Here is a 122,407-nt window from a genome sequence, read left to right as displayed (position 1 = left end):
ATTGTTAATGGATTTTTCTACATAATTTATAAGCTACTGTAGTCATATTTCTTATAGATAGCTTTTACTCTAAACTCAGTGCACAGCAACGGAGGAGCTTTCTTTCATACATACACACATGGGGGATATTTTAAACTCATCCCATACAGAGGAAAACCTGAAATTCTGTGGCGCACAAAATGTTCCCCCTTCTTCTATGGTAAGAAAGTTGGTAAGAAACTAAAAACTACTTAAGAAAGCAGCTAAAAAGACATAAAAACAATCTCACAGTCATGTAAATTGGCTAAAAATAAACAGAAAAACAAATTAAATGCCCAGAACAAAGACAACGAGATGAGTAAATACTTCAAAAGGACAGAAAACATTTATACACACATAAACAATCAGAAAGTCTCATAAAATGGCCAAAAAATAAAGAAAAAATGAAAGTGCAAATAAATAAATAAGAAAGAAAGAAAGAAAGAAAGAAGCAAAATTATCACAGACACAAAACATTTACAGCAACACAAAACTAAACTAAATAATAGCCAAATACATAGAAATACTTCTCAATAATCAACCAAATCCTAAGATTAATTTTATTAGGTGAATCAGGATGCATGAATGTTAATACCGGGGCAGTTTTCTGTTTATCTTTTGAGTAAATTAACTTGAAAGCGAAACAGAAAAAGAAAATATATATTACCGCATTTATAGCTGCTTTACTCCGTGAGCACAGGTTTTGTCACGCCACATTGAGGATCTTTTGATTTGCAATAGCTATCGATTTCATATTTATGATGGTAGTGACAATGCTGACATTAGCTGGAGTTGATTTGGCTTTTAACCAATCAGCGCTCAGAATGGGCGCAGCGTAAACCCCTCCTCCTCTCAGAATGACGCACGCATCTCCCGTGTGTTGATGCTGGTCAGTTGCTGATAGCCTGTGGAGAGCAGCATCTGCCAGCAACAGCACTGGATGATGGAAACACAAACACGGGCAGAACCTCTGTAATGACTTGAGGAAGATGCTGCAGCGGCTGTGAGACAAACCGAGCTTTTTTTTAAGTCCGTGTTAGCTTCAGCTACACCTGCCGTGGATGATTTTCTCGATGGGTTGTGGAGGGAGTCGGGCGGACGCGATCATCGAGCCAAGATACCATGAAAGCTGGACCAGAGAAACAGAATCGACGTGGCTAACCAATACGGACGTAGATACCCCTACATCGGTTACAAACAGTAAGTTTATCTACGTTTTGAGGGATAAGTGAAAGATCTCTAATGCAAACCAAATGACATTTAAAACCCCAGCCTTTTGGTTCCTTTAGATCCATCCAAACCCAGATGGCACAGCTTTCTGACATCTCTACTTTTATTTAGAGCCTGTGTTTCACGTAATGTATCATTTCCCCCAAGGTAAAGCTGTGGAGGCCAATCTGAGAGAGAAGAGGATGGTGACTACAGGCACCCAGTGTGGAAAGCAGGCCCTTACCACCAATGGCTCCAACCACCAGAGGAGACCCCGACGCTCCTTGACTGATGTGGGTGTCTCTGGTGCATGTGTTTGCATATGTGATTACCAGCATGGCATGTCAGACCTGTTTCCTTACAATTCCTCTTGCATGCAGCTGGAAAACTCCCTTTTGTAGGGAACATATCAAACATTTATTTGGCCAGAAAAGTCCCTCAGAAGTTGGATATCTGTTTTGCAAGAGAGACCTGAACAAAACAACAAATACCCAAATCATTGAAAAGTACCATGACTATTAATGTCTTAGCAGATAGAAAGAGACAGTAACCTGGGGTAGTGTACTTATTATTGAGGATTAAGTTAGTTACTTTTGTTTTTTACAAAAACATTTTCTTTCAATTTAATCTAAAAAATGCAACCATTTGACCCAATAAATGACATTTTCATGACATTTAACATTTTTTTCACAGCAAAGTACACGTGACTCCAAAAGGAGGATGTCAAAGGAGGCCAGCACTTTGTCCAAAGATGGCCAGCCCACCAGTATCAACAGCAGTGGCGATTCTGAACCTGGAAATGTGTGTGATGATAGATGAAAGGCGAGCAGAGACACGGTGAAGAGGCAAATGAACTGGAACTATTCACCAGAAGATGTGATAGTTATTTGCAGAAGTGTGCAGCTGCTGTTTGCTACTGACTTTGAAAAGTCCTAGCTGGTGATGGCAGTGATTGACAACATAAGCACCTGCTTACGTCTCCATCCAAAGAGCTCTGGATGCTGCATCATTGTTGTGCCATTGCATGTGTAAAGAAGGGAGTGTTTAGCTGCACTCTCTACAATGCTTTTCTCCAATGCTCTTGGTACCAGTCAGGGAATGTGTTGCTGTGTGAAGATTGCTTTAAGAAAAAGAAAAAAAACGTAAAAAGAACAGATTGTCCTATATGCACTTGATAATCGCAATCTGCACATCAAATGTGTTCTGTGGGGCCTTTCTGAACAATTTGCTTTAGTTCTTTGTGCGAGTATACTCCTATTATTGTTAGTATGGGAACCACTAAGGATGCTGTTTAACCTCAGTCAGTGCTGTGAGTAATTTCCATTTAAAAGAACCTGAAGTGCTGTTTAGAAGCTGAGATTTGGTTATTTGAAGATCAAAGGCTAAAGACTATCTTTATAAAGCCTTTGCAAGATAACAAAAAGAACAACTAAACCCGCATGTGCCTACAATTAGTCTTAATTTAAACTGCTTTTGTTGTAACTTATTTGTTTTTAAAATGTGTATTTACTGTGTTCTGTTCTCTTTTATTCTCCAGTTTTTACACATGATACACTTCATTATTTGACACAATACGTTGTAGCTAAGTTATTTTGGGGGCTGACAGTTATGTGCATGTATAAATTAATTTAATATTGTTTTGTCATTAAATGTAGGAAATCTCTGCCCTAACATTACTGATAAGAAGCATTTTGAAATAAAAAAAAAAGTGGCTTATTCAGACCACTCTGGAGGTAATGCAGGATGGTAAAATCAAACATGATCAGCAGATGGCAATGTTGCCCAAATGTTGTTATTGACCTCAAGTCAAAGAAAAAGATTACTGTTTTAGAAACTATTCAGCTTCAGCTCAGCTTGAATAAAATGAAGGACAATCTGTTGGTGAGATCTTGAACAGCTTATGCTTGTATCAGCTGTATTTTGTCAGGAACTTATGATGATTTACTGGAATTATAACAGTGAAATGTGTTCAAGCTGCACCATATTTGTGATGGAAAACAAACTTTACAATTTAACACATTGAATTATGTTTTCTTCTTTGCATTAAAAATTGTTGCTGGCTGCTGGAGTTGTGAAACTCAGAAAATAAGTGGTATCTGTGCACTCATTTTCAAAGGTCACAGTGTATTCCCAACGTTTGAACCAACAGAGTGAATGTGGGTCTGTAAGCCTTAAAAATCTAGCTGAATACATACAGTTCTCTCGCTGACAAACCTGCTTGATGGGATTATACTATATTGTTGGTATTTCTACTTCTGGACCAACTAAAAACATGCAAATTGAAAATAATTACTATCTTCAAGCTAAAACTTGACACATACCAGTCTAGTCATTACACAGCAACCATTATTATGCAAGTCCTAGAGTAATATGAGAAAGCTAAATTATTTGTGCTCAACACAGTGGTAAGTCAAATACTCTGTTACCCACAACGCAGTCAGCAAGCGATGAAGCTCTGGTAAACAAAATGTGAATACAGTACATGAGAATTACAGGAAGTGACCCACTTTTGCTGCTGATTAATAAAATATGGTATCAAGAATAGGCAGAAAAGTAGAAGAAAATATAAATCTTTACATCTTAAAGAATGATGTCTTAAATGCACTCATAAAATAGTACATGTTTAAAATACTGGCAACATATCAAATACATAATTAGCATTTTTTTCAGTATGCAGCCTAAAATAGAGGTTATTCATAGAATTGACATAGCAGGAGACTATAGAGACAAATTTAGCAAAATATTGCACAAACAGCAAAAATTACACTAAAACCACTGTTATATAAAAACATTTAAAGGTCCATGCAACCTTAATGGAATCACACAAGTAAAGGCATTACAAGGCATTTGGAATCTCAGAGGACTTATTACAACATGTATTATTTTACTCACAGAAAGACCTCCAAATAGAGTGAATCTATAATGTTCTCTAGCAATGAACATTTCTTTATGAGTTATGAAAACATCACTTTAATTCTCTGTATCAGCTGTAGAAGTGTCACTTAGAGACACCAAATCCAAATTAAACCACTCCAAAATACAGATGTGTGTTACATATCTTGGATGTGCACAGGTCGATCTACAGGAGAATACAATTTTAAAAGCAGCACAAAACGCCTTATTGTAGTTTCATTATATGTAGTTTTCCCTGGCAAAAAAACATTTTGCGAAAAAAGAAGGCACTTACTAAAGCCAACTAACCACCTCGTCAGTATTTATAATAAAACTGTTAATTCAGGCTTCCATTCAGCTGTAATGCAGGCTTTTCATTTATTCTCAGGGCTTACTATAGAAAAGTCCTCGGATTAATCAAAGATAAAAACAAAACAGACTTTTAGCTTTTTGAATTTTTACTAACTTTAGTTGTTCCTTAGGGTTACTGACCGGAAGCTTTGTACGGGTTTCCGTCTCTTGTAGGCACAATTAATTGGCAGAGAATCTGACGGGCTTAGAGACCATGCGAAACGTGCTATCAGCAAGCTGTCGGTGGAACTCAACCGTTGGTCCCCCTCTAGCACTGAATCACTGTTCAGATACAAGACGACAGAGTCTGATTATGTAGCAGAGTAACGCTAAATGTTAGCTGATAATTACTTTTCTTCGTTTATAACATTAAAAATGGTGTGAGAATGGCAAAGCGACCGGGGACTGATGACGAGATGCTGACCTCACCAACCATTCTCCTGAATTTCTCCGTGGATTTGAACACTGGAGACATGGACTGCAGCGACGGAGCCGAGGACGTCTCCCTAGAAGAAATCCTCACCCTGTACAGCCAGCCTATAAACGAGGAGCAGGCATGGGCAGTTTGCTATCAGTGTTGTCGGACTTTAGCGCAGAAACATCGGAGGAGAGGCTCCAGGTTGGCGGGTGCCTCAGCAGTGGACTATCCGAGGAGGATTGAGGGACCCGGGAATGTGAGGATCGGGCGAGACGGGACTGTCAGACTGCACTTTGAAGACAGCACAGGTAACTAAACGAGGCTAGACCAGACAGGTATCAGCGTTTAAAGAAATCTGGTTCCAGTAAGTGCACGTCTTAAAAGCTAAGACTGAATGTCAGCTGGCTGCCAACAATTTTCCACCGCATCCCTCACGGGCCAAACAAGTGGAGCATCATTACAAAGAGGCCATATTGTCGTGCCTGTCTGCTTCCAGCCATGTGGTGAATTTGTTTACAAGAGCCCGATGCGGTTGTTAATAATACATAATCATCACATAGCTGCTGGGAATCTCCAAGACCAAGAAAGCTGCGAGAAAGCTGTATTAACACTTATTCACAGTCAGTGTTTGTGCACACAGAACAGTCAGATATTTACATAACACACGGGAATCATATTACTGCTTAACTTGAACAGGCGCACACGTTCTTACTGACTGTTTGACTGTTGTACCGGCCAGTTAAGTTCAGTAAACACTAAACCACGTGATTAATTCAAATTGCAGAGCACCTAGGGTCCGGCCCAGAGCAAAGCAATTTTGTCTGCATCAAGACTACACTGTAAAACTGCCGATGACATATTAATATAGCTGCTAATAGGTCCATTATTTAAATTGAGAGAAATAACAACACAGCTTAAAAGTGAAGGAAGGGCTTCATTCACCTGAGAGATGTTAAACTCAATGGACAGGTAGTTGAATATACACATCAGGGAAAATGTTTAAACATGCAGATTAAGATTTATTCTCAGAATACAAGCTGTGAGCAGTTAGCTGCTCGTAAACTGGCTATTTCTTGGTCTTAAAATGGAAAACAGTCAGATTTAACATTACAGCTGAAAGCCTTTGTCATGTGCTTAAAACAACAAGTGAGCTCCTTTCATGTACAGTGTTTTAAAGCACATCTCCTTTCTTAGGACACTGAATCAGGTGTGTAGACAGGCATGCACAATGCGTCAAAGCCTTGTGGCCTTTTGACTGCGTTCCAATAATATGTGAAATAAAGCTGGGTGTGGAGAAGAGCAGCCCTATCTGTCAGCACAGCCTTAGGTGCTGAGGTTATGTCCTTTCACTCTCGGGAACATATTAGCCACATTTCTTCAGGTTTTTTCTTCTCCCTCCCCCCTGCAGCTCAGCTCTGCTAGATCTCAGCTAATTTAGCCACATGATAATGTTTGTTTTAGCGTTGATTAGCAGAAGAAACAGATTCAGTGAGTGTGACTGAGCGTCTTTGCACCTCCAAAAATAGAACTAAAGTGATGATTGCATACAAAGACTTTAGATGACTGAGTGCAGATGAGTTAGGATATTACAGGGAGAGTCCTTTGTTGCTCCTCTGGCTAGGGCCTGAAGTATTTTGGGACAACTGGGTCCTGCTCTGATTCTTATTAGGCCCAGTGATGAGAGGGATGTGAGACCTATTAAGCCTCAAGTAGTGCAGATGCTGGTATAAGAGGTTTCTAATCCAGCAGAAAATCAATGCTTATGCAACCTTCATATGGCTTACACATGAATCAGTGACAAGGTGGCATGATTTGGCTGACTCCCAAACCATCAACACTAAGCTTGACAATCTCTGGTGATATCCTCCTGTATTAAGAACCACATGCTGCTACTGTGGTCAGGTATCAAGCAATGGCAGCAAACAAGGAAGTATTTATTTCTGTGATGCACTGTAAACAACGTGGGGCTGAGAAGTTGTACACAGTATTATTTTTAATTGATGTAAGATGCTCCATCTGGGGTCAGATCAATTCACGTGGAGCACGTGGGAAACTGTCCATGTGCATTTTGTAATGAGAAGGGGTAAGTTTGATTTATACTGCCAATACAGAAGTCTATTGACATGGAGCCTCCTCTTTTGTATTTGTTCATTTATTAGATTTAAAACCAGTGGGTCAAACGTTTGTTAATTTATTAAATGAAAATGTTTAGCAGTATGTCAATTTATATCTGACTCACCCTGGTGCCCTTTAAGCAACACAGAGATTGATTTTTTTTTTCTTTTTTTTTTTTCTGTTTTGAATAGGCTAGTCAGATAGTGCTGTAAATGTGTTCTCTAAGATTTACTTTTCCCGGAAGAGACAAAGGCCCCGGCCAAGCCGCCTTAGACAAACAGAGGACCCAGTGTTTCCAGATAGGTGCAGGTTGATGAATGTCTCCTGTTCATTTGCAATTATTTCAACTGACCCCAACTGTAATTTTGAATTGTAGTGAATTTTATTTGTAAATTATGTGACAGTGTCATCACCTGATCAACTTTACATGAAAATGGCACCAACATTAGTCTTCAGAGAGGTTGCACATCTTACCAAAGTATGTTGTTTATATGCAGTGGCCTAATTGTGCACTCTGGACTGCTGCTCTACCTCTCTGTTCACACTTTAATGTATAACCTCACTTATATCAGTATTAAACTGTTATCTTTGGTGACTGTTACACATGACTGAAGTTTTGTCTTTTTAAAAATTTTTAAAGAATTGATTGTAAAAGTTTGACTCCCTTTTAAAAAATAGATACGCGTGTCAAACTCCAGTCTTTGAGGACTGATATCCCACAAGGTTTTTGTTGTTTCCCTGCTCCAACACACCTGACTGAAATGGGTCATTGTGAAGAAGCTGACAGGAAGCGGTTGGCTCCATTTGATTTGTATCAGGTGTGTTGGAGCAGGGAAATAACAAAAACCTGCAGGATAGCGGCCCTTAAGGACTGAGGTTGACATCCCTGTTGTAGAGCATGTAATCCAGAGTTATCAGCAGCATTAACACAAATACTAGTGATTGTTAACTGCAGCCCATGCTGGAGTTAAGTAAACTATTTATCAATAAATTTGAGATTGATCAGCAAGAGGAAGCAGATTATCTTTGTGTGTTTTTTTCCTTCCTGTAAAGTTCTTAAAGTAGAGTTTTATCAGAACCGTCATCATCATAGGGGTTAGGATTGCCCGTGCTTAGATAATTTTTTTTTCATTAGGTAAAAGGTAAAGTATGAGTATGTCCTAACTCTTCACTTATCTTTACTTTTTCCTTTTTTTTTCTTCTTAAATGTTAGCAGTAAAAGGTTGAACCTCATGTGATATGCTTTACAGAAAGGTCACAGCTAGGGTTTAGGTCAGGGGTGCCCAAGTCTGGTCCTCGAAATCTACCATCCTGCAACTTTTAGATGTAACCCTTCTCCAACACACCTGAATCAAATGACTGGCTCGTTACCAGGCCTCTGCAGAGCTGAATGACATACAGATGACATCTGATTTAAGCGTGGTGAAGAAGGGTTGCATCTAAAAGTTGCAGGATGGTAGATCTTGAGGACCGAACTTGGGCACTGGTTTGGGTAATGCTTTTTGCTTTTTTAGATTTGATTTTCCCATTTAAAAATTGTTTTGAGGGAAAAGTCAAAGGCTAGATGTCTTCAGTGTGAATGAACAATCATGCTACAACCCCTAACCCAGTTTTGACACCCCAGGCATTGAGCAGACAAAGCACCATGTCTGCAGAGAAAACATAATAATTTATTCACTTACTAGTTTAATAGTAATGTTTCACTGTTGAGTAATCACAATGTTCAGCTCCTTCTGTGTGCCACTGTCTAGTTTCCATTCTTATTTCAAACGCATTGCTTTAAATATTTAATGTCCCGTGTCTGTGTGAAGTATGCATTTTTCTTTTGGTTCACTTAAACATGCCTTGCATAACCATCCAATATGTTCATATGAATAATTCAAAAAGGAGTGTCTACCTTGCTGTTTGTCACAAGCAACTACATGAGGCATAAATAACTCCTCTTCTCTGTCATTACAGATAAATACCAGTCAGCTTCCACGTCATTAGAGGTGAGTTCTCATCAGCTTCTTTAATCATTCAAGTTCGGGACAATGATGGTGGGATGCTTTGCAAGCTTTACTACCACAGGTTTATCACCCCTTGCTTCACTTGGTTCACACATAAAAACTATTTCACAATCTGTTTTCATAGTTCACCCACCACTGCTTTTATTAGTGAACCATTATACCACAAGCAGGGTGGTGTGTCCACTGGGTTTTTGCAATATTGTTTGCTCTTGGCTCGAGGACAACATTGTCTCTGCAAGACCAAAACAAGGAGAAACTAAACTGTAAGTGGCGATTGTTGTTTTTTTTTGTTTTTTTTTCTTGTCTGCTGGGTCAATTTTCCCTGTGGAACATGTAAATAGGATTATGTTCAGCAAACATGGATGATGCACTGATAAGATTTTTTTATTTATTTTTTTGTTGCTGTACAGACTTTGCTTTTTGGTAATGAATGCATTGCGTTTATATTTTTATTTTTAAACAATTTCCTCACCATCATCATGTGAGGATGACATGTGGCAGATGTCTGCTTGTCCAAACAAGATACACTTGGGTCAATGTTTTGAGAAGTCTCTCAGAGCTTCATTATGTGTACATAGACTAATTACAGTCCTCTGTCAACTTTGAGCAGTTTAGAGCGTTCTTCCTGTTTGTCTTGTACTTAATGTGATCCCAGGCATGCACCGTATGTGCTTAGTTTAAAAGAAAATTCCTCTACAACAGCTGACTGTCAACGTGGATGAAATCTTATAGTTTTAACTGTCTTTGTTGTAAAGATGCTCACTACTTGATAACTGATGGAAAAATGCCAAACATGGGTGTTTTTTCCATTCTTGTTTCATAACATTCCTGGGTTTAAAACAATATCTTTGCTGGTTAAGGCAGAATGGCGTCTTGCATGATTGGTTTTGCTGAGACTATGTCGGAGTAACCTAAGGGTGTGTGTGTTTTGTTGGAAATATCATCTTGCACAATGGCTATTTCAACCCGTCAAAGAGCTTGACAGTCAAGTCAGGGTTGTGGTTGAAACTTAAAGACAAAACATGTTTGTAAAAATGTGTTTTTAAATATGTCATAAGCTACAACTTATGTGAGCTGTCCATGATCATTTTTTTAGGAGGAAAAACAGGAAAATGTTGGTTTGACTGCCTGTCAGTGGACCAGTGGTCCAGCTTAAATAATATTATCTCCTGAAATTTGTTTTGAGGGTTAATGGTGTTTTATATCATTCTATCTTGAAGTTGACATTCAAAATGAAAGCTGGTTAATTTTGCTGGCACATATAGACTCAGACTGTATATTAAAATTATGGTGTTACTGACTAGAAAACAAAACATCAGCAAAGGATGGATCTGACTGAGAACTTGTTGACACTATACTTACTGGGCAGTAGCCATATAAGTCACCCTTTAAAATGTCAAGGTAAAATAATAATTTCAAAAGTCTTTCTCACAAGCACACACACACAAAAACTTTTAAGATCACTTGGTGTGTTTTTTTTTTTTTTTTTTTACAAAGATTATTCCCATTAAGAGAGATAAAAGTCCCTAATGTGAATTTGTAGCATACATCAGATATTGTGTACATAATTTGCACATGATCTATCACAGGAATTTTTGTTTTTAGAGAATAAACATGGTCAATATTCATGGACTTGACAGCAAGATCACAATCTGCCTTATTAAATTGAAAATAATTCCAAAGACCTCTTTCCATTTGGCCGAGTACACTACCAAACTGAAGGGTTTTGTTTGTGTCTCCTTTATTTATACATTTATTTCCATTCTCTATTTATTCCAGCCATTCCTTCTTTTTGCACTTGAAACCAATCAGAGGTGCAGAATCTTTCTTATTTTGGTTCCCTGGATGACTTTGTATTTTTTTTTCTTTTTTTTTTGCTTGTAATTTGATTTTCTCAAAGGTTATTGGCACTAACTAGAACTATAAATTCCTCCTTGTGCTTTTCCTTGACACTAACCGCATTCAGATCATTTAGGAAAATGAAGAACACACAGCCCCACACGGTATTTTGCCTTCTTTACTTACACACAACTCTACTCTCACACTGTTGGCTGCCCCATGTCCCTCATGTTTGCCATTGTTTTATTGTGTCTCAGCCTCTGGTGAAAGTGAGTCAGCCTGCCTGTCAGCCAGTACCACTCTCCCATAATGCACCTAGTCTTCAGAACTAATTGTTTGTGTAAAACTGCTCTCACTCACATACAGTACAGACTCTGTGGTCATCATTTATGTTACAGAACATAGTTTTTTTTTTTTTTTTTTTTTTTTTTTTTACTGACTCTTTCTTTTTGTTTACATTTTTATTGGGGCAAAACGTGTCATCTGTATGATGTACTGTACACCTTCTGTTGTAGCCTACAGGCTTAACCTAGTTTGTCCTCAACAGAATATTAAGGCGAGATTAGTTCTAGTATCCTATTACAGGCACTCCAGTTTGCAAGAACTGCTTTGTGACCTGCTGTTTGCCTTGTAACTCAATTTGATGCCAAGATAATTAGTTTTCCGGCATCATACTTCAGATAAAGTCTTGGATTTTGATATAGATCCCAGTGGACTGACTTTTAGTTCCGAGTGAATCATTATTCATTAAAGTCATTAAGTTATTTTTACCTACTGCAAATAATGCTGACCCAGTATACCCCAAGCTTATCGGCAGTCACTTAAAGACCTGTTTTTCTTCCCTGAAGTCAAATTCCTGATTTAAATGGAAGCAACATCAGCTTTCAAAGTCATGTTGAATTAATTATATTTCAGTATTTGGCCCAGATTAAGTGAAGGCTGCGTGTACAGAACAGCAGCTGATTGAACAGGGGCTGCATGTGTGTTCATGTTAAGCTTCTGGGCGTCTCTCCCTGCAGAAGAAGAAACTGAGATTTCATGATAACTTTGAGTCATTTTTATGAGTTTGATGTTTGACTTTAATAGTTTCCCAGATTCACCGACTCCTTTTAATCCCTGTTGTACTTAACACGAACCAATGGCCTCATTATTCTGCACCTTCTCTTAGCATCAGTCAATTGATTTCTCTGACAATTACATCTCTGTTTAAAGTGAATAATATTACATTTCATCTGGTTGTATCTCAGCTTGCACAGTCCCTGAAAGCAGAAAGTCATTGGAATCAAATTATTTAGTTGCTAGAGCTTTTTAATTCAGGTTTTTCTTTTTTTTTTTACTTGACATTTGTGTTCAACATTTTCATTCTGGTCCAGTTAGACTTGTGAGATGAATCCAGTTTCCGCAAGTCTGTAAATGTATGAAATACTGTGGATATTTTGAAGCAGCTGCTAGAAAGTTCTATCTGGTTTTTGAGATAAGACAAATTGGTTTATAGGAAGAGTCAAATTTCTTTGGCGTCAAGAGCCATTTATAAGTGTCTGACAACATTTATGTTCAATGGGAGGAGCTTTAGGATTCTTCAACTGGTGGCTTGTATAAATGAACTAAACTGGACTAATTTCATCGTTTTTGTAAGGATGTTCTTAACATATATTAACTACTCTATGCAAGAGGCTGTTTAATTGATAACAAATGGGAAATGTTAAGTTTTGATTTCCATTGTAGGAGGCAATAAATTGAGTATTCTAAAAAAATAACATTTTTTAGTATTATATTTGTTGAAGTCTTAAAATAGTCTTTAAAGCTTTAAATTGAACTTTTAAAGGGGTGCAGAAACAGTGTTTAACATTAGAAATTTTTTTTTTTTTATACCACATATAATCTGTGCTTGTGATGTTTGGTTACTAGGAGGTGTTTTGTCTAAATGTTTTTATTCCACATCTTCTCTTCCACAGCATCAGCTTTTATGCAACCAGCCTTTCAATTATGGGTAGAAATGACAGATAATACCAGCGGTCACTGTTTGACGCAGAGTCGTGTTCTCAGGCCTCAGCAATTTCCAGTTGACTTCACAGATGTCCGCAAACTCAACAGTTTCTCACCAGGAGATATGAAAGAGCAGCACAGTGTTCTGTTCCCCCATGAACCACGACTGTAGTGCTGCAGACCAGAGAAGGCTGAGCAGCCGCTCCTGCAGTGGAAGCCCTCTTGATTTAACTGTGGTTATGTAACCGTCTGTGTTGTGATGGCTGTGCTCTACTACTGCAGCAAATGCTGAAGGCTGCTCATCTGACAGCTTTGTGAACTCTCTGCAGTGATGCCTTGGGTTTCATCTGCAGAGGCAAGCATATGATAATGTGAACCCAAGTCAAGAAATGATATTTCGGAAGTTTATTCTGCAAGGAGTTTATTCTCAAATAATAAGTTTGTGAATTTTTACATTTAGAACATCTTTAAAAAGTAGTATATGAAACAAGACTGCAGCGTTGTGCCCATATTCTGCTTCACTGTACAGTGTAAAAGGTGTACGTGGAATCAGTGGGCCATTGTTGTGCCTTTTTAAGATTTTACCAAGTTGTGTTAGGTAAGGTAAAAGGAAAGGTAACCTGATGGAACAGGATGTGAACAAAGATGATGTTATGTTGTCACACCTCTGATGCCGGAACACCGGCACACATTCTGGGAGTGGATATTGAGGTGGTTTGTTTGTTTGTTGTTGGCAAAGGCAGCCTGAAAAGAGTGTCTTCACACTCCATCAAAGGATAACAAGTGTGTAAGGCTGGATACATGGTTTCTGCTTGAGTCAACAGAGAATTAAGAATTGGCGGATGTGCACTCAGCCCTGTTCATGACCCTTAACTAGCTTTTGCTTTTATGCTTTAAAGTGCCAAAAATATTTGGGAATCCCCCTTTAAAAAATAAAAAATAAATGAATAAATCCATTTGGTTGCAATTAAACAATGCCAAATATATACAAAATATTATAATTTAGAGTTGAAAAAATAGTATGTAGGTTAATCAGACATTAAAAACTGTATCAGACTGTACCAGATTGCGCAAACCCGAGTCATAGTTTAATATGTAAATGTATTGTCACTGGATCATTTTAGCATAGCAACTAAATTACATGTCAAAGTGAGTTTAATGTAAAAAGCAGCAAAGTCTTTGGGGCTAAATATCTATTATGTCCAAACTTATCACATGACTAAGCTGTTTGACCAGAGAAGAGACTAAAACTAAGGTAATAGTCCAAAGTTTAGGCACACTTTCCCATTAAATCCAGTGGAAAAGTGTGTCCACACTTTTGACTCGTAATGTATGGTGTACTATTTATTATTTTGTTTGGTTGTGTAAAGGCAGATGATTATTAAATAGTCTTTATGGTTTTAACATGTTCAGGGAGAAAAGAAATATAAATCTTTTTTAAACCTTTTTTTTTTTTTTTGTTATTCTCACTGAAATGTGCGTTGCAGTTATTGTGAACCAACTTTCTAGTTGTGTAAGGTTTCAGGGTTGATGGGAAACCTGTGAGTGCAGCCCTGAAGCCTACATTCGTGCTTTTAGGAGACATGGAGCACTCATGAGAGGGAAAACTCTCTTAATAGTCATCACTGATTCTCAAGATGAGAGCTCTCTGACACGGTGAATGGAAATTCTCTCAAATAAAAGAACTCATTGTTGGAAAGTTAGTTGTGAAGGACTTCTTTCCCAAGACAGCAATGTCATGCAAAACTGTGAGAAAAGTTATCTCTGAAGGTAGATATTTGTAAACTACTCACATGTTTCTGAACTTCACGTGTGCCTGCCTCAGCACTGAAGCTAAATTCATTCTTCATGATACTATGACTCATCCTGCTGTATTTCCTAAGAAGCATGGAAAAATGTAGGCGCTGTCCTGCACTACCTGTGGTTGGCTAAGACGTCACTGATGGAAATGTGTTTGTCATCCAGACTTGCAGATATCCAACTCTCTTGAATGGTGTTTCAGTTTGTTGTTCTCATTTTAGCCAATGCCTATAAAGCCCAGCTGTGGATTTTCTGGCCCTCTTTCCCAGCTGATTATCCACATACTTGTTTCCCCCTCCTTCCTCCCTCCTGCTGTTGTTGCTTTGCCTTGCCTTCTTGCCTCATTTCTCAGAGTCACAAGTTTTCAAATGACATTGTGATGTGTAAGTGGAAAACTAAGCCATATTCTTTTTCTTTTTATTTCCTGATCTAGTTTTTAGGCGAAGCTGGTTGTTGGGAAGATGCCTCTTCCTCATTCCTTGTGCCTCATACCTTCACACCAAATGATGATGGTACAGTCCTGTAATACTGGTGCAGTTGCCCAGGCTCCTGAAGTTTGTAAATTTGGAAATAATGAGTCCGAATTTTCATTATTTATGCTTCATCGTGCTTTCATCATTATTACCATGAACTAGTTGATTATACTGAGTGCTCTAGTGAATTTACAAAACCATAGCTTCTGTTAAACCACTAAGGAGTTACTCATTACAACTCATTTCCGTGCTTTCATGGAAATTGAATTTAAACAGTAACTGACTATTCAGGAGATGCCAGTGTTACAAATGTTTCTCAGCAACATATCTTTGCATCATTGTGGCCCATGAATGAAACCCCTCTTTGCTGTCTGTCACTCCACAATTCCCTCATCTCTCCACTACAGTGCATGATGTCCCACAGATGGATTATAATGTTACATAATAAGATACCAAGGAATAGGATATTTGTTTTAGCCCTGGGACAGGATTATCAGCTGCACACAGAGATGGCAGATAAATGATAACAGCATAACAGCATGAAGCTGATCTTTGCCCAGGAAGGGCAGGATCAGTGATTTAGAGCCTTTTCATGAATATAATAAACAATTAAACATGTGGTTTTATTTTTTTCCTATGTTCATATGCTTCCTAATATTTAAGTTTTAATTTTATTGCATAGTCTGAGGAGCTGCTCCAGGTTTTACAAGTTGTGTATTTAACTTTTTTGTATGTGACAGCCATGCACAATTATGGAGATGCAGCTAGAAACTGCTCCATGCTGTAGTTGTAACACAAATAAGCTGTTTTAAGTCATTCCCCACCACAGACTACATCCAAACACACAACACTATGCACAGTTACCACTGGTAAGCCCGTTGTGCGATCACATGTCTCGGTGTCAGTGTTGTTGGATGAGAACTGTGGCACATTAGGATTACCAGCAATTAATTATTGCTGTATACTGAATTATCTTTGATTATAGTGCCTCTTTTCGTGGACGTTTATGGATTTATGTAATGGTGTACATGTAATTTAAAAAAAATAAAAAGAAGGTATTCATAAAATGATTTTAATTAGCATTCGTTACCGTGGCAATAGAAGCATTTGGGTCAACCCTTCTGTACTGCTTTAGAGTATGTGCTGATTTCTTTCACAATATAAGTAAATAAATAAAGTTACACTGGTTTATTCTGGTCGGTATTATTTCTTTAAACTGACGTGCACTTTGTCAATAATGCATTAAGTCAGTCTATGCAGGATTGTGCCTGCACGTTAATGAGGAACAAGATGGGGATACATGTGATGAATATGACACGTTATAGATAAGTTGATGGAATTTATTTGGAATAAATGATATGCCAAACGGTTAACTATTCCCTCAAGGGTGTAGAAAATGCTTATTAAAATAACTGCACCTATCAATCAACTTTTTTTTTTTTTTTTTAAGTTTTGTGGTTTTTAGAGAGAACTACTCAAAGATGTTGTAGTATGGGCATTCCTCCGACTCTATGCTACCTGCATTGTATAATTAACATTTTACCCTCAGTTGGTGAAGTCAGTAAACTCGAAATTGTTCAGTCAACGCCCTTTTCTTTCATGCGGTACACTCCGAGACTCTTGGCAGGTGCTTTTCTGTCTCCCCGTCAAACACAGCCAGCCATGCCCAACATTACCTACATCAACACTCTTATTTGGGCACCGCCCTTTTTCAAACATGTGTCTCTGGAAAGTAGACATGGAGCTACAAGTCTGTCATTTTAATAAGCGGCTTTTAGAAAAACTATACAGATTTTTTTTTTAAGTTTATGTGTATTACTAGTCTTCCCAAAGAATAGATATACACTCTCTTGGTTGTAGAATTTTTAGCTCCATTTATTTGGTTATATTAAGTTGTCCTGAGAGGAAATGTTACAGCACGCCTCTGCCTACTAGACATCCTGAAGAGACAGAACAGCTTTGTCCAGTTGCAGTCTGGTGGTAGTTTGAGATGTTAAAATGAGTTTAAACTGGCTGCAGAAAGTTAGGCCACATGGGGCCAAATTAATAATGAAATGAGTACGGTAATGATCACGGTATTTAGAGGCACATGGTGGTCTTGTTTCTTATTTGGTTTAAGGACATGAACTGTCTTATCTGTGAAGGTGAATTCAGTTTACTGTTGACAGGGTTGTTTGTTTGAGACCGGTACAGTGAGATTTGTCCGTGAGGGACAAATATCAGTTGAACAGTTTTGTGTGTCTTGATATTTATAAATTTACTTTTTGCCAAAATATCATTGGAAAATATATTTTGGCCCTGTAAAGATGTTTTATTCGTCACAATACACAATAACAACCTCCAACATCTCCCACAGGTTATTGACTCATTGGGAGTCATGATCTACAAAGCTTTGGATTATGGCCTCAAAGAAAATGAAGAGCGAGAGCTCAGCCCTCCTCTGGAACGCCTGATTGACATGATGACCAACACTGAAGAAACAGAGAGCGACCCCTGTCCTGATGAGGGTTATGAGGCCACAGAGGAAGAGGATGAGTGTGAGGAAGAAGAGGGGGAAGAGGAGCTTGTGTCCGTGGCTTCGGCTGGCACAATCAGCAGCATCCAGAGCTATCGAGACATCATCATGGTAGGTTTAAGGGGTGAATGAGGGGATTATTTGTGAAAGGTCCTACAGTAGATGATATAGATGCTGTACAGATAGTTAAAATTAGTAGTGTACAGCACAATATATAGATATGTAAATGTTTAACAGTCCTAATTCCCTCCTTGAAAACTGATCTATGCATAAATTATGAGTCATAAAAAAGGGTTTGTTTGCCAGTTTTCATGAGTAACACTCCTCAAGCTGCTTCTTCTATAGTAACCCGGATGACTTACTGCTGGGTTTTTGTCATGCTTCTAGTCTCATCGCTGGATCCATGATTGATTGAAATAGCACAGTAAATTTTTTTTAAAGTGAAAGCTATTATAGCCATTGTGAATATGCAGCTTTTCCTTTTGCTTTCAGTGTTTTTTTTGTTTTTTTTTTTAATCCTGCCCACTCTCAAGTGCCAGCTTGTGCACACATTTTTGTCCCACTTTTAACATCTTTTATCAACACAGCAGAGCAACAGCATTTAAGCAATTAAGTCTGTGTAAATACATTGATGTTTGGGGAACAAGCATTTGGTCTATTTGGTGCCAGTGTGCATCTACCCTGGCTTCTTATTCTATGGGCTGTGGCATGGCTGGATGAGATCATTTTACATCCCTGGCTGGCCTCCTGGCCTCCTTCCTATCTTGTCCTTCTATACTCAGTCAGATGGCACCAGGTCAGGTCAGTGAAGGTTCAGGGAGACATGAAGTTGAAAAAAGATGACAGGACTTGTTAAATGCTGAATGGGTTATCTCATGGTGTTAGTGAAATGAAGCGAACTGGAGACTGGTTACATGAGCCTTTTATCAAAGCTGTCAATCTGGTGCTTGGATTGTAGTCATGCCCAATTCCATGAGGTTTTTGCTTTTGAAATACTCAAAGTTTAGATTTTATATATAAATATAACTTTACCCTCAAATCAATTTACAGATTGTTGTTTATCTCATAACTTCAGATTTACTTCTAATAATTGTTTTTGCTCTTATAAAAAGCTGCCTGTATTGTTCTAATGCTTTCACTTCTCTGGTGTTATTTCACCTGTGACTTTTCCCATGAATATAACAATTACAGTCAGCCAAGCCCATCCGATGAGCACAATATATGCTGTTCGTCTGGTTCTCTTCTTTGTTCCGCTGGAGACAATTGGACAAGGCATTCATTACTCTGGCAGGCAGCTTTTAACATTCAGTTCAAATTTGAATAAGCATCATTACAGTCACATAAAGGCCTCACTGGACAGGGTTGATATTTTTGTTTTACACAGTTACATGTTTTAGCTATCAGCATTTAACTTTAGTTTAATTATTTAATGTGTTTGATGTGTTACCATAAATTTTTTCATTAATGGTTCCGAACGGGTTAAGTTGACTCTAGTGGTACCCTTACTTGTCCTTCAGCAGGCTACCTGATTTCCATTTTTTTCTTCTTCTTTTATTTTCCCAATATTAGTTTTGATGAAATTTTATACACATGTTTACGTTCTCTTTACCATTTGAAGTCCAATGAAATTCTCATTAGCATAAGCTAGATTTTAGGCATATTAGCATACTGAGGTGCATACTTACACTATGTATTTGCAGAAAGTTTAGTAATAAAACAATCAAAAATGTTCTCATTGGTCTCAGAAATGGAAAAAATACTTAAACTGACATTACTAATACACTTAGTTATATATATACTTCCCAAGACATGGTTAAAAAGTGCATTACAAGAACTAATACGATATAATGTCCAGAGTGAACTAGCTAAAGAAAAGATTTAACACTTCCACTAGACAAATACTCCAACACATGCAGTAAACGGTAGAACAGCTCTGATGGAGCTGACAGAAACTGAATATAGGATAAGGAGATGCTAAGATGGCAACTTTTCAACACCGCCGAGTGAATATTGAGGCATCAATGGTTAATGATAAAAAATACAGTGTAAATATGCCAGACATAATACCGTCATTTCAATGTGCCTCAGCCTGTAGAGCACCATTAAGAAATATGTTAGAAATGATTAGATATGTTATAGAACCCAGAGCTTCACCTCCCCTTTAGAAAAACTTCCACCAGTTCAACTTCTTTTATACTTTTTTTTTTTTTTTTCCCTTCTTTACCTCTTTAGATATGCTCTTCTCACCTACCCAGCCCTTCAGATGCCCCTAACCATTACCAGGCTGTGTGTCGGGCTCTCTATGCTGAAAGCAGAGAACTCTGCACTTTTCTGGAGAAGATCAAGAGTGCAAAGGAGGTAAGAAAGACCTTGTATCTGACATCTGCAAATTATTACAAATCCAGAGAGAATAACTCACTATGAGAGCAGGCGGTGATGCCCCCTGATTTGCTGAAACTTCAGTTTTCTTGAACTATAGCAAATGCAAAAATGAAGCATTAATACATGTTTGCATCTGCACACCTTTTTGGTTATACACAAGTTACACAACAAGGATTTAGGCAGATTTTCTTTTGCTCAGGAAAGGAAATGTTACTGGGATGCCTGGGAACAACATTGTTAGAAAACTGCTCACAAAACAACTGCAGTACAGAATGATTTAAACTGTGTGGTCCTCTTCCTGTTGCTCCGACTAAGAGCTCATCTCTAGAACTTGGAATAACTTTGATTCTACAAAGACGTCAGCATTATCTGGCCTCTTCCTTGTTCCTCGTGCCTGAAGCCAGTGTATTTGAACCGGAAGAACTGAGAGCATTTATAGGGGAATTCCCTGTTGTGACAGCATTTTAACTGTTTACCAAGATGTGCTCGGATTTGCTCTTTTCCAATTAAAATTGTAAACTAAAAATGCATGAAAAGACAACAATTAAACAAACAGACAGACCTCTGTCATAAGCAGCTTTAGTCAATCCAAATATGGTAGATTGGGGTTTATTCTAATTTCAATGTTAACTTATAATGTGTTGTTCATCAGCTCTACTCTCATTGCCATTTTGTTACTTTTTGTTACTTGTGTTAAATTCTCACCTGACAATAATAAAATGATGTGGAGCAAAATTTACAATTTCACATGAAATAATTTTTTTTTATATAAGCTGGTACGTATAGTATGTACAAACTAGCTGTTGCAACAGGCATGATTCATTGGAGTTATCTTGTATAATTCATGGTTATAGAATCCACTTTAACCTTATTAGATCAATTTAAGGCGCTTACTGGGAGGGGTTGAACTACTGGGCTACAGGGAACTTGCTGCAGCATCAAATATCACACGATTTTGAATTAAATTATTCATTATTTTTTTGTTCACTGTACTGTTGCTGTTTTTCTGTAATTATTCAGCTTGTTCTTGTGGATTCTTCTGTCTTTTTAGCCAGTCTAGAAAGGTATTTGATTAAACCAGGAGAAATGTATGTGCATATGATGTATATATTTAGCCTGTCGACAGTGAGGGCTGTCTGGTAGCACTTTGACATTTGAATCAGTAACCCAAAACTGTCAATAATTGTGTAGAAAGGATTCAGGAGTCACGCATTAATTGCAGTGGTTAGTTGACTATTGAGTTATTTTATTTCCTCTGGTATGATGTCGACACAGGGACACAATGGCTATTGATTGGATAACTAGCCAGACATGATGATATCGGCTGTTTACAGATGACCTCAGCTTACTTTAAGCCAGTACTGTGTATGTAGTGATGTACAAATTGAATATTGTGACTTTCTTCCTTCCTTCCTTCCTTCTTTCTGCTAGAACCTTCGGAAGATGGAAGGTGATACGCCGGGAGAACCTGTTAAAGACCTCAATGAGCTTCAAAATGCAGACTGGGTAAAACGAATATCTTTCTAAACCCCTGCTAGATTTTATTCATGGACATGTGTTAGTAACTCCACCTGAAATATGCATAAATATGCAACAAAACCTTAACATAATTTATACTTTGTATAGGCACGTTTCTGGGTGCAGGTGATGCGAGATCTACGAAATGGTGTAAAGTTGAAGAAGGTTCAGGAGCGGCAATACAACCCTCTGCCCATAGAATATCAGCTCACACCATATGAAATGCTCATGGATGACATCCGCTCCAAACGTTACAAGCTACGAAAAGTCATGGTGAGAGTCAACATAAACATTCATTTATGCTCAGCTTGCATCTGTTTGCTTACAAATGAGCAAACCACCACAATGACAGCGTTATGCAAATACATTGACATTTATATTTTAATTGATTATTTAGTTTTTTCTGCATTTACTTGATTAATAATCAAATTAAACGATACGTTTCCAGGTGAATGGAGACATCCCTCCACGGTTAAAGAAGAGTGCCCATGAGGTCATTCTTGAATTCATCAGATCCCGACCTCCTCTAAATCCTGTAAGTAGCACAAAACAACATCAGTAATCCCTGACATATTCATCTTGTTGCTTTTTTGTTGTTATTTTTTTTAAGGATTTTTGGGCTCTAGTGACCTTTAGTTGCTTGACATGAAAGTTGGGTTGGAGATGACTCGCCCTGCTTTTTAGTAAAAAAAAAAAAAAAAACTGTATTCAGTAGTTTATTTCTTGTAATTCCATCTTAAAACAAACTCTGTTTGCTTGCATTCAGATAATATAATAATTAGCATTTATATTCAGGTCAGCTGTGAAAACGGTGACATAAATATCTGAATGTTATTTTTTTAGTACATTAGCAAAAACATTACTATACATGCCATACATGTGGGTGTAAACGATGAGGGACATAATGACACATTCATGTCCTCATCATTTAATGTTCTTGCAACATAACAATCAGAAACGGATCACACACTATAAAATTTCTCTGTTGTCCATGGCAACTGAGCGTTCACTGCTGCTGTCATGACAGGTGTCCGCCCGTAAACTGAAACCCCATCCGCCTCGCCCCCGGAGCCTCCACGAGCGACTGCTGGAGGACATCAAAGCTGAGAGGAAGCTCAGACCAGTTTCGCCAGATATGATCCGCAGAAATCGACTTGGTGAGACTTCAGTTCACAGAAATGTGTAAAGCTTTGCAGAAGAAATTAATGTTGAAGTGGAATTCATGTGGAAGATTCTTCTGGATGTAACTCGGACACCTTTAGTTATTTATTTAATTATTTTTTGTTCCAACTATTTACTAAAGGAATCTTTTTACCTCTCCCTGAGCGAGCAAAGCTGTTAACTCACTGCATGGCAGCTCTGTATATACAAAACATATTTACTATGGGCAACAAACATTAACCATTCATAACCTCATCTAGCAGGATTATGCTAACAATCCTGGTCTGTTCACTTAATTAGAATTGTCAGAGTGTAAAAACAAGGATCACTTTGGCTGCAGGAGTAAACCTTTTGTTGTTTTTCCAGCCTGACAATGCTAAAGTAGCCACTACTGATATATATCCTGTTTGGACTTTGTTGACATGCCTCGTTATGAATGGCTGCCTTTTGAGGCTGATTATCTACTGTTATAGGAGGTAGATAATTTTTTTTATGTATGTCGTCATAATTGGTCAATTAGACTTGGAGTTTTAGGACATTCACAGCTTTTATTAGATTAATAAAAAAGGAAACAAAAAATACTTTGGCAGGATGTCGGTGATCCGTTTCCAAGGGACTAGAGGAAACTTAACATGTTCTGTTGTTACATAATAATTCATATAGAAGAACATAAAGTTTTATGAAACAGTTTCAGAGAATCAGAGCCCAGTTATTATGGTCTACTCTGTACTTAATGGTCACCAGACTACTAACCTCACCATTCATTTTAACTTTTTCTTTTTCCTCTATTTGCTTCCTCCTCTTTCTTTTTTAATCTAATATCTCTGAACATGGGCATATCTGTCAGTCATGCGACCCCTTAGCATGTCTTACAGTTTTGACTCTTCAGGTAAAGTTAATAGAACCTGTTGTTCCTCTTGTAATATGTGTGTCAGTCTGGGCTATTTTTAGAATTAGCTCCTGCTTCTCCCTGTTTTAAATGCCTTTTCTTTTTCTTTTTTTTATTTCATGGTTGTCTCGTTCAAGTGTCTGACACACCACTGTCACTTACTGGTTGTTCTGATTAAGACAGATTAGCTACCTGAGGAAAAGGTGGGTCAGCCCAGTGCAACTTGATCTCTCAGGATTTGTGAATTTTTCTTTTAAATTTTGGTCCTCATTTAATTTTCCATCATTGAGACTATTTCAGGGGACAGACTGGTTATGAGACAGTCAGCATAAACCTAGAAGAGCAAGGGCGTACATTTAGGTAAAACGTATGAATGATGACGCCCAGATCCAGAGGTAGTATCTACTCACAGGGACCATTTGTGGTGACGTTGTTAAAAGACAGCAAAGAGAGTTAGTAATATGAATCACAGCTCCACCTCTGCAGCCAATCTGCTCTGCTGGTCACCTTAATCTGTTCTCATTGACCAATATTAAATATTACATAACCTTGCTGTCAGCAGCCTTAAGCTGATACATTGCTGAATGGCAGATGACGGTTTGAATGCGACATTAACGTTCACAGGATGATGTGAATAAGCTTTGCGCTGTGGCTGCACCCATAGTTTTTCTCTGTTTTTCTGACACTTCCCCTCACATACCTTTTCCCTCTGTGCTTTTGGCTATACACAACATTTTAAGCCTGAATGTAGACCACAACAACACAGCATCCAGTTAATTCACACCTGCTCCTGTAGATGCTTGTTGCTGTCAAGTCTTCCTCCTCCCTGTGGAACCAGTCTGCCATGAGGAATAAATATAGTCAAGTTTATTTTTGAAGCACATTTACAATGGCTACTATTGACCAGTGCTGCACATTTCATACATTTCAATGTATTTATTCATGAATGCTCCTTTCTTTATTGATAAGGTTATTTTACTTTATTTCATCTGCAGGTGCAGGGAAAAGCTTCAGCACCCCTCAGGACTTGTTTCGCAGTTCAGGTAAAGTGCACATCAAGCAGCACAGCAATGTACGTTTGGCATCATTTTCTCAAATTTCTTCATTTAGTCAGCATGGTAACAGTAAAAATGTGCGACAGAAGCTCTGACTGGGTTCATCTTCCTCAATTAAGCCTCTGTGTGGATTGTAAACATAAAGACAGCCATTGTTTACACAGGAGGCTTAATAGTCGGCTGTTAAATAAGTTTACTCAGATTTTACTTAAAACACTTCTCATAACAATAAATGCAGAATATGTCAGGACCCATATCTTCATCCTTTAGTTGAATGATCCATCTTTGGTACACAGACACTCCTGATGCACAAAGGAAGTTGACTGGCAGCACTCAGTCTCTGTCCAGTGGAACGACCGGACCCAATCAGGGAGGGCCGCCACTGAGCCAGAGGAAGAGGCTGCTCAAAGCGCCCACACTGGCCGAGCTGGAGAGTTCTGAATCTGATGTAAGTTGTCTACTGCTAGTTCAACACATTTATACACATAATTACACTGAAAATTATTAGTTTCTCAGAGAGAACAGGAACTCTAACATAAATGTCAGTATTCTGTAAAGTAATCGTTACCATATGTGTGATATTCTGGTTGACAGGAGGAACCCACAAGGAGCAGCTCTAGTAGGTCCACATCTTTAATAGAAGACACATCTCCTGAATCCGTTGTGGCGAAGAAGGGTACACCCTAACATCATATCATATTAGTCATATCACATTTTTAGTCCTTTACAAGCATGTCTAAATTGTCAACACAAAAGCACCAGGTACCCTTTCAACAGCTTATCGTTTTTTTAACTCACTCTGTTTGTCTCATATCTCCAGCTGCTCCAAAGTTTCTGCCCATGTCTGCCACCCCCCAGCCAGACAAGCGTCAGTCTCCACAGAGGCGGCACTCTATCGAGAAAGAGGCCCCCACCTTTGTTCGCCCTTTTGTACCACCATCCAGACAGACCTCCAAGTCTTTGGTATGTCAATTTTGGGAATTATTTCTGTTGGACTGACCAGATAATTTCTGAATGACGGAGGGACGTATCTTTCACATCCCACAAAGAATTAAACTCATGATCGATTTACTTCAACATTTGCAGCATAATTATTATTATTTTAAATTTAATATGTTTGACCCTAGGACCTTTCAATCAAATTAAAATCTGCCATGTAATATATATTCATTTTAAAATGTGTTTTTGAAGGATTTGTTGACTTGATTGGAGGCCATTACTGTGGCCTGACCCAACAGTATTAGTGGATGTACAAAATATCCACAGAATGTCTTTCAGTCCTGTGACTGGTTATTTGTTTACAATGAGGTCACCGATTTTCAGCCTTGCTCTGTGCTGGTCGTGTGATTCTACTGAGGTTGATGGGATGTAATTGAAACCACAGGACAGCTGCAGTAGAATGGGGGTTTGGATGGAGTGGGTTTTTTCTTACTTTTATAATTCTGAGCCTGAGGTGCTAAACCAGAGGCTCTGAGGTCAGCTAGATGAAGTTTATCAAATTAGAAAAAATATGCCCAAAGCCTGAAAACGGACATTAAATTTAAATTATAGTTGCACAGTGTAGCTTGCAAACAAATTAGTGACCACAGTTAGTTACATCACCTTTCTCTTTTATAATTTTCACTGTTGGCGTACTCTTTTGTTATTTTAACAAACACTTACTTAAACATTGCTTAAAACTTTCATATCTGTATTAAGGCTTGAGCTTCTTCACTTGAGGTAAAACAACATCTTTGTAGTCGTTCTGTTCTCATTCTGATTCCTCATATTTGATCTTATTAACATGTCAGGCTGGTTATTCAGACTGTCTGAAAAACTTATTGCAGTTTTGTCTTATTTTCTTTAATGCGGCAGCTGACAGGGGATCCCAGTGCTAAGGTAACCTTTTCCACGGCCTCTCAACCATCACCATATTAGTTTGTTTTTTCATTTTTTTTTGTATTTTGATAGCATTCCTAACCATATAAGAACCTAAAGAAAACTAAAAGGGATATGGATTGGGAGGGGTGGACAGTAGAGAGGCTACCGGGGAAACATCCAGCCGGGATGTGTAAGTTGTAAGGTGTAGAAACTTCTTAATTATGAGGCAGCAGGTGTGGCCGTTGCTTTCTCTCATGCATCTTACAGAATGTAGTTTGGAGATGAGGCTGCCATTTTAATAAATAATCTTTTAAGATGGATGATGTGAGATGAATTTTAAAATGATCGCTTTCATGTTTATTTTTTCATAATTAAATTAACAATTTTTCTACAACATTTTTCTTGTTCTGAAATTGGATGTCATGCCACATATAAAATAGAATAACAATTAATGAGCAACCCCAAAGCAGAAAAGAATTGTGACAGTATAGAAAATGGGAGGAAAATAGAAAGTCAGTCTTGCATTTACTTTTGAGTTTTATCCCATTACAGACAGCATGAGCCCAAAATATTCATATTGTTACTGATAAATAAATATACACTTCTGCATGACATGCCTTCAACAGTTGCTATAAAAAAGTTGGGGTAGGGACATGTTTTACTAATGAAGTTTTTTTTAATATTTATTTAAGTAATTTTAGTCAGGTGATATTAACAGTTGATTGTAATCATGATTTTTTTCATAGAGAGATTGGTTGATCTTATTCCCTCTGCAGTGCAAAACATGATTAAAAGAATCTGGAGAATCTGGCTAAAAGAAGCACTCCATGAAGCGTTCAGCATCCATCTTGTATCCTACCTGTACTCTAAGCTCTCACCAGCCAGTAAAAGTCACTTCTTTGTTGAGGGGTCCTGTTTAAAGTGGCCAGTGTGTTGGTATTTAGTTGCTAGTATGTGATACGGTGCGTAAAGCAAAGGTCAGCTGTAACGGGGCACCTCGGAAGTGGGAGTTGTGAAGTGCAGTTTCTCAGCCTTGGCAGCAACGACTGCAGGAATGTACTTGATAAATGACTCTGTGCCATCAACCGAGTCACGAGTTATAAGGTTGTAAAGTTACATAGTGTTACTTTGCAACGGTGCAAGTCTGTACACATGATTCAATCCCTCAGACAGCACTGCATCAGTCATTTTCATCCAGGTATAATAACAGATATTATCTGTTCATACTGTCTGCAAAGAAGTCAACGTATGAATGATTGAACAATGTAGGAACCATTGTGCTTTTTTTTAAAAAAAATTTAATATTTTCCATACTGTCCCTTTTTTATTTGGGGTTGTAATATAAATACATTTAATATTCCAACACAGAAGTGCTACACATTAGGTTTGTTGTTATAGCCCTTTAACAAAGTTGGCTGTAAATTATTACATAACAGTCTCTGAAAATATCCTTTAACAGACTGAGTCCTCATATTCAATTTTACCAGACATACTGCATGTGATTAGCTTATTTGTGTATACTGTAAGGTCCTGTTTCAGTTCCAATGTCCTGTTCCCTCTGTTGGTCAGGTGGAAGCCGGCAGTGCTGCTAAGGGCACGGTATGTCACTGTCACTGCATATCAAATTGTACCATCAAAAGTGCTGTGTGGGGGGAACCATCCAGAGCGCTGTGTAATTTAATTGACTGGTTTTACATGAATGAGACCTTGTGTCATGTCTGTGTAAAGGCACAACGTGATGTAACAGTTCAAGGAACGTTAAGAAGATAAACAAGGGTGAAGGGCTCTGTAAACATGCACCATGTTGGGGATCCACTTGAAAATACTGGCTATTAAACAATAAATTTGAATAGAATATGATAATTTATTGTCAGTATCTGCCTTAGAATTAAGGAAAAAAGGAACTGTGAATGAGAGTATTAATAGCCAAAAGCTGGGTACCAGCAAAATAGCAGATGTTTTGCATCACCTGGAAGTTGAGCATTATGTTTCATTCATGTAGGTCTCCACCATCTCCATGTCGCTGCATGTTTTGTCTTTTGGTGAAGTGGTGAATAGTGGCTGCTTTTATTTCACTTTCAGCTGTTTTCACATGGTGTTGGTGTCACTAACAAAAGATGCCATCGTTTATCACTGCTGCACTCATGGACTAAGCCTTCATTCATTTGTATGTATAAGTGAAGCTAATGTGAGGTATGTGTTTCCTGCAGGAGGAGTTTTGTTATCCAGTGGAGTGTCTGGCTCTGACGGTGGAGGAGGTGATGCACATCAGGCAGGTTCTCGTCAAAGCCGAGCTGGAGAAGTTTCAGCAGTACAAAGATATCTACAACGCTCTCAAGAAAGGAAAGGTTAGAGTCCTCATGTTAAGTAAATCCGTTCTTTTTTTTTTTTCTTTTTTTTTTTGGTCTTTTTAATTTAATGCATCATCTGCACCTTTCTTATTGAATTTTTTTCCCTCTCTAGCTTTGCTTTTCATGTCGAACCAAAAAGTTTTCCCTCTTCACTTGGTCCTACACCTGCCAGTTCTGCAAAAGGTAAGTCAAGGCACAGTGTTCCTGTTATTAAAACAAATATAAAGCCCATGAAGGTGTGTTGTCTTTCAGAGAACTCCTCAGTTCACATATCCGTTAGAAAGCCTGTAGAACTGTTTATGTTAAGAGTTTATGGAGTGCTTTTGCATAGTTGAGGGTTTTGCAGAGCCTCCGGAGGGAGCTGTAAGAATTCAAATTAATTATCTTGTGATATCATGCTGTAATATTAGAAATGAAATGAGCGGAAAAAATAGAAAATGTCAGATATGAAGAGCTCACCAGTCCATGCAAGTCTGGTGACTTAATGATGTGAATTTAAAAGGGAGGGGAAATGTGGAATAAAGGAAAAACTCTTTTTTTTTTTTTTTTTTTTATTTTTTTTATCAATCATGAATGTTTATCAGTACTCTTGTGTACACTTTTAGTTCAGTAACATCCAGCTTGATGGTTGTTTGTCTTTTCCAGGCCAGTGTGCTCCCAGTGCTCTAAAAAGGTAGGAGGCTGACTATTTTTAAAACTGTTACCAGCTCTTGACACTTTTCTATTATGCAAAACTCAACTGGTGCTTGATAAACTACCAGAGCAGCTTTAGTTATTTTTGTGTATTGATTCTTTGTTCTTTTTTTTTTTTTTTTTTTCTCCACCTCAGATGCGGCTGCCGTCTAAGCCCTATTCCACTTTACCCATCTACTCTTTGGGTCCCAGTGCCATGGCTAAAGAAGACACTGGCACAGCGTCTGCTCCAGCTGAACCAGAGAAACACCAATCTGGGTCTGGGCACAGCCGACACAGCCTACGTAGAAGTTATTACAAGTAGGCTATTTAAGAATTACAGAGCAAATTTGGTGTGAGAGACATGTTAACTATAGATAAGCAATTAAAATTTGTCTCTATATTTAGGTTCTCCAAGCACAGCAGCAGCAGCAAAGATGGGCGGTCCGAGGACGAGCCAGAGCTGCCCAAAGAGCTGACGGAAGACTGGGTCACCATGGAGGTCTGTGTAGACTGTAAAAAGTTCATCACGGAGATCATCTCCTCCAGCAAGCGCAGCCTCTGCGTGGCCACGAAGCGGGCCCGTCTCAACCGCAAAACCCAATCTTTCTACATGTCATCATCCAGCTCAATCAACTTCCGGCCCTCGGAGCGCACCATCAATGAGGTGTAGAACGTAGGACCACCCTGTGCACTTTGATTAAAGCCTCTCCCAGAGCTTAGTCTTTTCAGTGAAGATATCCTACCAGCTTGGATGTAGACTGCTTCACAGCAAAGGTTAGGCAAAAGTTAAAAGCTGACATGAAAGTCCATCTCATCCTAAAGTTAAAAAAAAGAATCCCCTCTCAGGAAACGTTATTGTCAAAACTCATGAAGCTGCCACTTTCCTGCTGGTGGCAACAGCAATTCAGGGTATGTTGGATAAAATAAGCTGCTCGCCCTTGTGAACTGAGTAAGGGTATTTGTTTGACATGAACACGGGATTAGATTATACAAAAAAGCCAAACGTGTTCGTAATGTGTAAATAGTGCAAGGGCCCAACTAATGTTAGCTATCAAAAGGTTCTCCAGTTCCTGTTTACTTGTAGCACTCAGGAAGAATAAATAACCGACAGAAATGCACTGTAGAGCCTCCTGTCAGGTCTCTGTCTGTCCCCTGCCCCTCTCTTATCCTTCCAGCAACAATTATGCCAAATGTTAGATCTATAACTTCTTAGCCACATTGAATGCATCTATGCTACTTTCTCACATTGCTGAGACATGTTGAGTTGAGATGGTCTAATTATTTTTCTGGGTGGGTTTTAGTTTTTGATTTAAAATGTATATTCAGTCCTGTGCCTGGTGCCAAAATGTAATTTATATATCTGAATGCCTTTGTAGTTATAGAGCTATTGTACATATGTGTGATTTAACTAAATGGGGAAAAATTTAGGGTTATCTGAAGTAATTCTGCCCCCTCTGTGCTCCAAAGTGGACAGCAGAAGCACAGACATGAAGGGTTTGTGAATGTGTACATGCTGTAAATCTTAATTATTCCAAAATTAAATTTAATATAAAAAAAAACTAAAAGTCAAAGTATAATTTAACCACAATTGAAGAATTCTGCCTCTAGAGTGAAAACTTTATTATTAGTATTATGTTTATGTTAAAGTACTTTCAAAGATTTGATTTAAGTTTGTATAGTTTGTATGCTCCTCAGTGTTAACATGCCTATCACAAATAGCACTTTTATTGGACCAATTTAATGTTTATGTTGAGATTTTTGTCTTAATAATAGTAATAATTAAAACATTTGCTTGCCAGTGCCATTTTTCCAGGGTTCTCCATGATTTAGATTGTGAATGGCAGGTGGTTGTTTTAAAGGAAGTAATTACTTAAAATGTTCATCAGAATTGAATGTAGACAATTTAAGAGTAGAATTGTCATTGATTATACTTTATGAACTCTTTATCCCTCTCAAGTGATCCCCCTCTTCTCTTTATCACAGCGTGTTTTCTGACAGATGTTACCAAGTGACCATAAAACCTAACCAGCTTGTTTAATAATGACGCCATGTTCCACTGAAACAGTCCATCTGACCAGTTTTATTTTAGATCTCTGTAAGGAATGTGTGCATGCTGTACTGTGGTCTGTTTGTTTTTATCAAGGAAATTATAATAAAATCAGGATTCTTACATTAGACTCACTTACCTTGTTACATAATTTCAAACTTGGTGGCAAATTTCACAAATGCTTCACAAATGGACAATACAAGGTCCCCACTGTATGTGCAAAGTGTGTTTAGACAGTAGAGGGAGATACAAGCAAGAAAAAGACATCACCTTGTGTGCTTGTCGCCATCTGGTGGTAGCAGATTGATATTGCAGGCAGTGTGTATTCAGTCTGTTTTAGGTGGTTTATATTAGTAGAACTAGCAGAACTAGTTGATATATTCTGTCCTCTACAAGGTTTATTCTTTTATCTTTGTTTTTCTTTGTTTGCAAGTAACTTGAAAAGGGTACTTTATCATATACTTTAAGCTGATAGTCACAGCTTAAAGTATAAAATATATGTCACAGATCTCAGCATTTCTGTTCCACTGTTGGTCATATTAGCCAGTGAAAATAAGCCAGTGATTTAATTTAAATTAAATTCTATTACTGATTTGTAAATAACAGACAACATGAAAGAACGACACTAAAATTTTAATCACTGTCTTTAAAATCAAAGAAAGTTCAATTTAAAATTGATGCCAGCAACATGCTTCAAAAAGTTTGAGACGGACAGTGATGGACTGGGTTAGTTGTATAAAGCTAATAAAAAAACATCTGGTAAAATATCTCACAGCTAACTGGGTTAAGCAGAACAATATAATGTGGAGGAGAAAGGCATGCGAGAGAGGCTGGGCTTGTCAGAGGTCCAGGAGGAATAGACATTCACCACCCTGTGATAGACTTGAGTGGACAAATCACTAAATAATGTAAGACTAATAGTTATATAGACAAAGCAATTAAAAATTCGAGAAATTCTGCATCGTCATTAAAAAGAATAACCGTAGAATTAATAGATTCCACTAAAAAATATATTTGTAAGTAATTATTTCATCTGTGCAACACTGAACCACATTCTGCATGCATTACAACAGCATCGAGTTAATAGCAAATTAAAAGAACACCTCAGCATCTTCTGAAACAGGCTTATAAAATTTTTCTATCTCTTTAGGCTATTCCCTAAAGCTTTAACAGCACCAAATATTCAAAATAACTTTATTACACTTTCAAAAGTATAACGCAGAATTATTTTGGGCTTGTTTAAAAGAAACCAGCATAAGGTAAGGTTAAACAGTGGTGCAGTTAAGTTGCAGTACATTTCCTACTCTTCGTGCATACTAATCATTATTACAATAACTGTCTGGTTGCGCACACAGAATAGGCAATGAAATGCCATCCCTTGATGGGCTAGTAACAGACACTGAAAATAACCTGCCACACCACAACCTCCCTGAAGGGTGACCCTCACACACTGGTTTCTATGGAAAGGCAGCAAGCAAACAGTTAGTAAACGGCCTAAACAGCTTGTGTATTTAGCAGCAGCTCAGTGGTGCTGATCCTTAGTGCTGCTCTGGGTGACTGAGACGAGCACATGACATCTGATGACGAATCATTCAGACTTGCTGCTGTCTGTGTCACTGGAGTTTAGAAATTTTAGCTCTCATTGTGTGTGTGTGTGTGTGTGTGTGTGGGGATAGAATTTCACGTAGGCCTCAGTTATCAAATGCAGCCACAGATACACAGACAGAAGGCTGTTGTGAGGCATTTAGAATGACCCAGCTAACAAGGAGCCATTTAACTCTGTGACAGCCTGTGCTTGTTAATGCGTTGCGTGATAACATTTCCTTTTTGTTACTGCTTTTGGTGTTTCTAAACTAATGGACACAGATTAAAATGCAAGAGTGTAATCTGATCTCTTCCTCTAAAGTCATCTTTACATGTATACCATACAAACAGTCTTTCAGGGAGGGCTCTGGTAACTGGATATTTAGTCTACATGTGGAGCTCTTCATACCAGACGGTGTATGAAGATAATGTGACCTCACAGGTCAAGAGGTTGCACGTCCGTCACATAGTAACAAAAAAACATTGTACTCACAATATCCTTATCATCACACCTAAGTTAAATATAATTAAGAAAGCGGATGTTGTGCTGGGAGTTAATGAGGTTTGGAAAGCACATGTGTAACTTGATAGCCAGAACATGTTTATGCATCTCATAATGTTCCCTTGTGTATCGGCCAGTTTGCAAACAAATGGAGAACCAAAGTCAAAACTAAATAGTTAGGAAAACAAAATAAGTCACGCAGAATTCAGTTTAAAAATATAACACTTTTTAACAAAAAAAAAAAAGGTTTTCATTTTTAAGAAACAATGAATGTCTCAAATGTGCAAGTAACAGCAACTCATAATACATTTAATCATTGGTGCAGTCCCAAAAAAGATGAATATGCATCACACGAATCCTCCAAGAGAGTAACAGTAGTGTTGCCATGGCTGAACCAAGGCCAGGGGCTGGAGTGCAGCTGTGAATGCATGATCCAAGAGGACAAAGAGGGATGCAGGACAAAGATACAAATGCTGAAAATCCCCCCAACATCACTTCCACTCCTGTATGCACTTAGCATGTCACTGCATCGTCCCCAGGCAGACTGTCACATGTCCTTACATCAGCATACAGTGGCTGTGAAGACATTTTCCTTGTCCAGCAATGCTTACGTGCACAGTGAAATAAAAAGTAAACCACCACTGAATAACTCATTTCTTTATGTGCAGAGAATTGTTTAATCTAAAACATATTTTTATTAGACTTCTGGTATGCAGTAAACAGTTTCAACAGAATCAATTTGGGCCAGATCATTTCATTTGAGTAAATCTGTTCTTTATTAGCATTTCATCAAACCTAACCATTGCTGCAGCTACTTTATCTCTTTTATTTGTAATCTGCAACAACGTTCCTCATCAACAAGTGCACTCTGAGAGGAACAAGTGGGTCAAGGAGGAATGCATTATTTACCATCAAGAAGTGCAAATTAGCGCATGCCATATTCAGTTTTACAAGACAAATGAAGCTTAAAGATTAGGCCAAACACAGTTCTTGCCATGTTTAACTGTTGCAGAAAAATAAATTGCAGCTGCCGCTCTGATGTGCTGTGTATAAATTCCAGAGAAATCAAAACATTAACACTTTTGGTTTGCCTTGAATGAAGGCAGCCATCTGCTGAAAAAAGCTTTTTGCACGACATATGTGTCTGAACAAGTGCTTGTTGGGTGACGATGACTACCTCCCATCATCTCTGGGGTTCTCACTTCAGTTCCACACCAGGTTCCTCAGAAGAGATACCTCTTCACAGGCTCCTCTTTGATTCAGATAAAAGTCAGCCCGACCTAACATGCCGCTAAGTTGTGGCAAAGACTGAGCTGCGTGAAGGAATGCTGTCAGCCTGAAATGGTTTCCTGCTTATGTAGGCAGAGGCCAATAAATCATGGCAAAGGAGAGGTGAAGAGCACACAGTGAAGCCTTCGCCCCAAAGTGGCTGACTGGATAGTGGGTCATGGTGGGTTGGGTCTGTTGGAAACACAGACGAGTGGCAGAGAGCCGTGGTCAAATAGCTTGTAAGGCAGGGAACCTTTTGAGGTCCAAACATCTGTTTTAGGGTCGTAACACTCAAAGCAGTCTGAGTCCTCAATGACGTCGTGGCCATTGAGGATGCGTCCTCCGGTGACGTAGAGCTTATTATTGATCACTGTAGCACTGTGATGCATCCTTCGCTCCTTCAAATTCTCACACTTGACAAATTTGTTGGCTTTGGTGTCATAGGCAATCATTCTCCTGGTATATCCTGGGAATGAGATTTTTTTTTATGAAGCCAACAACAACTTGAAAGTACAACAGACCATTGATTAGTGTACACACAACTCTTTTTTTATAATCACCTGAACCTTAAAGGACTCGCTGCAAATATTTGCTATGCCTTGCTGGAATAAAATTCAAAGTGCATTGGCTACAGAACACGAACAAATGATGCTTGTTCTGTTTCTCATTGCAGTTTCATGTAGAATCAATTTGCTAAGATGGACAAGACGGAGGTCCAATCTGCGGTAGCGGCTGCCAAACTTCCTTTAACGCTGATCTGAGTTGAGCTTTACCATGGATTAGGAAAAAATTACAGAAGACAGCCAAATCTGCATCTAAAAATAGTTGTAAATCTATTTTTACATGTTTGTGTAACATTTATTATAAACTAGAATATCCAGCTGTTTTGAGAAAAATCCACTATTTGAAAATAAACTTACAATACTTACACTTTAAAGATCCTTCAATTACATTTTTCAAATACCATAATATGCACATATTTATATAATTTACTAGAGTAGGTAGGTGTACATGTTTAGGTTAAATAATATTTTTTAAAAAATGCTTGAAACATCGATTCAGGTTTTGTCTCTTTGACTTTCCTCTTTATGTTGTCATTTACTTGGATTTTATTTACTAGTGGAGCAGACCTGAAGTGATTTTTGTAGGCTGCACCTTTTCCACAGAATAATTGTAAGGATAGGGATGTAATCTAGTAGAAGAAGTAGTTGAACAAACCTTAAGGAGGAACAAATAACTGCAAAGGATATCCACCATAGGAAAATGGAGGGAGTTCTTGATCAGTACCTATGGTAATAGTATTATCCATGTGAATATCTGGGCTGTCATATAATATCTGGGAAGACATTGGTCAGTGATGTGAGTTTATTGTTTGCAAACTCAGAGTACTGCACGTTTTTACTTTCCCTCCAATGCACATAATTTTATTCTTGAAAATGAACAAAACTGACTTTTTGTTTATCGGAGGTAGTTTTTTCAATCTTTACAATTTCTATTTACCATTTACTTTTCACATTTTCTAAATACAAATGAAAAACAGATATGACAACCTAACTAAATAGTAAGAGCTAAGCATTTTTTTTTTTTTTTTGTGGCTTGGTGGACTGTTCACAAGCAAAGAAATAAAAAAAGCTACATGCGCAGAATGAAAGTGAAAAGTCCAGAAAGCATATAAAGGAATATAATTGATGGGACAATTAAAGTCCTCTGCAATTAAATCCTTTATAACAGCTTATCAAAAAATAAATAAATAAATAAATAAAATGTGTGAACTCACCCCCTATGATGTAGATCTTGTCTTCTATTACAGCAGCAGGAGCACAGACATTTTTCACTGTTCTTGTCTCCAGCCGGGACCACAAGTTACGAGAAATGTGATACACCTGTGGCACAACACACACATCAGCATTCAGCCTGTTTACTGAAGCAATGGAAAAGATAATTAACCGGATCTTGAAATTTCTGGAATCTCTACCTGAATAAGCCTGACCGGGTTCTGCATGGCATCTTCTCCTCCGAAAACGTATATTCTTTGATCACTGGCTGCAACAGCTGGATGAAGCACTGCAGTGGGCATTGGTGCCATGGCCTCCCATTGATTAAACATACTGTTGTACCTCTCTACTGACTTAGAGATTCGCTTGTCTACCCCAATGCCTCCCAACACAAAAATAAAGTGCAGGTAGGACACGCTTTGGTGGGCATACCGTGGCTCCAACATGGGCTCAGCAGTCCTCCACTGGTTAGTTTTGAGGGACAGTGTGTAAACTGTGGCACTGACCGAGCTGTCACCTGAACTCATGCAGAGGCTGAGCCCTCCAAGCACGTAGAGGATGCTGTGAATACACACATATGCTGCTTTGTAAAGGCGCAGAGGGAGCTTGGCCAACCATTGCCATCGGTGAGTTCTTTCATCATACAGCAGTGCTTCCCGGGAAGTTTGCTCATTGTTTTTGCGTCCTCCAACCACCACCAGTGTCTCTCTACAAGTATAACGTCTGGGTGTGGTCCAAAGTGGCTTCAGCTCACGGCTACACTTGGCACTGGCTGTGAGCATAAGACGACGAACTGACTCAATTATCTCAGTACAGAGGGTGGAGGACTGCACCAGTGGGTCATTGGCAATGAACTGGAAGAGGTAAGTTGGATGGATGTAGCGCAGTCGGACTTTTTTGAAGAGGTCATGGATGGCTCCACGCCTGGAGAAGGGGTCATGGTGGATCCATGCCAGGAGAGTCTCAAACACTTGCTCCTCCTCAGCACAAAGCCGATCATCCTCCAGGTAACACATGAGCTCAGGAAGAGACAGCTCACAGAAATCCTCTGTGGCAGCTACATCAGAGAAACACCTCACAGCCATCTCCTTGGCCCGCTCCCTCAGACTCTCACAGTGAAGGATCTCAGACAACCTGATCATGCTCAGACAATTCTCTGGACTCAACTGCTCCTGAAGGAACATAGAGCAAGCTTCAAAGAGACCTCCATAGTGGAGCATGGATGCTGCCTGCATGAGTGGTAGAACAATCTCCATGTTGATAGTGATGCAGCCTGTGTAAACATAATCCACAATGCCAGAAAGCACATTTGAAGAGATTCCCTTCAGATTAACACGAGCCTGGCTGCTCTCCAGAAAGTTACTGCAAAACATGGCGCGGAAGTATGGGCTGCTGGACACCAGGATGTTCCTGTGGCAGGGGATCTCCTGATGTTCGGTGCAGAGCAGGACATCTGTCAGGATGCGCTCTTGCCGAAGGATGTTGAGCTGGCCAAGCAGGTGGCAGGGAAGTTCAGAGTCTTTGAAAGAGAAAACTTCCTGTGATCTAATGGCCATCTTGTAGACAGCAGAACAGAAGGAATGCAGATTTCTGAGTGAGAAGAAGTGGATGAAACTGCACAACTAATACACACTATGTGGAATGATCATTTATGTCTCATGCAATAATTTTATCACACCTGATTCAAATGTTATGTTTCCTTCTTAATGCTTTCACAGCTCTGTTTAAGGTTTTTATTTTTACAATAACTATTTTAATTAGCAACTGGTCTCTTATATGACTAGGTATAAAACAGCATCCTGAAAGTTAAACCAATTTAAGAAATGTTATTTGCTCTATGCACAGTCATGAAGATATTAGGGATTTCATCAAATACAGTACACGTGATTATGCATTTTTGTTAGATTCAAATCTATAACCACTTTCTCTGGGTCAAGATTGATTAAGATGACCTTAGGCATGGTGTGAAAATATATGGTTGAATGAATCAATATCTAACACTCTTCTTAGAGAGCACAGATACCCCATTCTCCTAGCTGTAAGGAGAGCAATCATCACACTTGCTAACAGATCAGCATTCATGATTTTGATGAAAATCTTTCAAATCAAGTGCAGCTGGTATAATAAGTTCCCAAATGCTTACAGACGGTTGTTAACAGAAGAAGTGGCGTAACATAGTGGTAACATATCTCTGTCTCAACCTTTCTGATAAATGATGCCATTATCAAATTCAAAATGAGCATGATTGTTAATTTGTCTTGGTACTAATTCTAATGAATGTGTTTTGATTTTTACACTTCTTGCCTGTTTAACCAGGTCAAAATCATAGTTTTGATGTAGCAGATCTTTCTTACAGGAACAAGCGTAAACTCAGGACTGAGGTGTTCTGAAATAAACATGGTAGTTCCTGCAGATTTATTCTGAAAACTGTTTTCTAGTGTCAAACATTAAGCATGTACCCTTCTTTACAGTGAGTCTAAGACACAGAAAAATGTCACTTTATCTTCAAATGGCAACAATATCTTAGGGAAATAATTAGAGAAATAGTTTATTGTTAACTAAAAGCTACATTTCTATTAAATTTACATAAAAAATGATTGACATTTGATCTGTGAATGATCTTTTTCCCCAAATAAATGGAAAATCATATTGATATTAAGATATTGCAAAGCATTTCACTCAATGGAAACAGAAATAAAAATCTAAAAGCAAAATAAACTTATTCAAGCGGGTGAAACACTTTTCCTCATGTTCTGGTTTATAGGAAAGCCATTCATTTATGACTCCTACAGAGCAGCTGTCCTCAATATGAATCACTGACTCTCTCACTTCTATTTTAAAGTCTATTTAAATGATCTTGGTACACCCATCCACCATTAGACCACATCTGTTATCAAGCCGCCCGTCATGGCTAACATTAAAAGACTGTGTCAACAGACCATCTGTGTTTGTCTCTCCATCACTCTGAATCTCTCCCTCTGGACCCGTGTCTCCCACACAACTTCTGTTGCTATTTTCCACATGTTATGTTTTTTTCTTCTAGCATTTCTCCTCCTGTCTCATGCTAGAATCTCACTATCCCCAGTGGGAGAGTCTGTGATGATCTGCCATGATTTTCAGCTGACTATTAGCAACCTTAAGTCTTCTAATCGTCCCTGCTGCAAACACTGATTTACTCTCACTTATGGGGCCAAGCCTGCCTGTTATATTTAGACTAATCATTATTTTGTATTATTAAATGCGAGTAGCTGACAGTGGCATATCACAACGGGCTATTTTACCTCAGATTGCTGGTAATGAAACATTGCTTACGTATTGATAACATTACAAAGTCTAAAGTATTGATGAAATTAAATCACTCAGGATATCTTCTAATTGGTCAGCAATGATTTTTGGATAAACTGATCATGTTTAAGTTTTTACTCTTATATTCTCTTATACTAGTACTTCATATTTGTATATAAAGTTATCATCCCATTTGAACACAGATAGTCAGGTAAAATAACATGAAGTACACACTGACCCCTGCTCCTTTAAAGTTGCCAAAGAGTACTCATAATCAATAAAATAATAATCTTTAAACAGATAGAAGAATAGACTGTGACACAATAAAAAGGTTTTCATTGAAACATTACATGATATATTAGGAGTGTAACTGAATGATTTGAGACTAATATTTGCCTGATGAACCAAATATCAATTTACGAGTAATATTTTTCATGGTGAAACCTTACCTCCTGCTCACAAAACATCGATAATGTCCACGGTGTCTTTTCAGTCTATCCAGATAAAAGTCATAAAGTAGAAAAGGAAAAGAGTTAAATGATAATCCAGAGAGAAGTTAGGAAAGGAGCATGGCAGAGAAATGACAAGGTTTCACGTTAGGTGCTGCAGAGATTGCCATGAGGCCACTGTGTACATTCCTTCATCTAAGAATAGTATCCTGGCCCACCATGACTCCAAGCAGGCCTCTCATGTGACACAGAGCTGTTTGGCACGGCCAGGATCCAGTAGAGGGAGTGTTTACAAGTAGGCACAATCATCATGGGGTCCTGACTCAGCCGTCGTGCATGCTCGCCCAAGCAAGTGTTTAATCAGAGTCCCTGAGCTGCTAACCTTTGTCCATTTCCCACTGCCGTTTGAGTCCTTTGCCCTCCGCCTCCTTCCACATGTGTACAACCCAGGTTGTATGCATAGATCAGTGCTGATGGGCCAGCTTGATCAGGAGAAACAGCTGTAAGAATTGGCTCAGTTTCCCAGTGGTGTGGAGGTGTTTCTGTGTGACAATGTATAGAAAATGTATCATTATTGCGATTTCAGCATGTGCAATAACAAACCTTTAAAGGCATTTTGTCTTGAAATGGGACAAACACACATGGAGTAGTGAGGGCCGCATTCCAAATAGCTAAAGTTCCATTTTTGTCCATTTTCTACAACTAACTAGCATGCACAGAAATGGAATGCAGCCCTTATGCCTTAGGTTTGTACCATATGTTGAAAGAGATGTTTAAATATCTTAATTATCACATTCTCAAGGAAATATTCAACAATGATATTATATATTACATGTTTTCCTTATATTGTGCAGCCCTGGAGATTTAAATAAAGTGTATTCATACTGCGTTTTATCTTATTTTAATTCAATTAAATTCAATTTTTTTTTTTGCCATTCTAAATTTCTTCCAAAACAACATCAAAACCAAGTAAATGAACCAATTCTGTTAATTTAAAAATAATTTCAATATGAAGAAACAAATCATTGATCAAAAAAAAGTGTAGGGTAAAGCCACAGCTTATTACACCTCTGAATACAACACGGAAGTAAATTATTTTGTGCTTTGTAGATTGCCGTACTGAGCTCTTTTACTATCTAATTTCTTATGACTGAATAATCCAGAGTTTAGTTTTATTTCCTGCAACTGGACTGGCAGTTGTTGGAAATGTCCAGTTAAAAGTTAAAAACAGCAAGAGGAGAGTAAACATATATTTCACTTTAAGCAAAAAGAAAACAATACGATGGAGCTACATCAGTTTGAGTTGAACCATTTCTTTCTCTTGTCTGTTTTTTCTTATGTTTAACACAAATAAAATGCATTAAGAATTATTGGCATTTACAGCTCAAATCAAAGAACAAGAGCCCAAATGACACATGTACTCTGTTTAATGCTCAATCTAAACTAACACATAAAGGTATTTCTTAAATAAATTGTGTTGCTGACTTTTTCCAGCATGAGTTATCCCAAACAAAGCTGAAAAATTCTTAAATTGCCACATTATAAAAACAAAATTAGGATTTAATGAAATTTGTTTTTAAGTCAGTTTTAAACTTTCATTATCCTGATTATAGAGCTATTTTTTGGTGGGTTTGGTTGTATAAAAACTATAAAATAACAAAGACTAAATCTTTTCATCCTGATTCAACAGGTCACAATACAATAAATAAATAAATAAATAAATAAATAAAAGCACATGTATATGCTTTCACACATAAATGTGACAAATATAAATTATTCTAAACAGAACCTCTTGAAATATTTTAGAGATGAAAAATACTCTTCTTGTCATGTCATAAAATATTTTTGTCTGTGTTTTCTTTTTTCCCTGTATGTTGTCAGTTCTTCCTCTCAGGGCTGGGCCTTATCTGGAGCTTCTCTCTGGACTCCCCACAGCTTGCAGGACAGCCAGATGAATTATTGTCATGTTTGTTTAGCGGCACATGACAAGGAATTGGAGTTTCATGCTTGAAGATTGAATGACATACTTGCAAGTAAGCGAGCTGTCGGCACGTCTTGACATGTGAAGGTGCAGCTTTGGTAGACTCTGCCACAAAGTGAAATCCTACACTGACACCAGTGAGTAAGTGACAGTTTCATGCTTGTAGGTCATGATGTTTGCTGCAAGCCAGTCTATGGAACAAAACTGAACTGCAGGTTAAAGAGACTATGATTTTCTACTTTTACTTTGCTGCACTTTTCTTGTGCTGCAACTGTTTTTACTGCTGAATAAAGATGCCATTTTATGTCTGCAATGGATCATTATGATTTTGCAGTTTTTAAAATCAGATTCTTAAAGAAATAATAACTGTTTTAGGCATTTTATACTATTTTTACATAATCAATGATCACGATAATGCTGACAAAATCTTTTTTGAGTTCTTTAAATGCACATTTGACATTTTGTTTGTTTTATTCTCAGTTCTTGAACAAAATGAACTAGAAATGATCACTTTTGCAGGAACACTTGTCATTCTTAACATTTTTTTCTAAATTTGCTCTTTATTGAATTGAGTCTTGGTGCATACTGCCATAAAACATAAAATGACATGTCATAAAATGGGTCGAGAACTTCAAATTGTCTTGTATGACTCCCATCCGTGTTTTATATTTTTCTTGTATTTAAGAGGAGTGTCCTGTTTAGTTGTATTTGTGAAAATGTTCTGAAGACTGAAATGATTTTATTTTTGTGCAGGATGTAGACTGACTGCACACATGACACAGAAAGGGAACATAAAACAGCAAAAATGACAGAAACTTGATGTGCAACTTTGAACTCATACCCATTATTTTTAACTTCTATGAAAATCATACATGTCACCTGAAAACTAAATAAATAAAAAGAAGAAGAAAAAAATAAATAAATTAGGCACTACTGTTCTGGACTCACGAAGATCCAGAGCATCGGAACTGCAGTGCGAAATAGGTTTACAAATACATAACAATGTTAGACATATAATATGTTAGACAATGTTAGCATGGTAAGAAACACATGCATACAAATACATACATGCAAAACATATAAAATATCTCTGATGAAAAGCTTTTGATCATCTCCTGTCTGAATGTTAATGATTCTGGACTATATATAGGCTATCTATCTATCTATCTATATATATATATATATATATATCAAACATCAAACAAAAATGCAGCTGTATTAAAGAAACCCAAACATTTGCATACATAGAGCCCTGCAGATAGTTGGATTTTTTCTGAGATCCTATTGTTTTGATCACTTTTAAAAGTTATTATTTTTAGTATTAATTCTATAATTATTACTATTTTGCCATTTCTCCTAGTTAAGTGAACATTGTTGTACATGAGAATTTTGCACTTTATTGTGTCTTTATTATGTCTTTGCCCTTCAGCCTTATCAAGACCACCTTATATTTCGCTCGCGAGGCTTTAAACAGCTGTTTCTGTGAATAAGTAAAACATTTTAAAGACATAGCATTTAACTTAATACTGGCATCCATAGCCAGTTAATCCTCGGTCATTAGTCGCGTTGGTTATGAGCTCCATTCAGTCCCACGGTCACGCCTCAACAGGAAGTGACGAATGTAGCCACGAGCGTGACGAACGCTTCGTTCGAAAATACAACAAGGAAGTGAGCGTTTATTGTAAAGGAAAATAATCACCGGATAAAACGTCTCCCCTAATCAGAGGTCGCTCCGCTCGGTTGTTGGGTGTCGGGTGGGCTGAAGTCACCGTGGACTCGCCCGAGAGCCCGTTTCTGATCGTTTCGGGGAATTCTTCATTTAGCCAGCTAGCTAGCTAGCGATGAACACGGACGTGGAATTTCACATCAGGCAGAATTATCCGTGGAACAAGCTCCCAGCTAATGTCAAACAGGTATGGTATTTTAACGTTTCCTCGGGGCACGATGAGGGGGGGAATTGCGGGTTGTCCCTGGAGATGAAGCTGTCAATGTCACAGCGGTGCTCACTGTCATTTAGGCAGCTGTCAGTGTCTCCTCTGCAGAGCTTTCACCATTCAGCCGGAGCCATAACTGACCATCATTACATTACAGCCATTGAAGCTGCGCTGCCTCTGCTGAACTGCTCGGGCATCACATGACAGATTGGTTGATATAAGGCGCCACATGATTTCAGCGCGTGGGTGCCACCTGCAGATGTTGCATTCACACCTTTGTGCACAATGTGTGGTATCATTTCACTGTCGAATAATATGAAAGAAATACACATATAGCCATTAATTTTCTGCATAAGCCTTCCTACTGCATAAACGCCATTATCAGGACCACATGTCGCGAGGAAGAGGAAGAGGATGCATGTGCATCTAATAGCTTTGGGCTGCTGTTTGACCTGCCTGCATTGCCTTGCATCATCAGAAAAAGTACAAACCAGATACAGTCCAAGTCCAGGCTTGATGCTTTTGCAATAATTTGTATGGGCTGATGCCAATTATAATTTACAATGAACACAAAACCGATTCCATGTTTTCAGCTCAGAGTAGGGATTTGGATTTATGTTTGTAATTTGTGAGATCAGTCGTAATAGACTTTTTTTTCAGACTAAACTGTAATTAACATATTGATTTAGTTGTTTTTCAACCAATACTAAGCACTTGCTTCTATCAGCTTTTTACTTTTTCTGTCTAAATGAAGCACATGTTTTCTGTGGGACAAGAAGTAAAATGTAGTTTCCTGCTGTCCCTGAGGGAAAACACTACATTTTCTAATAACCATAATAAGGAGGCTGCATTCACTGAGGTTTAGTCACGTCATTCCTTGTACCTAATTTGCTAGATAAGGTCAGTATTGGTGGCAGACTCTATCTATTGTGTTAGAGTTGCTCATCCCTTAAAGAACCCTTTGAAAGTATGTAAATCTAATAATTAGCAACGCAAACGGAAGGTGATTCTTTACATTTTGAGTTTCACCCTGCTAATATCAAATATTGCTGGAATCAAATAACAGCGCAGTAAATCTGAGAACAGGAAATAATTCAGCACAGGAAAACCGTACATGCTGCCGTGTTAGCAGGAGGAAAGGAGGGTTTAAAGTCCCTGTTGGTTTTTGCTGCCTTGGAGCATAACCTGTCCCTGATCCTCACTTGTTTACCCTGTTCTTTCTGCAGAGTTTGGGAAACTCTCAGCGTGAATATGAGAAACATGTGCTTCTGTACAGCATCCGCAACCAGCTGCGATTCCGGAATAACCTAGGTGAGCGAGTTTGTCCCTCCCACCAGTGTTAAGCATGCATGCTTTAGTGATATATCATCATGAATATTGTAGGTGTGGGATAAAACAGGAAAATGTTTGCATAAATGGTTTTTTTTTATACTTATTGCATCTTTGCTGTAGTGTTAATTGTAAAAAGAAATCTCTCTTCTAGCACTTGTTAGAGCTGGGGTTGTAGACTGAGAATTATATAAACGATAGAAGTATATTTGATTATACTTGTCCTGAATAATAAAGACCATTGATTACAGTATTTTACCAATTAAGTAATATGTTAATTCCTTTGTGACCCTTTGGTTGCCTTAAAGTAGTGTATCTTTTTTTAACTTGTAATAATCAAGTATAGATTTCCCATATGAACAATCACCTCTGGCTATAACCTGACTGCTGTGTGCATTTTATGAACAGTGCGCCATGTGAGGAAAGATGAGCGCAAGTATTACGAGGAGCTGCTGAAGTACAGCCGGGACCACCTGATGCTGTACCCCTACCACCTGTCTGACATCATGGTCAAAGGGCTACGAGTCACTCCATTTTCGTATTACATAGGAATCATGGAGGTAAGCAACCCATGCTGCACTGCAGTCTGGGACAACAAGGATGAGTTTGTGATGAAGGAAGCGGTTGGAATAATCCATGTATCTCATACTAGAACAATGGGCTGGACGAACTCGGGAGCGAAGCAGCCAAGATTTTCTAATTAGTTTGGAAACATCCAGCTTCTGTTCATTTAATCTGAACAGTGTCTTAAATTTTGGCAGACAAAAACAAATACAGTTATAATGGATCTGAGTTTTTACATTTCTCTGCTGATATGTGCCAGATTAGTTTTTCTTTTGCACGAAGAACAGCAGTATTCTTGCACACCTGAATGTCTTTGTTAAATATTTGTTTTAAATGGTTGTAGAGAGCATTTATTAAGGATAAATTGCTGTAGAGGGAGTGCATCTGGCAACCTCTGCCCACAAAAAGGAGTACTAAAATATTTAGCAACAGAGTATATATTAATGGATTTGGCATCAGTTGGGCACTAGGTGTCAGTCAGTGTCCAGTAAAGCCTCACAGAGCAGCTCAGGGAGACACACAGGGGTGGACGTAGGACAAACACATCCAGGGAAAATCTATGTTGCTTGCTCTGCAGTCAGTTTGGGCTTTGTCCGCCTGACAGCTCACCCTCACTAATAAAGCACAGTCTGTTGACTGAGGCCAGCACAGAGATCCAGTCTGTCAAAGAGTCAGACCTGCCGCGTTCTCCTTGACTTCTGACCGTTTCTCTTAGATTAAAAACACTGAGCCCATGTGTTCAAGCTGATACAAGAGTAATCTATATCTTCATCAAATGAATACACTTGTTTGTCTTCATCTGTTTTGATGCTAATTACATTTAATGGGTAATTTCTTCTGATAAAGCTGCCAGATGTGTTTTCACTATTTCACAAATCTGTGTTTGCATACTGTGTGTCTCTGTGTGTGTGTGTGTGTGTGTGTGTGTTTGTGTGGACGGCAGCTGCCACTTTCCATTGTTCCACATTTAGCTACTTCCCATTTCATTTGGACAGATGTGACTAACATGCTCAGTGTTAACTTCACTTACAAATACGATTAAGAACAAATCATTTTATCCTCGGCTCTCTTTACAGTGTTTCACCTTGTTTCTAGGCATGGTAAACTCAACTTGACTGAGCTTGAATTGTGACCACTGAATGGTTGATTGCTATGTGACATCCTGTTAATCTGTTCTAAGCATTTAATGAAAAGGAGGAGTGGAAATTAGCATGTCTGCCCAAATTGACTAATCTTTTTATTAATCAACAGCAGGGGATATAGAAAAGGGAGAATAAAGGTTTTAATTCTTCTTTTCCATTTCTTTTCTTCTTTTTTTCTCCTCCAGGATATTATGAACAGTGAGAAGAGTTATGACTCCTTGCCCAACTTCACAGCTGCTGACTGTGAGTTTTTTTTTCTTTGCTTCCTTTTACTTCTCTGTCACCCTTTTCACTCCCATAGTGTTGAAATGACTGAAATGAGGTTTTGTTTATGTCCTACACCTACTCTGTCTGTGTCTCTGGCATCATTTTCACATCTTTCCCCAGACAGGCAGCCCTGTCATGAAGAAATGCAAAGTTTTAGCAGCATGAGGGGAAAAAGGGGCAGGCGGTCATTGGAATGATGCTTTCATATTTTTTTATGGATTCCTGTGCGCTATCTGTCATTTTTAGAGTCTGCAAAGTTGTCTTTGATTGGTGTTAACATGTCTCCTGTTTGATTGGATCACAAGTGGACAGCTTTAAGTACTTGTGTTCACACCTACCATTACAATCTGTCCCCACATGTCCTTGTTGACCAGTTGCAAAAGCACAGTCACGTCCATTTTACAAATGAACACAGGCTTTTTCACCCAATCAGCTGTCCTCTGAGCAACAAACAGGACATCAGTATGTCTGTTAACATAGCCACGTTTCCACTAATCTGTTACAGATCGGGATGGGACGGTGAGGGTGTCGATTTGGTTTGTAAACTGTAATCTTGCGTTGTAATCAGCCAACCGTAACCTTACCTGAGAGGCGGAGTATCAGCCAGATAGCGATAGATGCCTCAGCTACGTAATGGCATGACATCATTGTGATGCCTTACTTAAAGTATGACCAAAACACGACTCATAAACAAAGGACAGTTTGTCTTTCTTCTTGGTGGTGCTTCGTAACGCCGTTTTAAATGGAGATTTAATCAACAGAAATTGGTTAGATTGGTACGTCAGTAGAAGGATCGCAAAAAAGTAGGACCCGCCCTCTCCTGCACCTGTTGGTGGAAACGGGCTAAAGGATAATAAAGTAGGTGATTTGTGACGTTGCGGATCTCATCAGTGCATTTCTGACTCAAGCTGAAGCTTTTAACCAGTGGACCATCAGCTGCTTTCTACTCAACTTTGCTGTGCACGAGTGCTGTGTATGAGTGGTTGCACATCAGACTTGTCTTTGGAAAGCTGAAGTTCTTTTGATCTGACTGATGCAAAACGTATTATGAGACATTGACAATAGGAGGTAGAGTCAATGCCAATAAATATAACACAGGCAGATCACCAAAGTTAAGAAAAAAGAAACGTCCTGGTCATCCACTATTAAATCTTTTCCTGAAATGAAGTTAAAAAAGGAACTGGTGATCCAGTTTATCCCCTAAAAAGTAATTTCCTCAACATAATTTCACGTGTTTTTGTTTGTGTTAAGGTCAATTTAAATGTGACTTCCAGGACTGATCTGGAAGAGCAAGAAGGCATTATGCTGGTAGCTCAGCTGTTTGCATGGAGTCACTTCAGGTCAGTAGCTGCTCCTTGCAAGAACTCCCAGGGCTAATTGCATTCAGATTATTCAAAGAATCAAGCCGAGTTGTCCTGGATCACCACTGACTATGGGCTAAAGAATCGATTCTTAATGTGTTTTCAGTTTATCGTGAGTAATTTCACACCTGTATTTACTGCTGCCCACTTGTGATCCACTCTCCCAGGATGGTCGTTAACACCAAATCTGAACAGCTTTGATTACCTTCACTAACCTACAGTCCCTGACAAAAGTCTTGTCGCTTATCCATTTTGTAGAAACAAAAGCTTATAACCTGACTTTAAATTCATCGATTGGTTTTAGAAATGTCTCATATGAAAGCTAAAACCCTCCCAAATTATGCTCAATATACTAAAATAAATTTGCTTCACTGAAGAAAGATTGATCATTTAATGAACACAGAAAGGTCAGATTTTGGCAAGACAAAAGTCTTGTCGCCTACAGAAAATTGAACAAATAATTTACTTCAAATACAAAAATATGTTGCATAACATCAGTGAATTAAGTAGTAGTGCTGTGAGATCCATATTCAGTATCTTGTATGACTTCCATGAGCTTGAAGGACTGCATCCATGCGGTTCGACAATGATTCATACAATTTGTTGATGAAGTCATCAGGAATAGCAAAAATAGCAGTCTTACATGCCTCCCAGAGTTCATCAAGATTCTTTGGTTTTGCCTTCCATGCTTCCTCTTTCATTCTACCCCAGACATGCTCAATCATGTTCATGTCTGGTGACTGGGCTGGCCAGTCCTGGAGCACCTTGATCTTCTTCGCCTTGAGGAACTTTGATGTAGAGATAGAAGTATGTGATGGAGCACCATCCTGCTGCAAAATTTGACCCCGTTTATGGTTGGGAATGTAAGAGGTAGCTAATACTTCTTGATATTTTAGGCTATTGATATTGCCTTCCACCCTGCAAATGTCTCGCACACCCCCATACTGGATGTAACCCCAGACCATGATTTTTCCGCCACCAAACTTAACTGTTTTCTGGGTGAATCTTGGATCCATGCGGGCTCCAGTAGGTCTCCTGCAATATTTGCGGCGGCTGTGATGTAATTCAACCGAGGATTCATCTGAGAAATCCACCTTCTGCTACTTTTCCAGTGTCCATCCTTTTAGCAGGCTGTGGGCCTTGGCAAATGCCACACGGTTTTTTAATTGCCTTTTGTTTAGAGCTGGTTTCTGTGCACTGATTCCACCATGGAGGCCATTTCGAGACAGGATTCTACAAACTGTTCTGGTTGACACAGGAACTTGAGGTGACCAGGCCTGGTGGAGCTCTGCTGCAGTGGAAAAGGGGCTGGCCTTGGATTTTCGAAGCAACAAACGGTCCTCCCGAGCAGTTGTCTTGCGGGGTCTGCCGGACCTGGGCTTGTCAAAAACATCTCCAGTCTTTTCATATCTTTTTCTTATTCTTTGTACTTGACGCTGAGACACATTGAAGGTGTCAGCCACCTCAGCAGTGGATCTGGTCTTCAGCCTCTTGATAATTAACGCTTTGGTCTCAGGGTGGATCTTAGGCATGTTGTCAGAGGTCAAGTTGCAGTTGATGTGAAGGTCTGGTGTGCTGGGGTTCTTTTTATACACACCCACTAAGTGATTGATCAGTAACTGATCACAGGTGAGGCTGTAATCTAGGATTGGGTGCATCATATGACAAGGCGACAAGACTTTTGTCTTGCCAAAATCTGACCTTTCTGTGTTCATTAAATGATCAATCTTTCTTCAGTGAAGCAAATTTATTTTAGTATATTGAGCATAATTTGGGAGGGTTTTAGCTTTCATATGAGACATTTCTAAAACCAATCGATGAATTTAAAGTCAGGTTATAAGCTTTTGTTTCTACAAAATGGATAAGCGACAAGATTTTTGTCAGGGACTGTATAATGATACTTAAGCTATCGAACGTTAAGCCAGCGGGGAAGTACCTTAGAGTGCAATACAGCCAACGGCTGCTGTCCACTCCTTCAGATCACTGTGCTGGTGGCCATTTTGAAAAAACTTCCATCATTTGATAGATCTTTGAACTCAATACCGATACCAACATAAAAATTTTTTTTGATTTTCTTTCATGTTGCAATATTTTGCAATGGTAACTGCAATACGGATAGGTGCCTGCCTGTCTGCATCTGCTGCTGGAGCTTCTGAAAGATGGTGGTGGTGATATCGAGGCTGTTAATAAATATCAAATATGACTCTAATTAGTACAGATTGATACCCAAGTAACCTTTTTTTGGACAACTTTGCTTCTGGCTTTGTGTGATGTCATGGAAAAGACCAAGTCTCTCAGCAGGCACAGTTGCTGTGGCAATGTGATCTAATCATGTTATAAATATGGCTGTAAACAATATCAGAAATGCATTTTTGCTTATTAAAAGTCATTGTCATGATAATTGTGTCAAACCCTGAAACGGTGATGTCTTTTAAAACAGAACACCTAGTAAAATTTTTTCAACCTTTGTATCAATGCAGATATATTTATTTTTTTTATTTTACTCTAACAGACAAAAGGTTTTGAAACTATAATATTTCTAATAACTTGTTTAGATGAGCATCTTTGCCAGTTGCTGAAAACTTTTCTGTTTCTGCATCTCTGAAAGACTGTTGCTTCTAAATAATTGCAAAACCTCATACGCTTAAAGCTGAAAATCAAGTGCACGGGCCATCGTAGCACTCTGATTTTCTGTTGTCAAGTGAAACAGACTTTGTCATGGGCTGGTGAGCGACTGAGTCCTGGCAATGCAGGACCTTCATGCTGTGGAGACAGAAGGCTGCCAGCAGTCTTTCACTACTACACTCAGAGGGACCTCTCTCCACTAATCTCCCTGGAGGAGCTTCAGAAGTGTTCGATGCCGAAGTGGGTGGACAGACGGGCAGAATGAGTGTGCATTAAAGAGTTTTATGTCGGTGGATGTTTGTGTGTTGTGCCTGTGTCTGAGTGAAACATCAGGACACGCATGCTTTTAGGAGGCTGAAAGGCAAACGTGCCTCACTGGTTCCTGTTTGCATTGGCAGCTAACCCAGCTTTTCTTCCTCTGCCCAAACTAAACCTTCGCAGCACATGCAGGAGATGGTATCAATGTGGGATTTGAAGGCAAATTTGCATTCACACTATTGTAAAACTCTTGCTATATGGGCTATGATTTTCTTAGATTACTGAAATTCAGAAAAATATGCATTGTTTTACTGTAGCCATAGATGGAAATCCATACAAAAACTCACTTTAAATATCCTCAGATGCCTCTCAGTATGTTTGAAAGATTGAGTGTGTGCTCATGTGTCTGGAGACTGTTACAGACGAAGTTTGTGCATATCCAAACAACACTTTGGCAAAGTTAGGGTGTGCTATTAACTCTAAAAGATTGATGTAGCAAAAATGACTTGTGGCATTGAATTTTCCATTTGACCATCATCGGTTTGGACTTGTATTTGGATTACAGGGTGGATAGAATGCTAAGCAGGGAGCATTCATCATGTGGATTATTACTGGGATGCTAATTGTCTCCCGTGCTCTGGTCAAAACAGGCCGTGAAGTCTAAGGAATTAGTCAATTTAACTGTACACCATTCAGTAAAGTTAGGATTATTTATGTCTTTGTGTAATTCTCAGAAGTGATTGTAATCTGAAAAAGTTAGAGCCACAGTTAGTGAGGAATATTTGAGTTTACTGATTTATTTTCCTATCACACAGGTCTGAGGCTGCTTGGCATTGGGAGGAACCAGTACATTGACCTGATGAACCAGTGCAGGTCCTCCAAAGTAAGCTGTGTTTAATATATTGTATCCAGGGGAATCTAAGTTTTAACAAACCTTTCACTGCATATTGATTATTATCTGAAAACATTAGCCTCAGAAATTCATCAATGCATCGTCAAGGTAACAATAGAGAAGTGGACATAGCTCTGCTTTAGTGATTGCATTGCCCAAGAGGAGTAGTTAAAATGCAGATGTTATTTGGTTACAGTATTTTTCTTTTCTAAAGTTAAGGTTGGAAAGTTAACTATATTTGTAGGATTGTGGGAGGAAGCTGGAGCATCAAAAGAAAACCCACACAGACGGAAGGCATCCAAAGTCCACACAGAAAATTTTTAAACTAGAGACTTGCTTTCCATGAGGCAACAGTAGTTCTCATCGCACCACATGCTACCCATTTTTCAGTCCACTGGGCAGAATGGATTTTAAAGAGTCATGCATTGGTTACACAGAAGTATAGTGTGCTAACCGTGTGGACGGACAGTGTGCTAAGTAATGTGCAGGCACTGTCATTGCGCTTGTGAGACATAACGGCTACATTTGTTGGTGTTGACTTTAAAAACCATTTATTTGAATAAAGGGACCTTGTTTAGGGTTTTACATCCTGGTGTCAATGGAGAATTTAATTATGCCATCTAGTCTCTATAACATATCTTTGTATATGCAGTTTGATTGTTTTCCAGCCAAATTGATGTGAAACAATGACATGTTTTACACTATTTTCCATTTATGTTAAAGGTTTAGCCCATGAAATTAAAGCCTTTAACTTTAACTTGATCTACTGACCATTATGTGTTAGAGAGCTGGCAAAGGACAGTAGTAGGAAAAAAAGTTAAAAAAAAGTACTTTTATATAATAAGCTCTATTAATAACCTGGCTTTTTGCAGGAGGAATGGTCTGTGTTGGAGCTCAGTCAGCAGATCAGGGTCTTAATGACCAACCTGTGGTAACACAACACATGAGTAGAAATGCTTTAGCTTTGAAACACACTTGTGACTTTTTAAATTTTCATTTACTTTTTTTTTGTTTTACAGTAATATATATAAAAAGACTGTCTCAAAAAGAGTAAGCACAATACAGAACTGTAAGTAAGACTTATTTAAAACAAGTTTGAGGATCAAGAAAGTAAATCTAAGAAGCCAACAGGGGTTATTTAAGCAACGAGGTGCCTCATTTGTTTTGTTCATTATACAAGGAAGAAAAAAAGTCATTTTAACAGTTTGTTTGTTATAAAAAGATTACACAGTGCTCAGTAAAGGAACATTTTTTGTGATGGGGTTTATTTCAAACCTGTGAGAAAGAATAGAAAAGAATATTCTTAGAAAGAAGGTGAGTATTTTATGACAAAGCTGTGAAATAACTTGAAAGTTGGGACATTACAGCTTTACTTTTGGTGTCTTGTTAACCTGTTTAGATCAGGCACTGCTTGCACAACATCGAGAAAGGACAATCAAGAAAAAGCAATTATATAACAGCAAAAAAATGAACAGATTTAATGTGTGTACTTGGATTATGGACATTTTTCATGTGCATTCATTGCAAAATACGATGTGAGTACTTTTGCCATTTTGATTACCCATCTGCCAACTGAAGAATGTAATAAAACTTGCTGCTATTTATTATCATGGATGATTTTTAAATGTGTCCCTGATATTCTATAAAAAGAATATTATTCCTTAATGGCCCAGTGGATCATACTTAACCTCACCTCACTTGGTCAAGAGTGAAGCATCTTTGCGTTTGTTTCCTTTGGCAGAAATTCTTCCGCAGGAAATCGGCTCGAGACCTGCTTCCAGCCAAACCAGTAGAAATCTCTGTGGAGCCGTGGTGGGTGGCTCAGACGGGCTACATCACCGAGGATGACATAAGGGTGCGACAAAGCCTGTATCATTTTATTTTTCCTATTTCTTTCAAAGTTGATACACACACATTATATATATATATTATATATATATATATATATATATATATATATATATATATATATATATATATATATATATATATATATTCATCTGCAACCTTCAAACTGGAAAAGAAAAACTTTTTTTCCTCCCATTAAAAATAAAGATCTGCCACTAAATTGAAGCTAAAATGAATTCATGCCATCGATTGTCGAGTGTTCACGTCGAGTGTCAAGCAACTTCCATGATCGACAGAACAGAAGGAAAGCTGAGCTGCAGGACCTCGTTGCCCCCATAAAGAACCTGAAAGTAGGACAGATTGCACAAACACAGGAGGCAAAACTTATCACAGAGATATGAGAAGTATGTAGAGGGAGAGACGAGAGGAAAACTGACAGCCAAAGAAAAAGCGCTCCAGGAATAAACAATTTTCCTAAGAAAGAGGAGAAGGAATAAAGGAAGATGGGGAGAGACACTGAGTTTAGGTACGCATGTGCTCCAGGGGAAATAAACAAAGTTAGAAAGATGCAGTGAAGAAATTTGCAGGGCTTGACTTCACATATTGTTATGCAAACTGAAGGATAAAGTTTATACACTTACATGGCATTAGAAAAAAAAGGAATTATTGTGTTCACCTGATAAAACTTGTAAAAAATTTGAGTTAACACAGCCATGTAATGTTTCTGAGCACTGAATTACTCCAGTTGCCTCACCACTTATCATGTGCATAATTACTCCTGGCTGTAATGCCATAAAAAAGGCCACGCTAATAAACTTAAACATATTGTAGTGGAGTCAAACATACTTTAGTCACCAACTCGATTCCTCTCTTTTGCTTGGACAGTGATCCAATTAAATGCCCTTGTAAGGCTACAAGCATAGCTCCTCTTCACAGTGTGCTGGTGGACCTTAAAGTAAAATTCGTAGACATTACCCATGGACCTGCAACAACTCATCCATGTATTTTACACCAAGCTGAAATAAATATCTGCTGAGTTCCTAACAATTCCCTCTTTCATATGAAAAAGAAAACCAAAAAACTCTGCAAATTCACACAGTTTTTATATTCTGATATATTAAATCTCACAGATGAGCTGTTAATTGGTTGTGATTTATTTATTTTAATATATATAGTTTAAATACACCTGCATATGCTTTGCTCTAATATTGTTTTTCTGATTGGTTGGATTGCAGATCTGTTCCCCAGCAGAGAAGAGAGCCATTGATAAGATGATAGATTCTGGCCCTCAGCTGGCTGGATCAATGGAGTACAATGTGGTGTTAAGTAAGTATCAGATCTTCTGTTATTTGTATCTGATTAAACTTGATGGGGGGAACTTTTGTCTCCCCCTTCTGGCAGTGAGAGTAAATACACAAATACTGGTTTATGCTTATGATACATTTACTGGCCACAACTTGATTTTCTTCAACTGTTTTCTTCACTTCACTTTATTTTATTTAATTTTTTTTTTACACTGCTAAGAATGTAATTAAAATTATTATTATACATTATTATTTTTAAATAAATGTCATTGTTCTTTTACTGCAGGCCTGTACAATCGGGGCTTCATCTACCTGGATGTTCCCATATCTGATGACAGCTGCATCTCAGGTACACTGCTGTGTGTGCATTTCTACTGATACTCTCCCCTGAGCAACAGGGTTGACTGAACTTCATATGAACATACAGTGTCAGTCAAAAAAATGGACACACTTTCCCATTAAATTTCATTGGAAAATGTGTCCAAATTTTGACTGTTACTGTAGATAAAGTGTAGAGAGATAAATAAGTGTCACGGATGATGGAGTTGCACTGAAGCAAAGCGAGGTCTAATAGCACCCTTACAGACACATACAGAGAGGAGTCTGGGGAGTCGGTGTAAAAACAACAGTTTGCTAAATTGTTTGTCACTGTATTCTTTTAGTCCCCCCCCTCGAAGGGTTCGTCATGAACCGTGTCCAGGGTGATTACTTTGAAACACTTCTCTACAAAATCTTTGTGTCCATTGACGAGCAGACAAACGTAGCAGAGGTAGGCATACAAATTTTCCAATATGTTATGTTGCTACTTTCATATAATGTAATGCGACTGTATGTGTGCTTATTGATCTACTTTTTTTTACTTTTTTTCCTCTCTCACTTTCTCCTCTGTGGTTTTTAGCTGGCGAACGTGCTGGAAATTGACTTGGATTTAGTGAAGGTGGGTATCCATGCAGTCATTGCCTAATATGGGGCTTTTGTTCATTTGTACACTCTGAGGGGTCTGTCTTTTGTAAGAAAGTAGAGAATTGGTAGAAGTCTAGAATATATGGCATTTATTTAAAATCTGATACTAAAAAAGTGTGTGTGTGTGGGGGGTGTCTTCTCTTGTTTTAGATGCCTTTTAATGTGAGAGAGTGATTTTTCCTAAACTCTGTTGTCACATCTGTCCTACTGCTGTCACATTTTAGTCTAACAGCTATTGCAATAGTTGAGCATTTTGGGTCCAGATGCTGTGAAGATTTTCTGTTGATCAGTGCTGTGACAATCTAATGAGTCCTGTCAATGAGTGATCCCCAACCCTGGTCGTCAAGACCCCCTGTCCTGCAGGTATTAGATGTTTCCCTTCTGCAACATACCTGATTCAGAATAAATGGATCTGTGCACAAGCCTGCTATTAAGCCATTAATTTGAGTAAGGTGTGTTGAAGCAGGGAAACATGGCATGTCTGCAGGATGCTGTTCACATCATTAGATTATTACACACATTGTTCAAGGCTTGAGTCAACCCTCATTTCTTTATATTGTTTCCATACAACCAGACCTTCGTTTAATCTTTTAACTTTCTCCTTATTAGTTTTTCGCCAGCCTTACTAAAGGATTTTCAGATTTTTTTCTTTGGCTGTTGGCTGCTTTTTGACTTATTTTCAGAAACAATCGTTTTTGGTATGTACAGTGCAACATTTTTTAATTTAAAAAGGGTGTTGTTAAGGAAGCAAAACGGGGGGAAAAAAAATCACTGGCAAGAAATCCTTCCTAGAACCTCAAAGTTATTGAAACAGTGAGGGATCATGTTGAAACAGTTGATCCCTCACATTCTTCCTTTTAAATGATGAATAAGGGGAACAAAACCACTCTTGCATTAGATGCCTGGGAGAAGGAGTCTAGTTGATCTAATATAGATATCTAAACAGCAGGGTAGCAACATGAAACCCCCCAATTCCCCTGGCCATCAAATGGGTGTTTTTTACTTGATCAGGTCATCAGATGTTAAAACTGTAACAGATCTACAGTAAGAGCTGCAAGTTGTGTACAAGGTGGAAGTGTTGAGCAGAAGATCTACATGCAGATTTGCAGAGTAAATGTAAACATGATCAGGGTCTTACGGAGTGTGAGGGCAGGGCTTTAAAGGGAGAACATTGATATTAATGTTTAAAGAAGAAAACACACTTCATATAAGTGTTAAAACTGCACAGAGGAGCAAGTCATTTTTGCTTCCTATTGTTTTAGAAAATGGGTATTTTCTTTCCTGTAAAGTAAGAATTTGGTTGATTGAAAGCTATTGTATCATTTTACAAAATACTTGATTGTCACTGCTGTGATTTTTGGCATTTCTAATAGAAACATAACCCCACACGCATACCTGAAAGGTTGACACATAAACACACATCTGCACTATTCCTGATTAGATTAACCATGGCCTATGACATAGTTTATCATCTACTCTGTCACTGGGTCAAACTCCCTTACAATATTTTAACCTTTGGTCTGAAGAGCTGAACTCCTCCATGCCTCTACTCCCATCTCATTCTTGCAACCTAAAAGCAGAATTATGGGAAGATTGGGAAGGCCGTGGTAATTCTACCGCCCTGATTGTTACAGATTTTGGTGAGATTTTGAAGATGGAAAGTCTTTAAAAGCATAAATGTCTCAGTGTTTTTACAGTGATGATAGTCATTTAGTTAAACTTCTGTATCCTGAAAAAATAAACTGAGCACAGAAAGTCTTTTGGTGGCAAATTTTCCAACACACAATTAACAGCATATATAAATTAATACAAAAACATTCAAATACAAGACTGCTGATAACAAGGAAGTGTAGAGAAAGCCAGACATGAAGCTGACGTGGAAAAATCTTAAATACCGTTGACGCCCACTAGGGGCAGGCTTCACAACATCTCTGACTTCTTTAGAAGATCAACATGGCAAGCAAAAATGTTTAAATTATTATTATTACTGTTAGTATTAGTAGCAGTATGGCTAATGTAGCTGGAGCCATTTTTTTCTTTTTTACGACCTTATCATTGTTCCCTCATTTTTATATCCACAACAACGTATAACTCAGGTGAAAACTTTTCATAGCGTATAGAGTATCGTTGTTTCTTTTGTGTTTTTATCAGAATGCAGTTTCTATGTACTGCCGCCTCGGTTTTGCTGTAAAGAAAGGACAAGCGATCAGCTCTGACCAGCTCCACCCCACCTGGAAGAATGCCCCATCTGTCAACAGACTCAAGTATGTGCTGGTTGGCCAAACATCTCTTTGTAAGCTTGAAATAATTGATCACCTGAACCGAAGATGTCTTCTTTTTATCTCTGGAATAGTGATCATCATTATTTGTCGTCATTTGCATTTCTACTAAATTAAGTAGCTACAGTAATTAAGAATTTGTACTGTCACAACAATAAAGAGTGTGTATATGTAGGACTTCAGACGCCATTCATCCACTGGCATCTTTCTAATAAATCCTTATTCTCCACTAAAGAATATGTTAGATCCATTATATGTTCAGTGGTTTGAAATCAACGGCACACTGTAATAAATACTTTTTTTTGGGTGAATTTTTTGGTTGTGGTTTGATTTGGGTTCTCTGCTCTGTTGTAGGAGCACCATGGACCCCCAGAAGATGCTACTGTCCTGGGAGCAGGGCAGTCCCGTCATGGAGGGAGGGTCCTCAGCCACAGACACCGACACCACCAGCCTGGAAGACCAAGGTCTGTCTGTTTCTCCATGTTCACACACACAGTCAGAAAGCATTTTCTGCTGTGTATGCAGATAATTACACATGCTGATATATGCACACAGAGCACTTTATGATTGCTACTTCAGAAGTTTGAAGTAGCAGCACTAATTAATCCCCAAGAAAGCTCAGTCGTGCTTCTGAAAGTCATTCTGACATTAACAGGTATTTTTCTAAAATGGTCTCATTTTTTGCTGGATTTTAATTTTGTTATGCACATTAAGCTGGCACCGTTCAAATTAAATTGTTATCGGAGTGGCTGTTGCTCAACCACATTTACATGCAAAACAGTTAGAATTAATCTGTTTTGGAGGCAAACATGGACAGGGTTGGCCCCTGTAAACACATAACATTTTTATTAAAAATCTTGTCTACAATTGAGAATAAATAGCAATTAATTGTGCTGTAACATTTGTTAGGCCATCCATTAACAATACTGCACAGGGGAATTAAAATGTCTCCTTGTTGGATGTATGCGTGTTGTGTTTCTGCAGCAGACACTGCCAGTGTTAGCAGCCTGAGCATTCCAGCTGCACCCACTAAGAGGATCGCCTTCCTCTTTGACTCAACACTGACCGCCTTCCTCATGATGGGCAACTTGTCTCCGGTTTGTGACTGCATGTGGACATGATGGAGATATACTTTCTAACTGCAAAAATAAAATAAAAAAAAAAAAAACAGGATTTTATTTCTAGATGTAAATTTAGCTTTAATATCCCATCAGAACCTGAAGAGTCATGCAGTGACCATGTTTGAGGTGGGTAAGCTGTCTGATGAGACCCTCGACAGCTTCTTGGCTGAGTTGGAGAAGGTGAGGCTGAAATTGCTTTACAACATTGCTTAATTTTTTTATTTTTAATACTAATTAATAAATGTGTGTTTTTTTTTCTCTCAGGTGGAAAGCACAGCAGAGGGGGAGGCTCAGCGCTACTTTGACCATGCGCTAACCCTTAAAAACACCATCCTCTTCCTGCGCTACAACAAAGAACTTACTCAGGACCAGGGACCTGATATCCCAAACATAGGTAATTATGCAGTCACATCCAGTCTTTGCATCTGTATTTTAAAAATACTAGGACACCATTACATGTGCATAGAGCTGAAAAATGTTAGCATGCAAGACACTGTGCATTCCTGTGAAGCTTTGGATATAATAGTCTCTCACTGCCTCCCCTCTAAACTTTTTTCTCTATGTGTGTTTTAATTATGTCTGTTAGTGCTCTGTCAGCAGGTTGTTGATAAATTTATAGACATTTTGCAATGGCTAAAAAAATCCAGTTCAAACCTGCTGGCTATAAACGCTAGACTTAAGTAGAATTTGCATCAGTGGTTAAGAACTGGAGCCAGTGATTATGTGTGATCTTAAACACACTTTCATCCACATTACAGCTCCTTAAACTACACACCTATTTTATAATTTGTCCTAGAAATATTGATAAAATTACTATTTTTGATTGATTTTAAAGTGTTTACAAAAACGTACTCAAGTTACAGTTGTATAACCAATATGACTTGAGATTCACATCCACGTTTAATAAAGGTTGCAGTCATCTTCACATGTTGTTGGTCCTTTTAGAGTTTTTTTTTTTTTTACATTTTTAGTAAGTGAACTGGTGCTCAGATCAGACTGAAATCAGCTGCAGAATATTACACTTCTAAAACCCACAAAAACAAATTGGTTACATTAACAGTAATTACCATATCACCACAAATGAATGTTGTTGACTGTAAAATGCATTTTTTATGTCTTCATGAAAATATTTAACAACGTTCAACTTATTGAGGGATATCTGCAGTGGATTTTTAGCAAATGAGCCCCTATCTAAAATGTTTTTTTTTTCCAGTTTTTACCCTGAGTCTGTTACTGAAAAGATATTCTGCGCTGTCATTACTACAGCTGCTGCAAATGAATATTGTAATGAGTCCCATCCTGCTACTTAAACTTGCTTTGCAGTCACAGAGAATCAATAAGTAATTAAAAGCTAGAAACTCATCTGGAAGCAACAGAAAGAGACTGGATCCTGTATTTGTGCAGATATCGGCAAACTATCCTAGTGCCTCTCGCTGCTGTCATTATGGCTCTTATGTGTCAGGATAGTTTCTCTTACATGTGCTCGTGTAGATGACTGAATACAGAGTAAGACTGTATTGTTTGTCTAGTGTCTCCAGGTGGAGCAGTAGAGAAAATGTCCTTCAACAGCAACAAAGCAAGTGTCTGTTTCCGTGTGGCTACCATTGTGCCACCAGATGCTGTTTGTTTGGTTTGGCTGCATGCCTAATTTCTGATTGTCTTATTTCTCAGATGTTCTCAAGCTTCTATGCTGCAGAGTCAACCTAATGGCTGGAGTTAAACTGAACCCCTAATGTTACAATAATCTTAAGTACACTGTTCATTTAGTAAGGGAATTAGGTTAATCTTGCCAAAATAAGTAGTTGCTCTTCCTTCATCTTTCTATAATTGCATTAGAAATCTAATAACAGAAATTGGAATTGTGAGTCCAACATGTGGGCAAAGACTTAATGAAGACATCTGTGGAGCACGCTGCTCACAAAACTAGTTGTTCTCAGTTCGGTCTTTGTTACTCTGAGAGATTTTTAATCGGCTAAGTATTGCTGTTAGCAGTTAATAACAGTGACATGCAAAGATTTTAGAATCCCTTGTTAAAATACTTTTTGCTTAAGAAGGTCATGTTTGTGCAGATAATGAAGTGCTCTACCTTTGCTAAATCTTCCTGAAGTTATTCTGCAATCGAACAGATGTTTTGTTTTGCCTTCCCACCAGGCCTATAAGCAGTTCTGTTTGAAAGTTTTCCAGTTATTCTAAAGCAATTTTTTTTTTTTTAAATTTCTGTTTTAGCCGTTAACGAGCAGCTCTTTATTAAATGGCAGCTTGGGAACACTGCTATTTGAAAATGCCTGTCCTCCCCTGCTCTGTTGTTGCTCTGTGAGTACATAGCTGCTGCTTGTTGGGGTGTAGTTTTATGAGTTGGAGTATGCAGAGGCTTTAAACCTGCCTTTACCTGCCCTGTTAGACACATTTTAAAGAAATATATTTAATTTTTTTGTGGAATAGATGCTGAAAAGGTAGAACATCAGCAATAAACCAGGAAACACAGGGAAACTATAACTACTTCTTTGATAACTAGTGACAATCGAACTGTATGCATCTCCTCTAACATTTGCCCTTAATGCTTTGCTTTTTTCCTGAAGAAATCATGACTTTTTACTCCTCAAGGTTTTCCTTTGGACATGTTGCGCTGTGAGAGCCTGCTGGGTCTGGACCAGGCCACTTGCAGCCGTGTCCTCAACAAGAACTACAAACTGCTGGTCTCAATGGCACCCCTCAGTAACGAGATCAGACCCATCAGCAGCTGCACGCCTCAGGTATGATGTCTGCAGGGAGGGAGGAGAAGGGATACTCCATGTCATGCTGCGATGTTGTGTAAAATGTTTGTGTGAAGGACACATAAGCGCTTATTTTGTTTTGAGTTTCAGGTGGCAGTTAATGCGCATGCTTTGGTTGTGTTTGCCTTCTTTCTTCGTGTACTCACTTGTGTGCACAGAGTCATTTGTGATTGTGCATGTACATTTTGTGAATTCTCAGTCTGCAGTTCCCCAACAACAAGGGCTTTACAAAGAGAGAAGGGGGACCAGTAGGCAAAGCTCATGAGTAATTCCTCTGCCTGGCCCCACTCCAGCTCTCTCTCTGAGCCCAGAGAAACTGAGGGAGAGAAGTTAAACTCCTGTTGTGCGGTTCACGCTGGTGCTTATTCTTACACTGCTGTGACTCAGTGAAGTGGAATTTGATAAATTCTTCATGTTTTCTGCTCCGATCTCCTCCAATCTAGTTACCCTCATTTGTTTTTATTTTTCTTTATTCAACTGATGCATGTTTTTTTTTTTAAATGAGAGACATTAGATACCTTCATGCATTTGTCCTGCTCTTACACACTTATCAGTGTACATATGTGTATTTGTTTCTCCTTGCAGCACATTGGCCCAGCTATCCCCGAGGTGAGCTCCATCTGGTTCAAGTTGTATCTGTACCACGTGACTGGCCAAGGCCCGCCATCTCTGCTGCTGTCCAAGGGCTCCAGGCTCCGCAAACTGCCGGAGATTTTCCAGGTGAGGCCAAACTAATGATTAGTCAGGTGTGTGAGTTAGAAAAGTAAACAGAAGTATTTTTGAAGTCGGATAAGGAACACATATTCAAGTTAAATAATAACCAGCCTGAAGAGATGTCGCATAGATAATACATTGAATAGAAGCCAGTCTGAGCAGCACTGAGCTAGGGAATACTTTCATTTATACCATCAAAGGGTTTACCTTGTTGTCAGCTGGAGGTACAAGTAGTTAGAGGGTTGGCTGCCTCCGTTATCCCTGCCCAACCTTTTTTTCTTAAAACTCCTGGTGCTTTGCAGCTATATATCATCATGCTGCTGCATTCTCCTCCTTCAAGATTTTCAGTGGGCACTGGATTTTATTTAATTATCTTGAGAATATGAGCCAGCAAATCTCTTCTGTCATAAACGAATCACTTTGTGAGAACACAATATCAAGAGTACGTCCACTTCACTGCATGTCTGGGTTGTGGAAATAACCAGACTCTTTGTCAGAGCAGTCTACTTAGAATTGAAAATGATTAACCAAACAGAAAAGAATGACCTATTTATTTGATGGAAAAGGGTTAGGGTTATGTGGTTAATATCACGCTGCTTAGACTGGAAATATAATTTTCCTGTCTGTCTTTTTCTTTTCTTTTGCCTTTCTCATTAAACAACTTCTTATACAAATGATATTCGTCAGATTATGTTATTATAAATGTCACATTTGCAGGTAAAACCTCTCTTTATACCCACGTCTTTACTCGTGTATTGCTTTAACTTTTGAGCCTCGGTGAGATGTGACCTTTATTTAAATCAATACATATAATTAATTACTGTTTAGTATGTTTGGTGAAGAGTAATGTTCTCATACAATTAATGTCTGTGGTTGTTTAATCATTTTTCTTTCATTCAGGTTTATGACAGATTGTTGATCACTTCCTGGGGTCATGATCCTGGAGTCGTCCCCACATCCAACGTCTTGACGATGCTGAATGACGCCCTCACACACTCTGCTGTTCTAATCCAGGTAAACTCAACACTTCTGAACTTTTCCAGGTTATTTAAAGCCCTGTTTGAATAGGATTTAGATCACAAGGGAGAAATATTTATTGCTTTTTTTGGTTTCAAATTAAATTTTTTGTTTCAATGTTATATAATAGAAACTATGTGTGTGTAATCTTCAGGGTCATGGTATGCATGGTCATGGAGAAACGGTTCACATCCCATTCCCTTTTGATGAGGAGGACCTGAAGGGAGGTTAGTGATCCTCTTAGTATAATTTGTAAAATCTCTTTGGAACTTGCTTGTATTTTCTGTTCATATATATTTTATGGCATACTATCCCCAAATAATAGTTAGTCAGTCAAAACATTATTTTTCCACTCTTTTTCTAAGTTTAATTTATTGTCAAACCATCATGAAGAATGACACAAACATAAAGCTGAGAACTGAGAACTTAACAAACAAACAAACAAACAAGCAAACAAAAAAAAAAAAACAGCCGAAACTGGATGTTTGTGATGCAAAAATTAGGGATTTCGAATGTGAGAGATCCTTACTGTCTGGATTATTATTATTATTGAAAATAAACATTGAAATGATGCATATCTACCTTTATATATGGTTAAATAATATGTGCTTACATTATAAACAATAAATAAGGTGAATGCCTTTCTTTTGTATTACAGGATTAACCAGTAATGATTTACATTTATGTGTTGACATTTATGACAGTCATGGCTTGGAGGGTTTTTATCATCATCATAAGTTAAATTTAAATCATCTCCAGTCCTTTTTGTTTATAATTTAGTAACAAACTACATCAGCATTTATACCTCACCCTCCCAATTAATTTTATTTATTTGCATTCTGATTCATGCTAGTTTGCTAGCTGAAACTGATAGCATTATCTTGAGTCTTATTTACCATTCTAAGTCAGTGATTTGGCCTCTCTGGAGTTCAAGATGGTCCCTTATTCCCTTTGTTTGTGTCGTCTGCTCCCTGTGCAGAGTTCTCCTACTCCAACATGTGTGTGCACAAAGCGCTGCAGAAGCTGAAAGAGCATGTAGATCTGGAGCACCAGTGTGGCTACATCACCATGCTCAACTCCAACAACAGGCACCGTCGCAGGGCCAGTGACAGCGCTGAGTGCAGAGGTAGGAGGGGCTAGCACCAGTATTTTTCTCTACGTGTGTGTATGTGTGTTCATGTGAGCATTTGACAGTCAAGACATATGGTTGAATTAGCAGCAATGTCCTTGCCTGTAAGGGCCATTGGCACTAATGGCACAGATTACATAAACATTGCTCACAGACCAGTTTAATTATGCTGTTTGTCTGCATAATTGTGTCCCATTTCGCGATAGCCTTTGCTAATGGACATGGATCGAACTGTCTTAGCCTTTATCCTGAGATCTAATCTTAATGTAACTAATTCTTTTACCAGATACTTCTACGTAGCATATTTGGATTTAACAAACCTCCAGTATCAGCCAAAAAAAAAGGCAAACATATTTCCTTGTACTTTTTTAAGCTGAAGAGCTGTCATTTGCCTCAGTGGTGATGTAGTTGCTTCTCTTCAAGGAGACACCCATCTTGGTGGAGGCCTGGACACCAACGGCAGCACGGAGTCTTTTGAGCTTGTGACAGAAGAGAATGGGGAGGGCAAAGGAAAGACAGACAGTAGGTGTATTTTAATTTTCTTTTAGAGCATTTAATCAGGTTTTTTGAGAAAATGGGTCAGTGGATGCTGAAGTGTGACAAAGACTACAGTCTGGATTCAAAACCAGGGCACCCTTGTCAGTGCTGTGTGCCTCATGTTGTCCCACTCTTCCTCTCCCTTGCCATTCTCTTTCTCTCAGCCCTTTCATCTGAAGACGAGTGGGTCCCTCTTGAACTGTGCTTTGGCATGCCCCTCTTCAGCTCCGAGCTCAATCGCAAAGTGTGTCGAAAAATTGCCTCGCACAAACTGTGCAGCAGCGAGAGGTAAAAACTAAACTCACCTCCCACCCAAGCCCTCATCTTTTTAAATCCTTTATTTAAAAAAAAAAAAAGTATTGTTTATTGTTGGAGTGCTAAATTTAAGCTTTGTTGTTGTGTTTCAGCCTTCAAGAGCTTCTTCACTCAAGCCGAAAGCTATCGCTTAAAGTGCTAAGCTTCGTTCAGTCATTCCAGGTACGAGCCGTTTCTTTCACCAGAATAACCTCATACTGTTCAGTAAAAATATTATGTTTAATTGTATGGATGGGTTTGTTATTTAACATTGGTAGTTATTTGTTCAGTTAGAATAAATTGAGCTTTGATGTGGTCTAGATACATTACAGTATAGTGTAATGTATGGTCTGACACTATAAAAGACCACATATCTACATGATGCTGATCCCCTTTCCTTATTATTGCCTTACACTGTCACTATGTGACATATGCAAAGGGGTAGATCCAGTTGCCAGTTCATTTGGTAGAATTCAAGATGCAGTTAATGCATAAAAAAAGAATGACAGAAACGGGGTCTAGGTGGCGACAGCAAAGACACATCTATACTGGTGCTGGAAAAAGGAGCACATACCTCAGTGTGGAATTTTTTTTTGTCTTTTAACCTGCCAGTGACACACATTGTGTCATCATCTGTAAGCAGTTCTCTAGCAGCCATCAGCAGCCTGTACAACCACTGGAAACATTACCATAAAATACAGTGCAAGATAGCAAGTAAGGACAAGGAAATAACCAGTTAAAAGACCATGCAAACATCCATAAATAGGATGTTACAGGATGCATTGCCATACGGTTCATGTTCTTAGTGGCACAAAGATATAATAAACACCATCACATACATAGAACATTCAACACAGCTGAAAGCGAGGGACTGAAGATAATGGTAACTTCTTCCAATGATCGTTATAAGATGGTCCATGCTCATGGGTGCTGCTAATCAGGCGGACTTGCTTGTCAGCACCTGTGGTACCAGCTAAGAAACAACCATCAACAGCAGAATAAGCTATTTGACATTTGTAGAGAAGATTTAGCGAGTTTTTCATAGGTAGCATGAAAGCCAAAAAGAAATAAAGAAAACACATCGCCTTACTTTTTGTGCCAAGCATAATTTTTCTTAATTATTTAATACACTGAATAAGCATATTGCTTAATTGTTAAGTTCTATATAGAAATCACATTCTGTCAATTTAATTCAATAAATGTTTTTGTTGGAAAATAGATAATTGTTTTAGAAAATTCTGATTTCCAATCACATGGAGAATAAAATACAATTCACATTTTGGCAAGAATTTCTGCAGCCTGGTTTAGACTATTTCATTTGAGATTATGTCATGAAATTACTCAAAGCAGTAATGAAATTGTTTCTTTGAACATTTTGTTGAACCAGCTTTAGCTTTGCTATTTTACCCACCCTGCACCCAGTCAGTTTATCTTTATTTAAAAGACATTTTAGTAAATTAAACTCTTAAAGATGTTGTTATTGCATGATGATCCCAAGAGGGAACCTCTTACTGGAGGTAAATACATTGCAGTGGGAAATGAAAGACACAACGTGGACACACAAAGCTTGAAGTAGAGGCAAAACAACAAGCAGAGGCAATTAGATTCATTTAAGAGTAGTAGCACAGGATCCATGTAAGAGCTGAGCTGAAACAAAAAACAAACAAACTGGCTGCATTTAATAGACTGCAAATATCTTGTCATGCTTAAAAAATAGCTGGTAGAATATTACACAGCTAATAAGTAACAGATGAGTAACATGACAGAGCATAAAAAGAGCATCTCAGAGTCTTTCTGAATTAAATGGAGCAGGAGCTCAACATTCTGTGAGTGAAATTGCAAATCTTTAGTGGATTTCATCACCAACCGTACAAAATAATAAATGACTCAGAAAATCCAGAGAAATCTTCACACAAGAGACAGGGTTGAAAGCAAGTGTTGAAAGGCTGTGATCCTCAGGCCTTCGGCAAGCTAATTAAAGATGGGCCGAGGCAAAGTGGAAAAGCGTCCTGAGATCTGACAAATCAACACTTCAAATTCTGTTTTGGAAATCATGGAAGCTCCTCTCCTCCCTCTGGGCTAAAAAAGGAGAGGAACCATGATGACAAGACCACATTCTGCTCTTCTTCTACTACGTTAATTTAGTTGGTATTTTCAATTATATGGAGAGTTTCAAGGACTCACAAATCAATGCATTCTGTTTATATCTTTTGAAAATGATGTTGAAAGTGGGGAAAAAAACCATAATGATAAAATTCAGTCATCACCTTTAAAGTAACTTGAAATATTATGAGAGATAAAAAGAAGACATTGAATTGATTTAGAAAAGTAAAAATCACTGATTAGAGGAGGCAAAGTTGATGTGATTTTTAGCTGCATGCTTCAGGATATGTTAGGAACACATTTTTATATGGACACCGTGAATTGTAAATCAAACATATTCCAGAGTTCTAACCTTTTTCTGACTTTTTCCTCCCAGGGGAATTTATCCTTGTCACACATCCGTCCTCTCCGCCTGGCGCTCTGACATGTGACTTTTACCCTGTCTTTGCAGGACGGCGGGCAGCCCTCCGACCTGGACAGCGGCGTGTCAAACCCTCTCAGCCAGCCTCCGGCCGAATCCGGCGTTCCTCTGCCCTGCCTCAACCTCCTCTTCAAGGACGGGCAGCTGAGGGAATGGAGCGGGCGGGCCCCTCCCCCTCTGAACATCTCAGCACTGCAGAAAGACCAGCCGTCATAAACCATCACCCACAATCGTCAGATGACGAGGAAACAGCATCTCAGTGAGAAGGGCCATCCTCTGTTTCTTTGCAGCGTCGCGTCTCACCGAGGATATTCTCAACCATGGTCCAGCCTGCATCTTCATATTCGCTCACAAGGAATATGCCCTCATTTATAGACACACCTTCTTGTCAGTATCCAAAGATGGGAGAATGAGCCCCATCAGCTGTTTGTCATTTATCTACTGTATGAGGAACAATTCTTAACAACACTAGTACCAAACCCCTTTTGCTGTTTCTCTCTGTGGTTCCTTGTTTTCGTAGCAAGGTAGTGTTATCTGTTTGAGTGGTGCTATTATCACCTTATATAAGAGTGATGCAGGGAAACAGCATTCAACCTGGAAGACCATTTTACTGGAAAGACGAGTGCTGTTTACCGCTAACACCCCCACACCCATCCTCCAATGACAAGAGGTTTTGTTTATTCATTACAGTGTAAAGTGATATCCTAGATGTTCCAAATAAGACCTGCAAACTACAACCTTCTTCAGGAATCACTGACAATATGCATATTATAGGACCAAGTCCATGGACTTAACCAGGTTCAGTTCTAATACAGACCCTGCAGCCTCCTCGTGTCGTCTCATGTTCAGTGATCTAATGCATGATACTGTTGCACAACTCATAAGAAAATAATTTCCTCCTCACTTGTAATGAATAATTGTGGGCATTTATTATTTGCACTGTGCAGGATTTCTCCAAACCTGTGGATAAATAAATTACATTTTCTCTTTCTTTTTTTTTAACATTAGATGGTTTGTAGTGTGCACATCATTTTAGAGCTCATGTTTATTAGAAGGAATTGTTTCCTCATGGAAACTTAGAGAAGTTAAGAACTGCCTGGGCATCTGAGAAACTCATGGTTTTTACCCTTTTCTTTTTTTTTTTTGTCCTTAGATAACACCAAAGACATTTTCCATTTCACTTTAAATTATTTTTTGCTCCCCCCCACCCAACTGTTTTTTTTTTTTTTTTTTTTTTTTTTGCTGCCTTATTATAATCATTCAGCCTGAACGAACCAAGCTTGGATTAAATCAGTTAATTTTCTTTGCATTGCTTTTTCTAAATTCAGCTGTTCTTTTAATCAATTCTTTGGATTTGATGGAGTGCATATAGCTAATACAATTAACAGTGGGTCATAAAGTACCGACCTTCCCTGTTCAACAATGTGACCAGATCATTGAAATGTGACACACTGAATAGAGCAGGGGCAGTTACATTTGTGTGTTTGACCCGAGACTGATGCCAGTATTGCTTGCCAGTGTTTCTCTCTGGGTGAACCAGCTTGTGTGCAGTGCACTGCTCTCTCGCCCAAGCCCGCCACACTCTCCAAAGGATTCTGTTTACACCGTGTTTTGAGAAAAACTGGTTTTGTAGTCATGAGAGAAGACAGCTTTGCCGTGGAGGCTTTCACAGACTCAGAGAATGGATATGTTAATGCTTTGCCTGGTTTCTCACAGATGATGATTATAACACAAAAGGGTGTGAAGCCTGTTGCACATCATCTTTTTATTGCATTTAAAATGAAAACTCAGTATGTTGAGGTCTTTTTTTAATTTTAAAAATCTGCTCTCTGCAGTTTTTGACCCACTTGTAGTAGTTGTTTCTTAAGATGTGTTGCTGAAATAGTAAAAAAAACAAAACAAAACATGAGGTCCAGCTGAAGCATGATGACTGTGTAGAAGTTGTGCGTATGTTGTGTATGCGTGTGTCCTGTACATCTCACAGGTGTGTTTTAATACATGCCTTCCTTTAACAGTGAGAGTTCCTTCCCAGTTCTGCCTGTCAGTTATCTAGTTGCAGTTGCGCATCCTTCCTTATCCACATCCACAGTGTTTAAAATGATAGTTTTATATGTTGGCCCATATTTTAGGAAATCTTTGTTGTAGCTTGTTTGATGGGACTGTGTATATCATTGACTGAACAATAAAGGTAACGCCCTTGTAATTAAAAAAGGTTACAAAAAAATAAATAAAGAAGTGACATTCCTTCACTATGCCCCTTCTCCATCCCTGCCTCTTCTCCAGATACATATGTTCACCAATAAATATGTAAAAAGTATATGAAAATATAAATAAATATGTAATAAGAGGAAACTGTTTCCTCCTTGATAAAGTCTCGTGTCTTTTTTTTCTGGTCTGTACTTTCTAGCCAGTCACATTACATCATCTTAGGCCAGGTGGAACAGATGGTGCCCAGGACACAGTGGTCCGGATGCTCTGTCCATCTGTCTCAAGTATACACTGAGCTGAAAAACACCATGCATGATACATGGTTGTAAAGCCCTCTGAAAAACTATGAAAAGCTCACGTTTTCTGTTAGGAAGATTAAGGTGTGAGTCTGGCTTGCTGTGCCCCACCGGACAGGTGGAGCCCTGCCTAATTGACTCTGTCTCCCAGGCCTCTTTGCTCCACTAATTTCCCAGCTCCAGAAATTACACTGTGTTACGAGAGGGACACCGGGGGCGTAAACTGGGTCACGCCACCTGAGGATAAAAAGCTGCAAGGAGGGGTCAAATGGACTGCATGTCACTGCTCTAATGGTTTATTTCCTAACACTTTCAGGCTGTACTGATATAAACCTAGGTGCTCTGAGAAGGTGTGATGCATCTGCTGAATTTATAATGCTAATTTGTTATTTTTGACTCCCACTGTCAAGCGAAAGTGCTGCTGCAAGGCTGATGTAGATATGGTAAGAAAAAGGATATAAACACTATGCACCTTCATGAGATGTGAGCTAACTTGAGCCAAAGCTGATGAAAGGACAGGGAATAGTAAAATTATACCAGTCCCTTAAACAGTACATGCTGCTGCAACTTTACAATCTTTACATAACTTTAAATGAAAATAGAAATAGATCATCCTCTCTTGAACCATGTTACATCATTATTGTGTCAGTTCGTGATGTCACACTTGATCTAAGTAGTAACTAGAATGTCCACATTAGCATCAGACTTGATGAAAACACAAGTAAATGGACTCAGTATATGTACTGCCAATAAAGACAACAAATCTAATTGAGCAAAACTGATCTACAACACTTAAGCTGCTATTCGGAGGAGGCTGAGAAAGTCTGCACTTTTCATGTTAAGTGAACATATTTTACTCAAAACAACTACAGTAAACCCCATATGGAAAATCTGTTGATTGCCAGACCGATATGAGGCATCCATATTCAAACCATGAATATCAGATAAAAAAGGAAAAATTCATTGATGTACAAGAGTTGAATTTGACACAACTTTGTTTGGCAGTTAGACTCCAGTGCATCATCTCAATAGAACGGTGAAATGCAGGAAGGAAAAAGATAGGATAGGACCTTCCCAGGTTGTGGAGCTTTAGGGCCAGCATTAAAGGCTGAGCTGAAGTCCACAAACACCATCTTAACACAGGTGTTGGGATGCTGCAGGTGAGTCAGGGCTGTGTGAAGACAGCATCCTCCATAGAACAATTCTCCCCCGTAGGCGAAATGCAGGATGTCCAGGCTGGCAGGGATGGCGTCCTTGATGTGCTTTAGGAGGATCCGCTCTAATTACTTCATGATGTCTGGAGTGAGAGTGTTTTTTACTGTTTTTTATTGTTTATTGTTCTACTGTGTAGTGTTTTATGTTGTAGTTGTTTTATTGTTCAGGGTTTTGGACAGTTAGGGTTTTATTTATTTATATAGCACAGTAAATGCGCTATATGAATAAACGTGAACTTCAACTTGAACTTGAGAGCGGTTGAACTTGAACGGTTGTTTTATGGGCACACGCCCAATGATGGAGGACTTTAAGCAGACAGGAACCATGGAAAGCTGCAGGGACATGTTGAAGACGTCCAGAAAAATTGCGGCCAGTTGGTCAAAACACGATTTTAGTGTCTGGCCTGACACCTTATCTGGACCCGCAGCCTTGTTGCTCCACCTCAGTGTAGAGGCCACTTGGTGCAGCTGTAGGGTAAGAGGCTGGTGTTGCCTTCACATAGGACTGCTCTGCCATCCACCCCACCAACATGGTTGTGAAGTTGGCGGACGATACCAACTTGGTGGGTCTCATATCCAACAATGATGAGACCCATTACAGAGACAAGGTCCAGAGTCTCACAAAATAGTGTTCCGAGAACAATCTGGTTCTTAACATCAACAAGACAAAGGAGGTCATAGTAGATTACAGGAGGTCCAGGAAGACTGAGCACACACCTCTCTGCATACACGGAGAGGCACTGGAGCATGTGGACAGCATTAAGATCCTAGGCATCCACATTTCCTCTGACCTTTCCTGGACTGTAAACACTTCACACCTGGTGAAGAAGGCCCAACAACGGCTCTTCTTTCTCAGGAAGCTGAAGCAGATGGGACTCTCTTCTCAGCTGCTCGTGAACTTTTACAGAGCCACCATTGATGCAACTGGAGACCCTGGTCCTCTCTGGAGACCCTGGTCCTCTCTGTATCAAAAGATACAGAGAGCGTAGCAAGAAATAACTGGTCCAAAATTCCACTGGGGGCAAAACAAAGCTTCTTAGCTTTCATAAAACCTCTGACTGTGTGATGTATGATGTTAAATACAGACCATTGATTACTGATAAAATGACCATAAATGCATAACTGCAAAAGAGATGGTTTGTTTGTCTGTTCATAGGACCACTTTAACAGTAATAAGTTGGTAATATTTTTTACCAGGGGTGGTAATTAGTTCATCTAAACAGTTGATTTATTTGGTTTATTATTATTCAGCTTGCTTGACAGCTTTCTTGGAAACACGTTTATATATATTATTAACATAGTTAACATAATTCCTTTGTATTGCTTGTCATTTACTTAAAAAAAAAACAAAAAAAAACCTTCCTAGCCAATAAAATCTCATTGACCAAACAAAACTGAACTCTCAAAGTTTGTCATGCCTTTCAATCATTTTGTGACTTAATATATGAATAAGCAAACTAAAAGTAATTTGATATAGACACACTTAAAGAAACTTGATTTGAAACTGGTGACCCTGACCTAGTCGTACCTACTAAAGGGGAAAATACTTGATCTGGATCACAGGGAAATAACATCGTATGAGCCTGTGCAGCTCTTAGAAAGTTCAGCTGATAGTCTCAAGTAGTGCTGCCCAAAGGCCGACTTGTTAATCTCTTAAGTCTACTGTGATAACTGAGACCGTTTTTCTTGTTTAAACTAAATAAACTAGTGCACTGGATGACCTGCAGATGAAGTTATTCCTTCCGTGAGCAACCAACTCACTATTGGTTAAACTCAGGCTCATAAACCTTATTACAGTTTCTATCTCTGTTTCTCTTTCTCCATCACAGAACTTGTTTCCCTTTAGCCAGTCAAATATATCCAACCCCCATACCCTCGCCATCCGCATCTCAACATTTCCCTCAGGGCCTTTTACCAAGACAGCCGTCTTCATACTGACACACTGACATGACTGCAGCTTATGTCATTAGGAGACACACTGCACACACATTCCCCTCGCCTGTGGGATACAGTGGTGAGAAAGTAGCCCATAACTGAGAGTGTGTCCAGGCAGGCTATGAGCCACTACAAATGTAATGAGACATTATGGTCCCACTGGAGGATGAAGGGAGAGCAAATGACTGTGCAGCTGCAGTTTATACTGAGACAGACAGGTGGTCCAGACAATAGGAGCATCCACAGATGCTGGCACATCATCCTCACTGTTTGCATTTATAATTTGCAACTGTATTTTTTTTTCCACTGATTTATTAAAATGAAAGTGAATCTGATACATTTTAATCATAAAAGTAAAGGACTGCATCCTAATCCAATTAAAATGAACAACAAAATCAAAGAACATTTAAAAGTCAACTTTTAAAATGAACATCCCACAAACTGGTAAACTAGTTCTTTTGTTTGTCTCTCACTTTCGTTAAAGTCAGCCTATAAACGCCTAAACTTAACTTCACTGCAGAGATAAAAAAAAACATTTGTGACAACCAACATTTTCTTTTGAGTGATTTTAAAGGAGCAGTGACGAAAATTACGCGCACTTCCGCTTTAAAAGCAAAGCGGCGTGTTGCCGAGGAGAGTCGCCGTTGATGCCGAGCCGCACATCCGCGTTTGGGCCGACTCAAAGCGGCTGGATCTGCCGCACAGTAAGCGGTTTGTGAGCAGTCTGGTTTATCTGGGGTGTAGGATTTGGATCGTTCTTTCGTTGGAACTTTACGCAGGAAAACAGCAGGTGGGGGCCACCTGAGAAACAGTTGGACTGACTGACTCCTTGACCAGTTTCATATTCTCCTCTCAACTCCACTTGTTGATGGAGCTTTGAGGCTATCGACACCTACAGAAAACGGATGTATTTGTGTGTATAAATTTAGATAAAAAGGAGAAGTTTGGACCTGCGGTTTCGTGCCAGATGAAGGCTATGTAATGTCTGGCAACCGATAAGAGCCATCGGCATCAGATTACATAGGCAGGCTGCGCCCAGGTAAGCAGCGCTATGGGGAACCAAGTGGACAGGTTGTCACATTTAAGTTACGCAGAAGTTCCCACAGTGGACCCAAACGGCGTGGACACGGATGACGGTCCACGGATCGGCGTCTCTTACATATTTTCTAATGACGACGACGATTTGGAGGACGGCTGTGCGGCGGATGGCACAGAAAGAGACAAGAATCAGGAAGAGAAACACTACGATCACCGCGAAGAGGTGGCGTGCGCCGTCTTCAACAGAGATGAATGCATTTACGAGAAGAGCGTAAAGTCTGAATATCTGGAGGTCTACTCTCCAGAGAACCTCCTAAACAAATGCAAAGCCGGTGATCTGGTGGAGTTTGTCGCCACTGGACAGTACCCGCACTGGGCTGTGTATGTGGGGGACTTCCAGGTGGTACACCTGCACAGAGCCGAGGTGAAAAACACCTTTCTGACTGATGCGAGTCAAGGGAGGAGGTGTCGGATAGTGAACGACTTATACAAATTCAAAGCCCTCGGTCCGGACATGGTGGTGCAAAACGCGATGGAGCAGGTGGGCTTGAAGGACCGAGAGCTGAGCTGGAGAAACTCCGAGTGTTTTGCAGCCTGGTGCAGGTTTGGCAAGAGGGAGTTCAAAATGGGTGGGGAGATACGGATTGGTAAACAACCTTACAGGCTAAAAATATTTATGTCGGACAAACAGTCGCACGTGTTAGAGTTTCAAAGCTTGGAGGACATGATCATGGAGAAGAGGAGGAACGATCACCTGGGCAGGACAGCAGTTCTGCAGGAGCTGGCCACTCATTTCAGAAGCGTGGTGGAGAGTAAAAATGAGCCCGGAGCTGAATGATGTCTGCCTTCTTATTCTCTTCAAAATGTGCTTTACAGCTAGAGTAGCCTTTACTTAACATGATGTGTTACACTGTCCTTGATCTATAGCAAGCCTAATTTATTATAGCCAATCCAAGCTGTCATGATTTATACTTGAATTATAAGGTATTCAGTTTATGGATTTTTGTTCCGTTTTCATGAGTTTATATTATTATTGCCTTAAAGATACAATTCTCAGCATCCTCTGCTAAATTGCCTTAGCAAATAAGAATTCAACTGCATGAGATAAATTGAATTGATTGAATCATTTTCCTCTGGAACATCCTTACACATAGAATATGTAGTTTTATGAAAGCTTTATAAATCTGATTCAGAGTTATGATTCTATAAGTAGAGTGAACATTCCTCTATTTATAGCTTGTCTCATTACTTGATCCAATTTAGGTTTAATTTCATCTCGGCTCACCCAGACAGCAAACTGTCAGAGCTGTTGGCTGAATAAAAACAGGATACGTTCTGCCTCTCGGGGTAATTTTCACACCAGCACATGCAAAGAAAATGTTGTGGACTTTGTGCTACACTTTTTAAAGTCTTTAGGTGTTAAGTGTTCTTTGAGTAAATAATAAGTTACTGTGTCTTTTTGAAAAGAGCTGCCTTTATTTCCATTGTTATGTTTTATTCGAGGCTCTAAGAACCGACAGCATTGTTCTGTGCTTCACATTTCAAGGGCTTATTCTGTTGTCATATCAGTGATTACAAGAAATTTGTCATTTCTGAGTTTAAACAGTAAAAATTTTTTTGCCTTTCCACATTGAAAGCATGTTCGTAATTCTTAATTTATTATAATCTTGTAATCTGTCAGTGTTATTATTAATATCAAGTATAATACTTGTGATTGTTTAAAACTCTTTAAAACTACTAAGCAATCAGATCGCAAGTTTATGTGGGGTTTTGGGAAAGTTATTCTCTTTTACTGAGAACACAAACCAACTTCAGCAGCAAAGTTTTAGGCCTTTAAACTTAAAAGTCAGCCACATTTCTGTCTTACAAAGAACACCCAATAATGTTTTTTAAAAGTTCTATAAATTACAAGTAATGGTTAGTTCATTTACTCTTTTAGTTATGCAGCTATAGAAATCATTTAGGGGGAGGCAGACTAAAGCACACTTTTGATACAGACACATAAACACTTACTCAAAGCTGGAGTACCAAAATAACACACATATAAAGGGGCCCCAGCTAAGAATTAAACCAGGGCGCTTCTTGGTGAAAGGCAACATTGCTAACCACACCACCATGAAACCCCAAAAAGTACAGACCACAACCTAATTTTTGACAATGTTTCTGTATGTATTGTTAAGCTTGACATACTTAAAGATATTTTATTTAGTCGATAGAAAGGAAGACTTTAATCCAAATGTGTTTTTATTGTTTAATTATTCAGTTTTTTCTATAAAGTTTCAAATATGCCATTATGTTTTGGAGAGTCTATTAGAAATAATTTTACATGTTGAAATAACATTAGCTCATTATGTATATTATAGCATTTCAGCTTCATTTTATGCCCTGTTTCTTTAAGTTCAATACAAGTGTTTATAAGCATGGGTGGAAATGACCAACATTTGTTCCCCACATTGTAAAATTGGGAGCTTTTCATCTATTTTTTCAATAATGGAGAAATTCACTGTTGCTGTACGTTTTTACTAAAATGAGTAAAAATACACAAAGTCTTATGACATCAATAAGTATTTAGCAAAAGTGACCTCATAGCAGTCAGTTTTAAGTTAGTTGCAGTCAAAGCCATATCAGCAGCTAATCGATTTAGCTAGTACGCTGGTAACTAAAGCAATAAATGCTTAGTAGAATGTTAGCTTTGACCTGATGGTCTATGCTAATCATAGCCTCTCAATGCTAAAAAAATCAAAAACAAAATTTCATTTATAAATTTAGAAAATATCAAACACTTGTACAAGCGCTGAAACAAATCTACAAGTGGCAAAACACAAATAAAAATCCCAAAACAAACAAAAAACAACTCTTAATGGAAAGGGAATGGAAGTGATGCAACAATGACCTCATCTAGTAATACAAACAAATGATATTTAATCTGACTACATGCGAGAAGTCAGTGGCAGTTGTTTGAGGACAAGAATCTGGAGTTGGTTGCTCACTGAAGGATTAACTTCATCTGCAGATCGTCAGTGCACTACTTTTTTTTTTTTTTTTTAGTTTAAACAAGCAAAATAGCCTCAGTTATCACAGCAGACTCAAGAGATTAACAAGTCGGTCTTTGGGCAGCACTCCTTAAGACTATCAGCTGAACTTTCTAAGAGCTGCACAGGCTTAAACGATGTTATTTCCCTGGGATCCAGATGAAGTATTTTCCCCTTTAGTACAAAACAAAGAAACAAACAAAAAACACCCCCAAAGACACCAAACAGATAAAATAATACTATTCTTTGTCTTCAAAGTGGATGAGGGTTAGGTTTGATGAATGGATAAATCACACTCCTAACCTTCCTTTACCATCTTGACCACCAGGTTTACAAAACAAATGTTTTCCCAGTGTCAGAAATTGAAGTGGCACACAGGTAAAAGCTTATTAGAATAATGTTTAACTGTCTCAAGCCTCTGCTAACAGATGGAAAAGGCTTCATAGTGGATTCTATACTATAATTTAATCCATACATGTTTGCACTTTACAAGGCTGAAACTACTACAAATAAGCTGTGTCTGTTTAACCAGAATGGTGATTGGGGTCGTTGTCTCCCTAACTTTGCTGAGAAATCCCACTTTGATCCATAACCAGTCATCCCATACTTATTGCCGTTTATCTTCTTCTTGGAAATGGTCTTCTCTGCACCACTTTGAACTATCAGAACACATAACGCCCGTGTCCTCATTAATCAGCTTCTTGCAAAAAATGGTGGTTCAGTTTATAATTATTTTAGCAGCCAACAGCTGCATGGGGAGCACAACAAGTGCACAAGGATTAATAATTACCAAAGTTGCCTTAAGCTCTATTATTTCTAGGGATCTAAAATTGCTTCTCGGGGTCTGTCTTACAGATTTTAGGTGTGAGCAGCATTAATGGAAACAAGTTTGAATGACAAAATCACCCGTTCATCATGACTGTCTGTCTTAGCTTTGAACTAGGGCTCAAAACAAGTGATCACTGTAAACAAAGCAAAGAAATGAAAGACAAAATAATTTTTTCTTCTCATTCTCACAGCATCGTTCTTATTGACAGTTTTTATGAAACATCGTAAAGATACATTTACTTCCTCAGTGCGATCATATGTCTTTTTATCCCTTCATTGTGTTACAAGAGAGCAAAAAGGTTAAATGGTTTTAGTTGTAGAGTGTTTATTGTACATTTTTCTAACAGTAACCCTCTTGAAGCGTTGGCATTGGGAGCCATTACTCTTTACCTTTAAATAATAATCTACTTCCTAAAGCTTCAACATTTTAAAGAGCACAGAAAACGATTGGCTGTTTCTCTGACTTGTTGAGGATAAATTAAAACTGTTATAGTTTGAACTATACTTTCAGAAGAATCATAAAATTTTGCTTGAAATGAAATGTGACAGTCTGTGAAATCGATTATTATCCTTTCAGCAGAGAAAATAAATGGTTTAAAATGGTTTGCTATATCTGCTCTGAAAGAAATCATCCACAGTGGTAGAAATGTGGGTTCTTCAGCAGCCATATGCTGCATTTTCCCATGCAGAGCTGGCTTTAATGTTCTCTGCAGAACTTTAAGTTATGACATTAAATTTACCTCATGGTTTACTGGTAGGCTCAGCTTTTCCTTTGCATGTCAAACACCTTTATGTTGAAGCAGGAGTCATTTAACAGATGTTACTGCGACAGCTACAAAGCTGCCATATGAGCTGCAGAGCAGGTAGTTTACTTAAAATTTCATGTCCTGTCTCTTGAGTTCAGCAGTTCAGCAGATAAGCCTTAATATTTTTTGTTTGTTTGTGTCCTTGGCTTAGTTGTGAACTCATTACTAATGAGGCTAAGCAGACTTTTATTTTTTTTTATTGTTTATCCTTAAATTTATTTATTTATTTTATTTAGTATTGATTTAAATGATCTTCTGTGTGAGTATCCTTGTTAAGAAAATCCTGTAAACTCAGAGCAGCTGTAGTTGCACAAAATTAGCTTGAATAAATTAAAAGAGACCAGCTCCTTGAGATCATTTTATTAATTCCAAGCAGGAAAAACTGCATATTTAAATGGATTTTTCTGAGTTCAGTTTCATTTTATTTTTTTTTATTTAACCTTTATTTAACCAGGTAAAAAAATGTTTGAGAACCAGTTCTCATTTGCAAACATGACCTGGCCAAGAGACCCCAGCAGGAATAGATAACGTACATACATACAAACATACAACTGTGCATACACAAGAACCACAATACAACAATACAAAAAATACACCTAACAACGCAGAGCAAGTACAAATATATAAAAATGAACCGAGAAAGACAAATTCAGATAAAATTAAGTTATAGGAGCAATGTCTATAACTATATATATATATATATATATATATATATATATATATATATATATATATATATATATATATATAAATTTGTTTTTTTATTTCTTTTTTTTCAGGGTGTAGGTAATATTGGAATAGACCATGGATAGCTTAGTTAATGAAATTGTGCAATTGATTGAGTCTAAGGGAGGAAAAAGTAGTATCATCCAACCCAACCATAACATCCAGTGGTATGTTATGGTTTTGATGTTTGTGATTAACATCGGTGCTCTATAATAGACAGTAACTAATGTGTACAAACATTTTTAAAGATACATTTAGATGACATTTCCATGATCCAGGATAGAGATAATTGTAGTGATAAATCTTCAGCATGAAACTAAAATCCAGAAACACCTTAAGCTGCACTTTCTAGACATGCTCTTTATGTTTTCTCTTACTGTCATATGTTGTGTTTTACCAAAAATTACTTTGTATGAAAGTGTTATTTCCAACAGCCATTTTTATTACAGGAAAGAAGCTAAAAGTGTTTACGAGGCACCTTTGATGCTAGATTATGATGAAGCTAAGGACAACTGCTACATTAATATCACCAAATGTACTTTTTTCTAAACTCATCTATCTCCTTAGGAAAAGGGGAAAGGTATACAACAGTCCGACGGCTCATACAGTGAAGCAGCAACCATCCAGTGTTAACTGTCTCCTTGGCTCATTCTCTTGATGGGATGAAAAAGCTTGGACATGACAGAGGCAACCCAATTATAATCAGCTGTCAGTGCTCGCTGACAGGCACCTCTGCCTGCTTCTGCTACAGAGGAGATTTTGTTCCCTTTGGATGCAGATGCACAAATGGGTTTAACTGAATTAAAGAGGTACATATGCAAGTTTTGTCCCTCCTTTGGTGTTTAAAGCGTATGAGAATAATAATAATAATAATAAAAACAGCATGCAAACAAGCTGTGCTTTGATACTAACTTTAAACTCTTCTGCAGCTGGGGAGACTCTGCTTGACTCTTATTGTCATCAAGGAGGGACTTAGATCGGAAAAATGGACATTCTTCATTTTTGATATGTTGATAAAACACTGACAAAATAATAAGCACCCCATTTAAAGACTGTATTTGTTTTACTTGTCATAGTACTTCACTGACCAGGGTTTTGGTTTAGTTTAAATTTATTATACAGAAGCATAAAAGAAAAAACAAACTCAAAACATCTGAAGTAATTTCAGTGGCACTTGAATTTATATTCTTTATCTATTATGTATAAGGTGTCAAAATCCGCTGATTAAATGTAATACACAGATATTAGCCTTAATTGTGAGAGTGCAAAGCATCAAAGGCATCCTTTGCTACCACTTCTGAACTATCAATGCTTACCCTAAACAGGATTCCTAAGCATTAGCTGGTAGGCTATTAGCAATATTTTACAATCATGTCTTGTATATTAACAGACATTGGAAATAGTATTTAAATACAGCCTCCATGTTGCTCATTTAGATGGTTGTTTTAATTTACCTGAGAAAACAAAAAAATTGTATATAAAGTAAACATGATGGAGAATTGCCTTGTAAAAACAATCCCCATAGCCAGTGTTTCCCTTGGATCCAGTCTTTGTGCTGAGCTAAAGTGAGCTAAGCTAATGTTTGCTGACTGTACCTTCATGCAGCATTCAGCAGTAGAAAGATGAGAGTGGTGTTATTCTTCTTAGAATACAAACAAAACAACAACAATCAATGTTACAATCAATTACAACAAGACCAGCAGGAATTTAAAACTTCTAAACTTTTTGTGCTATAAAACCAAAGTTTAGCCTCCAGCCAAATACAGGTACATATTTTTCCAGGACAGAGATGTGCAAGCACACAAACTCAAATAACCACATACAGATGTGCTAGGACAGGAGTCCTTCTTTTCTTGGTGGTGTAACAAGTCTGAGAATGTTAAATTGATTACGTCTGTCAAGCTGAGCGAATATTATAACCAGCAACATTCCTCTTTTAATCTTAGATTTGTAGCAGGAAACCTCATCAGTAACTGAGGCGCATTTGTTATACTGGTGATGTCAAAATAAAAAGATATTAAGGAAAAAAAGAAAACTAAACAACAACAAAAACTCAACAGAATGTGAACACCGAAATTTGAGGCTGGGGTCTTTCGTTGGACTTCATTCACTGGAGAGGCACAGCTGATTGTTTGAGGTGCAGAAGAGACAGGTGGCTTTATTGTTTGTGTGAGCTTTATTTATTTCTGCTATTGTGCTAGTCTTTCCCATGGCAACAAAAACTGGTCATTCCATGGAAACTATTGAAATCAGTTCAGAATGAAGCAGTATAAAAATATAATATAATATAATATAATATAATATAATATAATATAATATAATATAATATAATATAATATAATATAATATAATATAATATTAAATAAAAATAAAATTAAATGAAAAATATTGTATTTATCCCAGAAGGAAATTGCAATTATTTATAATGATGATAATTCTGAATTATGATATTAAGTGAATATTGTGGGTTAATGCTCACATTATCCAGGTGGAAAGTAGAAACCTGCAAACCTGCAAATAGTGAGCAATGTGAAGTGGAAGAGGAGAAGAAACCTGAGGTTATGGGACAAGCAGGAAGTAGAAGAGAAATGGTGTAAAAAGGATAAAGAGGTATAGGGATTACGGGAGGGATAAAGGGAGTAAAGCTAAAGGTAAAAGCTCCAAATATTTTGTGTTTCATCTCACTGAGGAGTAGACTCTACAAGTATGAAGGTGATCTGCAGATTTTAATTTGTTCAGCTTTTAAGTTATCTGCCCCTGAGATTTCTCCATATTGAGACCCTGCAGGTGAATTAAATGCTTGTGGAAAATTCATAGACCTCATGTTTATACTGGAACTGTTCCTCACATGAAAATAAATCCAAAGGAAAATGTTTGGATTGTGTTTTCCAGCAAAATCTCCAGATAAAACAGGATTTTGGAAGTAGATGTTTAGTCAGTGCTTAAATGACCCCAAACAAATGAAGGGGCAACTCAAAATCAATCAAATCAGTGTTCTTTTTCCAGTGTCTACTGAAAGGATACCTAATCAGTGTCAATCTGGCCACGGTGGAGACATCTCGTCTTTTCTTTTGTAGGCCTTTTATCATTGTTCCTCTCCATCTACCTTGTCTTTTTTCTTCTTTTTAGCCAGCTGAGTCACTCTTGTCCTTTTACTTTGCCTTGTCTCTCCAGGACTGGCCTTCCTCTTTGTTTTCCTGGTCCTGCCAACGTTTGAAGTGGGTCCGATTGGTTGGACTCCTGCTGCAGTCTAAAACACGAGGGTAACTCACAGGAAATGAGAGAAACACATAGTGATAAGGAGCAAAGCTCAGCAGCACTACTGTCCAGAAGCACAAACTAGGGCCCACTTATTTGATAGTCAGATTAGTGGTGGTGACAAAAGCACTTCAGATTGATTCTTTATGATGATGATTTGTAGGTATGGGAGTGGAGCTTATATTCCAGCTTGTGTCAAGTGTGTCAGTGGTATAATGTACTTTTAACAATCTACAAACAAGTTTAAACACTCTAAAGGTTTGTTATCAAAGCTATGGAACGTAATCCTCCATATTGTTATTCACAACTTCATTTTGATGTCTTATTTTATTTAACAGACATATTTTAACTTGATGGTTCTCATCCTATTGATCAGGTTATGTATGTCTGCATCTAATGATACAAAAAATAACATGAATGTAAAAATCTATGTATATTTGGTTTGAAAATAATTAATAAAATCTTGCTCTCTAATTTACTTTTTAATACGCTGATGTAAGGTTTAAATGTAATCTAAATGTTTCTTAATATGTTTCATGTCCTTGGGGCAAAAATAATAAGAATCAATGTATTTTTTAACAAATGGATGACAGTCAATAATATTGTAACAATAACTAAATGGTCAACTCTGAAAACAGAAATGGAATAACTTACTTACATTTGGTATTAGGCTACATACCCAAACCAAGTGGTAAAGAGGATTCAGGCAAGCTCACTTTCACAAATTTTTATTAAGATTCGTTATAGTCACAGAAAAATTAGCTTTAGTAAATGAGCAGTCGGTTAAAGGGTTGAGTAGAGTAACAACTTAAAAAGAGGCTTAATTTAGATAATTACTAGTACCTAATGTTGGAGTGATCAGTAATGAATGGTAAATAATCTGTATTTATATAGTGCTTTTCTGTACCTGGAATGATACCCAAAGTGCTTTACATCATACATCACATTCACCCATCCATACACACATTCACACACTGATGGCGGAAGCTGCTAGGCAAGGCGTTCAACCACGACCCATCAGGAGCAATTTGGGGTTCGGTGTCTTGCTCAGGGACACCTCAACATGAGCTTGACAGGCCGAGGATCGAACCCTCAGGCTACAAGACGACCACTCTATCCACTGAACCACGCCGCCCCATGAATGAGCAGTTTGGATTAAAATTAAAAATGAGTCATCAAAAAAGTTGTGTTATAATTGTTTCACAGTTTACTTTGGTCTATTAATTGCCTAAAGATTCACTAATACATTATATACTTGTTAGTTTCTATAGTAAATAAGCACTTCTTAAGTCATTAAGAAATTTTTTCTTAATAAAGCATTGACACTCATACAGATCCTTATTCATTCTTCATTTATGCTGACCTCATTGTAAAATGCTGACATATAGGTTACTAACATTTTAAATCATGATATGAACCTAAACAGTCCCTTAACTGCTTGATATGAGGCAGGACAGGTACATTTACATAATGTCATCTACCAGCTAAGCCTCCTCTGAGTTACCACACTGAGTTGCTAAATCATGGTCACAAGGACACAGTGGATGAGTAGTTGTTTGACAATTGCTTCCTTATTGCTCTCCGATCTGTGTACACAGCTGTATGCAAGCAGAGATCAGCTCTGACAGAGATCAAGCATCTCACAGCAAATTAAACTCTTTAGGACATTTAAGTTTTCATTGCCCTATTTTTCAGCTACTTGAGTTTACCCTTTAGCAATTAGAAACTCTTATCTAACTTCTGAAATTTTACCTAATTAAATTTGACAAGGATGCTGCATTTTAGGTTTAATTACCTTGCAGTTGTTTGAGATCACAGAATGCAGATGTCTTTTATTTACTTTAATTCAAAGCATCCCTGTTGACAAAGTCCCCTTTTCTCTGAAAATGTTTCTTTAATTCTGCCAAGTCATGTGTAAAATTGTGCCTGAAAGAGATTAGTTGCTTATTCTTCTGTGTGCACATGGCTTAATCCTGTGTAGGTTCAACTCTAAAGTTAAAAACATTCATACAGCTAATTCTGACCAACACCTAAGATAAAGATGTGCTGATTTGGAGACTGAAACTGTACATTTCCATCCTACTGCCACAGAAAAAATATCTGAAATACATTTGAGCAAAGTGAACCACAAGGTATTCATCAGTGTGTCATATGCAATGTATCAGGCAGATCTGGAGGACATATAACAGCTGAACTTCGCCCTCTGGATGCATTCACATCCTCATAATGACACAGCCGCTACACAGATGGTGTTGGGTTTTTACGCCTCTTGGTCTCTGCAGCTTCTGTGTCTGAAATAATCAGGCTGTTCTATACTTGTCAGAAACAGTTTAAAATAAAGCTCACCAAGAGGTGCAAGGAACAGGAAGACTCTCTGCATTGATTTACATTCTCTTTCTTCTTGCTCTGCATCTACAATTTCACCTTGACAAACAAGTTCACAAAATTCATGAAACTGTCTGAGTGATTATTTGTTCAATGTTTGAAGATCCGGAAAGCACGGGAAATTTGATTGCACCATAATGCCAATTTTTATAATAATTATAAACACATATGGGTTTATATGTGTTATGTGTGCTACATAAAAACAGAAAAGAAAAGATCATTTTCTGGTCATATTAGGTGGCTTTTTGCCATGACAAGAGCAATGATGCATGTCTTATATTTGCATAAAGACACATAAATGAGATCTCATGTTTTCTTTTAAAATGATAGGAAAAAGAAGCAATCAAGCTCCTTCCACTTTAAGCATATAATACAAATAGACCTAACGGTGTATTCTACTGAGGCTGCTGAAACTGAGCATTTTGGTTTTGATGGCCAATAGAGTGTCGTATCAGGCTAAATGGTTGAGTGACAGCGTTTCTCTGCCTGGCTGCTGCAGACAGCTGAAAGCATGATCTAACTAGCACATGCCATCTGTTTGGAGATCTGGGGACCAAGGTGTTACTCCAAACGCATGCCAATGTCATGTTTGTTGTGAAACCGGAGTTAAATTCCCATCGATCACGTTCACACGCTCAGTCTTTGGTTGTTCATTTTTCACTTCAGAAATTTCGCTTTATTTTATTTATGACTTATTCAGCTTTATTTATTTCAGCTTTCTCTCTATGGTTAAGACTGCTAGCACACCTGTCTTTTTACAAGCCTCCTTATTTTAACAGTGTCAGTATGGAGAGCTTCCTCTACTAATGAATCCACTGGCAGTCAAGGTGCTGTCACTAACAGCTCCGCCAAGTAAGAGATTCGACTCCTCTGCTGTTGTACATAAAATTGTAACTACAGGGAAGTTAGCCAGCATGTTACATGACATGTCTATAACCATAAAATTTCACCCTCTGCTCTAACTTCCTCAGCTTTCTGTTTATTAATCTTAAGATGTGTCCTGGGAGTGCATTAAGCTAAATGAGCATCCACTCACTAAACTAAACTCATTTGCATAACTTTATATCTTCCAGATGCTAGGAAAGTGACAAGTGGTGATAACAGCTGTCTGGGTAACCTTTCCCTCATGTGTAAGGAACTCTGACCTTTGCTACGGCTCTAATTCTGTATCACCACATCAGAGATGACATTAATTAATGCCCCTTACATTAAAGTGGATATGGTCAGCACTGTAAAAATCACAGGATTAAATTATGTTAGTGTAATGCTGTAGCACTCTTTGGATCTCTGGAGCTTTACACCTCAGTTTCTTTGTTAGCTCAGACAGTCTCTAATTTAACTGCTTTATATCACCCTTACAGTGACAGTTACTTTTAAAGAAAAGCTCTAAAACTCTAATGTGAAGTGCTGGTGCAGCACCAGACAACAGACAGACACTAAATATCATTTTAGCATAATATTGTAGCTCTGGAAACTTCTTTTTTTAATGAGATGGTGGAGAACAAATCTGATCTTTAAGATAAAATATTTGTAAAAATAAAATTTTAAGTGGAAACATAAATAAAAGTTGTAGTTGTAGTAGATGCAGTTTTTAGATTTTGGGTCTCTGGTGCTTGCAGTGTGGTTCAGAGCAAGTGAAAAGCCATGTTCAGAATCTGAAACACATTAACATAAGTTTGGTTTGATAGAGAGAAAGGTAATAATTATAAAGTATTGCGCCACTGAATTTATTTTCCAAAACAGAAAAACTTGTGTAATAGTGAAATAGTACATGCAAGCTACAGTAACATTTTGGGGGTGGCATGGCTCAGTCGTCGTCCTGTAGCCCAAGGGTTGTCGGTTCAATCCTGGCCCAGAGAGCTCATGTCGAGTTGTCCCTGAGCAAGACACCAAACCCCTAATTGCTCCTGATGGATCGTGGATAGCGCCTTGCACAGCATTTTATCCTTTGGATAAAAGGATTATATAAGTACAATCCATTTACCATTTGTCTTTATAACAATGACAGCCTCTAAATGTTTCTTGCAGCCATCTATGATGTTTTTGCACCTGTTTGTGGTAGTTACTGACACTCTTTTGCTGCCATGCTTCAAGCTCTTCAGTTATGCAGACTTTGTGGTTTGATAAGCACCAGACTTGACAATGACATCAGCTCCAATGTAAAAAGGTGTATATTTATGAGGTGTGTTTCCTTCATGCCACTGCTTCCTGGTACGTTACAGGAAGCTATTTTGAGTTGTTTGAAAGGGTGAAGTGACAGTTTCAGTAGGGAGACTTGTTGGACAAGGAGACCTACTTTAAAGACATGTTTCGTTCTACAATGTCTTGTGGATAATCTGATTTAAGCTTGCTGATGGCACGTTCAGTACCACTATGAGCAGTAAAACAATGTGACAGCATGATAGAACTGCCACCATGTTTTGAGAAAAGTCAGCTTCACTTTTACTGTTTACTTTGTGGACTTTATTTTCTTACTGAAGATATTCTAAACTTGTCCCTAGATTTTTGGCCCCTTCCAAAGGTGATGAGCCCATAGCAAAGGGGACTCATCCAGGTGAAGGATTATAGAGATCTTTTTAAAACTGCCTCTTGTCTGGATACTCACTTAGGGCTTGTTTGTCTTGGGTAACCCAACCAGAAGCATAAAGCCTCTGACAACTGACCTCCTCCTGGGATCATCAGGACATGCAAACTTCTCCACCCTAATAAAGTTGTGGCTTAAGGAAGAATGGAGTGGGATATCGACAGATGGATTAGTGCAGTGTCACAGTGATGCAGTCTCTGCATCAATCCAGCTGGGAAGAGCTCCTGAGGAAGACCCTGGATATGTGCACAACAAAGGGGAAGTCTGGACTTCTCTCCTTAAGCTGCTTCACCCACGATTTGACTGTACCGTAAAGCTTCAGAAGAACAAATAGTTACCATACTCTAATCTTTGTTAGTGGGAAAGAGCTGCAACAAGACATCTGTAACCCAGAAAATGATTTGCTCTTTTATTTATCAAGTGTGATGTGCTTCACCCAGGGAAGTTCAGTCTGTTGAATATATTCAGTGTGGGTAAAGCCAAAAATAATGAGATCACACTCATGAGGTGCATTTTCATCACCCGGTTGCCGGGTTGGTCAGCCAAAGAAGAGGAAATTCCACTGCTATGAGAGGCTTGATTAGAGTAACAGCTGAAGCACAGAAAAAAAGGAGGAAATAATTCGTGTGGCAAGTTTAATGCTTGAGAGCCTTATTCTGATCAAGACAAGTGTGTTTCATCAGCCTGTAACAGGGAATATAAATAATGTTACACAGTCCAATGACTAGAAAACATAAAGTGGTACAACCTTATAGTGATTTTCATTTAGTTCATGCTAGTTAAGATACAAATGATTGTTTTGATCTGTACATATTTTTATCAAAAAACTGTTAACTATTGCATATTTTCACATTTTCTTGCCACTTCAAGAAAAGACAAAAACTTTAGTGACATTCATCAAACACAAAGGAGTCTGAATGACAGTCAAACAATCGTTTATTTATATAATTTGGAGAAAATGAGAAATGTCCTACAATTGTTTGCTTTGTTGATTTCTTGCTATATTCCATTATTATTTCAGTTTTATGTGAAGCAGTGTGCAGTGTTTGTTTTGTTAAGCACTATCCCATAAATAGACTTGATTATTATATTCATATTGTCAGTATATCTGCTTGAAATCAGTCACCACATCCAATGCCTCTTACCCCAGGAGGCTGCATTCATGTCGCACAGCTCAGTGAGAGCATAGTTCAGCGCTCAGGCCCAGCAGGAAGCTGATTATGATCATTATCATTTGGGGTGAAATGTCATGGTTTGCACATATTTGTCAAAGCACCATATAGGGTTGTATTATTAGGTGCTGGATACGGTGCCTTTCATTTAACTTTCCTGTCTTTGCCCTCCTAAGGTAGGCACTGTACTGTACTTGATGACATCTTCTATATTTGTACTGGAAGTCATTAGCCTTTACATTCACCAATAAACATGTCAACGATGTATAGGTGCCTGTTTTCTTAGGTCATTGTCAAAATGACAACAACTAAACGTAAAGTAGAAGCTTGATCTCATCAAATGTCAGAAGGTTTAGTTAAGGAGTATAGTGTCTTCTGATGGCTGGCTATGCTGAGAAACAAACATAAAAGCTGAAAGGGACAGCATATAAAGGAGACACAGAGGCATGATTATGCATAGCAGCAATCAAAGGCAAGAAAATTGGACATTTTTTGATTCCGATGAAAAGACATGGTACAGCCGGAGTGCTCCCCTGCGCAATCCCACCTAATTTTCATATCACTCAAAATTGCATCACCTTGCAATAACAGTATTCCTTCTGACTTTAATAGAGCATTTGGAAAAAATGTGGTCAAAGAGGAGAAAGTCAGTGCTACAAAATTTTATATTTACCAAAGAATTTTCTTATATATTGCACATTTTTGGTTTATGGTGTGACACCTACAAATACAGGGTCACAATTTTAGTTAATTTATTTATTCTTATTAATTAAGAAGGCCCCATCTCCTTATTTTATGTGCACTTATTTTACATTTTGGTTGTAAGTGTAATAGATATAGTTCACTAGCAGAGAGAGTTTCTCCCAAGGTGAGCACAGGGTGTGGTAATCTGCTGGGAAGTGCCCTGAGCTCAGACATAGCCTGCTTGCCGATAGATGACAGGTCATGTGTTTTCTGTTCTTTCCTGCACAAATACAGGTTAGTAACATGAGTTTTTCGTTGCTATTTCTATCTAAACTTCATTGTTTTGGGTTGGAAAAGTGTTAACTCACTGTTCACCTGCTTTTTTTGTACTCCGCGTGTGTATTGAGAAAATGGTGGACCTTAGTGTGTTCAGTTTAGCTTAAAGCCCATTTAAATGCTCTACGCAGAAGATGGACAATTTCGTCATTTGTCGCTGCCCTCATACTTCTATGGGTCTTGTACATTTCCATGGGTAATACGTCAGTTCATCCACATGGGCAAAAAGAGCACCCTCCTTAACTCTACATTGAACAACTACAGACCTGTCTCTAACCGTTATTTTATATCCAAGATTATTGAGAAAGTTGTATTTAACCGGCTCAATGACTTTTTGAATGAAAGAGGAAATCTTGATAAATTTCAGTCAGGCTTCAGTGAGTGGAGAGTGGGCGGGTCGGGATACACAGGCAGAAATGATTGACAGACAGCAGCTCAGCTCACAAGCAAGATGCAAAGCAAGATTCACAAAGCACCTATGCCACAGAGCGGTGAGGTGGAAGACTTTTCCCCTCCTGAATCTCCTGAGCTACACATGAACAAGGTGGTCCTGAACTGTGTCAGTCTGAACTGTTAATGCTGTTATGTTGGCCTGTCAGCAGCTCCAGCAGACTCTGGAAAGCTGTGGGAATTCGTGGCAGGTTGCCACAATTTGAGCTACTGTCTCTCCTTGGATGAGGCTCAGCAGGTAAAGAATGAAGTCTGGCATTACTTTTACACCCCTCAAAATAGGGCTGGACAATATATCGAGATTTTCAAATATATTGAAACTTTGTCAGGCGCAATATAGAAGGAGGGGAATATCGTTTATATCGAGATAGCTTATTTTGAGTTAAAAGCATCTTTTCTTTTGCATTTTGCACAGCTGTATTTTTGTTATGGCAATTGAAAAGTATTTTTTATTCATTTTGTTTTAGGAGCATTTAATTTAATATAAAGCTACTTTAATTTCAGTCAACTGTTTTAATGCACATGTGCTGCCAATCCTTAATAAAAGTGTTTTTAGCACTGAAGGCTGTAAATTAGAACTGTCTCTTTGGTTACTTGACCAAAAAAAAAAAAAAAAAAAAATCGAGATATATATCGTATATCGTGATTCAGGTAAAAAAATATCGAGATATAAGATTTGGTTCATATCGCCCAGCCCTACCTGAAAAGCACAAATCTGTCCCATTGCAGAAATATTTAATCAGAAACTCTGTGAAAGAATAGAAGTCTGAAACTAGCAAATCTACACCATATAAGTTCACATCCCTTCATTTGCATTGAGAGATATGGTTTTCTATGCTTGCTAGGTGAGAGCCCATCTGTTTGCCTCTGGAGGGAGGGGACTGTGGGGTTTTTACAATTTTCTCATGACGTAGATAACATCTCCATGTCACGAAAAGCGGAACCTGGTTTTACCCTGTAGAGGGCGTTATGAGCCATTTTTTACCCACAAAATCACAATTGAGTAATTCTGTGTTTACAGTTCAAAAAGCACATTTTTGAGTGCACTACCTCTTTATAGCTAATGTGAGATATGTGTGTAAAGGTTTTATGATATAATCTGTTGGGCCACTGTAAATTAGCCTATAATACGAAGAATTTACCAAGGATATATCTATATATCTACAGTGTGTGCAGAATTATTAGGCAAATGAGTATTTTTATCACATCATCCTCTTTATGCATGTTGTTCTACTCCAACCGGTACAGCCTTGAAAGTCTACTACCAATTAAGCATTACAGGTGATGTGCATCTCTGTAATGAGAAGGGGTGTGGTCTAATGACATCGACACCCTTTATCAGGTGTGCATAATTATTAGGTAACTTCCATTCCTTTGGCAAAATGGGTCAGAAGAGAGACTTGACTGACTCTGAAAAGTCAAAAATAGTGAGATGTCTTGCAGAGGGATGCAGCACTCTTAAAACTGCCAAGCTTTTGAGGCGTGATCATCGAACAATCAAGTGTTTCATTCAAAATAGTCAACAGGGTCGCAAGAAGTTTGTTGAAAAAACAAGGCGCAAAATAACTGCCCATGAACTGAGGAAAATCAAGCATGAAGCTGCCAAGATGCCATTGGCCACCAGTTTTGCCATATTTCAGAGCTGCAACATCACTGGAGTGCCAAGAAGCACAAGGTGTGCAATACTCAGGGACATGGTCAAGGTAAGGAAGGCTGAAAAACGACCACCACTGAACAAGACACACAAGATAAAACGTCAAGACTGGGCCAAGAAATATCATAAGACTGATTTTTCTAAGGTTTTATGGACTGATGAAATGAGAGTGAGTCTTGATGGGCCAGATGGATGGGCCCGTGGCTGGATCAGTACAGGGCAGAGAGCTCCACTCCGACTCAGACGCCAGCAAGGTGGAGGTGGGATACTGGTATGGGCTGGTATCATCAAAGATGAGCTTGTGGGACCATTTCGGGTTGAGGATGGAGTCAAGCTCAACTCCCCGTCCTACTGCCAGTTTCTGGAAGACACCTTCTTCAAGCAGTGGTACAGGAAGTCAGCATCGTTCAAGAAAAACATGATTTTCATGCAGGACAATGCTCCATCACACGCATCCAAGTACTCCACTGCGTGGCTGGCCAGAAAAAAATAATGACTTGTCCACCTGATCTTAACCCCATAGAGAACCTGTGGTCCCTCATCAAATGTGAGATCTACAGGGAGGGAAAACAGTACACCTCTCTGAACAGTGTCTGGGAGGCTGTGGTTGCTGCTGCACGCAATGTTGATCGTGAACAGATCAAGACACTGACAGAATCTATGGATGGCAGGCTTTTGAGTGTCCTCGCAAAGAAAGGTGGTTATATTGGTCACTGATTTGTTTTTGTTTTGTTTTTGAATGCCAGAAATGTATATTTGTAAATTTTGAGTTGTTATATTGGTTTCCCTGGTGAAAATAAATAAGTGAAATGGGTATATATTTGGTTTTTGTTAAGTTGCCTAATAATTATGCACAGTAATAGTCACCTGCACACACAGATATCCTCCTAAGATACTAAAACTAAAAAGAGCCCCACTCCAACTTCCAAAAATATTCAGCTTTGATATTTATGAGTCTTTTGTGTTCATTGCGAACATAGTTGTTGTTCTATAATAAAATTAATTCTCAAAAATACAACTTGCCTAATAATTCTGCACACCCTGTATTTATAGGATATATATAGGAATGGGAAGAAAATAAGGGAGAGAATGAGAGAGATCATGTTTATGTAGGCTACTTGATGAAGCTTTATTGTTTTGTTCTATTCAACAAGAAACATCTTTTCTCTGTTTACTTAGTTTTTGTAAATGAGAGACAAAGACCTGCTCTGCTCCAGTGTAGCACCTTGGACACTTGGTCTGCACCATCCTTCTGATACAGCAGAGCTATTGAAATGAAATTGCAGAAAAATTGAAAAAGTTTAAGATTTTTAAACAAGCACAATCATAACGTGCCACAGCAGGCCAGAATACATACAATAAACCCACTGTCATACCGTCAGTTTTTAGTCTTCTGGGCTTTGAGTTAAACACATTGATTATTTCATTATAATCCGAACTGTCAATCATTTCTTTTTCAAATGACACAAGTGCCAAGCCTTTGAAACGTCCAGTCAGCATGGATGATCTCGGACATGTCTACATCCTGTTTGTTGCGGAGAAAAGCCTGTCAGCACAGCAGGAGGTTAAAGGGAGCATTATGATGGCGCTCAGCAGACTGTTTATATTGGGGAAAATGTCAGAAGGGGAGCTGTCCAGTATTTCCATTAGTGTTGGGAACTTGCCCGATCTGTAGCCCTTCTGATGTGCTGATTGAACACAGCATGTTCGGCATCAGTCCCATACAAGTCCCTTGGAACCTTTAAAATGTCTTTGTAGCCAAAAGTGGCAGATCCAGAGGCCGAAGCTCTCATGACTCCATATTTGTCCTCTTTAAATCGGCAATTTCCTTTAGTCTCTTGATGTGTTTTTTTGGAAAGTAGCTCAAATATAACTGTTTAGCCATTGTTCAGCTGTATCCACCTGAATCTCACTGGGTGGGAAATCTGTCAATCTCAGTGGGCCTGGAAGCTATCATATCAGCCAGCATTTTCATCCTTTCATGTTGCTGTCTATTAGTTTCATCACAATTTCTTCCTGATTTATGCAGCCCCACATCACCCCACTCCCTTCCCGTGTTTGACTGTTGTTTCATTTTACACCACCCCATGACATGCATAGAGACAAACCTTGTAGACTGAAAAAGTTTGAGTGTTTTATAACTCATGGAATCACAAGTGAATTTTGCTTTGTACAAAAAGGCTTCTTTGGAGATATTCTTATTAAAATTATAATTGTTCTGAAATATTTATCTTTGAATGTTCATAAGAGAAAATATTTCTTCAGAAATGGGTAACTTCAGCGATACCAGGTAGTGCAACTGGTTGAGCAGGTACCCCAGGCTAAAGCTCTTTGATGCAGCTGGCCCAGGTCATGTGGCCTAAAAGCTGCCACCCTCACTGCTCTCTGCCCCCGTTCCTGTTCAGCAATACTTTAATAAAATCATTAGTGCCCACATCTTACTGATTTTGCACAGGTGCATGCTCTGTATTTCTGCTATATACTGTAAAAAGAAGCCTTTATCATCTGCCAACCTGCATCGAGAGAAGTCACTACTCTCACTAAAACTGTAGGTTTTCATATATATATATATATATATATATATATATATATATATATATATATATATATATATATATATATATATATATATATGTATATGACATAAAACTTTACTGATAATGATTACTTGTGGGGTCTATGTATGACCAAGTTAATCCACTGTTTTTCAACTTTTCTTTCTCTACTTAATTTTTTAAGATAATCTTTTTGATCTTACATTACATACACCTTCTGGAAAAAAAATATAAGGATGATCCATACAATGTAGTGATGCATGCAACTCTCCTCTTACTCAATGAAACAAGCTAAAAATGATCAATTTACTCTTATACAGGCAGCTTGTTTGTACATTTTTTTTGCAGTTGGTCCTGGACTACAAGGTGAGGAGTGTCTCAGGGGTCCAGAGCAGCTGTGCTGGATGGTTTGGCATAGATGTAACCTTCAGACATGTGTAAGCACTTGCAGGGTGTGGATACACACAGGCAGGCGACTTCAGTGGACAAGTTTTCACTAGACATCTGGTCCTCTCTATATACCTTCTCATATATCCATTTTGGTTCAGTGGCAATAGATTTCAGGGAAGAGACAGGGAGAAAAAAGCAGAGAAAGGGAGTAAGAAAGATCAGTGACAGGAAACAGAGTACTACAAAAATATCTAAAAGAAAGCTAGACTTGAAGGACAGGAGAAAGTGTTTCTCACCTCCTTTAAATAAAACTTTTAAACCTCTGAACGCCAAAGATTTTGTCATGTACTTTTTTGTTAATGGTTAATTGTTTTAAAGCCCTATATAGTTGACTTCATCAAACCCAGTGAAATCATGTTAATCTTTTGTACATTTAACAAACAATGTGCTTCCAGTCTTGTTTTGCTTGTCAGTACTTATGTAGTCCTAATCCAGTGTCACAGCATATGAAAACTAGCCCCAAAACTGATGAAACATGACTTTCACTGTCTTTTTTTGCCAGAGGACATTGAAAAAAACTGCACAGAGGAATCCATTTTCATCACCATATTTCATCAGATACTCACAAATGGGTGGTTGCATCACATTCAATGAGAAGCAAAGTCTGCATTTGGATGTTGGAAAGTTTGGTTTGTAGAGCCACATATACCATCATTATGCTAGAGAGCCGAGTTTGACTGTAATCCCAACTGCTGGTATTTGATTAACTTTTCCTTTAAATGTTATATTTGAGTTTCACTCACTATTTCTTTGCCCTTTTAATGATTACAATCTATTTGGTCAAAGCTGTGTGGTTTCCCTTAAAACCCTGCATCTAAAAAAAACTCCCAGTCCCTCTCAGCGCTCCTTCTAAAGCCAAACCTCTAAAACATGTGCACCCATGCCACTTCAGTCTGTGGAAGAGTTGCGAGTTGAGTACAAGTGGAGACAGTGGTAAATGTTAGACACTGGCTTTATTTCTAGCTTTCTAGAAATGAAAACATCAAACTCCTCCCAAAACACAGTGATGAACTACTTGTACAGCAGAAAAATGGTTACAGTGCTCTGGGGCACAGAGTTTCTTAGAATGTTAGACGTAATAAAAAAACTTGCCTTGTTAGTTGTAGCCCCTTCTGATTCCACTTCTGGCTTCCTGTAGTGGTGCTTGATGTGGAAGACTTATGTTGCTGCTCTTTCTATGCCATTATCTGCTTGCTGCCTTTCTGTCCCTGCAAGATCTGTAGGCTCAGGTGATTTGCACTTAATCCACGGGCTATATCCTTAATAAAAAAAGAGATGTAATTTTAACCAGGCATTTAGACCAAGTCCAATGATAGCTGATCTTTTTATATGTATAAATATATGCACAAAAGACTTTTTGTTTCTGCAGTTTATCCTTGGTTTTGTGATCATAACATAAGGCTAGTGTCTCTTGTAAATGGGGTGACTTTTATTAGACAAAAAAAGAAAACAAAACAAAAACAAACAAACAAACAAAAAAAAAGAAGTAAAGAAAATGGTATAAAATGCAGAAGTTATGGTTGAGAGACCTTATTAAAGTTACAGATTTGGAATTAAGAATTTTTCTTTCATTTTTTAAGATCAGACATGTGAAATCCCATGCTCCCAAATGCTATCAAATGCAGCATAATCTTGGAAGTAACATACTATTCAATGCAGTGATCAAGGTTTTGGCTTACTTTTCAGAGCATCTGAAGATTACTGACTGCATCTTTGAATGAGAATGGTAAAGAGAAATTCTTGAAATTCTGTAACTGAATAGTGAAAAGGAGACTGAGGAAGACTCTTAAAGAGGAGATGAAGAAAAGGTCAGGAATTCATAGTGTAGTATCTGGGAGACTGATCAGCACCTTGCATACAATGTGGCTCACTCATGGTGTCCATGGGGACAGTAGTGTTTAACAGGAAACCAGTGACTTTATTCACACCTTTACAGCATTTTTTTTTTAAATTTTGCAACAGCTTCACTGCTTTCACAGTAGAGGAAGTTGGGTTTTCGAGGCAGTTCTGCTCTTTGCTGTAGTGTAGTTAAATGTTTCACAATAACTAAATTTGGTATTTGCAATGTGCTGCCTCATTATGAGTCATTTTAAAAAAACATGTTTGCACCCTGCTGTTTGCAAGTTGGCCTTGAAAACTTACTTGCTTTAGCCTTTATGTTGTAAGACAGATGGAAACCAAGTAATTACATGTAAAAATAAATAATTAAAAAAAAGATTTAAAACAATTTATGTTTGTTATAGCTTTACAGAATCAACCAGTCAAGCCTGTAAAGTAGGGGAGCACTTCAATAATAGCTTTGTAAGCTTTTTGACGTGCTGAGATGCTCTCCAGCGCAAATGTAATTAGGGCCTGACAGCAGGCACAGACCCTCACAAAGGCTTGATAATCAGAGGCTGGTGATCTGAGCATGCAGCTTGTGACCAAGAGAGGCAGTGACGCTGAAAAGTAATTAAAGCCACCCATAGAGTGGAGCCATACAAACTGCACTCCCACCTTGCTGCAACACCCCGTCTTGACTTCTCACTGTTCTATTCTTTTCCCTTTCCTTGTCTGTATTCCTCCTTTCAAATCCAAGTGCTCCATTTTTTCTCTCTGTCTTCCACCGAACCCTGGCTTTCTGCTCCTAACCCCTTTCTTGCTTGTTTTTCCCCCATCTGTCCATCATTCCTCCAGCCTGAGAGGTTTTTTCTCACCATTCCTCACCTGCTGATTCGTGAATGCAGCAGCTACCTGTTAAGTGCAAAACCAGTGAATAAATTAACCCTGGGGTACATAAACCCAGCGCCATTCACACACAGTCAGAGGCAAAGTTCAGCTTAAGCATTTATTTTAGTCTACGTTTTGTAAGACATGATGTTCCTGCATATAAACACCTTATATAACAAATGCAAGGTAAACAGTTTGAGGTCTGCATATTGCATGTGTAATCCTGTATCATGTATAATTTATTGGCTCATGTACATCTGTGATCTGGCCAACTTTTAAAGCCAGTGTTGTCTGCAATGTACAGTATTATCCATTGTGCATGTTGCAGCGTGTAAGCTTATTTCCAGCTAAGCCTTTGTGCTATGCAAAGGAGTGAAAGATTACTCCTTTCATTGCTCCCCTGTTTATAAAAAGCTGTTCACCGATGGTGAGTTCAGAGTAAATAGAGAGAAAGGGGAAAGACCATTATTGTGGGTATGCAGTTACTTAACTTTATCTATTCTAGATGGAAGGAATTAAAAAATTGCAATGTGAAGAACTAGGAATGTAATTTAATCTAGAGTATAGCATGACGTAGCACACTGTCTGCTTGGATCTTCAGTCCCGTGTTTACCGTCCGGTCCGACCACGCGTTCATGTACGTCAATGTTAATTGCTGCCTCCTCTCTCCTATCAAAGCCCTCGGCCCTCCGTCCCTTTAAAAGGCTTGAGTAAGCAAACAATGGCAGTTTATATTTTCAAAGTGAAATGACGAAACAAAACAAAACGTTCACCTGTAGGATCCAACATTACCTCTAAAAAAAAATCTACAGGCATTGGTGAAGAAGTTATCGGATAAAGAATAGGAACATAACCTGGATTGACATTGGTCTTGCATTTTCAAAGTGGAGATCACTGCGAGAGCTAAAGAGGCTACAATTTTCACTCATGCCAGCTCTTCTCCTGGACAGTAAGCAACAAAATAAACGTAAGTTACCTCGACATGTTCCACAAAATGGTGATGTTGTTTTGCTCAGTGTGTTTGCACTTTGCAGATGAGGCAAATCAGGGGTGGGGGTAAGAGGTAGAGGGAGTTGTGGCTCATGACACACTTTGTTTTGGCCTACAGACTGTGCACAACAACAAACCTTGTGGTGAAACAGTTTTGCTTTTTGCCTCTTTAATCTCTTCTACTGCTGCAGTTTTCCCACTTTCTGATAACAAAGTTGAAAGTATTGTACTGCTGTTATACTTCAGTTCTTTTGTTGGATATTGTCCCAGAATACAATATAAAGACAATATTTTTGAATACTCCACACCTGAAGCATATTATCAAAGCTGTGTGCTAAAAACTCCCAAATGGCTTTGCATGTAGAGAAATTCTGCACAGTTAAGACCCTCATAAAGAAGTGTTAAAGAGGCACTTCAGAACTTCTGCAGATTTTTTTCAGTAATGCACCAGTCACCGTAATCTTGCATCCTAATTGTACTGTGAATTCTCCAGATAGTAAAAGTCAGTCCTATGTTGACTCTTGTCTTAGCACTTGCTCTGTCCTTCTTTTCCACTACCAGTACTTCGCTAAATCCGGCACTATGCGCATTAAAAATGGACAGTGTGTTGATATCCAGTTGCTACGTGTGACAAAGTTTGTAAAGTAAAACTCAGCTGCAACATCACGCAGCATCTCAGAAACAACCGTTGTGAAGTCCATTCAAAGGGGAGCTGCAAGGGACTGAGCAGGTAAAGCATTAAGAAGCAGGTGGTTTCAGAAAAAAATGGGTTTATTTACACCCCCAAAAAACACATTTACAATATTAAACAAATGCTTAACTGAAAATAATAAAAACTGACTTAACATTTGGTGCAGCCATCACAGGAGCAGAAATCAGGTTCTTCTCTGGCTAGCATGTGATTTTCCTAAACCTGACAGTGTTTGGGCATTTTAACCTCAACAAGACCAGATTTTGGCTTGTAAACTTAACCAAGTATTTTTCTGGATAAATCTAAAAAATGACTATATGTTAAAGCAGCAAGAGCACAAAATCATTTCAGTGTAAGGGAGAAAACTAGTTCGCTCAGGATCAAAATGATGGTCTCTTGCTCAAGTTTCCATTTCATTATTTGCTGCCACAATTGTCAGTGGTTTTTTTGTTGCATGCATTTCAGTGGAATCAGGTTATGCGACTGATATCTTTCACAAAGGGTACAATGCGGCATTTGTGGTGACAGCTCATTTGAGTGTAAAAGGTACCACTGAGGACCCGAAGATTCAGCCACAGTACAAGTGTTTCAACAGAAGTCAGAGTGAGTATGATGGTTGGCTGAGGACTCTGGGTTGACAGCCTGATCACGTGGGAAGAAGATGTTAAAAATGAAGGTTTCTTTCAGTACTCCTCCACTGGTAGAGTGCTCCCCAGTGGCGTGACAGAGTCTGACAATGATAGCTGTCACTGATGAAAATCAGGAGTAATCCAGAAGAACAGCTTGAATTTAGGACATTGAAAAACTAAACTAAAAACCTCAATTTTACCATTTAATGTTAGACATCTTGAATAAAACATCTTGAAATTCTTTCTTGATGGAAAGATTCAGGAAAAGCTTATTGGCTTATCATCTTGCACTAAATGAACTTAATGCCAAAGCACATACCGGTGCTTGTCTTATCCCCACCAGTCGCTACTTTAATCCATTGCTAAAGCTTTTATGTACTCGGCTCTAGATCTGAGCGGTAGATAGATAGTAGGAAAGTGGATATGGTTAAAAATTCCTGAGCCAAGACTTCTTTCATCTGTCCACATAGGCTCCACCAGCTCCTGGTAATGTCCTTTGACTTGAAAAAGGGAATTATCTTGTGTTTTGCATTCTTGGATGACATAATCAGCCATCAACAATATTTCAAAGATGTTCACAGAGTCAGGGAGAAAGTAAGTTAGCAAATCTTGAGGTAAACATGATAGGAAAAATATTGTTTACAGCTGCAGCTCAGGAGGAAGATCAGTCGTCTACCAACCAGAGTTGATGGATTGATTCCAGGTTTCCCCTGACTACACGCCGAATTTCCTTGGGCAAGACACTGAACCCAACGTTGCCTCCTGATGTGTCTATTGGGGTATGAATGTGAGTGATAGTAGAATGCACTTAGTATGTAATAATAAAAGTAATGTATAAGTGTGTGGGTAATGTGACATGTAGTGTGTGGTCAACATGCGACTTGAGAAGCGCTTTATAAATACAGTCCATTTACCGTATTTTTCAAAACTTCCCTGGAATTCTTTGGACATTTCTACTGATGGGGTCCAGGTTGGGCTTCTGAAAATGTCTAAGTGTTTATCAGAGTCTATTAAGCAATTTGTAGAATAGTGCAGTGGATCACTCTACTTTGTTTATGTTTATGTTCTGCATCATCAGACAGAATCTAGGAGTTTACATTTACTGCAGAGTACAGGAAGGGTCCATATAACATGTCCTCACTAAATTTCCATGTAACTTTAAGAAGCTCTCATCCTGTCCCACTTGTGCTCACCATTTTGTCTGCTACACCCACAGTGATCATTCTGCATGTGAAAGGGGGTGAAAACGAGGTTGATGCCAATGTTTACAATCTATGAGAATTTAATCTGATCTTTTGACTTAGATCATGTCAAACTTTGACCACCACTAGATTTGTTTATTTGGTTCACTTTTACCTTTTTGTATTTACCAGGAGCAGGAAACCTAGAAAGCAAGCTAAGAAATAATATATTACTGAAGCTGCAGGAAACAGAAAAACAGGGCTTAAGGAGAGTGAATATTTAAAGCTATCTTGTTGCTTTGTACATGCTTGTACAGTCTGTACAGTTGTACAAGCTGTTTTATCATAGAGATGAAAAGTATGTTATCCTCTCATCTTTTCTGTTCCCTACAGGTGGGAACAACACTTATTGGACTATCTTTTCATGTGCATCTTTTTGAATAATAGATCATAATGCAAAAATAGAGATATCCATACTATAACTGGACTGGTGGACTGCAAATCAACTACATTTTACGCTGAATACCAGCTCATAAGAATTTCAACAATGCAGTAGTCTAAAATATAGAACATATAGGTGTATTTACTGTATCTACTTAATAACCTCTAAACTGTGCTGCACAAAAGTATTAGCTACTATACGTATGCTCAGTGTGTTTTCAGAATGTTGGACCTCAGTTTGCAAGGCAAGTTTATTTGTATAGCATATTCCATGTACAATATTATTTAAAGTGCTTTACATTAAAACACTAAAAGCATTACAGATGGTCCAAAGAGAGCATTAAAAGTAGCAAAAGGCAGCAACAAATAGAAAAAATCACAATAAAATAATACATTTTATTTAAATTATTTAAAGCAAGATACGTTAAAAGTTACAGTGTAGATTTCGTGCATAGGCACATGAGAAAAGAAATGTTTTTAACCTGGATTTAAAAATGTCTACATTTGGTGAAAGTTTAATCTCCACTTGCAGTTTGTTCCACTTATTTGCAGCTTAACAGCTAAATGCTGCTTCTCCATGTTTAGTCTGGACTCTGGTCTGGACTAGTTGACCTGAGTCTTTGGATCTAAGAGCTCTGCTAGGTTTATATTCTCTGAACATATCACAGATGTATTCTGGGCCTAAACCATTCTGGGATTTGTAAACAATCAGTTTTAACATATATTGTGACTGACTGGAAGCCAGTGTAAAGATTTCAAAAATAGTGTGATGGGTTCAGATCTCTTAGTCCTGGTTAAAACTTTAGCAGCAGCATCGGGATGAGCTGCAGATGTTTAATCCTAATTTTATGAAGTCCTGTTAAAAGACCATTACAGTAATCCAGCCTACTGGAGATGAATGCATGGATGAGTTTCTCCTGGTCTTTCTGGGAGACTAAACTTTTAACCGGTTGATGTTTCTCAAGGGGGAATGCTGCTACTGCTGAGTACAGCTCATCTGAGTAATTTCTCTTAAACACAATGGAACTTATGTGCTCAACTTCTAATCCGAAGCCTGGAAACGCTTGGCATTTAGAGAAAAACTACAAAGCTTAGTGACACGACCAGCTGTGGTCATTGCCTCTGTATACTCAGTTAGTCAACATAGGATGTGTGGCAGGGCCAAACCCCCTCACACTGTGCTCTTTGTTTGACTTTGAACTAATTTCTGTAGCCAATGCATCTTTTTCACTGCCACCATTCGGACAAAAGTGATAAATTTTCTTTTACAGAGGGAGGATTAAAATCACGTAATTGTCGTTATTTAAATATCGAACTGAATTGAAATTCATACCACTTATAAAATCACACTTTTGCAATTTCTATTCTTCTTACAGATATAGGACTGTTACAGAGATTGAATGGGATTGTGTTCAAACTCTGAAGTCTGTATAGGAAAACTAAAACGTCGGGTGTTAGGTAGGTTGACGTTGTGCCTTTTGAAAAAGGCAGCCCTGAAAGCGCAGGATACCATGTGCCCTATGAAGCATGAGTGACATGCATGAGAGGGTGTTTTTGAGTGAGAACACTGCTGAGTGACAGCAGAGTACTGCTTCATTTCAGTACCACTAAGAACAGCAAAATAATAAAACCTCTTAGAACCTGAGGAGAGAAGAGGGCTTGAGCATTTTGTTTTCTATTAGGCTATTTTCTGATTTCATTTTATTCTTTATTTAACCTCTGAAATTTAGACAGTTCTGAAACCTTCCTGCTGTAAATATATACTTTGGAAACATTTTATTTTCCTGTAAGCATTGTTGAATTAGAGTTTTAATTTGCTTGTACTGTAATATCTTTCACCGTTTTCAAAATTTAATTAAAATCATAAAAATTTTCAACACCTCCTTTGTCTTCTACACAGTTCATGCTGGGCTGAACTCGAGTACCTCCATGTTGATTGAAAATTATCAGAGTTTCCTCCATAAGAATGTCATATTAGCACCAAAAATGCAGCTCAGTTAGGAATGTCTGTCAGCACAATTCTCATGAATTACACAAAGCTTTCAGGAAATGTTCTGGTACACTCCATTGTCTCCATTAACAGCAGCCCTGAGTCAGTGATGTTAGTGTCAACACTACAGCCCGAGCACACAGAGCTGCTGGTGCAATAATACATTTCTAAGAAATAGCAGGAAAACATACAATTGAGCTCATGGCTGGAATAACATGGAGACTATTGTCTTTTCTGCTGCAGCTTTTAGAGATAAATGGATGTAATGCTGGGAATGCAAAACATGTTGAACATGTTCCTTTTCTCTTGATTCTACCTGCAGAAAGGTCATATCAGTGGATCAAAGAGAGTAGTTATGTTATATATGATTTTATTACATAAAGCACTTTGTTCTACTCTTGTATGAAATGTGCTTTATAAATACAATTTGATTAGATTAGATTTGATCAAACAGTATGAAAAGGAGAGAAATTATGTTTATATAACCAAACAAAACCTGCTATGGCTTTATATGTAATAGAGGAAACTGACTTTAGTTTCTTTTCTGACTGAAAGTACATTGTTTAGTCTATCTTCAGAAATACATGCTTAAAAAGTTGTAAAATGTGCCTATAACATTTAGAACTCTTTATTCATATTTTGGTGCAAATCTTTTAGCAACACTGACAGCAAATGTTTCTTGAAGTCATGTAGAAATATGTAGGACCTGTGTGTTGGTGGCTTCTCCAGTTCTTCCACTGTTACATGCTGAAGCTCTTCTGAGAATCCAGTTCTTTTTGCATTAGCAGATTTTGGCTTTCTCCAAGCTTTGTTGGTGGAATTTAAGTTAGATCTTGTTATTTAGCTGAACCTCTTTTGCCCATGGCTATTTCTTTAAACTCTCACCTGAAAAAAATCCTCTCATTCAGTTACTTACTACTCCACATTGGCTGGGAAAAGTGTACAACCTCAAGCTTTAAGCATATATGATACTTTAGAGAGTTGTGTTACAAGGGTTGGATTCAAAAATCTCCAACAAAGTCTGACATTTATACTTGCACTAAATTAAAACTGTTGCTTAGAGACTAAACAAAAGGCCTTGTAACAATGTTCTGGTGATGATTATGATGATGATATTATTCAGCTCTTTCTAAAAATTCTCATCTGCAGGGGTTACATTTTATATGTGAGAAATAAAGTATAACAAATTCTACTATCTATTTTTTGTCATGAGAAATGGTGGCCTTTTCAATGAAAATGCAATTCTTGTAAACTCTTAAAAATGGCTTTGGTTACAGTTTTTATAGCAAAAATAGCTGAAGCCATCACGGGGGATTTGGTGGAGGGGGGTGAAAACAGTTGAAACAGTCCATTTGAGCTGTGTCCTTGTCCTGCTGACAGACCCGAGACGTTTGCCTTAAAACCTTGTTTTCTGACCCTGTGTAACACATTTTCCTCTAAAATTATCTTTGTAATCTTCTGCAGTGTGAAAACCAAAACTCCAGATGGCTCCAGGTCATCCATGTGGTGTGTGTGGTGTTTTTCACTCCCCGCCACACCATGGAAAGATCTGAACAGTTTTATGAATGAAACTTTTTTAAAACAAACACTATTAAAACAGGAATTTAGGAAAAAAAAAGAAATTGTGCACGTTGAAATGATTGTTTTATTTGCTAAGAGCGTTTCTGATCTTATCTTTACTTTGCTAAGAAAGAATGCGGAAACAGCCAGTTCAGTGACGCATTTAGTTCAATTTTACACTTAAAATGATGTAAAACAAGATATTATTTCCTTTTCATTTCACTTGAGGAACAAACCTAAATTCCTATAAAACGTTTCTGGCTTGTTTTACACTTTATTTATTTATTTATTTATTTTCAAATAGCTTTAACATGATATAACCTGTTATGTGATTTCATTTCCAGCTTTGCCAATAACTGATGTGGTCTGAAGGAAATATTTTAATTGCTGAGTTTAGTTATAAAATAGTCCTAATAACCTGACCTGTTAATTTCAAGTCATAAATAACAAATGAAGATGTTCTTCAGAACATTAATTACTGACTTTCACTACAATATATTGTCCAAAAACATAATACTTTTAAGTGCCCTTGGGAATCATTTAACAATCCAAAGCAAGACTCCACATGTCTGTGTGTGCTTTGCACACTGTTTTATATTAAAATCTAAACCCCTGTGATACCACATAACCAGACAACTCTTCCTCTTTTGATTCTTCAGTCAAAGAACCTACAAAGGTTGAACTAACCAACAACTTACAAGAAAACATCGCCCTCTACTGGACTTTTACTGTATGTGTTTTGTCAAGTTATTAACACAGGTTTATTGTTGCGTTAGTTTTTAACAGTCAAACACACACAAAAAACACACAAACCAAGCTTAAGCATATGCAACACATGACTTCCCTTTATGATGCTGGGCTAAAAGAAGAAAATCATCGCTCTACCTCAATGCATTGAGGCTTAAATGTCTTCAACAGCATCTTTTATCAGCTGAAAGTATTTGTTCTCAAATTTCCCCTAAATTTTAAATCATGTGTAAATTCTTGATTGTGTGCAACCTGAGATTTCTACTGAATGTGGTCAGATTGGTTTCAGTATGTTTTATCTACGTACTGTATATAGATTTGACAAAGTACAGTGTTTCCTCTAGTAGAAAAGATACTCTGAACCCGTATGAAAAATAAGATTTAGAATTATCTAAACCTGCATAATGACATGAAACAAAACCTTTGGTAATCACATCCTTTAGATATTATATACTAACAGTTAATTGTGTACCAACAACAGTCAGCTTATCCCATAAAGAATCTTAGAAATATCTCAGCATGTGCTGAAGTTAACTTTCACTGTGTATTGCTAATCATATGGTGGAAAAGTTTGTTAGCACAAAGTCATCTATTTGTATCAGACAGAATAACAATAGTTTGTTTTACGAACAGCTTCATATGTCAAGGAAATGATGATAAACAAACCTTGTAAATCAGGCCACCCACTTCAGTGTCATCAGCATATTCTAATAATGATGATTACACAACATCCCTAGGGGCCACTTCACTTGAAACAACACAATCAAAGAAAAAAAAATCCTCATGCAGCTTTAGAGGCCATTGACCCAGAGAACAACCAAGATTCTAATCTACCTCCAGCGGAGACTCACATTGACTGAGAATGACAAAGATGAATCCTTTCTGTGGTTTCTTAGAGAGCACATTTTGGCAGAGCTGCAAGCAAAATAACTGTATTTTCATTGCTGATTAATTTGCTGATTACTATTGGCTGATTAAATCTTCCCTGGGAAATTTGCAACCATTAGGGGGGGATGATATCAATATTACTGGGTCTATTAAACAGCAAGAAAGAGCCCCACATCATTAGTTAATCATTCATTAATTATTATCCTTAATCAAGTTGAGCTTCTGACATTATTAAGTGCCAGCATGTTATACTTTGGGAACAGCATAAAAACCTTTTCTCAGCCTCTCATTGAATTGTTCAGTATGAGTTTCATACCTTCACAGATGTGTTGACCATGCTAAGCAGACTGATGCATCACACACACGTTTTCTTCTCCTCTTTAGCAGTAAGGATGCTGAGTCAACTATTTCCAGAAACATCAGTTAGTTGGATTTAGAATTTTGGTCAATCAGCTGACTTTAGGTCAACAGAAAACAACAGCCTTTTTGTGTCTGGTTTTAAGATTTAGCTCATTAGCATTAAAATAAACTGTGATGATCTATTTATGTATTTTTCTCTAATTTTTTTAGTAAGAATTTTCTATTTTTCATGATGCCCAGTGGTCTGAATATTTCACTTGTCTTGCCTCTCCCCCAGCATTTTCTATCCCAAGGGAGCTTTCTGATACTGAATTCAGCATGAAGAGGTGCTGGAAAATAAATAAATAAATAAAATCCTTGTTCATACTTAATTAGGGTTAAAGGCTTCAAAAGATTTGTAAGTGATTGCTCCCTGGTTGTTTTCACATTTTCTATAACAACCTTAACCTCTTTGAAAACTGTCCTAATCAACATTTATCTGAAAAAAAGTTGTAGTTTACTGTCTCTCCACAAGATTGCAGCAGAGATCATAACTCATCTCAAGCATTCCAGGTATGCCTTTGTGATTAAAGATGAAAGGTGAAAATACCATTCTTATTGCAAGCATCTACTCCCCTCTCTGAACTACGCTTAGCACAACATTCCTGTTGAGATTTACTTTATGAAATAAATCAGGTCAAAGAGTCATTTAAACAGAGGAGGCTCTTTCCATTGCATCAGTGGAGTGATGGCCTGAGCCAACTAGTTCCAGGAAGAGGCACAATACTTACTCTCATCTTGGTGTGGAGATGGGAGCAGGTGCTTTTCTGTCAGATCTATTTCTTCACTTCCTTGTGTGGATTAGCTGTGATAAACAGGGCAGCAAAATGCTTATATTACACCCTTTCACAGTATTTTACTTTCACTTTACTCCACATGAAGAGATAACAGATAATAGTTAATTCATCTGAATTGCCAAAACTCCGAAAGGGGACTTTGTTTACTAAAAAAAAAGCTACTAAACAGCAGCTGAAATATTAATAAACACTGTTCTGCAATTTCAAGTTTACTAAATGAGATCACAGAGGAACTGGGAAGAGCCAACACGTCATGTGGAAGTTGCTGAGGTGTGTTGTTTGAAAGATTACGTGGTTGGGAAACTTTTGTGATTCCCGACCAAAAGGAAGGATAACGTTTACACTTGTGCCCAAAACAGAAGATGATCTTACAGTATAGCTGAGTAGATTGCGCAACATGTAATCTCATTTTACCACACACAACAAAACACTTTTTTAAAGCTTAATATCAGGAAGGTGACTTTTGACCTTTTTGTTGAGATTAAGTTGACAAGATTTATCCATATTCCTTTCCTAAATATAAAATTCCTACTCAGAAAACATGTAATATTAAATCCTTCATCTCCTGAATGAATGCCCCCTCTTAATGCACATGAAAATAAACTTCTTAAACACGGATTTCTCCAGGTATTTATTACTCGACCCAGCACTCTACCCTACTTTTTAGAGCCTCAACTGTCATCCCTTGAGGAGGAGCCCCAGCTCTGATGTGTTAGGCAATAGTTGGTTTGGCAGCTTCCCAGCAGCCTAGGCACTCCAGCTACCCTGTTGATACCTAATCTGACTCTTGTACTCACACATACACACTCACACACACACACACACACACACACACACACACACACACACACACACACACACACACACACATACAGGTACAACACACACAGCAACACAATGCTTACGCAAGCCCCGGCCAGTCATGCCTCGGGTAGTCATAACACGCAGAGGGTGGAGACATGCCAAGCTCTTATAGGTCAAACAAATTATTTACAAGTAAAAGTGGACTGGATATGTAAGAGTGTTTGAATGCAAGTTGAAATAGTGTTCAGTTTGACAAATTGACTTCAAGCTCCTCTGGTTATTGAAGCTGAGGATTAAAGAATGAGAACAAAGCTTCTGCTCCCTCTGGTGTATTCCAGGAAAAGATGTTGACCCACTATTGACATTTGTGTGTTTGAAGAGTTAAATGTTACATTACGCAAAGGCCAAAGAAGAGTAAACGGTGAGAGGAAGAGATAGAGAGAGACGTGGAGTGTGGTTTTTTTCCTCTTGCGAAGGATGAGAGTGAAAGCGGTGAGGGAGATGAGCAAATTGTTCACCATCGCAGCAAAAAGAAGCTGTGTGAATTCTTTCAGGAAAACCTTCGAGGCATGCAGTTGAGCAGCGCAGGTGTCTGCATGGGTGTAAGCTGAAAATACATAGAAGCAGCAGTAAAAAAAACAGGCCGTGTGAATATGAAAAATGGTGATCTTTATTCAACAACTCCACACATATTTCAAATATACATATTTACATATTTTGTACAACGAATATAACTCTTATGTGTGACCTGTCTAGACTTAAAAAAGCCTCAAGGTTGTGTCACAAATACATAATTAACAGTGCAATATTAAGATTGTGCACCCGTGTCGGTTTATTCTACACATCACATGAAAGCGTGACTCACTTTGTATGTATGAACCAGCAACAAAATCAAAACCTTTTAAATTACTTCTCTGTGAGAAACAATGCAAATCATCACAAGTCTCTTCCCACCTCCAGCAGATGAGAGAAAATAATTAAATAAATGAAAAAGATATTATAATAAGCTACTGCATGACCCAGAAAGTTAATACACAGTACTCCTAAGACGTGCCAGATTTAATAGCATTGTCGACATTATTGTATCAGAGCAAAATAGCCGTCAAAAGACTTAAAGTTGCTCTGTAACTAACATATACCTTATTTTAGAGCTGGATGCATCACGTCACTGACTATGAAGACTAGTCTCCATGGATCCAAGGCTTTCAAAAGAAAAAAAAGAGGAAAGGGTAAAAAAAAAAAAGAAAAATACCTTTAAAGAAGTGAAACAGTTTGAACAGATTCTTCCAGCCAAGGTCAGAACAAATCTCTTCAGACACGCTTCAGTGTTGAGTCATCAACAGACAGCCAACATCAAATAACGCCTGACTACGACTTGAGTCTCGTTCGGTTTATGAAACAAAGTGGCACAGGCACAACACTCAGCACAGCTCAGATTTCGTCAACACAACATCCAGGTTTAACCTTTAAAAGTTTCCATTTTCATGTTATCGTCTTGTTTTTGTCTTCACCCCATTCCTGATAGGTCATATTCCATCTGTAAGGAGTAATGTTTGAATTCAGTTTATTTGTACTTTTGCTACTAAAAGACCAAAGTTGCCTTCAGGCACAAGTGTTATCCAATGATCAGTTGGTGCTCAGGCATGTGACTGGCTCTTAAACCAGTGCTGCTTTTAGAATCATATTAGAAACCAGAAGCATTAGTGTTAGGTTTAGCCATGACTAACTGCACTCATGCAAGAAATGCATTGCTGAACAGTTCCCAAACTCATGTTTTCAATTATATATCTGATATTAATTTAAACTGAATACTTTAGTAACCAAAGAGAAAAACCTTTTTTTTCTGTTAGTCATTTACAAGTACTTGTGTAAGCCTGGTGTCACTATTTATTGTTGACTATGTGACAAGTTTTTCGCATTTTTCTGCCAGTCTTACACCAGCAGCACCCTGCCTTTCTCAACCTTCTGCACATGGTGTGAGATTTGTAAGTGCTCTCCATTTGCTGAGATCTTGCCAGATCGGCAGTGAGACATCTCCATAGTGTCACGCCGCGGATGACACATCAGTCCCTTGCTAACTATCTTTCTCACTCTATGTCACTGTCTGCTTCAAGACATCAGGCTTGTGTTTGGCCCGTCCTCCAGTCGGCCGGTGAGTCACCTAGTGAAGCCTGCAGCCCGGTCGGAGGGTGAGAGGAACAACATCCTGGCCTGTTCGCCTGCTTTCCGTTCGAGAATCAGCTAATGCTTTGTGAAGCTTCATGAGTTTGAGCCGAAAGCAAGCAGCAATGATTGTTTGAAATTTCTATGATACACTCAAAGAAGCCTGCAGAGATTTTTTTCTATCTAATCTGACAAATTCTGAGTCACTGGGATTTTTTTTAGCACCAAATATCTTTTTCAAAACGCACATAAAGAAGCACAATGAAAGATCATTGTGAAGAATGCCCTTAGCAAGTAACATGTATATGACAACAAAATACAGTACAGTAAGTTTTGTAGAAAGCTTTGAGGGGGGTGGGGTGGGGAGGGCGTATGTACACACAAAGGTACACTAATGGGTTTCTAAAAAGTGCCAATGTACAAAAACAATATTCGTCCCTCATAGCAATTTTTTTCTTTTGGTCCCTCAGTCAGATGTTGAATGGAGTCCGTCAACAGAACAGATTGTCGTCCTCTTCCACGTCAAAGGATGGCACTATTTGTTCCGCTGAGCCCACTTCCTGTTCACCCGCCGGCACTTCCTGGGATGACCATGGCAGGTGGAACCACGGGTGAGCGAGCAGCTCAGTCGCTGTGAGTCTCTCTGAGGGCTCCTTCCTCAGCAGGCTCAGGAGCAGACACCTGGCCTTGGGCGACAAGCCCTCTGGCAAACAGCACTGACCTCTGCGAATTTTGGAAAACAGCGTTGCCGGGTCAGGGTCATGGAAGGGGTAACGGCCGACCAGCATGGTGTACAGCATGACTCCCAGGCTCCACATGTCAGCCATCTTGCCAGAGTAAGGCGTGGAGCCACTGAGGATCTCTGGGCTGACGTAGGCAGGGCAGCCATGGGTGTCTGACATGGAATCATTATTGGGTTTTTCCAGGACGCGGCAGTCCTCAAGACTTTCTAATCTCACATGTGTCCTGTGAAGACAAAGTTGAAATAATGTCAGGATATTTGGCATAACCCTTAAGAGCACACAGTCGGTACTTCTCTATGCCACATCTGCAGCAACAACAGAAGGCTTTTAGTTATACTGTAAATTAGGACGAATGCTTAGGGCATCCTTCTTCTAGTCCTAATCTGTGTAGTGACAGATGGACAGTCAGTCACTCACAAAGCAAAGATACACACATACACACACTCCACACTCCAGCAAACTTACTGTGATCTTAGAGCAGCAGAGTGAGTCGGGTTTAAGAAACAGAGCTGTCTAAGCAAATTTCCAATGACTTCCTGGCACTAACTTGGTCACATAAACACTCATATAAATATATTACTCCAACACTCCCCTTCCTTCCTTACTCACACGCACCACACTATATTTAGCCCTGTTAATGATGGGACAGACACTTAGTCCTGCATCAGAGCAACTGAGATTGCGAGAACGTGTTTGTAGAATGAGATATTTACCAGTGCATGGTGCTTACAAAATGACTGCATAAAAAGAGCATGTAATAGGAAACTATTCCATTTCTAAGGGCTTAACAATCCAAGCCACCATTCAAAGCAACAGATGTGCAATTCTTTCCAATTTTAACTTAATTTGCGAGCCCTGATTTATCAAGTGAAATGCACAAACAGGCACAAGAGGTACTCTGTTTCATCTCAAATTGGGCATTACCATTATGCTTCTGTCATCAGAGTGGCTGGAGAGACAAATAGATGTCCACAGACAGGATGGAAAGAGTGACAGCCAGAAGAACCAAGGCAGAAAGCAAATGATATTTAAACACAGAGATACTGAAGGAGATAAGTCAGCAGAGGAGAAACAGAGATGGAGGCAGAAAAGGAAGCAGAACAGAGAGAGTTAGAAGGGTGGAGAGAGTGAGTCATCCTTCTGTTGAGAGAACATATCTTCTCTCCTCCTCTCTCTGGCTCTGTCTCGAGCCGAGGCTATCTGCACCTGGGTCCCACACTGGCGGCGCCAGCCATCCCATAATTACCCTCAAATGGCTGTTGCCACATCAGTGACGCACGGGAGGCTGGCTCGGCAGTGAAGCTCTGCATGCTTCACAGTGCTATTCACCTTTCCTAAACTGGCTTCTCTATCTGCACTGTGTGTGTGTGTGTAATTGAAGACAGCATTCGTGAAATTGTTGTGACTTTCTGTGTCTTTGGCTAAAACGCTGCATTGTTAGCCAGAACGTTGCATCACAGCTTGTGCGTTACGGTTTGAAAGATGTCTGATTAATGAATGAATGACAGAAAAAAATGAAGTCATGCAGGATTGTAACACACGTATGTTGACATCTGTCAGTGATTGGAAGAAAGCTGAGATGTTCGAGATGAAAACAATGAGTTCCATGATGTCACAGCAGTATTTAGGGTTATCAGCAAAACCTGCAGGGTTGTTTATAAAGCCACAGAAAGATCTGCACTGTGTCATCATCTGAATTTCAAAGAGACGTCTGTAGGAAAAAAAGAAGCTGTCATGCCCCAGCTTAATTGATCAATTTGCCAATATTTCAAAACCATCACCCTGCTAACACAATATGGAACTGCAGGCGGAAAGCCATTTGAGCATGAATGGATCACAGCGTCAGTGCTCAGAGAGTGCAATCAGCCCAAACACAAACATGCATGTATGGACACACGCACAAAGGAAGAAAATGAGCCGTGCAGCCCTCCCTTTTCTTCCCCTCTGCTCATATACACTGTGACTCATCGCTTTGCAGCTGTATAGCTATCAGAGGGACACAACCAACTTCAACTTCTCTCACTGCCTGTCTGATCTCGTTCATTCATTGTGACCCGGCAAAAGCAGAGGTCACGGCTAGAGAATGTTTCTGGTGAAAAGTCTCTGTGAAAAAGGGGCCTTTGGAAAGCTGAATGGGGGGGAGGGGTTGTGTGGGATCAGCTAATGCTTACAGGAAACAGGGTGACGCAAGGGCAAAGAGGCGACAAATAGTTTTGTAAGCAGGGATTTTATGTGTCTTCCTGAACAGAATGTATCACTCAGAGATTAAGGCATATGTGTGGGTGAGTACGAGTGGGAGCCAGTTCAAAGAATAATGCTTTTAACTACTCCTCTGTGGATGGAAGAGTATATGAATGAAACCTTGATGGAAGCATCACTTACTCTGCAGCCCAGCGATGATGTAATTTATTAATAAATGATGAGTAATAAATGTTTTCTAAGATATCGGGCTGCAGAAGGATATGATTGTCTCATTCAGCAGCCTCGTCTCATGGCTCTGCCAAAATACCACCCACCACATTCACACATGCACGCACACACATACATGCAAAACAAACACAAAATGCATACAAAGAGACACATTGAGAGTGAGAAAGGGAGACAGACAGCGAGGGCGAAAATCTGGGAAGTTGAACAGTCTGCCTCCACAAGTACAGAACCTCCTACTCTATCTGTGCCCACGTCGATATCAGCACACATGACTTGGTTGTAGCTGCCATGTTTGCTGCATGTTTTCAATGGAATGTGCCACTACACTGCAAGTATTCAGGTTGAGAGCAGTCAGATAATGTTAATTTGAACATAATTTGTAGCTGGATTATATTTATGAAGATGTCAGGGAGTGACAGTCGATGCTACTTTTCCAGAAACATTTGGTGGTATAATTCAGCACAGCACCATTAAATTTATTCCCTTAAGTAAGTTTTGTGGAGGATTTAGTGACATCTAGGGGCAAAGTTGCAAACTGCAACTAGCTTAATACTGGTGGGCTAATCCTTTTTATCATAGTGATGAAGGTATGACTTTCCTCTGTTCTGCCTCTGACTAATTTTCTAACTTTTTCTTCCTCCAATGACTCCAACCAATTTTCCTCCCCACGCCTAACTCAGCAGCCAATAAATTCATGACTTGTCTCATTTTGTAGATAAAAATGCTTGTTTGTAAGGCTACAATTCTCAGTAACTCTCATTATTGCATGATTCCAAACTAATGAAAACATATGAATTCTTTAAATGCAGGAGAATGAAACTATAAATGTAAAGGCATCGCACCTTTTTTCATTTGCAAAGACAAACTTGCGCAGTTTGAGGTCACCCAGCACAATGCCTGCCTGGTGGCAGTGTGCCACGGCCAGAGCAACCTGGCGGAAGAGCCTGCAGGCATGCTCCTCATCCAGCCTGCGACAGCTCTTCACCAAGGTGTGCATGTCCCCAAAGTCCTTATCCAGGAATACATAGGCCTTGCGTTCGCCAAGGATGATATCCCTGATGCCAGCCACGTTCTTGTGAGCTGGCAGAATCCCATAGGCTCGGATCTTTTCTTGGTATACCCCCATATCAAAGACCTGGAAAGAAGATCAGAGAGGAGGAAAAGGAGGGGCAAGGGTGCAGGACAGAAATTAGGAACAGAGAGAGCGAGCGAGAGAGAGAGAGAGAGAGAGAGAGAGAGAGAGAGAGAGAGAGAGTTCTTAATGATCATAAGCGGAAACAACCATGCAAATATGGCAGTAAAGTATAGATATGTATATAAATAAAAAAAGACATGCATATGCTTTGATTTCAGCTCAATACACTGCTTTTGCAAGAGCCTGACAAATGATTCACTCAAGTGTGAAGCCATTAACTTTATTAATCAACAAAGCCAAACCCCTGCCGGTCTATTATGCAAAGTAAGCACATGAATCTGGAGCAATGAAGGCTTCATCCTTATCTGGACAGATCCTTATCTAGATCCTTTTTTTTGCCATACATGTTTGCATTTTTGTGTCACGGTGTGACGTGTATGCAAATACTGCGAGTTGACAGACAGTGTGAAGCCATTGAGCTACAGGATGGGTAGACTTCAAAAGATTTGCTGCTTTTCCACAACACAGAAAGAGCAATATGGGGCTGCATTTCCCTTGATATTGTTTATGTAGCAGATTTTAAATAAAACAGCCTTATATAGTCATTTTAATAAATCATGAAGCAACACTGCTATTACGCAAATTGTGACACATTTCGCGTGAGAATTACATTTGCAGAAAAAGTGAGCTAAATAGGGGCAACATGTCAGACAGGCTATTGAGCAACGCAATGTCTTAAAACATCACTCATTGAAAGAAATTGCACAACGGCTAGATTGCGCATACCTTACACAGTAGCTCATCGCCAGTATCGGTGTTCATCGCGCTGTGCATGCTCTCCCGGTCCGCCAGAGGTAGAAGCAAAAATGGTCCTATCCTGGATGGACCCTGGTGGATCGGGGGGATAGCGTTTGTAACAGGGCTGACCGGGGACCCAGGTGACGTTCCGAGGAGTCCCTGCGTGTCCCCCGCCTCGGCGCTCAACCTCGCGCATTTGGCTGGTGGCTGATCGTCTGAGTCCAGCCGCTTGTGCGCGATTCTCCGGATGCAAGGTGCCGGGCTGCTCCACTGCAAGTTCATCCTGACAAGCCGATTCACCATAAAGGTGGAAAAAAAGTAAATAAATAAATAAAAAAAAAGTACGTGTCTTGTATAGGATGCGTTTTAGTTAAAAATCCATTTCTCCGTGCCAGACCAATTATAGCTGACATAAACGAAACTTCAGCGGATTTCGGTAGGTTTAATAATCCAAACCACGTCTTTCTGGAAAGCTTGCAACTCTGATGCCAGTGTACTTTTGGTGAGAGAATTCCGATCACTTAGAGTTTAGAGATAGACGGAGAGAAAGAGAGACTGCCTCACACTCAGAGAGAGGTTGAGAGTGAGTGAGTCTCAATGATGTTGAGCTCTGAGCTCAAACACTCCGCCCGACCAGTCCAGCCTCCTGGTGACACAAGCGTTGAGCAATCCTGTAGTGGCACAGACTCCAGCTCAGATCGTCTCTGATGACATCGCTTACTGTATTACCTTTCAGAGAGCTAGCATATGGCTCATACATCAGTTTTCCTTTCCGGTGTTTATCAGGGTGTCACGAGTCTCCACTTTCCTGCTCCTAGGTTCTCAAATTTAGCTGATACTGCAAGAACCCGAGCAACAGACAGGGGTGAAGAAATCATGAGTTACTTATCAGGTCTACATCATCAAGGGTGCACATGTTTTAGACAATAATTAACAATCTTTAAAATTTACTGTCTGACTCAGTTGCTTTGTAATCTTCAGCTCTTATTGCTATTTATTACCAGCAGTAATTATTTCTACACAGACCTTATGAAGAACAGTGGCCTTGAGGTGCAAATGCCATAGTATTTTGAAATGGAAAACAAAGGGATAACATTCATTTTTGTTTGTGAATGGCCAGAAAACAAGCCCCTGGTGGCAGATTCATGACATTTTCTGTTTCTCCCAGCAGGATCTTTTGTGATCTGTTTGACTACAACATTAATCATAATGCAACAACAAAAAGAAAGAAAACCACAGAACATTTCACTTTACAGAAAAGGCAGAAATAACACATTGTGTTTGCCATCGGACAGAAAGTCCCTGCTGATTAATGTTAATTCTGAAAAACTTTCTGCAGCTTCCTTGCTGAATTTTTTTAACAAAGTTTTAAAGGTTAGGAGAGGAAAATTAATTCACAAGGGAATACTTAAAGTACAATTATGTGGTGTAATTCTCTCTATAAATTTAATCATATCAGGACATTATGATGTACCTTCAAACACTGAGAGCACACTATAAAGAGTAAGGCATGATGAGTAGAGGCCATGTCATACAAAATTCCTTCCTACCTTTTCTTTAAAATAAAATGTCAATGCGTTTCTGAAATGCTGCAGTGTTTTCTGCTCTGTTGCTGTGTTTGGTCTAATTTAGTTGTGTTTTACACTTCAGGGCCACTGTGACACCTGAGCTGTTTGCTCTCCAAATGTTCAGCCTCAGGTGTGAACAAATGCCAAAGCAAAACTCCAGTGTATTAACCTTAACTCTGGCTTTAACATCACAGTGATACTGTATTTTCCCATGCTAAGCCTGTTTGTTATGTGGACATGACTCACCCCCATAAAGCTGTTGTGGAGCTGGGCTATAAGCATTCACATAAAATATGCTAGTGCAGCTCTGTAAACAACATCATAGAAGTTGAGGTTCAAGAGCCTCTGATCCCAAGTTAAAACTACTAAACACCAAGCAAATGCTGCGCAATTTGTGAGAAAATGATGCAATATTTTTGAAAAAATAAAGCAAGTGAACTATGGACTGTTACTTCAGAGGGCAAGCAACTGAGGAGTAAAGTGTGTACATATATATATATATATATATATATATATATATATATATATATATATATATATATATATATATATATATATATGAAGAGAGAGTTTGAAAACATTTCCGTAATGAAAGTAGTTGAGCAGATGGTACAAAGCAATTATAAATGTGCATGATTGTGTTTGTTTGTTGGGGTGTGAACACACCCGTGACTATGTGCATGTTGCGCAAGAGTTCTCTTTTTCTACTGCTTTATGTTGAACAAGCACAGTGGCTTCAGCAGAGGCTCACTGAGCGTTCACTGAAAACAAATCAACAGCTGGCCCCTGTGTGTGTGTGTGTGTGCGCGCGCTATCACCCCTCCTTTTTACAGCTCCTCCTTCCAAACAGAAGCAAGCCATTGCAAACAATTTCTTTTACACATTTCCAGCACAGTCCCTTCCACTAAGAGGTCACACGCTTAAGCAGGTCACAGCAGTTGAGCTCAGCTTGACTCAAAAAGGTCATGCGAACCTGTTTCTGCAGGCTGTCCAAACATGGATGAGCTGCAGATTCCATAGGAATGATGGCTGTTATTTTTAGGCCTCACATTCTTTCTTTGTGCAATGGTCGTCCTACGAAAAAGGTGACTCACCGGCTGATTGATGTGTGTGTGTGTCTGTGTGAGCAAGTGTGTTTGTCATGTTGCCTGCAAGCACAGGAACAGGTTTCTTTTCTTGCTGTGGTCCTTCTTTCACTTTTTGAAGAGTAAAAAGAAAAACAGGATGAGCAGTTATTGTACAAATGGGTGGCAGAAGTATTGCTGCTTTGAAAGGGTCATTGTTATGTGATATCAAAGCAATGAAATTCGTTTGTTGCTTGTTTTTATGTGACTTGTGATCAGATGCACATTGGAAAAGCTGAATTATTTGTGTTGGCTGCAAAGTGCATGTGTGATATGACAGTTTGTTTCAATATTACTGAGGTTTAATCTTCGAATAATCTCTCAAAGGCAAGCCAAGATGTGTAGGCTGATTTTACTCTTACACAATATAAATTATTTTGCAGGTTGTAGCATTTTAAAGCTGGCCAGAGCTGTGCATATGTGGGCATGTGTTATGTGTCTATACAGTGCCTATGTGGGAGTGTGGCTGAGTCCCCACGCCAGCAAGCTGGAAGAGAAACAGTATTCAGGCCATGCTCTCCCTTGTTATAATTAGCTGAGTCACTCACCACTGGTGGGGTAAAGAAAGGCTGGGAATTGATCTCTGAGAATAGTTCAAGCCTGATCTGGCTGACAGCCAGCCATCACTGTGAATTATTCTTCATTAAAAATAATCTGTCTCCATGTACACAGACACATAGAAAATGAACAGTGGTGTAGATTTGAAGCTACAACTGGAGTTTAACAATTACAAAGTTTGGGCCACATTTTGTTTTGAAATTATAGATAGTGTTTATTGCCATCAACTAAATGCAATTTTCTAATAAGTTTTCACAGGAATGTGCTGCTTGCACCTCCATTAGGTGTCACAAGTCGTGAATACACTGTCTAATTTTTTGTTGGATATTCTTCATGATTGTGGATGTCTATGTGTTTAAATTTGACTTTGCTGACTCTTGAAGAAGTGTGCTATTTCCTGACTATATCACAAGAAGTTCTTCTTTTCATCTGGGATTTACACCTGTTGTCAAAATCCCCTTCAATGGGGAAAGAAAACCCTCTGACCAAGCACCACACCCAGCCCTGCTTGGTGCTTTCACTATTTCTACAATTATTAGTCTTTACGGTATTTTTCTTTCAAATAGAAACATTGTTGTATATTTATATACAATTACAGGTTCCAGGGAGAAAACATGCCTGTACACGCTCCCAGCTCATCACATATGGACGAATTGATGGAACAATCGGATTTCTGATAAGGACCTGGTGTGCTCAGTCAGCCTGACTGGCACAAACCAAATGGCTGAAGGGAAGTGGGATTATGTTTGGCATATTAGTATTGTTTTAGGCTTGATTAAAGAGTCTGGGGGATACTATAAGAGTCTATATAAATAAAAATTATAAATGTTTTCTAGAGGATAAGTAATCAACTTCAATCTCATCCTATTAACGAACTACAAACAAAAACATAAAAAAAATGTTTAAGAGATCAAACCTTCAATTGTTATTGTTTATCACCGACTTCGTCCTTGGGTTTTTATTAAAAGTCTTTAAAAATGTATAATGTGTGTCATGAAAATATTGATTTGATGTATCTGACCGCTTCAGGCTTAAAAGGTTTCAAGAGGACATGATTAGAGCAGGGATCCCCAACTCTGGTCCTCGAGGCCCACTGTCCTGCAGACTTTTGGTGTTTCCCCGCTTCAACACTCACACCTGACTCAAATTAATGGGTCATTTGCAGAC

General features: G+C 38.5%; 6 protein-coding genes across 11 annotated transcripts; 4 read left to right on the top strand and 2 right to left on the bottom strand.

Annotated features, from left to right (window-relative positions):
* Window positions 1-896: 896 nt before the first annotated feature.
* si:ch211-215i13.3 (brain and acute leukemia cytoplasmic protein) lies at window positions 897-2,947 on the top strand. The gene is made up of 3 exons (XM_042012459.1): window positions 897-1,218; window positions 1,396-1,520; window positions 1,921-2,947. The coding sequence occupies exons 1-3, from the start codon at window positions 1,080-1,082 to the stop codon at window positions 2,044-2,046; spliced, it is 390 nt and encodes a 129-aa protein (XP_041868393.1). The 5' UTR covers window positions 897-1,079; the 3' UTR covers window positions 2,047-2,947.
* Window positions 2,948-4,724: 1,777 nt separating this feature from the next.
* On the top strand, window positions 4,725-31,693 carry spire1a (spire-type actin nucleation factor 1a). Of its 5 annotated transcripts, none has more exons than XM_042011597.1 (19): window positions 4,725-5,196; window positions 8,963-8,994; window positions 17,467-17,736; window positions 19,858-19,983; window positions 21,439-21,513; window positions 21,634-21,798; window positions 21,974-22,060; window positions 22,553-22,682; window positions 24,571-24,618; window positions 24,927-25,078; window positions 25,225-25,306; window positions 25,451-25,593; window positions 26,485-26,508; window positions 28,060-28,089; window positions 28,701-28,838; window positions 28,954-29,024; window positions 29,487-29,514; window positions 29,671-29,834; window positions 29,922-31,693. In XM_042011597.1, the coding sequence occupies exons 1-19, from the start codon at window positions 4,857-4,859 to the stop codon at window positions 30,184-30,186; spliced, it is 2,370 nt and encodes a 789-aa protein (XP_041867531.1). In that variant the 5' UTR covers window positions 4,725-4,856; the 3' UTR covers window positions 30,187-31,693. The 5 variants fall into 5 exon arrangements, with proteins under 5 accessions (XP_041867531.1, XP_041867532.1, XP_041867533.1 ...); XM_042011601.1 differs by lacking the exon at window positions 4,725-5,196 and adding an exon at window positions 8,421-8,455; XM_042011600.1 differs by lacking the exon at window positions 4,725-5,196 and adding an exon at window positions 8,459-8,495.
* A 1,806-nt stretch (window positions 31,694-33,499) lies between these two features.
* klhl38a (kelch-like family member 38a) lies at window positions 33,500-40,558 on the bottom strand. The gene is made up of 4 exons (XM_042011602.1): window positions 40,428-40,558; window positions 36,894-38,249; window positions 36,696-36,801; window positions 33,500-35,384 (listed from the first exon to the last, which is right to left on the bottom strand). Exons 1-4 carry the CDS (start codon window positions 40,443-40,445, stop codon window positions 35,095-35,097), a joined length of 1,770 nt encoding a protein of 589 aa, XP_041867536.1. The 5' UTR covers window positions 40,446-40,558; the 3' UTR covers window positions 33,500-35,094.
* A 3,464-nt stretch (window positions 40,559-44,022) lies between these two features.
* fam91a1 (family with sequence similarity 91 member A1) lies at window positions 44,023-71,655 on the top strand. Of its 2 annotated transcripts, none has more exons than XM_042011596.1 (24): window positions 44,023-44,321; window positions 45,569-45,653; window positions 46,080-46,231; window positions 47,563-47,620; window positions 52,704-52,771; window positions 54,522-54,635; window positions 55,864-55,954; window positions 56,219-56,281; window positions 56,595-56,701; window positions 56,831-56,869; window positions 59,047-59,159; window positions 59,529-59,638; window positions 60,162-60,271; window positions 60,389-60,475; window positions 60,560-60,689; window positions 62,900-63,048; window positions 63,655-63,789; window positions 64,684-64,797; window positions 64,955-65,027; window positions 65,780-65,926; window positions 66,353-66,451; window positions 66,631-66,754; window positions 66,874-66,943; window positions 69,315-71,655. In XM_042011596.1, the coding sequence occupies exons 1-24, from the start codon at window positions 44,250-44,252 to the stop codon at window positions 69,498-69,500; spliced, it is 2,496 nt and encodes an 831-aa protein (XP_041867530.1). In that variant the 5' UTR covers window positions 44,023-44,249; the 3' UTR covers window positions 69,501-71,655. The 2 variants fall into 2 exon arrangements, with proteins under 2 accessions (XP_041867530.1, XP_041867529.1); XM_042011595.1 differs by having other exon boundaries at window positions 44,024-44,321; window positions 60,159-60,271.
* Window positions 71,656-75,557: 3,902 nt separating this feature from the next.
* lratd2a (LRAT domain containing 2a) lies at window positions 75,558-77,611 on the top strand. The gene has a single exon (XM_041967379.1). The coding sequence runs from the start codon at window positions 75,989-75,991 to the stop codon at window positions 76,811-76,813; it is 825 nt and encodes a 274-aa protein (XP_041823313.1). The 5' UTR covers window positions 75,558-75,988; the 3' UTR covers window positions 76,814-77,611.
* A 33,758-nt stretch (window positions 77,612-111,369) lies between these two features.
* trib1 (tribbles pseudokinase 1) lies at window positions 111,370-118,596 on the bottom strand. Its single transcript, XM_042012186.1, has 3 exons — window positions 117,979-118,596; window positions 116,900-117,192; window positions 111,370-113,850 (listed from the first exon to the last, which is right to left on the bottom strand). Exons 1-3 carry the CDS (start codon window positions 118,291-118,293, stop codon window positions 113,376-113,378), a joined length of 1,083 nt encoding a protein of 360 aa, XP_041868120.1. The 5' UTR covers window positions 118,294-118,596; the 3' UTR covers window positions 111,370-113,375.
* Window positions 118,597-122,407: the final 3,811 nt, after the last annotated feature.

The sequence above is a fragment of the Melanotaenia boesemani genome, chromosome 17 (genome assembly GCF_017639745.1).
Source record: "Melanotaenia boesemani isolate fMelBoe1 chromosome 17, fMelBoe1.pri, whole genome shotgun sequence".
NCBI lineage: Eukaryota > Metazoa > Chordata > Actinopteri > Atheriniformes > Melanotaeniidae > Melanotaenia > Melanotaenia boesemani.
The sequence above is the reverse complement of the archived record's forward strand: the minus strand, read 5'-3'. Positions and strand labels throughout refer to the sequence as shown.

Excerpts from the sequence above, each read along its gene's own strand:
- si:ch211-215i13.3 (XM_042012459.1), top strand. The coding sequence starts at position 1,080 with ATGATTTTCTCGATGGGTTGTGGAGGGAGTCGGGCGGACGCGATCATC. Across the intron at positions 1,219-1,395 it reads CCCTACATCGGTTACAAACA|GTAAAGCTGTGGAGGCCAAT; the intron begins GTAAGTTTATCT and ends ATTTCCCCCAAG. Across the intron at positions 1,521-1,920 it reads CCCGACGCTCCTTGACTGAT|CAAAGTACACGTGACTCCAA; the intron begins GTGGGTGTCTCT and ends TTTTTTTCACAG.
- fam91a1 (XM_042011595.1), top strand. The coding sequence starts at position 44,250 with ATGAACACGGACGTGGAATTTCACATCAGGCAGAATTATCCGTGGAAC. Across the intron at positions 66,452-66,630 it reads GGGCAAAGGAAAGACAGACA|CCCTTTCATCTGAAGACGAG; the intron begins GTAGGTGTATTT and ends TCTTTCTCTCAG. Across the intron at positions 66,944-69,314 it reads GCTTCGTTCAGTCATTCCAG|GACGGCGGGCAGCCCTCCGA; the intron begins GTACGAGCCGTT and ends CTGTCTTTGCAG.
- spire1a (XM_042011597.1), top strand. The coding sequence starts at position 4,857 with ATGGCAAAGCGACCGGGGACTGATGACGAGATGCTGACCTCACCAACC. Across the intron at positions 22,683-24,570 it reads GATCCGCAGAAATCGACTTG|GTGCAGGGAAAAGCTTCAGC; the intron begins GTGAGACTTCAG and ends TTTCATCTGCAG. Across the intron at positions 25,307-25,450 it reads ATCCGTTGTGGCGAAGAAGG|CTGCTCCAAAGTTTCTGCCC; the intron begins GTACACCCTAAC and ends TCATATCTCCAG.
- lratd2a (XM_041967379.1), top strand. The coding sequence starts at position 75,989 with ATGGGGAACCAAGTGGACAGGTTGTCACATTTAAGTTACGCAGAAGTT.
- klhl38a (XM_042011602.1), bottom strand. Across the intron at positions 36,802-36,893 it reads ACCCGGTCAGGCTTATTCAG|GTGTATCACATTTCTCGTAA; the intron begins GTAGAGATTCCA and ends GTTGTGCCACAG. Across the intron at positions 35,385-36,695 it reads CAAGATCTACATCATAGGGG|GATATACCAGGAGAATGATT; the intron begins GTGAGTTCACAC and ends TCTCATTCCCAG.
- trib1 (XM_042012186.1), bottom strand. The coding sequence starts at position 118,293 with ATGGTGAATCGGCTTGTCAGGATGAACTTGCAGTGGAGCAGCCCGGCA. Across the intron at positions 117,193-117,978 it reads GCGATGAGCTACTGTGTAAG|GTCTTTGATATGGGGGTATA; the intron begins GTATGCGCAATC and ends TCTTCTTTCCAG. Across the intron at positions 113,851-116,899 it reads GTCTTTGCAAATGAAAAAAG|GACACATGTGAGATTAGAAA; the intron begins GTGCGATGCCTT and ends TTGTCTTCACAG.